Source organism: Eupeodes corollae, chromosome 2 (genome assembly GCF_945859685.1).
Source record: "Eupeodes corollae chromosome 2, idEupCoro1.1, whole genome shotgun sequence".
NCBI classification, from domain to species: domain Eukaryota; kingdom Metazoa; phylum Arthropoda; class Insecta; order Diptera; family Syrphidae; genus Eupeodes; species Eupeodes corollae.
Window position 1 is genome coordinate 82,626,182 of NC_079148.1, and position 144,179 is coordinate 82,770,360.

Below are 144,179 nucleotides of genomic sequence, written 5' to 3' on the forward strand. Positions count from 1 at the left end.
TGGAATTGTCCTTTCCATTGTTCGTTTTATTGTTTCGTCCATCTGTTGTAAGTGTTGGTCAATTTCTGTATTTGTCAGGTTTCTGTTGTTTGGTGGGGCTATGTCACTCGAACGAAGTTCTATAGCTAAGGCGTTGGTGAAACGAGGCCAACGCATCTTACTGTAATTATAAGAGTGCGTTGCAACGTATTCCTCCAACTCCACGCGTTCGTTTGGAATCTGCATTACAGCTGCCAGTCCGCAGTGATCACTGTCGTACTCGACTGTCTGTAAGCAGTTTCGAGGGTGATTATCCACTTTGTATGTTACTGTCAGTCTAGTGTCGTACAGCAAACGATCCAAAAAGGAGCTGCTTCTTGGATACGATGGCTTTTCGGTAGCCAGCAGGTCGACGCCATATTCAGCGCTGTAAAGATTCATCAAATTAAAAAGATGATTACCTATGAGATTACTATGTTGATTTCCCCAATCTTCATGGTTTGCGTTCAAATCACCGGCCAAGATGAAATAGTTTTCTTCCAAGCTCAGTTTAAGTTCCCTAAAAACAATCTCGAGTTCTGAAGCAAAGTAAGTAACCTGCGGAGCTCCAGCCGCAATCATATACATCCGCTTCCCTTGAGTGAGAGAGATGCATACAACGCATATGACTTTATAATTAATGCCTTTTCGTATAAAGAGAGCGACACCACCCCCTTGAGTGGAGTCGGGCCGGTCTCTTCTTACGATATTGTAATTTTTATGAGTCAATTTGTGTTTGTGGTTTAGCTTAGTTTCGCTAGCCATAAACACATCGGGACTGTAGTCTGTCAATAATTGGAACATACTGGCTCTTCGTTCAATCCTAATCAGTGAATTTACATTCACAGCTAGGACTTTATGGCGCGTCTCCGGCAGCGCGCACATTATGGCCTTAATTGCGCCAGGCCAAGCAACAAAGAGTAGACATGATCTACCCTTTTGCCTTGCTCCTTTATCTGACTTTGCAGTCCTGTTAGTTGACCTTGAATGCTCAACAACAAGGCTACAATGTCAGGCTGCACCTCTGGTGCCTTAGGCACAGGGACCTTTGGGCAACCGTTGGTGGAGCCTGTCTCGTGTTCCCATTCCCTGACACCATTTGGGCGTAGGAAAATTTGGGATCTGGGAATTTTTGTATCGGAGCCTGTCGAACTGTTCGACTTCTTTCGGCTTTTTGGCTGGCCTGTTTTTTCTTCATTTCTTGGACCTTAGGGCAACCCCTATAGTTAGCCGGGTGACCTTGGTTTCCACAAAGGACACACTTGAGCAGGGTCAAATCCTCAACCCGCTCATTCCCCAGTTTGCATTCTCCTTCTTTGTGGGTTTCTCCGCACCTCACACAACGCAACTGCATATTGCAATTGGCATTGGCATGGCCAAACCTCTGGCACTTCGTACATTGCAAAATGTCGTCGTGCCTTTTTAATGTCTCCCAGTGTACAGTTTGATTGTCGAGCGATTCGATTCTCTTGATACTCTCAGAACTGCTTTGGGGCGATAATGTTACGAGGAACATTGGCAGCCTATAACCCCCTCGGCTGAACTTCACCGTAGTGAAAGGCTTGACCCCGATAAAATCGAGATCGTCAATGGCTTTTTGGCGGAGCTCAGCTAAGAGCTCCTCCGGTTCCGTGCAGGAACTTATGCCCTTCAGAAGGACCGTCTTAAATTTCTCACATTTAGGTGTGTAGCTGAAGGCTGTGGCCTCTTTTAGCAACCCTTTTACTAACTTGTATTCGGCCAGTGAGAAGCACTGGACCGAATAATTCTTTTCTTTTTCGCTTAAGAGTTTAATTAAAAAATTGCCCTTAGTGGCCGACTTACATACCTGTTTTATGTCGTCCAGGTCAACTCTATGGGTCCTAATTGGTGGTATTTTTTCTTTCTTTGCCTGTTATTTTTTCTTTCTTTGCCTGTGGTTGTTTCTGTTAATGCTGCTGCTGTTGCTGTTTCTGTTGCTGTTGTTGAATTTGCTGCTGCTGCTTCTGCTGTTCTTGTTGCCTTGTTTGTAGCTGTTGTCTGGCCTTAGCCGAAGTCGATGGGCCCTCGGACATTGGGCTTGTCACTGCAGATGACCTTTTTTTAGTTTGCTCCGCTCCTGTGTTTTTGGGAGCGGGCTTGGCTTGTGGCTGTTTTTGCTGCTGTAGTTGTTGTTGCCGTTGTTTTTGCTGCTGTTGTATTATTTGCTGCTGTTGTTTTTGGGCTACCTCTTGCTTTCGGCGCGCCTCTTGTTTCAGCTTTAGCTGACTGAGGAGGGGCTCAATTTCATCCTTGAGCTTATTTAGGCTTTGCTCGAACTGGCTGATGGCTGCCTGTTTGTCTTGCAGGGCCTGCACCAGTTTTCTTTCATCTTGGAGGTCCGCCGCTACCTCCAAAGCCTTGTATGTCTACGGGACTGGCTCTGGCTCCGATAGGATTAAATCCCTATTCGGAGACCTGAAGAGCCCCTCTCCACCTTCGGACATGTACTCTGTTTTCTCAGACTCAGCGTAGTCTGAGAACTCACTTTCAGTGGTAATTCCTCCCTTACCCCTGTCCATGTCTTTTCGCATATCCCGCCGCTTAGCGGAGTTGGCCCTCTCCACCTTATTTGGGCTATGCTTTTTTAACCTCCTCTTCTGGTTAGTTGTTGTCGCCTGGTCAGATGTTGTTGCTTTTGCTTGTGGTACTGTTACAGGCACCACCGTAACATCGCCTGATGCGTTGGCAGAGGTATCTTTCGATACCCCCGCTTTCTTCTCCTTTACCATTTGCTTTTCTTCCCAATCGATGAAATCAATAATTTCTCGATTGTGAAAAAAGCAATAATGTTCCTCGTTGGTTCTGCCTGGGACTAGAACCCACGACCCTTCGCTTTGTCTGCAGACGCCACTTTTTTTTCTTTTTTTTCAAATTCATTTTTATTTATTCAATCACCTATCTTAAACTAGGCAAAAATTCGTAAAACTAGCCTAATTATCCAGAACTTACAACTAACTTAATGGTCCCATACGGACACTCTAAGTTAAACTATAACACTTAAAACAAATGCCTTTCGGCCCTAAGATCTATTTTACTTCATTTAAATTTCATTTCATTTTGTTATGTATTTATTAGAAAATTTGAACAAAAAACTAATATCAATATCCTTTTTTTTATTTATTTTTACTTACAAACTACTTAAAATAAGGTCTTTTAATAAAACTTAAAACTAATTTAAACTACCTATTCTACCTATAAACTATTTAAAACTAGAACAACCACAGCAGCAAATCTAACTATCTAACATTTTTGTTTTTCATATTTTGTTGTCTTTTTTTATTTATTTATATTTTTTTTTTATGTTTTTTTTTTTTAATTTTGGTTTTTTTTTTTGTTTTTTATATTTTTTTTGTATTTTTTTTCTTGTGCCACCATGCCTATTCTACTTAAAACTGAACCCTAAAACTATAAAACAAGTATGTAAGCCGGCCAAGGCTTGAAACCCCAACCCGACTACCCAATATCAAGTGCCGATTCAAGCCACCAAAACTGGTTCTCCTGCTTCACCCTATCAGTTCGGTCCCGTTCGGACACAGCCCTACTGAACCGAAGGAGCTCCGCTCCACCTTGTGCCGCTCGAACACCCGAAACTTCTCCATCTGGGAAGGGGCAACGTTGAACCACACAGGACAACCATACACGATCATTGGCCGTATGAGGGCCATGTAGCAAATTACCTTCACTCTGGGGTCAAGCCAACTGCTAAAAAACAGCCGTTTCGTCAGAGCGAAGGCTCCTCTGGCCCTGGTCAGAGCTCGCTAATGGCTGCCGGTGAAGATCAACGATGACCATCATGCGCCAATTTTTACTCGTATCCCTCGTGGCCCTAGCCAACGGAGTCCGGAACAGAATTGTCTCTGACTTCTGGACATTTATTTTTAGTTTCCAGTCGTCGCAATATCGCTGAATCTTGTCGAAATCACGCTGCAAGAGAATTCTAATAACCTCAACCTTTCGGGCCGTTCTGTACGCAATTTGATCGTCGGCGTACGCAATTGCCTTTGTAAGACTACGGAATTGCTTCCGTCGGTAAATGTCTTAGTACAACGTTGGATATACCATCGACACCTGCTGACTTTTTATTTTTTATTGAATTGAAGATGAGTGGAAGCTCAACCTTCATCACTAACAAGGGACTTGGTCCCGTTTGCTCGGCGATTATGGCATTTGCCAAGGAATCGTAGTGAACCGCATGAAACCGCGGTTCTCAGATCGCCAATGTGTCATATCATTACGGAGGTAAAAGGCTCTGTTTTCCAGGTCGTGGTTGGGGCAAATGCTAACATTCACCTTGTACACTTGCTGGAAAGCAGCTCCCACCGCCTCCACTTTTTCCTTCGGATCTTCAATTATGTAAAAGTCATCGTCAAAGATGGCTTCCTCTGGATCTATTTGCGCTGTCCTGAGTACGTCTCTGTTTTCTTCAGTTCTTTGGAGTTCAAGACACGGAAGGTCATTATCGTTTTTTTTTCTGAATATCTTGTTGATATTGGGTCACTCGATTTAACTGACCGGATCTTGCGGTCCCAGTACTTGTTAATTGATAACCTGTAGTTCTCCTTAATCAACAGATTGACATTTTTTATTGACGACTTCAGTGTCCTAACCTCCAAGTCGTCTGTACAAGTTTTTGAGTCTTGTGCCTACGTAGTGCGTCAATTGTCGCGTTTCTGTAAGCGTCCATTTGGTCCCGTTCTTTGTACTTTGGAATTGTCCTTTCCATTGTTCGTTTTATTGTTTCGTCCATCTGTTGTAAGTGTTGGTCAATTTCTGTATTTGTCAGGTTTCTGTTGTTTGGTGGGGCTATGTCACTCGAACGAAGTTCTATAGCTAAGGCGTTGGTGAAACGAGGCCAACGCATTTTACTGTAATTATAAGAGTGCGTTGCAACGTATTCCTCCAACTCCACGCGTTCGTTTGGAATCTGCATTACAGCAGCCAGTCCGCAGTGATCACTGTCGTACTCGACTGTCTGTAAGCAGTTTCGAGGGTGATTATCCACTTTGTATGTTACTGTCAGTCTAGTGTCGTACAGCAAAAGATCCAAAAAGGAGCTGCTTCTTGGATACGATGGCTTTTCGGTAGCCAGCAGGTCGACGCCATATTCAGCGCTGTAAAGATTCATCAAATTAAAAAGATGATTACCTATGAGATTACTATGTTGATTTCCCCAATCTTCATGGTTTGCGTTCAAATCACCGGCCAAGATGAAATAGTTTTCTTCCAAGCTCAGTTTAAGTTCCCTAAAAACAATCTCGAGTTCTGAAGCAAAGTAAGTAACCTGCGGAGCTCCAGCCGCAATCATATACATCCGCTTCCCTTGAGTGAGAGAGATGCATACAACGCATATGACTTTATAATTAATGCCTTTTCGTATAAAGAGAGCGACACCACCCCCTTGAGTGGAGTCGGGCCGGTCTCTTCTTACGATATTGTAATTTTTATGAGTCAATTTGTGTTTGTGGTTTAGCTTAGTTTCGCTAGCCATAAACACATCGGGACTGTAGTCTGTCAACAATTGGAACATACTGGCTCTTCGTTCAATCCTAATCAGTGAATTTACATTCACAGCTAGGACTTTATGGCGCGTCTCCGGCAGCGCGCCCATTATGGCCTTAATTGCGCCAGGCCAAGCAACAAAGAGTAGACATGATCTACCCTTTTGCCTTGCTCCTTTATCTGACTTTGCAGTCCTGTTAGTTGACCTTGAATGCTCAACAACAAGGCTACAATGTCAGGCTGCACCTCTGGTGCCTTAGGCACAGGGACCTTTGGAGCAACCGTTGGTGGAGCCTGTCTCGTGTTCCCATTCCCTGACACCATTTGGGCGAAGGAAAATTTGGGATCTGCGAATTTTTGTATCGGAGCCTGTCGAACTGTTCGACTTCTTTCGGCTTTTTGGCTGGCCTGTTTTTTCTTCATTTCTTGGACCTAAGGGCAACCCCTATAGTTAGCCGGGTGACCTTGGTTTCCACAAAGGACACACTTGAGCAGGGTCAAATCCTCAACCCGCTCATTCCCCAGTTTGCATTCTCCTTCTTTGTGGGTCTCTCCGCACCTCACACAACGCAACTGTATATTGCAATTGGCATTGGCATGGCCAAACCTCTGGCACTTCGTACATTGTAAAATGTCGTCGTGCCTTTTTAATGTCTCCAAGTGTACAGTTTGATTGTCGAGCGATTCGATTCTCTTGACACTTTCAGAACTGCTTTGGGGCGATAATGTTACGAGGAACATTGGCAGCCTATAACCCCCTCGTCTGAACTTCACCGTAGTGAAAGGCTTGACCCCGATAAAATCGAGATCGTCAATGGCTTTTTGGCGGAGCTCAGCTAAGAGCTCCTCCGGTTCCGTGCAGGAACTTATGCCCTTCAGAAGGACCGTCTTAAATTTCTCACATTTAGGTGTGTAGCTGAAGGCTGTGGCCTCTTTTAGCAACCCTTTTACTAACTTGTATTCGGCCAGTGAGAAGCACTGGACCGAATAATTCCTTTCTTTTTCGCTTAAGAATTTAATTAAAAAATTGCCCTTAGTGGCCGACTTACATACCTGTTTTATGTCGTCCAGGTCAACTCTATGGGTCCTAATTGGTGGTATTTTTTCTTTCTTTGCCTGTTATTTTTTCTTTCTTTGCCTGTGGTTGTTTCTGTTAATGCTGCTGCTGTTGCTGTTTCTGTTGCTGTTGTTGAATTTGCTGCTGCTGCTTCTGCTGTTCTTGTTGCCTTGTTTGTAGCTGTTGTCTGGCCTTAGCCGAAGTCGATGGGCCCTCGGACATTGGGCTTGTCACTGCTGTCCTGTTGTTTTTGGGAGCGGGCTTGGCTTGTGGCTGTTTTTGCTGCTGTAGTTGTTGTTGCCGTTGTTTTTGCTGCTGTCGTATTATTTGCTGCTGTTGTTTTTGGGCTACCTCTTGCTTTCGGCGCGCCTCTTGTTTCAGCTTTAGCTGACTGAGGAGGGGCTCAATTTCCTCCTTGAGCTTATTTAGGCTTTGCTCGAACTGGCTGATGGCTGCCTGCTGTCTTGCAGGGCCTGCACACCAGTTTTCTTTCATCTTGGAGGTCCGCCGCTACCTCCAAAGCCTTGTTTGTCTACGGGACTGGCTCTGGCTCCGATAGGATTAAATCCCTATTCGGAGACCTGAGGAGCCCCTCTCCACCTTCGGACATGTACTCTGTTTTCTCAGACTCAGCGTAGTCTGAGAACTCACTTTCAGTGGTAATTCCTCCCTTACCCCTGTCCATGTCTTTTCGCATATCCCGCCGCTTAGCGGAGTTGGCCCTCTCCACCTTATTTGGGCTATGCTTTTTTAACCTCCTCTTTTGGTTAGTTGTTGTCGCCTGGTCAGATGTTGTTGCTTTTGCTTGTGGTACTGTTACAGGCACCACCGTAACATCGCCTGATGCGTTGGCAGAGGTATCTTTCGATACCCCCGCTTTCTTCTCCTTTACCATTTGCTTTTCTTCCCAATCGATGAAATCAATAATTTCTCGATTGTGAAAAAAGCAATAATGTTCCTCGTTGGTTCTGCCTGGGACTAGAACCCACGACCCTTCGCTTTGTCTGCAGACGCCACTTTTTTTTCCTTTTTTTTTCAAATTCATTTTTATTTATTCAATCACCTATCTTAAACTAGGCAAAAATTCGTAAAACTAGCCTAATTATCCAGAACTTACAACTAACTTAATGGTCCCATACGGACACTCTAAGTTAAACTATAACACTTAAAACAAATGCCTTTCGGCCATAAGATCTATTTTACTTCATTTAAATTTCATTTCATTTTGTTATGTATTTATTAGAAAATTTGAACAAAAAACTAATATTAATATCCTTTTTTTTATTTATTTTTACTTACAAACTACTTAAAATAAGGTCTTTTAATAAAACTTAAAACTAATTTAAACTACCTATTCTACCTATAAACTATTTAAAACTAGAACAACCACAGCAGCAAATCTAACTATCTAACATTTTTGTTTTTCATATTTTGTTGTCTTTTTTTATTTATTTATATTTTTTTTTTATGTTTTTTTTTTTTAATTTTGGTTTTTTTTTTTGTTTTTTATATTTTTTTTGTATTTTTTTTCTTGTGCCACCATGCCTATTCTACTTAAAACTGAACCCTAAAACTATAAAACAAGTATGTAAGCCGGCCAAGGCTTGAAACCCCAACCCGACTACCCAATACTACCTATTCCTAATTATCCAGGCTACTTACAACTAACTTAATGGTCCCATACGGACACTCTAAGTTAACCTATAACACTTAAAACAAATGCCTTTCGGCCCTAAGATCTATTTTACTTCATTTAAATTTCATTTCATTTTTTTATGTATTTATTAGAAAATTTGAACAAAAAACTAATATCAATATCCTTTTTTTTATTTATTTTTACTTACAAACTACTTAAAATAAGGTCTTTTAATAAAACTTAAAACTAATTTAAACTACCTATTCTACCTATAAACTATTTAAAACTAGAACAACCCCAGCAGCAAATCTAACTATCTAACATTTTTGTTTTTCATATTTTGTTGTCTTTTTTTATTTATTTATATTTTTTTTTTAATTTTGGTTTTTTTTTTTTGTTTTTTATATTTTTTTTGTATTTTTTTTTCTTGTGCCACCATGCCTATTCTACTTAAAACTAAACCCTAAAACTATAAAACAAGTATGTAAGCCGGCCAAGGCTTGAAACCCCAACCCGACTACCCAATATCAAGTGCCGATTGAAGCCACCAAAACTGGTTCTCCTGCTTCACCCTATCAGTTCGGTCCCGTTCGGACACAGCCCTACTGAACCGAAGGAGCTCCGCTTTACCTTGTGCCATGACGTCCCGACTGTACGGGAGTCGCCTATCCACGGTTCTTCGTCTGACGTGGTAGATTAACGGAACTGCCAATCTATCCTGTATCAGACCGCATTTGTCTAAAAAGAGGAATGCCTCTGATGGAATGAAGCCGCTCAAGCGTGCACTTTCAAAATACTCGTCGTTCGGATAGAACGCCCGAAAATTAAATTGTTGGTCGAAGACATACCTCTTGGAATGTGACCTCGAACGAGTTTTATCACGAAATTGTCAATTCTGTTGATTCGAGCTCCGTTGTATAGGACCTCGTTGGAAAAGTAATGCACATAAGAAGACTCGGCTGTTCGATATAAGCCGGTACAGCGTCGTAAACACTGCCGCTCGAACACCCGAAACTTCTCCATCTGGGAAGGAGCAACGTTGAACCACACAGGACAACCATACACGATCATTGGCCGTATGAGGGCCATGTAGCAAATTACCTTCACTCTGGGGTCAAGCCAACTGCTAAAAAACAGCCGTTTCGTCAGAGCGAAGGCTCCTCTGGCCCTGGTCAGAGCAGCATTTATATGTCTGTCGAAATATAAATACTGATCTAACCAGATACCGAGGTACTTCACTACACTTTTGCTCGCTAATGGCTGCCGGTGAAGATCAACGATGACCATCTTGCGTAAATTTTTACTCGTATCCCTCGTGGCCCTAGCCAACGAAGTCCGGAACAGAATTGTCTCTGACTTCTGGACATTTATTTTTAGTTTCCAGTCGTCGCAATATCGCTGAATCTTGTCGAAATCACGCTGCAAGAGAATTCTAATAACCTCAACCTTTCGGGCCGTTCTGTACGCAATTAGATCGTCGGCGTACGCAATTGCCTTTGTAAGACTACGGAATTGCTTCCGTGGGTAAATGTCTTAGTACAACGTTGGATATACCATCGATACCTGCTGACTTTTTATTTTTTATTGAATTGAAGATGAGTGGAAGCTCAACCTTCATCACTAACAAGGGACTTGGTCCCGTTTGCTCGGCGATTATGGCATTTGCCAAGGAATCGTAGTGAACCGCATGAAACCGCGGTTCTCAGATCGCCAATGTGTCATATCATTACGGAGGTAAAAGTGATTAAGTAGGGCTCTGTTTTCCAGGTCGTGGTTGGGGCGAATGCTAACATTCAACTTGTACACTTGCTGGAAAGCAGCTTCCACCGCCTCCACTTCTTCCTTCGGATCTTCAATTATGTAAAAGTCATCGTCAAAGATGGCTTCCTCTGGATCTATTTGCGCTGTCCTGAGTACGTCTCTGTTTTCTTCAGTTCTTTGGAGTTTAAGACACGGAAGGTCATTATCGTTTTTTTTTCTGAATATCTTGTTGATTTTGGGTCACTCGATTTAACTGACCGGATCTTGCGGTCCCAGTACTTGTTAATTGATAACCTGTAGTTCTCCTTAATCAACAGATTGACATTTTTTATTGACGACTTCAGTGTCCTAACCTCCAAGTGGTCTGTACAAGTTTTTGAGTCTTGTGCCTACGTAGTGCGTCAATTATCGCGTTTCTGTAAGCGTCCATTTGGTCCCGTTCTTTGTACTTTGGAATTGTCCTTTCCATTGTTCGTTTTATTGTTTCGTCCATCTGTTGTAAGTGTTGGTCAATTTCTGTATTTGTCAGGTTTCTGTTGTTTGGTGGGGCTATGTCACTCGAACGAAGTTCTACAGCTAAGGCGTTGGTGAAACGAGGCCAACGCATCTTACTGTAATTATAAGAGTGCGTTGCAACGTATTCCTCCAACTCCACGCGTTCGTTTGGAATCTGCATTACAGCTGCCAGTCCGCAGTGATCACTGTCGTACTCGACTGTCTGTAAGCAGTTTCGAGGGTGATTATCCACTTTGTATGTTACTGTCAGTCTAGTGTCGTACAGCAAACGATCCAAAAAGGAGCTGCTTCTTGGATACGATGGCTTTTCGGTAGCCAGCAGGTCGACGCCATATTCAGCGCTGTAAAGATTCATCAAATTAAAAAGATGATTACCTATGAGATTACTATGTTGATTTCCCCAATCTTCATGGTTTGCGTTCAAATCACCGGCCAAGATGAAATAGTTTTCTTCCAAGCTCAGTTTAAGTTCCCTAAAAACAATCTCGAGTTCTGAAGCAAAGTAAGTAACCTGCGGAGCTCCAGCCGCAATCATATACATCCGCTTCCCTTGAGTGAGAGAGATGCATACAACGCATATGACTTTATAATTAATGCCTTTTCGTATAAAGAGAGCGACACCACCCCCTTGAGTGGAGTCGGGCCGGTCTCTTCTTACGATATTGTAATTTTTATGAGTCAATTTGTGTTTGTGGTTTAGCTTAGTTTCGCTAGCCATAAACACATCGGGACTGTAGTCTGTCAATAATTGGAACATACTGGCTCTTCGTTCAATCCTAATCAGTGAATTTACATTCACAGCTAGGACTTTATGGCGCGTCTCCGGCAGCGCGCACATTATGGCCTTAATTGCGCCAGGCCAAGCAACAAAGAGTAGACATGATCTACCCTTTTGCCTTGCTCCTTTATCTGACTTTGCAGTCCTGTTAGTTGACCTTGAATGCTCAACAACAAGGCTACAATGTCAGGCTGCACCTCTGGTGCCTTAGGCACAGGGACCTTTGGGCAACCGTTGGTGGAGCCTGTCTCGTGTTCCCATTCCCTGACACCATTTGGGCGTAGGAAAATTTGGGATCTGCGAATTTTTGTATCGGAGCCTGTCGAACTGTTCGACTTCTTTCGGCTTTTTGGCTGGCCTGTTTTTTCTTCATTTCTTGGACCTTAGGGCAACCCCTATAGTTAGCCGGGTGACCTTGGTTTCCACAAAGGACACACTTGAGCAGGGTCAAATCCTCAACCCGCTCATTCCCCAGTTTGCATTCTCCTTCTTTGTGGGTTTCTCCGCACCTCACACAACGCAACTGCATATTGCAATTGGCATTGGCATGGCCAAACCTCTGGCACTTCGTACATTGCAAAATGTCGTCGTGCCTTTTTAATGTCTCCCAGTGTACAGTTTGATTGTCGAGCGATTCGATTCTCTTGATACTCTCAGAACTGCTTTGGGGCGATAATGTTACGAGGAACATTGGCAGCCTATAACCCCCTCGTCTGAACTTCACCGTAGTGAAAGGCTTGACCCCGATAAAATCGAGATCGTCAATGGCTTTTTGGCGGAGCTCAGCTAAGAGCTCCTCCGGTTCCGTGCAGGAACTTATGCCCTTCAGAAGGACCGTCTTAAATTTCTCACATTTAGGTGTGTAGCTGAAGGCTGTGGCCTCTTTTAGCAACCCTTTTACTAACTTGTATTCGGCCAGTGAGAAGCACTGGACCGAATAATTCTTTTCTTTTTCGCTTAAGAGTTTAATTAAAAAATTGCCCTTAGTGGCCGACTTACATACCTGTTTTATGTCGTCCAGGTCAACTCTATGGGTCCTAATTGGTGGTATTTTTTCTTTCTTTGCCTGTTATTTTTTCTTTCTTTGCCTGTGGTTGTTTCTGTTAATGCTGCTGCTGTTGCTGTTTCTGTTGCTGTTGTTGAATTTGCTGCTGCTGCTTCTGCTGTTCTTGTTGCCTTGTTTGTAGCTGTTGTCTGGCCTTAGCCGAAGTCGATGGGCCCTCGGACATTGGGCTTGTCACTGCAGATGACCTTTTTTTAGTTTGCTCCGCTCCTGTGTTTTTGGGAGCGGGCTTGGCTTGTGGCTGTTTTTGCTGCTGTAGTTGTTGTTGCCGTTGTTTTTGCTGCTGTTGTATTATTTGCTGCTGTTGTTTTTGGGCTACCTCTTGCTTTCGGCGCGCCTCTTGTTTCAGCTTTAGCTGACTGAGGAGGGGCTCAATTTCATCCTTGAGCTTATTTAGGCTTTGCTCGAACTGGCTGATGGCTGCCTGTTTGTCTTGCAGGGCCTGCACCAGTTTTCTTTCATCTTGGAGGTCCGGCGCTACCTCCAAAGCCTTGTATGTCTACGGGACTGGCTCTGGCTCCGATAGGATTAAATCCCTATTCGGAGACCTGAAGAGCCCCTCTCCACCTTCGGACATGTACTCTGTTTTCTCAGACTCAGCGTAGTCTGAGAACTCACTTTCAGTGGTAATTCCTCCCTTACCCCTGTCCATGTCTTTTCGCATATCCCGCCGCTTAGCGGAGTTGGCCCTCTCCACCTTATTTGGGCTATGCTTTTTTAACCTCCTCTTCTGGTTAGTTGTTGTCGCCTGGTCAGATGTTGTTGCTTTTGCTTGTGGTACTGTTACAGGCACCACCGTAACATCGCCTGATGCGTTGGCAGAGGTATCTTTCGATACCCCCGCTTTCTTCTCCTTTACCATTTGCTTTTCTTCCCAATCGATGAAATCAATAATTTCTCGATTGTGAAAAAAGCAATAATGTTCCTCGTTGGTTCTGCCTGGGACTAGAACCCACGACCCTTCGCTTTGTCTGCAGACGCCACTTTTTTTTCTTTTTTTTCAAATTCATTTTTATTTATTCAATCACCTATCTTAAACTAGGCAAAAATTCGTAAAACTAGCCTAATTATCCAGAACTTACAACTAACTTAATGGTCCCATACGGACACTCTAAGTTAAACTATAACACTTAAAACAAATGCCTTTCGGCCCTAAGATCTATTTTACTTCATTTAAATTTCATTTCATTTTGTTATGTATTTATTAGAAAATTTGAACAAAAAACTAATATCAATATGCTTTTTTTTATTTATTTTTACTTACAAACTACTTAAAATAAGGTCTTTTAATAAAACTTAAAACTAATTTAAACTACCTATTCTACCTATAAACTATTTAAAACTAGAACAACCACAGCAGCAAATCTAACTATCTAACATTTTTGTTTTTCATATTTTGTTGTCTTTTTTTATTTATTTATATTTTTTTTATGTTTTTTTTTTTTTAATTTTGGTTTTTTTTTTTTGTTTTTTATATTTTTTTTGTATTTTTTTTTCTTGTGCCACCATGCCTATTCTACTTAAAACTAAACCCTAAAACTATAAAACAAGTATGTAAGCCGGCCAAGGCTTGAAACCCCAACCCGACTACCCAATATCAAGTGCCGATTGAAGCCACCAAAACTGGTTCTCCTGCTTCACCCTATCAGTTCGGTCCCGTTCGGACACAGCCCTACTGAACCGAAGGAGCTCCGCTTTACCTTGTGCCATGACGTCCCGACTGTACGGGAGTCGCCTATCCACGGTTCTTCGTCTGACGTGGTAGATTAACGGAACTGCCAATCTATCCTGTATCAGACCGCATTTGTCTAAAAAGAGGAATGCCTCTGATGGAATGAAGCCGCTCAAGCGTGCACTTTCAAAATACTCGTCGTTCGGATAGAACGCCCCGAAAATTAAATTGTTGGTCGAAGACATACCTCTTGGAATGTGACCTCGAACGAGTTTTATCACGAAATTGTCAATTCTGTTGATTCGAGCTCCGTTGTATAGGACCTCGTTGGAAAAGTAATGCACATAAGAAGACTCGGCTGTTCGATATAAGCCGGTACAGCGTCGTAAACACTGCCGCTCGAACACCCGAAACTTCTCCATCTGGGAAGGAGCAACGTTGAACCACACAGGACAACCATACACGATCATTGGCCGTATGAGGGCCATGTAGCAAATTACCTTCACTCTGGGGTCAAGCCAACTGCTAAAAAACAGCCGTTTCGTCAGAGCGAAGGCTCCTCTGGCCCTGGTCAGAGCAGCATTTATATGTCTGTCGAAATATAAATACTGATCTAACCAGATACCGAGGTACTTCACTACACTTTTGCTCGCTAATGGCTGCCGGTGAAGATCAACGATGACCATCTTGCGTAAATTTTTACTCGTATCCCTCGTGGCCCTAGCCAACGAAGTCCGGAACAGAATTGTCTCTGACTTCTGGACATTTATTTTTAGTTTCCAGTCGTCGCAATATCGCTGAATCTTGTCGAAATCACGCTGCAAGAGAATTCTAATAACCTCAACCTTTCGGGCCGTTCTGTACGCAATTAGATCGTCGGCGTACGCAATTGCCTTTGTAAGACTACGGAATTGCTTCCGTGGGTAAATGTCTTAGTACAACGTTGGATATACCATCGATACCTGCTGACTTTTTATTTTTTATTGAATTGAAGATGAGTGGAAGCTCAACCTTCATCACTAACAAGGGACTTGGTCCCGTTTGCTCGGCGATTATGGCATTTGCCAAGGAATCGTAGTGAACCGCATGAAACCGCGGTTCTCAGATCGCCAATGTGTCATATCATTACGGAGGTAAAAGTGATTAAGTAGGGCTCTGTTTTCCAGGTCGTGGTTGGGGCGAATGGTAACATTCAACTTGTACACTTGCTGGAAAGCAGCTTCCACCGCCTCCACTTCTTCCTTCGGATCTTCAATTATGTAAAAGTCATCGTCAAAGATGGCTTCCTCTGGATCTATTTGCGCTGTCCTGAGTACGTCTCTGTTTTCTTCAGTTCTTTGGAGTTTAAGACACGGAAGGTCATTATCGTTTTTTTTTCTGAATATCTTGTTGATTTTGGGTCACTCGATTTAACTGACCGGATCTTGCGGTCCCAGTACTTGTTAATTGATAACCTGTAGTTCTCCTTAATCAACAGATTGACATTTTTTATTGACGACTTCAGTGTCCTAACCTCCAAGTGGTCTGTACAAGTTTTTGAGTCTTGTGCCTACGTAGTGCGTCAATTATCGCGTTTCTGTAAGCGTCCATTTGGTCCCGTTCTTTGTACTTTGGAATTGTCCTTTCCATTGTTCGTTTTATTGTTTCGTCCATCTGTTGTAAGTGTTGGTCAATTTCTGTATTTGTCAGGTTTCTGTTGTTTGGTGGGGCTATGTCACTCGAACGAAGTTCTACAGCTAAGGCGTTGGTGAAACGAGGCCAACGCATCTTACTGTAATTATAAGAGTGCGTTGCAACGTATTCCTCCAACTCCACGCGTTCGTTTGGAATCTGCATTACAGCTGCCAGTCCGCAGTGATCACTGTCGTACTCGACTGTCTGTAAGCAGTTTCGAGGGTGATTATCCACTTTGTATGTTACTGTCAGTCTAGTGTCGTACAGCAAACGATCCAAAAAGGAGCTGCTTCTTGGATACGATGGCTTTTCGGTAGCCAGCAGGTCGACGCCATATTCAGCGCTGTAAAGATTCATCAAATTAAAAAGATGATTACCTATGAGATTACTATGTTGATTTCCCCAATCTTCATGGTTTGCGTTCAAATCACCGGCCAAGATGAAATAGTTTTCTTCCAAGCTCAGTTTAAGTTCCCTAAAAACAATCTCGAGTTCTGAAGCAAAGTAAGTAACCTGCGGAGCTCCAGCCGCAATCATATACATCCGCTTCCCTTGAGTGAGAGAGATGCATACAACGCATATGACTTTATAATTAATGCCTTTTCGTATAAAGAGAGCGACACCACCCCCTTGAGTGGAGTCGGGCCGGTCTCTTCTTACGATATTGTAATTTTTATGAGTCAATTTGTGTTTGTGGTTTAGCTTAGTTTCGCTAGCCATAAACACATCGGGACTGTAGTCTGTCAATAATTGGAACATACTGGCTCTTCGTTCAATCCTAATCAGTGAATTTACATTCACAGCTAGGACTTTATGGCGCGTCTCCGGCAGCGCGCACATTATGGCCTTAATTGCGCCAGGCCAAGCAACAAAGAGTAGACATGATCTACCCTTTTGCCTTGCTCCTTTATCTGACTTTGCAGTCCTGTTAGTTGACCTTGAATGCTCAACAACAAGGCTACAATGTCAGGCTGCACCTCTGGTGCCTTAGGCACAGGGACCTTTGGGCAACCGTTGGTGGAGCCTGTCTCGTGTTCCCATTCCCTGACACCATTTGGGCGTAGGAAAATTTGGGATCTGCGAATTTTTGTATCGGAGCCTGTCGAACTGTTCGACTTCTTTCGGCTTTTTGGCTGGCCTGTTTTTTCTTCATTTCTTGGACCTTAGGGCAACCCCTATAGTTAGCCGGGTGACCTTGGTTTCCACAAAGGACACACTTGAGCAGGGTCAAATCCTCAACCCGCTCATTCCCCAGTTTGCATTCTCCTTCTTTGTGGGTTTCTCCGCACCTCACACAACGCAACTGCATATTGCAATTGGCATTGGCATGGCCAAACCTCTGGCACTTCGTACATTGCAAAATGTCGTCGTGCCTTTTTAATGTCTCCCAGTGTACAGTTTGATTGTCGAGCGATTCGATTCTCTTGATACTCTCAGAACTGCTTTGGGGCGATAATGTTACGAGGAACATTGGCAGCCTATAACCCCCTCGTCTGAACTTCACCGTAGTGAAAGGCTTGACCCCGATAAAATCGAGATCGTCAATGGCTTTTTGGCGGAGCTCAGCTAAGAGCTCCTCCGGTTCCGTGCAGGAACTTATGCCCTTCAGAAGGACCGTCTTAAATTTCTCACATTTAGGTGTGTAGCTGAAGGCTGTGGCCTCTTTTAGCAACCCTTTTACTAACTTGTATTCGGCCAGTGAGAAGCACTGGACCGAATAATTCTTTTCTTTTTCGCTTAAGAGTTTAATTAAAAAATTGCCCTTAGTGGCCGACTTACATACCTGTTTTATGTCGTCCAGGTCAACTCTATGGGTCCTAATTGGTGGTATTTTTTCTTTCTTTGCCTGTTATTTTTTCTTTCTTTGCCTGTGGTTGTTTCTGTTAATGCTGCTGCTGTTGCTGTTTCTGTTGCTGTTGTTGAATTTGCTGCTGCTGCTTCTGCTGTTCTTGTTGCCTTGTTTGTAGCTGTTGTCTGGCCTTAGCCGAAGTCGATGGGCCCTCGGACATTGGGCTTGTCACTGCAGATGACCTTTTTTTAGTTTGCTCCGCTCCTGTGTTTTTGGGAGCGGGCTTGGCTTGTGGCTGTTTTTGCTGCTGTAGTTGTTGTTGCCGTTGTTTTTGCTGCTGTTGTATTATTTGCTGCTGTTGTTTTTGGGCTACCTCTTGCTTTCGGCGCGCCTCTTGTTTCAGCTTTAGCTGACTGAGGAGGGGCTCAATTTCATCCTTGAGCTTATTTAGGCTTTGCTCGAACTGGCTGATGGCTGCCTGTTTGTCTTGCAGGGCCTGCACCAGTTTTCTTTCATCTTGGAGGTCCGGCGCTACCTCCAAAGCCTTGTATGTCTACGGGACTGGCTCTGGCTCCGATAGGATTAAATCCCTATTCGGAGACCTGAAGAGCCCCTCTCCACCTTCGGACATGTACTCTGTTTTCTCAGACTCAGCGTAGTCTGAGAACTCACTTTCAGTGGTAATTCCTCCCTTACCCCTGTCCATGTCTTTTCGCATATCCCGCCGCTTAGCGGAGTTGGCCCTCTCCACCTTATTTGGGCTATGCTTTTTTAACCTCCTCTTCTGGTTAGTTGTTGTCGCCTGGTCAGATGTTGTTGCTTTTGCTTGTGGTACTGTTACAGGCACCACCGTAACATCGCCTGATGCGTTGGCAGAGGTATCTTTCGATACCCCCGCTTTCTTCTCCTTTACCATTTGCTTTTCTTCCCAATCGATGAAATCAATAATTTCTCGATTGTGAAAAAAGCAATAATGTTCCTCGTTGGTTCTGCCTGGGACTAGAACCCACGACCCTTCGCTTTGTCTGCAGACGCCACTTTTTTTTCTTTTTTTTCAAATTCATTTTTATTTATTCAATCACCTATCTTAAACTAGGCAAAAATTCGTAAAACTAGCCTAATTATCCAGAACTTACAACTAACTTAATGGTCCCATACGGACACTCTAAGTTAAACTATAACACTTAAAACAAATGCCTTTCGGCCCTAAGATCTATTTTACTTCATTTAAATTTCATTTCATTTTGTTATGTATTTATTAGAAAATTTGAACAAAAAACTAATATCAATATGCTTTTTTTTATTTATTTTTACTTACAAACTACTTAAAATAAGGTCTTTTAATAAAACTTAAAACTAATTTAAACTACCTATTCTACCTATAAACTATTTAAAACTAGAACAACCACAGCAGCAAATCTAACTATCTAACATTTTTGTTTTTCATATTTTGTTGTCTTTTTTTATTTATTTATATTTTTTTTATGTTTTTTTTTTTTTAATTTTGGTTTTTTTTTTTTGTTTTTTATATTTTTTTTGTATTTTTTTTTCTTGTGCCACCATGCCTATTCTACTTAAAACTAAACCCTAAAACTATAAAACAAGTATGTAAGCCGGCCAAGGCTTGAAACCCCAACCCGACTACCCAATATCAAGTGCCGATTGAAGCCACCAAAACTGGTTCTCCTGCTTCACCCTATCAGTTCGGTCCCGTTCGGACACAGCCCTACTGAACCGAAGGAGCTCCGCTTTACCTTGTGCCATGACGTCCCGACTGTACGGGAGTCGCCTATCCACGGTTCTTCGTCTGACGTGGTAGATTAACGGAACTGCCAATCTATCCTGTATCAGACCGCATTTGTCTAAAAAGAGGAATGCCTCTGATGGAATGAAGCCGCTCAAGCGTGCACTTTCAAAATACTCGTCGTTCGGATAGAACGCCCCGAAAATTAAATTGTTGGTCGAAGACATACCTCTTGGAATGTGACCTCGAACGAGTTTTATCACGAAATTGTCAATTCTGTTGATTCGAGCTCCGTTGTATAGGACCTCGTTGGAAAAGTAATGCACATAAGAAGACTCGGCTGTTCGATATAAGCCGGTACAGCGTCGTAAACACTGCCGCTCGAACACCCGAAACTTCTCCATCTGGGAAGGAGCAACGTTGAACCACACAGGACAACCATACACGATCATTGGCCGTATGAGGGCCATGTAGCAAATTACCTTCACTCTGGGGTCAAGCCAACTGCTAAAAAACAGCCGTTTCGTCAGAGCGAAGGCTCCTCTGGCCCTGGTCAGAGCAGCATTTATATGTCTGTCGAAATATAAATACTGATCTAACCAGATACCGAGGTACTTCACTACACTTTTGCTCGCTAATGGCTGCCGGTGAAGATCAACGATGACCATCTTGCGTAAATTTTTACTCGTATCCCTCGTGGCCCTAGCCAACGAAGTCCGGAACAGAATTGTCTCTGACTTCTGGACATTTATTTTTAGTTTCCAGTCGTCGCAATATCGCTGAATCTTGTCGAAATCACGCTGCAAGAGAATTCCAATAACCTCAACCTTTCGGGCCGTTCTGTACGCAATTAGATCGTCGGCGTACGCAATTGCCTTTGTAAGACTACGGAATTGCTTCCGTGGGTAAATGTCTTAGTACAACGTTGGATATACCATCGATACCTGCTGACTTTTTATTTTTTATTGAATTGAAGATGAGTGGAAGCTCAACCTTCATCACTAACAAGGGACTTGGTCCCGTTTGCTCGGCGATTATGGCATTTGCCAAGGAATCGTAGTGAACCGCATGAAACCGCGGTTCTCAGATCGCCAATGTGTCATATCATTACGGAGGTAAAAGTGATTAAGTAGGGCTCTGTTTTCCAGGTCGTGGTTGGGGCGAATGCTAACATTCAACTTGTACACTTGCTGGAAAGCAGCTTCCACCGCCTCCACTTTTTCCTTCGGATCTTCAATTATGTAAAAGTCATCGTCAAAGATGGCTTCCTCTGGATCTATTTGCGCTGTCCTGAGTACGTCTCTGTTCTCTTCAGTTCTTTGGAGTTTAAGACACGGAAGGTCATTATCGTTTTTTTTTCTGAATATCTTGTTGATTTTGGGGAACATACTAGGGTCACTCGATTTAACTGACCGGATCTTGCGGTCCCAGTACTTGTTAATTGATAACCTGTAGTTCTCCTTAATCAACAGATTGACATTTTTTATTGACGACTTCAGTGTCCTAACCTCCAAGTCGTCTGTACAAGTTTTTGAGTCTTGTGCCTACGTAGTGCGTCAATAGTCGCGTTTCTGTAAGCGTCCATTTGGTCCCGTTCTTTGTACTTTGGAATTGTCCTTTCCATTGTTCGTTTTATTGTTTCGTCCATCTATTGTAAGTGTTGGTCAATTTCTGTATTTGTCAGGTTTCTGTTGTTTGGTGGGGCTATTTCACTCGAACGAAGATCTCTACCTAAGGCGTTGGTGAAACGAGGCCAACGCATCTTACTATAATTATAAGAGTGCGTTGCAACGTATTCCTCCAACTCCACGCGTTCGTTTGGAATCTGCATTACAGCAGCCAGTCCGCAGTGATCACTGTCGTACTCGACTGTCTGTAAGCAGTTTCGAGGGTGATTACCCACTTTGTCTGTTACTGTCAGTCTAGTGTCGTACAGCAAAAGATCCAGAAAGGAGCCGCTTCTTGGATACAATGGCTTTTCGGTAGCCAGCAGGTCGACGCCATATTCAGCGCTGTAAAGATTCATCAAATTAAAAAGATGATTACCTCTGAGATTACTATGTTGATTTCCCCAATCTTCATGGTTTGCGTTCAAATCACCGGCCAAGATGAAATAGTTTTCTTCCAAGCTCAGTTTAAGTTCCCTAAAAACAATCTCGAGTTCTGAAGCAAAGTAAGTAACCTGCGGAGCTCCAGCCGCAATCATATACATCCGCTTCCTCTGAGTGAGAGAGATGCATACAACGCAAACTTCTAGCGTCTTGAGCTTTCGCAATTCATTGTTGTATATGACTTTATAATTAATGCCTTTTCGTATAAAGAGAGCGACACCACCCCCTTGAGTGGAGTCGGGCCGGTCTCTTCTTACGATATTGTAATTTTTATGAGTCAATTTGTGTTTGTGGTTTAGCTTAGTTTCGCTAACCATAAACACATCGGGACTGTAGTCTGTCAACAATTGGAACATACTGGCTCTTCGTTCAATCCTAATCAGTGAATTTACATTCACAGCTAGGACTTTATGGCGCGTCTCCGGCAGCGCGCCCATTATGGCCTTAATTGCGCCAGGCCAAGCAACAAAGAGTAGACATGATCTACCCTTTTGCCTTGCTCCTTTATCTGACTTTGCAGTCCTGTTAGTTGACCTTGAATGCTCAACAACAAGGCTACAATGTCAGGCTGCACCTCCGGTGCCTTAGGCACAGGGACCTTTGGGGCAACCGTTGGTGGAGCCTTTCTCGTGTTCCCATTCCCTGACACCATTTGGGCGTAGGAAAATTTGGGATCTGCGAATTTTTGTATCGGAGCCTGTCGAACTGTTCGACTTCTTTCGGCTTTTTGGCTGGCCTGTTTTTTCTTCATTTCTTGGACCTTAGGGCAACCCCTATAGTTAGCCGGGTGACCTTGGTTTCCACAAAGGACACACTTGAGCAGGGTCAAATCCTCAACCCGCTCATTCCCCAGTTTGCATTCTCCTTCTTTGTGGGTTTCTCCGCACCTCACACAACGCAACTGCATATTGCAATTGGCATGGCATGGCCAAACCTCTGGCACTTCGTACATTGCAAAATGTCGTCGTGCCTTTTTAATGTCTCCCAGTGTACAGTTTGATTGTCGAGCGATTCGATTCTCTTGATACTCTCAGAACTGCTTTGGGGCGATAATGTTACGAGGAACATTGGCAGCCTATAACCCCCTCGTCTGAACTTCACGGTAGTGAAAGGCTTGACCCCGATAAAATCGAGATTGTCAATGGCTTTTTGGCGGAGCTCAGCTAAGAGCTCCTCCGGTTCCGTGCAGGAACTTATGCCCTTCAGAAGGACCGTCTTAAATTTCTCACATTTAGGTGTGTAGCTGAAGGCTGTGGCCTCTTTTAGCAACCCTTTTACTAACTTGTATTCGGCCAGTGAGAAGCACTGGACCGAATAATTCTTTTCTTTTTCGCTTAAGAGTTTAATTAAAAAATTGCCCTTAGTGGCCGACTTACATACCTGTTTTATGTCGTCCAGGTCAACTCTATGGGTCCTAATTGGTGGTATTTTTTCTTTCTTTGCCTGTTATTTTTTCTTTCTTTGCCTGTGGTTGTTTCTGTTAATGCTGCTGCTGTTGCTGTTTCTGTTGCTGTTGTTGAATTTGCTGCTGCTGCTTCTGCTGTTCTTGTTGCCTTGTTTGTAGCTGTTGTCTGGCCTTAGCCGAAGTCGATGGGCCCTCGGACATTGGGCTTGTCACTGCTGTCCTGTTGTTTTTGGGAGCGGGCTTGGCTTGTGGCTGTTTTTGCTGCTGTAGTTGTTGTTGCCGTTGTTTTTGCTGCTGTCGTATTATTTGCTGCTGTTGTTTTTGGGCTACCTCTTGCTTTCGGCGCGCCTCTTGTTTCAGCTTTAGCTGACTGAGGAGGGGCTCAATTTCCTCCTTGAGCTTATTTAGGCTTTGCTCGAACTGGCTGATGGCTGCCTGTTTGTCTTGCAGGGCCTGCACACCAGTTTTCTTTCATCTTGGAGGTCCGCCGCTACCTCCAAAGCCTTGTTTGTCTACGGGACTGGCTCTGGCTCCGATAGGATTAAATCCCTATTCGGAGACCTGAAGAGCCCCTCTCCACCTTCGGACATGTACTCTGTTTTCTCAGACTCAGCGTAGTCTGAGAACTCACTTTCAGTGGTAATTCCTCCCTTACCCCTGTCCATGTCTTTTCGCATATCCCGCCGCTTAGCGGAGTTGGCCCTCTCCACCTTATTTGGGCTATGCTTTTTTAACCTCCTCTTTTGGTTAGTTGTTGTCGCCTGGTCAGATGTTGTTGCTTTTGCTTGTGGTACTGTTACAGGCACCACCGTAACATCGCCTGATGCGTTGGCAGAGGTATCTTTCGATACCCCCGCTTTCTTCTCCTTTACCATTTGCTTTTCTTCCCAATCGATGAAATCAATAATTTCTCGATTGTGAAAAAAGCAATAATGTTCCTCGTTGATTCTGCCTGGGACTCGAACCCACGACCCTTCGCTTTGTCTGCAGACGCCACTTTTTTTTCTTTTTTTTTTTCAAATTCATTTTTATTTATTCGATCTTAAACCTATCTTAAACTAGACAAAAATTCATAAAACTAGCCTAATTATCCAGAACTTACAACTAACTTAATGGTCCCATACGGACACTCTAAGTTAAACTATAACACTTAAAACAAATGCCTTTCGGCCCTAAGATCTATTTTACTTCATTTAAATTTCATTTCATTTTTTTATGTATTTATTAGAAAATTTGAACAAAAAACTAATATCAATATGCTTTTTTTTATTTATTTTTACTTACAAACTACTTAAAATAAGGTCTTTTAATAAAACTTAAAACTAATTTAAACTACCTATTCTACCTATAAACTATTTAAAACTAGAACAACCACAGCAGCAAATCTAACTATCTAACATTTTTGTTTTTCATATTTTGTTGTCTTTTTTTATTTATTTATATTTTTTTTTTTAATTTTGGTTTTTTTTTTTGTTTTTTATATTTTTTTTGTATTTTTTTTTCTTGTGCCACCATGCCTATTCTACTTAAAACTAAACCCTAAAACTATAAAACAAGTATGTAAGCCGGCCAAGGCTTGAAACCCCAACCCGACTACCCAATATCAAGTGCCGATTGAAGCCACCAAAACTGGTTCTCCTGCTTCACCCTATCAGATCAGTCCCGTTCGGACACAGCCCTACTGAACCGAAGGAGCTCCGCTTTACCTTGTGCCATGACGTCCCGACTGTACGGGAGTCGCCTATCCACGGTTCTTCGTCTGACGTGGTAGATTAACGGAACTGCCAATCTATCCTGTATCAGACCGCATTTGTCTAAAAAGAGGAATGCCTCTGGTGGAATGAAGCCGCTCAAGCGTGCACTTTCAAAATACTCGTCGTTCGGATAGAACGCCCCGAAAATTAAATTGTTGGTCGAAGACATACCTCTTGGAATGTGACCTCGAACGAGTTTTATCACGAAATTGTCAATTCTGTTGATTCGAGCTCCGTTGTATAGGACCTCGTTGGAAAAGTAATGCACATAAGAAGACTCGGCTGTTCGATATAAGCCGGTACAGCGTCGTAAACACTGCCGCTCGAACACCCGAAACTTCTCCATCTGGGAAGGGGCAACGTTGAACCACACAGGACAACCATACACGATCATTGGCCGTATGAGGGCCATGTAGCAAATAACCTTCACTCCGGGGTCAAGCCGACTGCTAAAAAACAGCCGTTTCGTCAGAGCGAAGGCTCCTCTGGCCCTGGTCAGAGCAGCATTTATATGTCTGTCGAAATATAAATACTGATCTAACCAGATACCGACGTTGAACCACACAGGACAACCATAAACGATCATTGGCCGTATGAGGGCCATGTAGCAAATTACCTTCACTCCGGGGTCAAGCCGACTGCTAAAAAATAGCCGTTTCGTCAGAGCGAAGGCTCCTCTGGCCCTGGTCAGAGCAGCATTTATATGTCTGTCACTACACATTTGCTCGCTAATGGCTGCACGTGAAGATCAACGATGACCATCTTACGCCAATTCTTGCACGTATCCCTAGTGGCCCCAGCCAACGGAGTCCGGAACAGAATTGTCTCCGACTTCTGGACATTTATTTTCAGTTTCCAGTCGTCGCAATATCGCTGAATCTTGTCGAAATCATGCTGCAAGAGAATTCTAATAACCTCAACCTTTCGGGCCGTTCTGTACGCAAATAAAACGTCGGCGTACGCAATTGCCTTTGTTAGACTACCTATCAGTTCGCTGGTGTAAATGCTGAAAAGAATCGGCGAATTCATCGCTCCCTATTGAAGACCATTTTTAATTGGGAATGTTGTGGTAGGAGTTACATTACCACTTTTGACAACAAACGTTCTACCGTTAAGCATATCATAAAGTATATACAACAATGGCTTGCTTATGCCAAGCCTGCTCAGTTTTAGGTAAAGACCCTCTAACCATACGGTGTCAAAGGCCTTTTCCAGATCAACCAGAACAGAGCTTGTGCATTGTTGTTTTGATTTATTCCATTGGATATCAGAAACGAGTTTAGACGCAGCATGAATTGTGTCATGACCCGCCTTGAACCCGAACTGTTTATTCGGAATAATTTTGTTGTCCGCAGGCCACTTAGTCAGAGCCCTATTAATGATCTTTTCGAAAACTTTGCTGATGCTCGGAAGAAGACTTATCGGCCGAAGATTTGACGGGTTGGAGTTGTCCTTTCCCTTTTTCGGGAGAGGATGAATCACAGCGGTCTTCCAATGCACTGGATAATATGCATTATTCAGTGCATTATTGAAGAGCGTGGTGTAAATGTCAATTGCTTCCATCGGTAAATGTCTTAGCACAAAGTTGGATATACCATCGACACCTGCTGACTTTTTATTTTTTATTGAATTGAAGATGAGCCGAAGCTCAACCTTCGTCACTAACAAGGGACTTGGTCCCGTTTGCTCGGCGATTATGGCATTTGCCAAGGAATCGTCATTGAACCGCATGAAACCGCGGTTCTCAGCTCGCCATTGTGTCATATCATTTCGAAGGTAAAAGTGATTAAGTAGGGCTCTGTTTTCCAGGTCGTGGTTGGGGCGAATGCTTACATTCACCTTATACACTTGCTGGAAAGCAGCTCCCACCGCCTCCACTTTTTCCTTCGGATCTTCAATTATGTAAAAGTCATCGTCAAAGATGGCTTCCTCTGGATCTATTTGCGCTGTCATGAGTACGTCTCTGTTTTTTTCGTTTGTTTGGAGTTGCTGCAGACGCCACCTCCACTGGGCTACCGATTTGTTGTTTTAAACAGTGGCAAACTGTCTACTTAACTGCCAAACACTACAAATGCACTTGATTTAATTAAAAATTAACTGCTGAAACACTTGTTATCTCTCTGAAAGTCAAAGAACGACTGACGTGTTCGGACGCCACCTCCACTAGTCTACCGATTAGTTAATAAAAACTGCGGCACAATGCCAACTTAGCAAATGCTCTACACTTTTAAATTTAAATTGCAAATTGAAAAAAGATTAATGTACACTTCTTCACTCGCTGGAAGTCAAATAACGACTGATGCGGACGCCACTTCCACTAGGCTACCGATCTGTTATATAATACAGTGGCAACTAGCCAACTTTAGTTTTAATAAAACTATTGAACTTATTTAACTTTGAAATAAATATAATCACTGGAACTTCTTCACTGTTTGGAAGACAAAGAACGACGGTACGTCGCCTAGACGATCCTCAATAATTTGAGAAATGAGCACTTTGAAATTCCTTGCTCGATGAGGTATACTTTTAGGCGATTTCTATAATTTCCAATTTGCTGAGCGCCTGTGCCTCTTCGGTCGGAAAATTGGAATTTTTCTCCGAAATTCCTGGATTTATCCTGGGATTCCACAATTTCCTCGTAAGTATATAATGAAATATTTGATTCACTCAGATATATAAAAAAAAATGCTGAATGTTCAGTCAACTTGAAATGGTTTTCAAATTTAAGATTTCTACCGGTCTTCACTGCATGTATCAAATGCCCTTGTTGTAGCTTTGAAGGTTTTTCTTGAAAAAAAAAAAACTTTCCCTTCAAACCCCTCAACCTATCCATTTAGTACATTGATACCAGAGAAGATTCAGCAAACTCATTCGAACCGTTCAATCGTGAGATATCGGAATCGAATATTCGATTCTCATTCCCTCACCCTAACGAAAATCTTTTTCTCCCGCTCTCAGACTATACTTTGCGAACGCTTCCCAAAAAAAAAAAACTTGCGACTCGTATAACTCTAAATTTCCCATCATTCTAAAACTCCCCTCCTGTCATTCTGACAGCTTAGTTCGTCGAGAACATTCAAAACAAAAATAAATGTCGACATCGTATCGTCGTCAACATTTAAATTCATTTTAAGTTTTAACTCTTTCGCGCATCTAAACTAGAAAAACACAAAAAAGTGTAATTCGGTTATAGAACACCTCCAAGTGAGTTCCAATGTTCGTATTTTCCTATCGAAAATGTAAACATTGGAATTCATTTGGTCGTGTCCTTGGAACAATAGTGAACCTGCAGGAATGGTTTATACCTTCCTGGAATCCTTGAAGTGTGAGTAAGAACTTTGCATTCACACTTTTTAGTAAAAATCAAAAAACTTAATAGAACACGTGAGTTATAATTTTTTTTTCTATTAAAAATGTTTAAGCATTTTTTCATTAATTTTTTTTGGCTGACTCAGAGTTAATAAAACACTATTAAAATTTATATTTGGCTTTTTATTGTTCGTGGAACCTATGGTTCCATTTTCTTTTTTATTATTATTTGAATATATAAAAATTCATTTGAACACAAAAATAAATATTAAAAATCTAACAATATTTCTTCCTAATTGCGAAATCAATAGAAATCAACGGATTCCAGGTCGCTGAGCATTTTGTCACGAGTTTGTTGCTTGGAATCTTCCTTGATTTCCGTTAGATTGAACCACACTGACCGAACATGAATTCCAATTCATCGGTGGTCAATTTTTAACCACGAAGCTCCAAGGCACCAATGAATTGCTTTCTCATTTGGCTTTCAAAATAGTAAACACTGTTGGCAGATGCTTCTCTGTTAAGGAACTTAATTTGTGGTAATTTTATGGCCAACTGTTGCATATGGTGGTGTATGAGCGAACAGAGCGGCACACCATTTGTGTACAAATGTAACACAACCCAGATACCTTCTCCAGCTTTGGTCACTTCGTTGACGTAATCTTGTCCGAAAATTTTCCACACTGAACCGAAAAGAGCCTTGTCTGCGAATGCTCGCATCTATGCCATTCGTTTGTGACGATATTCCCCGCGAAAACTTTCGTCTTGGGAGTCTCTTTAGATTCGTCCATGTTTCTGTCTTCGATATTTTTCTGCTTACCACCAGTTCGCTTCTCAATGGCTTTCTCGAGCATGGATGGAAGGATACCTTTTGAACGGAAGACATCATTCCATTCGGAATCTTCATTTGGGTCCTGCATTTTTAAACAAATTAACAAAACAACAAATGCGTCATTTGACAGCTAAAATTCTCACCATAGCAATTTAATAAAAACAAAAAAAACTGTCAAAACAAGTTAATGCACCGCATCGAATTGTTGTTGGATTTCACATTTCAAAATGGACGTAATGTCAAAATTACAAATACAACAATGTAAACAAATGGGTGTTGGAGGGTAAAACGTACGAAAGTATCCGGTCCTTATATGGTGTGTCTATGACTCTAACTTTAATCGGTGTTATTCATACTATGGATATTGTTTTTGTTATTCGTGTAAAATCCTACTATACTATGGATAGATTTTCCAACAAGACACGGGTAATATATATGTCGAATAAGTTATAAATAAACAAAAATATGGTCGTAACTAAAATGAACTTTTTACAAGAATTATAATTAATTAATTAATTAATCACTCGCTTCCATAAAATCTAACACAAATTGTTTTTTGATTTTAATTATCCGTCGCTTAGTTAGCTTTTTCTTATTTTGGTAAACAAACTCTAAAGTTCACTTGACCTTTTTTGGCCCCCTGGTTTTTACAGATTTTAAGCTTCTGATTTTATTTGTATGATTTTTCCTCTTGAGCTTTAGACCATATTTTTTGATATTAATTTGTCAGTTAATTAAATTTTTCAAGGTAATTTAAATATTATAAAAATGAATTCGTGCTTAATTTTCTTAAACAACCACAGAAACGAGATAAATATTCATCATATCCTATCTAGCTAATTACCACACATTATGTCATTGGCCTTAAAATTAATTTATTTTCAATAAGAAATCTGTTAGTTGTCAATACTTAAGATTTATTATTTATGTTTTATCTTAAAGTTAATGTTTTTAAGTTTCACGTTTTTATATGTTTATTCTATCGACAAAATAAGTGTTTTTTTATTTTAATATTTTTCAAACGCAGATAAGAAGAAACAATGAAAATTAATAATTACATGTACATATAAATAACTATATGGATTCATTAAAAATCTTTATACATTTATACTTACAAGAATTTTGAATGTAAAATTAGTTAGCAAAACATAACTAAATTCAACCTATTTGAACTATGCCTCCATAAGAAGTGTCATGAACACAACTTTTTAAGGATAAATAAAAGGTAATACATTCCATTATAAAAGGGTATAATAAGCCTTTCCAAGATTTTTAAAACAAAGAACACAATATTTGTATGTTTAAATATAATTTTAAATATTCACACTCTATCGCCTTAACCGATCGGATGATTCTTGCTTACGGATTCGGAGAAAAAATAATCTTATAATTTTGACATTTTATAATTTGAAACATTTTACTGCTTGCTTTGCTTTTGACTTCAATTTCTTTTTCCTTAAAAAGTAATCTCAATAAAAAAAAATGTTTAAAAAAAACTTACAACTCTTTTCCATGCAACACCATTACCATCCCTCTTAAGATTTGCATTCTGAATAAATTTCAACAATCCTTTGTTGTAGCAGAAAATCGGAATCACGCTTCGCAAGAAATTGTATGCGTTATTACTTTTTAAGTAGTTCGTCGCAAAAGTTTTATATTTTGAACGTATGTACATCAAAAATTGGAGATTTGAGTATTCGAACGGTTACGATGATACAAAATTCGTACATTATCATTCCTCTCCGATCGGTTTACTTGATAGGGGTGATTCTTGATTTCAGTTTGCATTTTTTTAACATTGCTGTCTTTTTTGTTCGTATTATCAGATGACAAAAAGTTATATTTTTAACACAGCAAAAATGTCATCTTAAGTTTAGAATAATTTTATTTGTATTTCTTTTTTGAGGAATACAAAATATTTTATTCCTTTATTATATTACTAATTTGGACATTTTTTTTATTAGTTGCATTTACATGGATATTACTTTCTTTACCGCCTTTTCGGTGTGTAGGTATTTGTAAATTGTATTTTTTTGAGTTTTGTATTATAATTAAAAAGTTTAGTTGTTTTAATTTCATATTTTTATAATTTCATTGTGGATGGAAAGTTAAAATTTAGTTGCTTATTTATAAATTCTTTAGGGATTTATTTAAAGTTTGCTAGACAAATATAAAAACAAAATTCAATTAATCATAAAATGTTGGGAAGCAAAAACTCGTTTTTGAAAAATCAAGACGAGTAGTTCTCTTCCTGTCTGGGAAAAAAAAAATAGGTAGTAGTGCTCCTTGGTTTTTAAATGTTTCTATTTGTATGTGTTTTGTATTTGTTATTAATAAAATGCATTTATTTTAACCGCTCTTAAACAAAAGAATGGCCACCTGGCCTAAGTAAAAGTATATAAAATGACGAGTCTCGTGAGTCACATATGAACCAAAATTCCTGCCAACAATACAATGCCATGTGGGGTTGTACTTTTTGTCAAATTCCTTTTTGATGTATGCGGCTATATCCTGCAAAATAATAAAAAACGTATGCATGGTATGTAATGTAAGGTTAATATTAAATACAGTTTAAAAAACAAAAAGCGTGTACACAATTTGTATGAAAAAAAACTGACTGATTTTTAAAAAATTCGCTGAATGTTGAAAACAACATTTTTATAAGATGATATTAGTTTGAAGAAAAATCTGAAATTTTTGAAAGGATACTTGGATCAAAAATCGAATTTTGCAGCTTAGTTTAGCTAGCTTTTTTTTAAGATTTTATTTTTGTAAGAAATATCTATTTTTCTCAAAATTTTACCACATGTCAAAAACTTTATTCTTCGTTGCATACAATTATTTTGGAAGTAGAACATTAGAAAAATATTCCGTATGAAAAATTGTTTATTTGACACACACAAACACAGCAAATTGAAATTTTTTTAAGATTATGACAATTTGGTATCACATTATACAATCTAAAATTTATTGAAATAGCTAGCGTTATTAGTTTGTGAGTTCAACCAAAGTTATTATCGGTAAATTTTTTTCCAAATCGATCCCTTTAATGGTTCTTGAAATAACGAAAACGAACAATGGTATCCTGAAGATAGGTACGTGTTGTTAATCTATAATAAATATCTTAAACTATACAAACAATGGTTGAAAATCTTATTCAAAATTTGTACAGCCAACTAAATAAAAAATCATTATCATTACAAATTATGTTGTGTTTTTTTTAAGAATGTGGGAATTACGAAATAATTCTGAATCAAGAGCAAACTTTGTTACAGTCCAAAAAGGTTCAAGATATTAAAATTTTAGCAGTTAATACAAAGATTAAGCTATGCGCAATAAAAATATATGTATGACCGAGCAGATGAAACCATACTTGAAAGACTATTTCATTATAACCAGTAAAGTCTGCATCATTAAGTGCGTTTTTTGGTATTCCATATATAGTACAGTGAGAAATTGCTAACAAAACGATCCTCAGTAGCCAGATTTTTGTATTTAAAAATTGGTACAACTGAGAGAAGATCTGTCAGAATAATAATTTAAAGAAACACAAATAGAAGAAAGTTTTGTGAAAATCAAATGTTAAAATTAACTTAGCAAAAAAAAACAACTAAAACTAATAATAAAATTTTCACAATTTTCAAGAAGAAATGGTAAGAAAACATCTGGAAATTGCGGTTCTATAAAAAAAAGTTCATTTAACAATTGCATCAAGGAGGAGGTTTATTCGTAGACTACTACATTAACATGTGGTGTTGAAGCGAGCTTGAAGATCGCCTCAATTCATATACTTGAATCGAGTTGAGCTAAATTTGACTCGTTTCCCGTCCAAGATCGGAGTCGAGTCAAAATTTGAGAAGAAAAACCTGTGTGGAGAAGTTAGTTTAACAGATAATGCATTATGGTCTATTTATTTGCATCTTTTTGTACAAAAAATATAATTTTGTTTTAATCAAATTACAAAAAAAAAAATATAAACGGAGTAGATAGCATATTCTTATATGATGCTGAACTAATTAGTTCTTCATTGTTTAACACGAATCAAACTATCTCATTTGCACTTCACACATCGAAACATCATTTGCATTTTAGGAAGTGCTATTATACTTAATCATTTATAAATCTTCTTGTGTGGTGGAAATACCAAAAAGATTTATTTAATCTAAACTGAGATAAGCCTTTGGTGGAAACATAGTAAAACTTAATCATCTTTTCTCTTGCAAAATGAGCCCAGTTAGTCCATTTTTATTAACACAACTAAATAATATCAACAGTAACAGATTGATTTTTTCCAAATGCAACTGGCTACTTCGACAGTACACTGTTTATAAAAATATCGGTAAAACAACAAAAGGCATGAAACATTGCGGCGGTGTTCGAGCGACGTAATTGTTTCGGTTATAGTTCTATCGCCTATCATTTTTTCAAAGCTCTTTTTTGGATCTTGTCCAAAATACTTACACTTGTTTTAGGGGCACCTGCTCAAATGTGCGAGTTATATTTAACTTTTGGACGAATGAAGGCTTTTTAAATAACAGCCAGATTAGAACGTGTGAAAAATAGCTTGCACCGTGCGCCGGAGAAATCCTAAGCACCTAGCAGCATTTTTGACAATATCGCATATGTGATCATTCCATAAGAGGTCATCTGTAATACATATACCGAGTACTGAAAGTTGATTAGTTTCCTGGATGCAAGTGCAAATGAATATGAAAAGCTGAAGGTACTGTCTACAGCGAAACAGTTTAATGGATTAAAAGTGGCAGACAAAGAGATCGTTTATGATTATTAAGAAGAGTCGGAGACAAAACGGAAACCTGGGGAACACCAGCATTTATTTTATGCATTTCAGACTTGAAAACATCCCATACAACTTGTGTTGAAATAGAAACGTAATTTATAATCCAACGAAGAAGGGATTCGTCAATACCAAAAGCACGCATTTTCGATAAGAGCTTGGTGCCAGATCAAATGCCTTTGAAATATCAAGTGCTATAATCTTACTTTTTCCAAAACGATGTAAAATTTGTTTCCATTGTTCGGTGAGATAAACTATGAGATCACCAGTGGACCTATTGCTACGAAAGCCATACTGCTCGTCATTAAAAGCTTCCATTCTTCGAGATATTTCTTAAGCTGATAATTAATTCCATGACTTTGGAAAGAAGGGACGTAAGTGCTATTGGAGGAGAGTTAGAGGGGGAGGATGATTCGCCTTTTTTAATTACAGGCTGTACAAATGCTGTTTTCCATCCGCTCGGAAAGAGACCTGTAGAGTAGGAAAGAAGGAAAAGATTACGCAGTGGTTTTCCAGCGTTAAAGAACGACTCTTTAGAACAATAGGGGGAATACTATCAGTACTCTTGCAACTGTATGAGTGCGAAAGAAGATTTGTCCCATAAAATTGTTTACGCTCTCAGGAACAGGAGGACTCAGGACACTCTCTGGTAGCGTCGAATTAACAGCAAACTGTGCTGCAAGCAAATTGGCTTTATCAATCGAGCTTACATAGGGAATGTCATTGTGGACGACCGTTGGAACCGAGGATGACATGGTGTTTCGTACTTTTTTTTCCAAATGACCGAAATTTGTACTACCTTTTGAACATTGTAGTATTTTTTGCCTTAATTTCTGGTTCAGCAAACATTTGTTTCGTTAAATATGGCCGTTACAAGTCTTTCTAGTTTGTTTGAACTTATTCCGGTTTTGCTAAGTGGGGTTGGCTTTATACCTATTCGGTGTAAAATGTCTCATCCACAAAGAATTAAATTTGTAATCATATCCACGTCACTATGGAGGAAGCATAGTGACCAGTTAAAGTTCCTGAAGAATATATTGAGACCGTCCCAGTTGGCTTTCTCGTTTTGCTAAACGGTTCTCATAAGAGTTTTTTCTTTAACTGTGTTTTTTTTATACATGAGAATTTTGCAGATACGATACAAGGGTCTGATGTGCCTTGAGACGATTATACATTGATTGTGTATTTATTAGGGTCAGAAGTAATAAAAAATCTAGGGTGTTGGCGGATTGACCTGCAACGTCAGGGATTTGAGTTGGCTCATCGACAAGCTGAGTTAATGGATTTAACTCAGCAAAGACATCAACATACCTTCCTTCTAGTGTTGACTGGCCAGAATAGCGAAGCCAAGAACAATTGTGTACATTGAAATTGCCCGTAATGACGATTTCACATTGAGGATAATTGGCAACAATTCTTTGGATGAAGGCGGACAGAGCATCAAATTCGTTGAAAGTTGAACTTCTGTCCAGATTTGGACTTCGATATAAAAAACATGCGTGGATGATGTGCTTGTGTTAGAGCACAAACTATATTGTGGGTGAAGTTGATATGCAACATCATTTCTTACATATATATAAAGCTAATTAATGGTTAAGAAGAATAAAGAAGAATAATGGCACTAAGCTATACCTATTTAGATTAAATTCCAAATGATCGGAATCTTCACCTTCAGCTGTTCTATTTATTTCATTGTGAACATATGCGACACAGAAGTTACTTTTAAGCCCACGGATGTTGCTAAAATCAACTCTGAATTTACGGAGCATTATAATATTCAAAAACTAATAAAACAGTTCGGACAATTAACTATGATGAGAATCTGACAAGCTTTCAATTTATTTATTATTAATATGCCTAAGGACAAATCTGTATAATATTCCGTCCCTTATTAACTAGAAATATTATACATCCGAAACACATAAGTTTAATCGTTGGACCCATTATATAGGTATAATAGAACCGTACACATTGTCTGCAAAGACTAAGGAATACCCGAAGAAGTAACCCACATCAATGGCCCAGAATTCGAAAATCCACAAAGAGCACAACCTCACCTCGAAGTGTTTTGCCTAGTACTAACATGGCAACCACAGTAGCAGGTCTACCTAGACAACGTATAAAATGGACTGTAGAAATGAATCAATCAGTTATAAGGTCCTACTACATTTCAACAAATATTAGAACGGAAATGCATCTCTATAGGGCAAAAATGAGGGAGTTATTCTTGAACTAATTCCCTGACTTATCTACAATAACGGAACAAAATCTCGCAGATAGAAGGAGAGCAATAACATGAAGCAGCTTCTTTCCGTGCAAAAAATCCGGGACATCAAAACAAGCAGCAAACCACATCTCCGTACCTTGGGAAATAACTGAAAATCGAGTTGAGGTTCAATAAAATGAGGCACTACCAGACAACAACAAAACTTTTGAAGGCGGACTCAAGAACGGAGCAGCAACCTATTCGTTTGCGTCTCAGCAAACAGACACCCACGCTGCACCAAGGGAGAACACTATAAATACTGCAGAAATCACAACGATACAGACACAAGCGCAAGTTACCATACAGCTATACCCCTTAGTATCATCGTGGTTCTTTGAAATACAACTCTTAATAAAGTAACACTTAATCGTGTATTTTATACTCCAATCGCAGTTTCTCATTATTTGAATTGCAGATGGAAGAAAGTATTAGTATACCAAGCTAATACTAAGTTATATTTTTGGATCCATAACGAACCATCGTTATTAACTGGGGGCTCAACCGGGATCCTTTGAAAAAAACAAGGATCTTTGCCAACAAACAAACCTCATTGATTTGAGTCAAGTTAAATCTAGCATAGAAGATACGCTTGCGAAGAAAGTCTTTACTTAAAGTGTAGTAAAGCAGTGAAAATTAGTGATAAGTGCAAAAATTAATTATGTATTTAAAAAAATTAATGAGTAAACGAGCTTGTGGAGAAAAAGACTTCGAGCTTAAAGGAATAACAAATAAAAATTATAATAAAATAGCGACAACTATGGAACTTGCAGCACTGCGTGCTGAAATCCAAGCCTTAGTACAAACTAAAAATAATCTAAATGAAGAAAACCTACAGTTACAAGGAAGTAACGAACAGTTCATACAAACGCAATCCGAAAAGGATAATTACTGGAAAAATATAACAGATACATTAAATTCAGAATTAGAAAGCCTACGCTTGTCACAACAAGGTGCTTTCAAAGCTGTCACCACCACACAAATATTAAAACCTGTAAAATCTGAATATAAAGATCCAAAAGAAGTGAGTTCGGGACCTTTTAAAAATACACCAGTATTTAGTGGAAATACTGAGCATGGAGGAAATACGTTACAGATGTTATGGAACCACTTGAAAACATCCAGAACTCAAATACTTATTATGAAGCCCTCATGTTGATTAAAACAAAAATACAAGGTGAAGCAGCAAATGTACTAGTGAATCAAAATACAATAAATAATTTTGAAGCTATAATAAATCGCCTGGACTATACTTACGCAGATAGCAGACCTCTTTACGTTCTAATGAACGAACTTAAAAATATAAAACAAGGAAGGTAAACATTATCAGAACTTTATGATAAAATAAACTACGCTCTAAATTTGGTGCTATCCAAAAAAGAAGAAAAACGTGTCCAAGAACAAATGGCCAACGAAGAAGCGATTCGTACCTTCTCAACGAATATAAATTCGTCATTCATAAAAATAACTTTATATTCCAATCCAAGTACTTTGGAAAGAGCATATGCAATAGCAATCACAATACAACATGACAACATGGCAGAAATAAATACTGACCAGTCATCACCTAGGCCACACCCCGTTCAACATCTCAAGTAAATCTCGAACGAAGACAACCACAATCACATAACAATTTCCAACATATACCAGAAAAAAACCGATATAAACCAAATATACAAGCACAAGTGCAGAACTATGTGAACCCACAACATCCAAACGCAATGGAAACCGATACATCAGCTTTCAGACAGAAGAATCCTTTTAAGCAACAGAAGAACTATAACAACAACTTCCAAAGATATAATTCACCAAGACAACAACAATATGATCCACCAGGCAATGCATTGAAACGAGAAAGAGAAGTCTCCGATCGCAACAGAAAATTTCAACGAGTGAATCAACTAGAAACAGGCAGAATGGAAGATGAGTTGGTAAGCAATAAATCTAAGCAATACGATCAAAATTATAGGTCTGAGTGTACTTTTTAAGACGAATAAAGGGTTTACCATGTCTTGTAAGAAAATGTCGTACTACAGGTAAATCCGTAGATATTTTAGTGGATTCGGGTGCCACAAATAATTATATTAGTAACAAATGTGAAATTGGTATTAGAGTAGAAATTGAACCTTTAAGAACAAAAACTCTTCACGGTATGTCAATTATTAGATACAAAAAGAAAATGAACATTTTTGGCTACGAGATAGATTTCTATGAAATTGATGAATAAGTTGATTTTGATTTAATTTTGGGAGAACAAGGTCTTAGATTAATAAAAGGTAAAATAGATCTTTTTGAATATAAATTATTTTATGAGGAAAAATTACCTCAAACAATCCATTTTACAAACGATTCAGATTATTATAAATATGAAATAGAGCAATTAATGAATAAGAATAATAATATTCGTGAAACACTTCCTTTCACAACCACAATTGAAGCGACTATTCGCACAAATAATGAAGAACCGATTTGGACTAAACAATATCCATATCCGTTCGCTGACAATGAATTTGTCAATAAAGAGGTAGAAAACTGACTGAAGGATGGGATTATACAACCAAGTAAATCTCCATATAATTCACCTATTTGGACTGTTCCCAAGAAAGGTATCGATGAACAAGGGAGGCCTAAACGGCGAATGGTAATTGATTTTCAGAAACTGAATTTACATACAATTACAGATAGATACCCAATTCCTGACGTGAACATGACTATCCAAAACTTAGGTAAAGCAAAAATATTCTCCACTATAGATCTTGAATCCGGTTTTCACCAGATTAAAATAAAAGAGTCTGATAGAGAAAAAACAGCATTCGCTGTTAATGGGGCTAAATATGAATTCTTACGAATCGGTCTCAAAAATGCTCCAAGTATATTTCAAAGATGTGTTGACGATATACTAAGGGAATATATTGGCAAATTTGCGTACATCTACATAGACGATGTGTTAATATACTCTTCCACACCTGAAGAACATAGGGAACATATTCGCACTATAATAAACGCCTTGCATAATGCAAATATGAAAATATCACAAGAGAAATCTCATTTCTTCAAAGATTCAGTGGAATATCTGGGACATGTGATTAAAAGTAATCGAGTGACGGTGGATCCCGCCAAGATCGCAACTATGAGCGAGTATCCAGTACCAACCACACAACCACAGAATTACGATCATTCCTCGGGCTAGCTAGCTACTAAAGAAAATTCATACAGAATTTCGCCCAAATAGCCAAACCCCTGACGGCTCATTTAAAAGGAGACAATGGTATGGTAAAAAAGAATTAAAGCCAGAAAGTAAAATTAAATATAGAAAATGATAAATTAGCCTTAAAAGCAATACAAATATTAAAAAATAAATTAATGGAACAGGTAGAACTCTTCCAACCAGATTTAAATAAGCCTTTCGAGCTTACAACTGACGCAAGTAATTTTGCAATAGGAGCCGTACTTTCACAAGAAAGACACCCAATAACTTGTATTTCCCGTACTCTTAATGAGACAGAACAAGCATATTCGACTAACGAAAAAGAACTTTTAGCCATAATATGGGCATTACAAAAATTAAGGAATCACCTATACGGTATAGCTGATTTAACTATATATACTGACCATCAGTCATTAATCTTTGCGATATCTGAAAAGAATCCATATGCAAAACTTAAGAGATGGAAAAATCTCATAAAAGAATACGGTGCCAAATTAATGTATAAACCAGGCCACCAAAATGTTGTAGCCGACGCTTTGTCACGTACCCAACAATTAAACATGAACACAAAAATCGAAGACTCTGTACATTCATTTGATAACTCACCATTTAAAATACTTAAATGCGTGCCAAACCCTTTAAATTCATTTCATAACCAAATAATCATGAAACCCATTTTAACTAACGACCAAAGTACAGTCACGGAAAATATCCATAAAGACCATGTACGCCACACGATCTCTTATAAAGATATCAAGTTCGCCATTTCAGAACTGAAAAAGATTTTAAGTCCAACACGTACAAATGCGATAAAAATCGACGAACAAAGCTTTAAACACTTTGAAAATTATAAAATTTTAATCGCAAGAAACTTGCTACAAGATATAACCGACGTAGATGAAAAAATTCGAATTTCTATCGAAACACATAACCGTGCCCATCGAAACGCGATAAACAATGCAGAAGAAATATTAAAAATCTATTTTTGGCCTAACCTCAGACAAACTTGCAAAGAGATCACTAACACATGCAGAATATGCCATACAACAAAGTATGAGCGACATCCGGTTAAACAAGAATTAAAACCAACACCAATGCCCACATTTGCTGGAAAGATGGTACATATGGATATATTCAAGTAATAATATCAGTTTTACACTAAAATAAAACCGATATTATTTGCCGCAAAACTCACAGCGTCGTTTTTTTTAAATTTAATTATTACCAATTCTGTTGTAATATCTGAAGCATAGACGGAGCTGCTGTAGATGTCAAACTCACCAGCAGCGCCATCGCGGCCATTTCCTCATAGTGTCTTCACCAGCAAGGAACTTGCTCCGACGCTGTGTGTTTTGCGGCAAATAATATCGGTTTTATTTTAGTGTAAAACTGACATGTTATTAACCTACCGAAACACACAGCTTCGTTGTTGAAGACCTGTCTGTTATCTGCTGGTGTTTACCAACAACGCTATGATTAATATTTTTTTTTTTATAAATAATTCAATTAATGACAAATGAAGAAATTCATTTTTAATTACTATAACTTAAATGTCTCCGTGACTATCATATAACATAACTTAACATTTTATAATTATATTGGCTTAAAGTTTTTAAAAAGAAAAGTTGAACTTAGGTGAGTATTTGAACTTATCTCTCTGCAGTAATGCTCCCGTAACGTATTCTCAGCACTCCAGTTTCCTCTTGATAAAATTTCATCTAATTGTTGGTTCTCTAGCCAACCCAATGAAGCAACCGCTGCTCTGAAACTTCCTGGAGGAGCACTGTAGTATACGAAATCCCTTATGACAGCTTGCAACCGTAAACATTGTACGTACACTAATGTGGATGTGACAATTATTCGACGATTACTTGGGGAGCCCAGTCGAAGTCCCACCGCCGAACAATCATCATTAAATCCATATATTATACTACCAATACTTACTTTATTTTATTATACTTATTTTTATTTATAAGTCTGAACATTTTAAACGCAACGTTCACATATTGGCAGCTCGATATAAGTTTTTTCAGGAAAAAACGGGGGAAGGCCAAAGCTATGCAGATTGGGTAACTGAGCTACGTGGCTTATCCCGCAATTGTAAGTATATCTGTTCCAAACCAGAATGCAAGCGAGAATTTGTTGATGAACTGCTGCGGGATACCATAATCATCAATACTCCCCACGATGCTGTCCGTACGGCATCTCTCCAAAAGCCAAACCCTACTCTGGAAGATGTACTTTTGATAGCAGAATCTTATGAAGCCACGAAAAACACCGTGTCCTTAAAAATGTAAAAGGGCAAAGTACTCAACAGCAAGAAATTTTTCGTATAGACGCAAATTAAATGCGTAAAAATCGTCCGATGAGTGAAAGTAGAGGTAAAAGTAGCGGTCAAATAACGGAGCCAGTTAAATCGTGTCCGCGGTGTGGGGTAAGCCACAATAGAGACAGTTGTAAATTTCGTAATGCGGACTGTTATAGTTGCAACGGTACTGGTCATATCGCCTCAGTTTGTTTAACGGGTAGTAGAAATAAAAAAAGAAACAAGCATTCTTATCGTGGGAATCGCTGTCGCAATAGACAGTCTGTTAACGGGTCGAAAAAAAACGGAAAATATGGAGTCAATTGACAGTCACATGATGGATTTTATTAACGTTTTAGATTTAGACAAACAAAGTGAAACGGCACACGATACGAATATTTTGCAAAGTCAGCCAGTCCGAAAGGGAATAAAATGATTTTAAAACTTAAAATAATGATCGGTTTATGGATTTCTTAGTGGATACTGGGGCTTCGTGCTCCATGGTTAGCAGAGAGCAATTTAAAGTTGCAATGTAACCAGCTGCAGCCGGCAGGCATTGTTCTTAAGGCGTATGGTGACATTACAGTGCCCGTGCTTGGAAAAGCATTCGTTAATGTGGAATACGACTCGATTAAAATGGGGCTACCTCTCATTGTGACCAAAGAAGCAACTGCTGCTATGGAACTTCCTGGAGGAGCACCAACGCCCGCATCTTTTAAGATAGTGCGAATCCAGCTTCCAATTACTATTCTTGATGCCGGCTTTACCGGTCCATGAATACTTATGAACAAGCTATCTAAGTTACCCTGGAGAGCCCTCCTAGCTTGAGAGAGTCTATTCAACTGTTTTATCCAAAAACAGGACAGACATTCTTATTTTCATGGCAAATTAACTAAAAACTAGACTATCTGTGTCTGGCTGAATCAGTTCTAGATCCGAATGAGGGATGCAAAATTATATTGCCATCATTCTCTATGTAGTGTGAGGTCATGAACTCTTCTAACTGACGCTAAAAGTAGAATGGAAGCTTTTCGCCTCGAGGCCTCAAATAAGTTTTCGTTTTTAAACTCATTCTCCGCTAACCAATTAAACAAGCACCTTGGATCCCATATGGGTGGTTTCTCGGAAGGTGGTTGAGAAGAACAGATAGCTCTTAAAATACGCCGTACAAAAAAGTCGTTTGTTAACGCTGGATCACAAAAGGTTGGAATCGCAGACTTGTGCACAAGGATAGTACTGGAAGCAAATTTATCCTTTAGGTAGAGATTGGCCAAATATCTCGCTAAGCTAGAACCCTTAGAAGATCTAGGATTGATTCCAACTTATTCGCACCAAAGAAGCCATCTCTTGATAGCAGGAGAACAGATTTTAAGTGTAGAATTTCTCCATCCTTTACTCAATAAATTCTTTTCTTCGGCAGACCAATCTACTTCCTTCCGCAGGTTTTGAATTACAAAGGGGGCGCTCTTCTTTTTAAGCAAAGAGATCTATCTCTAAGATTCCCCACTTTTTGAAAACTACTGCACTTGCTTAGGGTAGAAGATGCCATTCCGGCGTCTGACGACCTCTTGACAATCTGTCGGCTGTTCCGTTGTATCTTCCCGGAAGATAAAATGCGGATCCATTTTTTCTGATCTTTCGACCACTGACCAGATAAGACTGTTTTATTCAGATGAGCACCCTATCCTGTATCTGAAGCATCCATTGCCAAAAAATGTGTCACTTCTTTTTTGTGTATTAACTCGTCCTTCGTTAATGCTTGGAGCCACCAATCTATCTCTTTCAGAGCCCTCCGAGGGATGATGAGTTTTTGTCTCGGACGTTTTGTTGTGCTGCCTTGAAAAAATCTGAAGGTAACGAGAATGGAGTCGACTATTGGGTACTACAAAACTGGCGAAATTTAATGTCCCAGGATTTGCTGTAGCCGATGCAGATTGCAACACTTTAAATTTGACATTACCTGAAGAGAAGATAGAATCTTCTCCACTGTTTTGACTGGCAGGAACATAATGTTTTTGAAAGTGTTCCAAGTAATTCCAAGATACTCCAATTCTTGACTTTGAATAAGGACTGATTTTTTGAAATTTATCTCCCAGCCAAGTTCATCTGGAATTCGAACGGTTTCCGCAACCTGTGTTTCTAGTTTGGAGGGGTCCTGATTTACTAAAAGGAAGTCGTCCAAATAAACTAACACTCGCATACCTCTTTTGCGTAGGATCTCGGCGATCCAGCAAGTTAGTGCTGAAAACACTCTTGGAGCCGAAGCAAGGCCGAACGGCAGACAAGTCAGTTGAAGGAGCTTTTCCTTCTCCATTAATCTCTGCATCCAATTTCTTGGTTGCAAAAACTCTGGAATCGCAGAGTGAGAAATTAGTTTGAATGTTTTTACATTCACGTAACAATTTAGGGCTCGCAAGTCGAAAATCAGACGAAGACCTCCATCCGACTTCCTTATTAAGAACATTTTTGAAAGGAAACTTGGTCCAACTTCCGAAGGGGGTTCTAAGATTTTTAGTTTTTTGATATCTCTAATCTGCAAGTCCATTTTGTCTGAAAATTCTGTTGCAAACTTGAACCGAGTAGCTCGGGTTTTTTGCAAAACGGGATTCTTGTTTCTGAAATAGTCTTTAAAATAAAAGAGTTTGCTCCCAAATCCTTTCAGCTTTCTTGGTAAACTTGCAACTGACCCCCTCTGAAAGTTGAACCTGAATCATTTGTTGTCTCTGTCGTGTTCTTTGGAACGAAAGGAAGAATTAAACTTTATGCCTTGTCCCTTATTGAGTTGTTTACTTTCGGGTCTTTATGATTATACTTGTAATGCTTTCGAGAACCCACTCTACTATCAACTGCGTTTCTTCTACTCTGGATGTGGACTAGCTTTGGAGTAAAAGTACATAACTCATCGTTCACTTTTAGTTCCACAAAACCCGGGGTTGCAGCTGATTGTATAGCTTCAGAATACCTGACGCTCCTCCAAGTAGGCAAACCAAAGTGCTGCAATTGCACTATCTCTTTCAGTTTTTCTTTTTTAGCTGGCTGAACTAAATTAGAATCGCATTCCGTATGCAACTCACCCAGGTCTAAAGTTCTCCGTGAACTTTCTGGATTATATAAGAAGGAGGAGGTACTCGGCTGGTTGGGTGTCATAATGTCCTGTGGTAAAAGCATACTTACATACTGCGAAAGCTGACAAACCCGGTCCGTTAGATCATTTACCCGTTGATCCATAGAAGAAACGTGTTTGGACATGTTTTTCTTTCTTTTATTTGGAGCAGGTGAAGCGACGCCATCACTTTCGGAAGAAGACGGTGACGATTCCGACGGGTCGCTTCTTTTTCTCGAATGCTCGTCATCACTAATTTTATCTTTAGCTTCGCTCATAATAAATGATAATTCAAACTTGAAAATACTTTTAAAAATTTGCACTGATCCTCAGCACGACCGTGCAGTTATCGAGTACACAGCGCTATGAGGAAATGGCCGCGATAGCGCAGCTGGTGAGTTTGACATCTACAGCAGCTCCGTCTATGCTTCAGATATTACAACAAATTGGTAAGATTGGTAATAATTAAAGGCGAGTACACATCAGCTTCTTCAACAACGACGCTGTGTGTTTCGGTAGGTAAATAATACTAAATAAAAGCCGTTTTCATTATAATACTAAAAAAGAGGCTGGGATGCGACCCACACTGATAACTTCCCATCCCGTCTGTCGATTTGTCTTGCTTAAAAGTTTGTCTATATGTAGTTTTACCAACTTTGCGCACTATTTTTTGTAGATTTTATTTTTTATGAAAAAACGGACTGTTGGATTTTTATATAAAAATTACTGAATATTGAAAACAATATTTTCTCTGAAATAAAATAAGTTTGAAGCCAATATTTAAAATTTTTGAAACTGTCAATTCGATTTTTCTCATAATTTGTCTTAATGTTGAAAACAATATTTCTTATAAGAAAAAATTAGTTAGAACCTATTATCTCAAAGTTTTTAAAAGATATTTGCGTCGAAAATCATTTTTTACAAACTTTTATACATTTTTTTCAGGTTTTTATTTTTTGTAAAAAAACTGTCACTGTTTAATTTTTTTTTCGGTTTTTAATTTTTTGTACAAAAACTGTCAAATCGTTTTTTTTTTCAAACTTTATCTGAATGTTGACAACAAGATGTTTTGAAAGATAAAAGTAAATTAAAGCCAATATCTCAAAGTTTTGAAAATATATTTGAGTCGAAAATCAATGTTTACCAACTTTTATACATTTTTTTTTCAGGTTTTTATTTTTTGTAAAAAAACTGTAAATTAGATTTTTCTCAAAAATTGTCTTAATATTGAAAACAATATTTCTTATAAGAAAAAATTAGTTAGAACCTATTATCTCAAAGTTTTGAAAAGATATTTGAGTCGAAAATCAATTTTTACAAACTTTTATACATTTTTTTGTAGGTTTTTATTTTTTGTAAAAAAAACTGTCAATTCGATTTTTCTCAACATTTTTTAAAATATTGAAAACATTATTTCTTATAAGATAAAATAAGCTTGAAGCCTAAATTTCAAGTTTTTGGAAAGATATTTGAATCCATATTCAATTTTTACGAACTTTGAGTAATGTTTTTTTTAGATTTTTATTTTTTATAAAAAAAAACTGTCAATTCGATTTTTCTCAAAATTTTATCATATGTCAAAAACATTATTCTTCGTAGCACAAAATTGTTTTAGAAATGAAATCATATTTCAGCCGTAAAATATTGCAGGTGACAAATTTTTTTTCTCAGTTTTATTGATTTATAAAAAAAACCGTTATATTGATTTTTTTCAAAAAATATACCTGTTTGGTATCACGTTACAATATATTATATAAAATTTAATTCAAGTCTCTAGCGTTTTTGGTTCGTAAGATATTGAGGGTTAACCAAAATTTACACCTTTTTTTCAAACTGCTATGGTAAAAAAACCACCCACGCAATTTTGTTGAGAGCCCTTTCTGCATCTTTCTGCCTTATTATCTGTATAACAAAATTTATTTGAAGTCGATATCTCTTCTGGTTCTTGAGCTATGGACTACGAAAAAAACGTCGCGAACGTACGGACGTACAAACGTACGTACACACGCACGCACAGACATCTTTCTAAAAATCTTTTATTTCGACTCTAGGGGCCTTGAAACGTCGAGAAATGTCAAAATTTTCAATTTGACAAATCATACCCATTACAGCAGTTTTCATTATAGTAGAGGAGCTCAGGATGCTAAATCGGGATTTACTCGAGCGTCAAAGAGACCTATTGGATTGCGAAGCTTAGATGATAAGAACAAAAAAATGTTATATCATATATACACTTTCATCGGTGGGGGGAGCGGCTATAAGTTTTCAAAAATGTAAAAAAAAAACAGTTGCATGGACATACTCGAGCGCGTCAGATATTAATAGCATCCATGTTCTACGTATTTTTGAAAATATACGTATGTTAATCTGACCGTTTCCATGATGGGGGTGGTCGTACGTAAGGGTTGAAAACGGTAAAAAACAAAATTTAACCGAGCGCGTCAGATTTTCAAAGGGGATGTTAAGTGAACCTAAAAGAACGCTCTAATGTAATAATCTGACGATTTGGATGTGACCCAAACTCGCGGCCATTATTAGAACTTGCAACAAAAAATCGCCATTTTGAAATACTCAAGCGCGTTATATTTTGATATATATGGCTTATGTATATACCCTAAATGTGTTGTCTCTTTATCTGACGATTATCTGGAGGGATTCGCGTAATCTGACAATAGAAAGATTTTTTTTAGGGGCAGTAGGGGGAGAGTACGATAACTTAGGCGACAAGATATTATAACGGATTTTTTAAGAGCAGTAAAAAACAAGAATTTTGTACTATGGGAGGGGGGTGTCTATCTCCCCCCGTTTAGGCGGTAGTTTAAAGTTTAATTTTTCAATACTTCAAGACTATCTACTATTGTTTTTATTTCCGAATTTATTACTCTTATTTGTTTTGACCAAAAACTAAAAACTATATGATTTTATGTCTTCTTGAGAAAATTGAAAATTACAAAAAAAAGTTTTTTTTTTTTAATTAAATTATTTTTTCCTTGCTTGAGTATTTGAGATAAATTAATTTTTCTTAAATCCAGCTTATTTAAATGCAAAAGAAGCCTTTCACCCTCCCCACCTTGCACATAATGCACCTTGGACCCACTCCAAATCCTATAGTGTGCCCAAGCAGAGGGGTTGCAGGGGGCAGCATGTCCCCATACACACCTCGGTGTGGCATACACCCACACTCACATCTACTATTACTACTATCAAAATAAGACCACTCAAACAAAAAAAAGAATTAAATAAAAATAGTAGTTGAGGTTATTTTCAATTTTCTCAAGAACTAAAAGACATAAAATCATCTAGTTTTCAGTTTTTGATCAAAAACAAATAAGAGTAATAAATTCGGAAATAAAAACAATGGTAGATAATCTTGAAGTATTGAATAATTACACTTTAAACTTTTTTTTTAACTTTTTATACTCAAATTTTGAGTTTAAAATTAAATTTTTCAAAAACTACGCATAGTTCTGACTTGAATTAAAAACTGGCTAATAAAATAGAATGTTGGCTTTAAAAAAATGTATAAATCTTAATTGTAAGTATCACCGTTATTTTTTAATTATTTTTGTCCATACAAAATAATAATTTTTTTAAATTGCCCCTCCCCTCACTTCGGCTAACGGAAATCCTCAGATTATATATTATTTGTAAACGTTGAATTATTACCTTCAAAATAAAAAAAAATCTAGCCACGCTCGAGAAAGTCAAGATGACGTTTTTTTTTACAAGTTTGTAACCCGCCTGCTTCTTATCGTCAATCGAAAATTGTCAGATTAGTGGAATATACACTTTTTAGCATATAAATAAAAACCCTACCTTAATCTTACGCGCTCGAGAATATAATACTGATAATATAAAAAAAAAGAATGAAATTAACTGAGAGAAAAGATATAACACCAATAGTACGATAGGCCCTAGTCCTGTAAAAATTACGAGTTTGATATTTTTTGATACAGAAGTAGCCCTACTGACTGCAAGGGTTAACGTTATAAAATACCTTTCATCTAAAAATAGTTATTATAGTGTTACTAATATTATTAATGTAAATAAATCCACAATTTTATCAAAGATTGACTATGGTTTAGCTCTTCCCTCAAGCCGATTGCCATCGTGGGAAATGACGGCCAATTTCCTCCACACTACCTATCAAACAAAGACCAATCCAAAACACTCTAGACATTTGTACATGCAATGTAAGAACATCAGCTACAGAAGCAAAACAATCAGAACTAAGAATAGCATTATCAACAATCAACTGGGATATACTGGGACTATCCGAACTAAGAATTTTTGGACAAGACATAATTGAAAACCAGAATGATATATTCTGTTACATTGGTGAGACCAAAGGCTTGCATGGAGTTGGATTTCTCATCAAAAAGAATTTAAAGGACAGATTAATAAATGTACGATTTTTTAGTGAAAGGATATGTAGCCTATGTTTAAAAATACAAAACACAAAAATGACGATAATTCAGAAATTTCGAACTTCTACAATTTATTGGACAAAGTATATAATGAAACAAAAACGGAGATAATGTATGTTATAGGAGATTTCAACGCCAAGTTAGGGAAACAGATTGACAACGATGAAGAAGTAATGCGACCTTTTGGATACGGACGAAGAAACAAAATAGGAGGCCTACTTATAAAGTGGCTGGAAAAGACGAATCTCAGATTTGCAAATTCTTTCTTTAAAAAGAAATAAACACGGAAATGGACCTTGATTCACCCGAATGGGATAACAAAGAACGAAATTGACTTAGTTCTAACAAATAAACTGAAAACTATTAACGACATCTCCGTATTGAATAATTTTAAATTTGATAGTGACCATAGGCTAGTAAGAGCAAAAATAAAAGTAGAAAGAAACGCTGAAAAGAAACAAACAAATATTTAAAAATATAATGACATGTTTAAGAAAGAAATAAGACTTAATATAACTACAAATAGAATAAACGAAAATTTTCAAAGTACATATGATTCATTAGAGCAGATAATAAGGAACTCGGCGAAAGTTTCAATCATGACTGCTGTTACTACAAAACCTGATAAATTAACAAATGACACTAAGGCGCTGATAACCAGAAGAGATAGCCTACGAAACAAGGACAACTTATGAGACCAGGAAAAAAATGAACTAAGATACCTTCGGAAAACCATAAAAGAAGATGCGAAAAATGATATCCAAACATATAACGAAACAATGATAAAATATATATTAAGCAACACAAAATCTATTATAAAGACAAAATCATTTCTTGACAACGGAAAAGAGTGGATAACATCAATAAAGAACAAAAATAATAACGCTGTTAATAGGATATATATAAATGAGTCTGCTACCAAGTTTTTCGAAGAACTTTTCAAATCGACAAAAGAAAAAAAAGATGAAAAGATATCGCGATGGCAGACAGTTACTCCAACTCAAATACTGTTACACTTTTTACAAAAACAGATATTGAACAAGCAATTGAAGATCTTAAGACAGATAAATGTACAGAAAATGATGGTATTGTAACAGAAATGCTCAAATATGGAAAACAACAACAATCTACAGTCTTGGACACTATTTTTAATGACATACTTATAACACAGCAGATTCCAAAATAATGGAAACAAGCTACATAACGCTTATCCACAAAAAAAGGAAATAAAGATGACATAAATAACTACAGACCAATAAGCAACATTTCTATGATATATAAACTGTTCTCCAAAGTAATGTACACAAAAATTAAGGACACATTAAACAGAAATCAACCAAGGAAACAAACAGGATTCCGAGAAGGTTTTTCAACAACAGACCATCTACAAAAAATGAACCAACTAATTGAAAAAACTAACGAATTTGAAAAACCTTTGTATCTTTTATATATTGACTTCAGTAAAGCATTTGACTCAGTAGAAAATGACGAAATATGGACAGCGCTGACAAACCAAGGAATTTATCCTATCTTTATAAGGACGTTGAAAAATATATATACAAACAGCGTGGCGAAAATAAAAACCGAAAGAATAGGAAGAGAAATAAAAATAAAGAGAGGCGTAAGACAGGGGGATCCAATGTCACCACCATTATTCTCTGCCGTACTGGAAGAAATAAACTAAACTGGGTCAATAGATATGAAATAAATATTTGGGGACAATATTTGAGCAACCTTAGATTCGCTGATGACACAGTTCTCATTTCATAAGCTTCCGGACAAATACACAATATGCTCATAGAATTGACAAATGAATGCAAGAAAGTTGGACTTCATATCAATAAGTCAAAAACTAAGATAATGACTAAAACTATTAAAGATGACATATTGCTTAATAACGAACACAGAATATGTAGCAGACTATACTTATCGCATTACCAATAGTTGGAAACAATTTTGGAGTCTAAAACAAATATTTCAATCGAATATAAGGGACGAAACATGAAAATATATCCTAGACTCTACTATTCTACCTGTTATGACGTATGGGTTACAGACTATATCCTATCAAGTTTACTTGACAAAATAAGAATATGCCAAACCAAGATGGAAAGAAAACTACTTAACCTACGAATTAGCCAGAGAGTGAGAAATAAGAAGAAGAACTGATTTAACAAAAATGGAAATAAATATTGTATAAAATATCAATAATGGCAAATAAAAGCTTATAATAATAATAATAAATTTTTAGTCATATGAAAACTTTTCTTATTTCATTATAAAGTATTTTATCGAACTGGAAACATGAATTTGAATATTTGTATCACAACTACAAAATGGTTTTTTTTTTTGTTAAATAAATTTTTCTTAAATAAATGTACTCTGATTATATAAATTCATCAGGTTATGGGCCCAGGCATGTTGCCATGCATGTATTGGGTTTAAGTTTGAGATTGAAATTTCGAATTGTCTGGAATAATTAACATTATATAATATTAAAAATGTTAAGTATACGCTCTCAACTTGAATGTTTAACTGAAGATCCCAGTGAAAACGTTAATTACGAGTCGTGGAGGTTTAAATTAAATTAAAACTTGGAAGGTTAGAACATTTTTGATGTTGCTACTGGTATAACCGTTGAACCTGAAGGAGGAGAAAACTGTCAGAATGTTTTGTCATGGATTGAAGGCTTACAACGACAATTTTTTGGGTACAAATGTAATGAAAATAAGTCAATGATCGAAAATTGTATGCAAATTCAGCAGTTAGCTGACAGTTTGGCAACTGAAGGTGAAGAAATGAAGTACTCCTGGATTATGCAGAGAATTTTAGGTAGGTTTAGTCAGTTCAGTGTTGGATAGGGGTTACAAACAGTCAGCAAATGCAGATCAATCGATATTCACAGACTCAAGTGGAAATGTAGGATCATTGGCAGAAAGAGAAGGAAAGTTATACAAAATGAAGTTTCGCCGAGAGTTTGAAAAATGTCTTGTTAATATCTACTTAAGAAAATGGCATGATGCATTTATATAAAGCAACATAGAGTATCACATCCTCTAAATCCAAAAATTTCAGAAAAACAGCTTGATTTAATACATGTTGATTTATGTGAGATGAACATTCACTCTTTAGGAGGAGCAAAATATTTTCTACTTTTTAAGGATGACCACTCTCATTTTAGGACTGTTTACTTTTTGAAACATAAAAATGAGACAGCTGAAAAGCTGGAAACTTTCCTGAAACTAGTTGAAAATCAGTTTGATAGAAAAGTTAAGACATTACGTTCAGACAATGGAACTGAAATAAAGAACAGCCCAACGACACAAATTTTAGAAAGTCTGGGAGTTTTTCACAACAAGTCAAGTGCTTATACTCCAGAACAAAACGGACGTATAGAAAGAGAAATGAGAACGATAGTTGAAGCTGCGAGAACAGTAATTTATGTTCGAGGCCTCAATGAAAACTTATTGGGTGAAGCCGTAAACTATGTCGTTTTTACAATCAATCATACTGGTACTAGTACTGTTAAAGATAAAAGTAAAGCGGATTTGTGGTTTGGAAGAAAAAAAGACATAAACAAGATGAAATCTTTTGGTTGTGACTGCTACGTATTAACAGAAGGCAACAAGAGAGGCAAAATGGACAGAATATCAACGAAAGGTATATTTGTCGGTTATGATGTTGATTCTCTAGGTTTTAGAGTCTTCATAAATGAAACCAAAGACGATATCAGTTCTAGCAATGTAGTTTTTGATGACAAGACAGAAACCGAAAGCTCTACTGAAATAGAAACACCACTAACTGAAACATCTGATACTGAGAAATCAGACACAAGTTCAGAATATGTAAGCGTTGAATCTGAAGAGACTGAGGAAAATGGAAGTAAATCTGATAGCTCTGAAAGTCCAGTAGTGCCAACTTTAATTAGAAGCTCACGATTACGTCGCGTTATAAAACCAACAAAAAGATTCAATGACTATGTAACTGACACAGCACTAGTAACACAAGATATTAAGGAAAGTATGCCCAGTGAAACTAGTGATATTTCTGTCAATGAAGCCCTTCAAGATGAAAACTGGAAGAAAGCAATGTTAGAGGAGTATGATTAATTGATAAAAATGAAAACATGGGTCATAACTGAAAAACCTAAGGATATTGCACATCTAACCTGTCATTGGGTGTTACGAAAGAAAAATGATGGAAGATATTAAGCAAGACTGGTAGAGATTATTTTTCAGTCCTGTTGCTCGTCTTATGTCAATCAAGCTTATCTTGAGCATAGCTGCATCTGAAAGTATGAAGTTAATGACTTTTGACGTAAAGACAGTGTTCTTACATGGTAAGCTTGATGATAGAATTTTCATGTACCAACCAGAAGGCTTCAATGACGAGTCAGGTCGTGTATGCGAATTAGAGAAAAGCCTATACGGTTTAAAACAGGCACCAAAAGTTTGAAACGAGACTTTTTCAAAATTTCTGAAGTTCTAAGTTTCAAATCCACTGATGTTTTTTTATAACAGAGATAGAACTATACTTATTGTCTTACATGTCGATGATGGTCTCGTGGTCGGACAACATGAAAACGAGATGTTAGAAGTTTTGAAGAAACTTGATCAAAAGTTCAAGATCACTCATGATACTGAAAGAGACAAGTGCTTCTCATATCTCGGAAGGCAGATTCAAGTGTCTGAAGACAGAATATTTGTAAATCAATCCAAATATGCTGAAAGAAACTTTGGAGATTTAAACCCTGCACACACACCTATGGAAAGAGGAATGGTCACAGATCCTGGAAATTTTGTTAACGATAGTCCTTTGGACAAGTCCACGCCATACAGAGAAGTAGTTGGAAGTCTGCTATATCTTGCTACCATATCTCGTCCAGATATAAGTTTCGCAGTCAATTACGTAAGTCGCTTCAACAATAAGCCAATGAGAAGTCATTGGGCAATGGTAAAACGTATCTTCCAATATATAAAAGAGACAACAACATTTGGAATGTGTTTTAATGGAGATAAGAATCTGTCTGTTTATAGTGACTCCGATTATGGTGGAGATACAGAACCTGGATAGTCCACTAGTGGAGTTATCCTACTACGTGGAGGCCCTATAGTTTGGCTAACTCAAAAACAAAATACCGTATCAAATTCCACCGTGGAAGCTGAGTATCGAGCAGCAGTATTAGCCATTGACGAAGTCTGTTGGATACAAAGAATAGCTCAAGAATTAAAACAATTAGACACAAGCAAACCTACACCACACTATATTGACAATCAGTCTGCTATTCACATGCTGAATAACACACATGAAGGAAAGACAACAAAACACATCCAGCAGCATATTGGCACAACAGTCACGCCAGTTAATGTCAGAAGCAAGGATCAACTGGCTGACATCTTCACCAAGCCTCTTCTACGAAAATACTTTGAATATTTACGAAGTAAAATAATTAAGTAAGAGTGTTGATATTAATTATTTTACCATTTTATTTGTTATACTTTGAATTTTGAATACTTGTTCTAAACAAAACAAATTAGTTCCTTCTGAATATTATTAGTCACATAAAAACTTTTCTTATTTCATTATAAAATATTTTATCGAACTGGAAACTTGAATTTGAATTTTTGGATCATAACTACAAAAGGCGTTTTTTATTAAATAAATGTTTCTTAAATAAAAGTACTCTGATTAAATAAATTCATCACCCAGCTTTCACATCGATCTTTACAGTAGAAGCATTTGCCATCCTAAGTGCTTTCGAAAAATCAAAAAACAATAAGACCATCATATTCATATACAGTCCTTCTTCCGTAAGAGCCATACAAACGTCAACATGGCTAATGAAACCGCGACAAGCTCATCTCCAAGAGTGGAAAACTTAAAATCGCATGGACTTCAGGGCACCGTGGAATTAATGGTAATAAAGTTGCAGATGCTGAAGCAAAATCAGCTTTAAGAGAGCCTCTTACCAAATTCTACGCCTTCAATAAAAAAGACATTCAAAGACAACTACTTAAGACATGGAAATATAAGAGAAAAACAAACTAGATAAGCTTCAAACAAATTTACACCTTATACTGAAAAAGTCACCCACCTTAGAGATATATCACATAAGAAAATATATTAGACCCTGAATGGGACACTTCAACATTACTCGCAAAAACCTCTTTACCAACAATACGCCCCCACTCTGCTACCTTTGCGGCGAAAACCATATGCTTACGTTTTTGAAATTCATTATAGGGCTGAATAATACAGCAAATTTCTTTAAAGCAATTGTTTTTAAAAAAGTTGTCCTTATTGTTTACGAGATAAGTTTTTTTTTGTTGCAAAAATTGCTAACGTCCCTCAACATAAGTCTAGAAACAGTGCATGGTAATAGATTTGTGCATGAAAACCGCCGGGAAGCCAAAGGTAGATGTGCGCCAAGATGGTATTCCAATATTTATCGTTGGCATCATTTCAATTAGACATATGTGTACGAAAAGAAATTTAAAACAAAATAATGTCAAATGTACCTTTTCAATGTTATACTTTTCTAAAGCTTGTGTCGCACAATCAACAGCATCCTGTTGCATCTCTTCGCTCATATCGGCATTTTTAATAACAGCTTTGCGATCAGACATTTTGTTCTTATCTGCAAAGGGAAATATATACAAAATGATTATTCAATATACATTGCAGTGACCATCCAATATATTTGTTATGTATAATTGTTCTTGTAGATAATGCTTTTAATAGAACATTTCCTGAAAAAGTTTGAAATAAAGGATAAGTCAATTTGAGTTCGACGGTACTGTTATTATAGTAGTGTTACTTACATTTGTCCCTTTTCATTTGTGTTGATTATATTTTTAATGGTAGAGACCCCTATTTTGTTAAAGAACTCTTATAGTAAAATATTACCAGATAATTAATTGGTTTATTACAAAATGATAACGAAGAAAGAAATAAGACAAACAAAATTTTTTATTAAATTAATTTTTAACTAAATCTAGTTATCTTGACCAATTTCTTTTTTTCTATACAATAAAAAAAAAAGGTTCACATTTAATTGAAAAGGTTTTTTTTAATTACCCCAACTTTCGCTGACTAATCCCCAAGCCGAAAACATCGTTTTCTTTCCATGGTGTTACCTTGGGTTACTTACCCCGCTATTTCAATAGCTTTTTCTTAAATATCATTTTCTCCGTCGCTCCCGTTATAAAGTACAATTACATACTAATAAGAGATAAGAAGTATTCAATAATGGTCCAAGGGCCTTGTGTTCTATCATCAGGTTATCAGAAATAGATGCGTAACCCGAATACACCCAAAACAAAAATCCAACTACACAAATCCAGACCTTAATCCTTCAACCCCAACCTGAAGACATTATAAAATTATCCCCCTTAACTGTTTTTCTGCTTAAAAAAGCAATAGATAGTATCAGCACAGTTAACCGAGCTACTGATGGAAACCTTCTCATTCTATTCAAATCGCAAAAGATTGCTGACTCTGGCAAATCTTTGCCCAATAAAAGTGACACTTCATACAAAGCTCAACTTTTCTAAAGGTACGGTATACGTGCCATACCTCGCAACCGTTCCAGAAGATGAAATCACTAAGGAAATGAAGTCACAAGGCGTCACAAGTGTTTATAAATTTACAAAAAATTATTCTGAAGGTAAAACAACCCCAACCGCTATCATCCTCTTCACCTTTGACGTTTTTCGTCCACCATTCTCTGTAAATATTGGATAAATGCATTGTTTCTCCAACCCCATGCGTTGCAAAAATTGCCAATTATTGGGCCATTTAGCAAAAAGATGCCCAAATAACTCTACCTGCGTAAACCTCAACAATCCACCAAATGCATCCGTACTTTTTGTGCAAATTGTTCTCAGGAACACCCAGCCTCCTCCAAATCCTGCAAAAGTTTTTTAAGATCTAAGGAAATTCTGAAAATAAAAACCACCAGAAAGTGTACCATCTACGAAGCAAAACAAATTTACACAGATTTACCATTCGACCAAGCTTTTGCGACTGTCGCAAATAGGAGTCCCAGTTGCTTCAGGTTCTGATCAGCGGAGTCAGAAAAACCCTCACACCAAAAACTGCAGGGTCCGGCAAAAAAACCTCCCGTATTTTTAGACGTTTATATTCAAAGCTATTTATAGATAAAGGTAATGCCTAAAACTAAGTAATTATTTTATTTAATGTATATGTATAATGGCATAGTATTTAATATAAAAAATTCAATAAAATTTGTCTGTTCAGTTTTTTATTTATTTGTAATTACTTTTTACATATGGGAGATCTTTTTGCCTGACCCTGTATAAAACCAACTCTGCCTTTCAACATTATAACTCAGCTTATACTGTACAAAAGCCCAATAACACTCAATCTATGTTAGAGGTTCTACAATGCAACCTTAATGGTTATTTTAATAATTCAATAATAACTCTACAAGAAACTCACCTTCAAGCTAATTTTTCCCCTCACCCCCAAAACAGTATAAAGCCTACTTCCATAACTTAGAAAGTAACACCACATGAAAAAAGGCACCGGATTGCTGATTCATAGTTGTACCTCCCATAGCCTTTTACCATTTACCACAATATTTTAGTAATTGCTATAGAAATTCTTCTTAAAATCAAGATTACCATTCTCTCCCCCATCCCAAACACATATTTTTCAACAGAATTAATAAAGATTATAAGCAACATCCAAACTTCAATCTTATTGACAGGGGACGTCAATTTCTGGAAAAATGTATAGGGCTCTCCCGCTAATAATGCCAGAGGTAATGAAATTGAAAACTTCCTCTCAACCACCAACCGTGCTATATTAAATGACGGCAGTCTAACGCACTTTTCGATCCATAAAACATGGACACACGTAGACGTAGACGTGACAGGCATATCTCCACAATACCATATGCATCACGGGAAATTTTCGACGATCTCCATGGGAACGACCATCTGCCAATACTGATCTAGGATATAAGTTTACTCTAAAAAAACATATTTTAAATTTCAAACGGAACGAGCAATATAGCATTTATATTAAAAAGAAATAGATTTTAGAAAATATGCGTCAAGACAAGGTGTAATGGTCACCTTCTGTCGAGCCCAACCATTACATCGGGGCGAAACGCATATTTGAACACCAAAAAAAAAATCAAATGGGGTGGCGCAACAGTCCGTTGTGAACCAGGGCCTAGTGACTTACAACTCTCAACCATTCCTGTGTGCGAGTACTGTTGTCAGGAATGGAAAGGGACCTACAATTTAAGGCCGAATCCGAACGGCTAGTTTGAGAAAGCACTTTTTCATGACAAGAATTACTCTTGAAGGATTTGTCAATTCCTCGCAAGAGGCAGTACCCGCGAAAATTAATTTTTTAAATTAAGCTGTCACAGGCAGGGATTGAACCCAAGACCCCTTGCATGACAGTCCAACGCACTAACCATCATGCCACGGGTACTACATATATATTTGAACACCATGCTGGTTTATTTTTATATTCATTTTTCATGATTTCAAATCATATAAGTTAAAAAAAAAACACTATCTTCAAAAATAAATAAAGAAACTGCTCTATCAAAAAAGCAATGCGATAAGCGGCCAACATAGCTATACCACAAATAAAAAACACTGCACGTTAATCGATAGCACCTTGGTGGAGCACCGAACTCTCTATTTTACGCATATTTGAAAACAGTCCTTTTAAAATTCTCAAAAAAAAAATCCTTCCGACACTGACCTCGTGAACTAACGCAAAGCAAATACCCTCTTTCGCAGAGAAGCAAAAATAGCCAAAAACTAAGTTTCCAGAAATTCACATCCAATATTACCCCAAAATCAGCAAGTAAAAAATTGTGCGCAGACATAAAATCTCTTACAGGTAACCACACCCCACTTACAATAAATACGTTAATTACTGAATTTGGTATACTTACCAACCCATTAGATATACATACATATGTATGTGAATACTTTGGTATGTCTTGGTCAAATTACGATAATGAATCTAACTTTTGTTCGACATTCCGTGCGACCAGATAACCTAAGTTTATCAGCAAAATATATCGAAAAAGAAATCAGCTTTCTAGAATTAGAGAGCTGCCTAAATTCCTTTAAAGGCAAAACTCGAGGATTCGATTGGATCGGATGCGGAAAAATACCACACTTCTAATAAAACAAATAAACTTTAACATATACAATAACATTTTTGAACCGAAATCAAGCATCAGTGATCGTGGTTAGTAGACAACTGGGGCACCGCCTCGAAACCTACCGCGTGCTGTCATGTGTTCTTTGTGCCTGTTGTTCTTTCTCTTCTGTCCTTCTGCCTTGTATTAATGTCTTGTGTTGTTATCACCTTACATAGTCTAGTCGCTCAAGGTGCTGTGTTCTCTACTCTGTACATTTATGTGCTGATTAGTGTGTAATGTAATGTAACATTTTTGAACAAGGTATAATACCACAGGTATTGAAAGTCGCAAGTGTGATTCATATCCCCAAACCGACAAAAAGTTTGACGGATCCCTCGGGATACATACCAATTTTTTTGCTGTTATGTACTAGCAAGCTCTTATAAAAAATTATATCTAAACGTCTACTTTGGTATATAGAAAAGAACAATTACATTTGCCCAAACCAGGTTGCTAGCACATAGACGAATACATCAGTTCAGCTCTCTCATGCAAAATCATGTGTCGGCCCTGTCAATTGACTTTGAAAAGGCATTTGACAGGATCGGCAACCATATCATCCTCAATAAACTTATGCAGTGGAAGATCGTACCCAAAATGTTCTGATTTATAAAATCATTTTTATTTAATAAAAAATTTCGAATCAAATCGAAAAAATCATTACTCCATTGTTTAAGCAAACGGTATCCTCAAGGCTCACCCCTTTCGATGAATCTGTTCATTATAGTAGGGGAGCTCAGGATGCTAAATCGGGATTTACTCGAGCGTCAAAGAGACCTATTGGATTGCGAAGCTTAGATGATAAGAACAAAAAAATGTTATATCATATATACACTTTCATCGGTGGGGGGAACGACTATAAGTTTTCAAAAATGTAAAAAAAAACAGTTGCATGGACATACTCGAGCGCGTCAGATATTAATAGCATCCATGTTCTACGTATTTTTGAAAATATACGTATGTTAATCTGACCGTTTCCATGATGGGGGTGGCGTACGTAAGGGTTGAAAACGGTAAAAAACAAAATTTAACAGAGCGCGTCAGATTTTCAAAGGGGATGTTAAGTGAACCTAAAAGAACGCTCTAATGTAATAATCTGACGATTTGGATGTGACCCAAACTCGCGGCCATTATTAGAACTTGCAAAAAAAAATCGCCATTTTGAAATACTCAAGCGCGTCATATTTTGATATATATGGCTCATGTATATACCCTAAATGTGTTATCTCTTAATTTGACGATTATCTGGAGGGATTCGCGTAGTAGGGGGAGAGTACGATAACTTAGGCGACAAGATATTATATCGGATTTTTTAAGAGCAGTAAAAAACAAGAATTTTGTACTATGGGAGAGGGGTGTCTATCTCCCCCCGTTTAGGCGGTAGTTTAAAGTTTAATTTTTCAATACTTCAAGATTATCTACTATTGTTTTTATTTCCGAATTTATTACTCTTATTTGTTTTCGATAAAAAACTGAAAACTAGATGATTTTATGTCTTCTTGAGAAAATTGAAAATTACAAAAAAAAGGTTTTTTTTAAATAAATTATTTTTTCCTCGCTTGAGTATTTGAGATAAATTAATTTTTCTTAAATCCAGCTTATTTAAATGCAAAAGAAACTTTGCATGCACCCCATCCTGCATCCATAGCGCCTTTCACCCTAACCACCTTGCACATAATGCACCTTGGACCCACTCCAAATCCTATATTGTGCCCAAGCAGGTTGGTTGCAGGGGGCAGCATGCCCCCATACACGCCTCGGTGTGGCGTACACCCACACTCACATCTACTATTACTACTATCAAAATAAGACCACTCAAGCAAAAAAAAAAGAATTAAATTAAAATAGTAGTTGAGGTTATTTTCAATTTTCTCAAGAACTAAAAGACATAAAATCATCTAGTTTTCAGTTTTTGATCAAAAACAAATAAGAGTATAATCGTCAGATTATATATTATTTGTGAACGTTGAATTATTACCTTCAAAATATAAAAAAATTTAGCCACGCTCGAGAAAGATGACGTTTTTTTTACAAGTTTGTAACCCGCCTACTTCTTATCGTCAATCGAAAATTGTCAGATTAGTGGAATATACACTTTTTAGCATATAACTAACTTACCCTACCTTAATCTTACGCGCTCGAGAATTTCAGATGATCAATTTTTTTTTACTAATCTGATCCTTTATTCTTGAATGGTGCTCCCTTTTAGAGTCCATTATCTCACCTACTAGAGTAAACACTTACATATCTGTACAAAAAGAAACTGTAACACTTTCAACAATAATATTGTAATTATAAAATTCCAAATGTAAACATCTTAAATATTTTAGGTATAATTTTTGATTAAAATTATGATTTTATAAATCATTGTTAAATACTTAAAAAAGCAAGCTACCAGATTAAATATAATAAGATTTCTTTCTTCAAAAAAATAGCTTTGTTCATCCCAACTCACTTATTCAAATTACAAGAAACATCATATTATCTAAGATTGACTACGGATTAGCTATCTATGAAAAATGTCCAAATCAAACCTTCCTACCACTGAGCAGAAAGTAACCTACTCACAACCATTTCATGGAAAAATACAAGAATATAGAAAAATTCATGGAATGTCTTGTATACAGATGGTATACACTATCAGACTTCCAAATTACTTTTTAATATTCTCTTCAGAAGAGCTACAGAAATTGCAATTACTAAAACTAAAAACGTAGATATATGCTCAGACATCCTTTCCACTTTGAATGCTATCAGAAACGTTTAAAACCAATCACCCGTTATCACCATAATACGTGACAATATTTTCAAAAACAAAAAAACTCAAGCTCCTCTAGATACCAGTGCACTCCGGTTTCCGGTATCTACCGCAATATACAAATGTTTCATCCGCCTTCGGCTTGGCCACACTCAATCACACATACATCTATTAAAAAAAGAAGACCCTCCAACCTGCCACCTATGTCAATCCAGTCATATCTTAACAATCAAACATCTAATTTCTAACTGTTATAAAGTATACATTCTGTGTACAAATCTTTTTAATACAAATTTAACTGATTTCTTATCAAAAACCACTTTTGAAACCATAAAAAATGTATATAAAATATTAACTGCTTAAAATTGAACTTGTTAAACAACAATTTTTAATATTTATAAATGTGAGGCGCTGTAGGGGACTGGCGGTCATGGTGTTTGGGCGGGCCGCGGATCTCCGCCAGCTCCATACATTATACTTATACTTCTATTTTTTTATAAACTCTAGCGCTTTGTAAATTTGTATTATAATGTAATTGTATTTATATTGTAATAAATAATAATTATAATATTATAATAATATTTTGTATCAACAACACATAAAATGCAGGGTGAACTGTAAAGAATGACAATCGCTTATAAACCGCTTTATGACTTATAATGAATGATGAAATGACGAAATAAAAACTGGCCTAAGTCAAAGAGTTTTCAAAATATGTCAATTTTTCATTTAGTGTAATTTTGTTAATTTACTTTACATTTTTTAATACCATACATGCAAATGAGTGAATTCTATCGATTTTCTTTTGCCGAAATTTTCTACACTGTTGATGTCAAAACATGTTAGGTGTAGACATTTAATAGAAATTTAAAAAGGATGTCGTGGCGTTTGGTGTGTGGCACGTAGCTACGTCCTGCTGGAACCACATGTTGTCTAGGTACATATGGTTCAATTTGGGTCATAAAAATTAGTTTGCATCGTTATGAAGCTCTCACTGTTGTCAGTGACCGCCTCACTAACGTCGCTTTCAAAAAAGTATCCACACCAAACGGCAAAACGGTATGCGCCAATTTTGCTCGTAACACAGTCATTCATCCAAAAATTCGCCTCATCACTAAAGATGGGGGTCCTCTTCCAGCGGCGTTGTATATGGTCATGAATTTTGAGATCCTGGGTCAGTTGGATCTTGTATGGGTGTAGGCCTAAGTTCCGAAGCAAAATTCGCCAAGTTGAAGTCTGCGAAAGACCGAGTTCTTGTGCACGGCGAGGAATAGACTGCCTCGGTTCTGCTGTACACGGTCCGCTGTGATGTTCTTGGCCGATCTTAATTTCCTTTAACGTACATGTGTTGGTTGAATGTTTACTGAACCGGTCGTCTCATATTTCGAAGAGTCGACTGTGAAGGGCCACCACGACTACCGCAAAATGGGGGCGCAACGTTTGCGTTAACGAACACTCATTTAGATAATAAAGTTGTATCATTCGAACGTGCTGTTCAAGCGTGTAACTTGCCATGATGATTAAGCATAAACAACTGAATAATAAACAAAAGATTTGGCAGGCATCACCAAAACAAAATGGCCGCCACGGGGCGCCGAATATCTCTTAATAAAATAGAAGTTCAGGAAAAGGGTGTAAACAACCTATAGAGTATAGGCAATACTCTGGGTAAAGCAATTTTGAGAACTAATACAACTATCTCAAACAACATCCGGTCTTAATTTTGAACTATTAACCTCAACAAAAAAAACTAGTTTCGGTATCTAATTTCTCTGTCGCTGCCCCTGGTTAAATGATGAATACTCTTCTCGATACGAAACTATCAGCTCTACCAAACAAAATTATTTTTGTTTATATTATATAAAAAAAAAACATATTATTTTCAATATTTCGAACAACTCCTGCAAAAATGCATAGTTTTACCAACAAAATTCTTGATCGCCAGGACAACCTTACAGAGCTTTTCTAAAGGAAGCCAAATGCAAACAATATTCAGCAGTCGATCTTTGATTTCCAATGTGTGAAGACCCAATTCTTAAGGTATTTTTTTAAATAGTGCATTTGTACATTTTTGGTAGTAGAAGTATAGGAAGTTTGCCACATCTTTTGTTAGTGTTCGATAGCCAAGTGGTGGTGGCGTCCACAAACAAGTCGAGTTGCAGTGGGTTGGAGTCACAGGCTGAGGCCACCAAAAATTGTAAAGCTTTTTTCCACATCTATAAATAGTCGAATTTATTGACAGGAAGAAAAGCAAATGGAGAGGAAAGCAGGGGTATCGAAAGATACCTCTTCAAATACATTAGGCGATTTAATAGTTGATCCAGCAACGATTTCCCAAACCAACTCAACAACATCAAATCATACATCTGACCAGACGGTAACAGCAAGTAAAAGGCAAGGCAACTCCCATTTTGGTCAATAGAGCCAATTCAGCATCTTGATCGCCAATAATAGGTTTACTATGTTATCGGAGCAATAGAGAAGGTGTGGGTCGTGGCCGCGGCCCCCAAAGAAAAAACTAGAAGAAATTAAGGTAGAACAAGCAAGCAAAAAAGAAGCAAGTAGATAGCTATGAGGCGCAGCTTAAAAAGCTAGAGGAGGAGATGGAGCCCTTTAATAATAATCTGGAAAAGAAAATAAAAACGCCTTGACAAAAAGCTAAGAAGGAGGAAAAAAGCACAGCGGAAGCAACAAGCTAAGCAAAAAAAGCCAAAAACAACTCTTCAGCAACAAAAACAATAACCACAGCAGGCTCGCTATCAAAATTAAAGGCGTGGAGCAATTAAAGAAGGCACCACCAGGAAAAACATGCCTAATTATTGAGTGCTCTACAACATCAACAAAAGCCAAGCAACGACTACAAGTAAAGCAAAATCAAAAGAATCAGCAGCGGAAACAACAACACCAAAAACAGTCACAGCCTAAAAAGGAAAATGTGATGCCAAGGTTGACCTGGAAGATATAAAAAACATGTATAAGTCGCCTATACTTAAGTTAATTTCGTAGTAAAGATTTAAATGCAAACCAGTGCATCTCACTGGCCGAATACAAAGAGGCCATGGCTGAGTTCTTTAGTTTCACTCCTCGAAGTGAAATAAAATGCATCTGAAGTGTGTTTAAAAATATTTCCTGCATTTTAAAATGTACCTGCAAAAACAAGTTTGTTTTTAAAAATTTAAACGCCAAAAAAATGTATTTAAAAAAAAATATTTTTTAAATCGTTAGAGTAGTTTTTTTTATACAATTTTTTTAATTTTAATTTATAAATATTTTTGGTATGCAAGATATCGAATCTTGAAAAAAATTTAATATCTTTTTTAAATAAAAAATAAAAAAACTACATTGATCATCAAATATTACTGAGACATTAAAATTATTCAAATCGGCTGATTACTTCTTGAGAAAACTAATAGCCCTATTAGAGCTATCAACTAGATACAATATTTTTGAAGCATTGGTATTATGGCTATCAACTATCAACTTTGTTGATGAACTGTGAATTATATCATTCTTGTCAATGATTTTTTGACATACTTAGTATTACGGATATCAAAAAATAGATACACATCAATATTCATACCAATCACAAATTTTTCGTTGATACTTCTCAAATACTTTTTAATTTAGAAAATTAAAATTATAAAAGGTACGTTTTTTTTCATTTTCTTCATAGAATAAAATATAAATATAAATAAACAGCGATTTGTTTGCATTTTATTTTTAAAATTACTTTTTATTGACGACGAATTAGGATGATATATGTGTGTATGTATATGAATGATATATGTACATAGGTACATATGTATATTTTCGCTTGCAAACAACAAATTATATTTTAGGATTTTGAAAGGAAAACAAATTTAAGGAATTATGACTTCGACGAAATTGTTTTTTGAAGGGAGTTATGATGAAGTTAACGCAAGTCAGCAACTCAAAATACGCAGAGCATTACGTGATTCTTCCAACCCAATGCATTTGGACGAACACATGTAATAAGATACTTTTCTTTAATTCTTGCATTGGCTGATGAAACTTCATTGCAGATTCATTCAAAACTTCAGACTTTCCAAACAAGCATTAATGGAAGTTTTTAATGATATCGAGGAAAAACTTAACCGATCAAAAGTAAGGAATTTATTCCAAATGTACTACTTACTCTTCTTAAATACATAAAGTAATTTTTTATGAGAGCAACTACATTTTCGCACAAGGGATTTTTCCTTTAGTGTCAAAAAAAAACAACATATGTGAAACTTCAAACAAAATAAATAAAACTCGCAATGAACTTTTGATAAATATTCAAAATCGGTCTAAAATTAAAATTGATAGAAATTATCGACTATGAAATTGATACTCATAATAAGGCTATACAAAGAAATAACTGTTCTATGGAGGACCCTTCTGGAGCAATACAAACAATTTTTTTTTTTTATTAAAAGAAGCCAAATTAGAAAACAAAATTTAGACAAAATTAAAAAAAAACTATGGGTTTGTTTTTGAGAAAATTTGAATTTTCGATTTTTGACTAAAAAATGCGTATTTTTGTCTAAAAAGAAATGAAAAAAGCGGCTCACGCGAATCGGCTCATATTTCCAAATATGCAGTCGACCGATCTAATGGTTTTGGCTGTAGGGGATAGGACAGACTGACAAAATCGGGGGACTCACATTTTCGACTTTTCTACCATCGTAATATCATGATTAAAATATCAATATCGAATTCGAAATTGTTAATGGATGCAAAACTTACCATATAGTTCCTATATGTCGTAAGTAAAAATGCATACGGTCCTCATGAAGGACATATATTGCAATCAAAATACAGCACTTCAATTAACAAAAAATAGCGGCAGATTTGATTTGAGTAATTTTTTTTATCATATTGAAGCAGTCAAAATAATAGCACCGATCAGAATATTCTTGCTGTTGTTATTTTTTTTTTACATATGTAGGTTTGTACTATTTTAAAGGCGACTTTCTATTACCACAGAACGAATTTCCTTCTGATTTGCTTTTTTACAGTTAGGTAGGGGTCATGTTTTAAATAAAATCAAAGGCGAGGAAACAACTTTAAGTCATAGAAAAATATATTTTCTTTTTCGGATTTAACCCCACTTTTTATGTATTGCATTTTTTGAGCCTAAAACAAGGCAGAAATGCTCAGTAACAAAGAGAATAAATTGACAAACGGCATCGAGGAGGACGAATTTATTGATGGATATCACGGCCGGCGCGCCGTACTAACAGCTAGGAAGGAGCGACTTTCCATTACTGCAGCACGAATTTCCTTCTGATTTTTTTTTATAGTTAGGTAGGGGTCTCAATAGAACATGTTTTAAATATTAGGGCGAGGAAACAACTTTAAGTAAAAAAAAAAAATATTTTCTTTTTCGGACTTAAGGGCATGTCGCATGCAAAAAAATTGATTGGTGCTTTGCGCTTAGCTTTGTAGCGTTCACATTTTTTTAAATATTTAAACGAAATAAACGGGTTTTGATTGAAAATATATTGGGCTAAATATGTATAAAGGAATAAAAAATTAAAAAAAATTGTTTGTTCCTTAAAAGCACTAGAATCACTAAAAAATCATTAAATTCAGGTAGTTACTTGCGAAAATCAATGGGGCAGTGTGTAAAATATAATTTTTTATTTTTTTTATATTTTTTTCCAAAAAACAATAAATTTTTATAAATAGTATCGATTTTCTTTTTTTTTTTAATTTATTAATTTATTCCAAGAAAAATTGTAGAAAACTATGAAAAATAGGGCAAATTTGCATTGTGACATAGGTGCAATATTTGATAAAACTTCCAAAGTATAACAGCTAGGTAAGTCAATTTAACTTTTTTTCAAATTCTAAATATATGTTCAGATATTTGCTTTAAAATTTTTTTTTTAAAAAAATAGTTATAGTAACGTTTTTAGACAAAAAATCCAAAATGCATTCTTTTTTTTCCAATATTTTTTGCGAATTCATGGGGCGAGCTGATTTTTTTTTTTTTAGTTTTAATTTTTTTTTTAAAAAAAAGGACCATATATATTATTCTTACTATCGATTTTGAAAAAAAAAAATATTTGTCGCAACATAATTAAAAATGCATTTCAATATAACAACATTTGTGGTGCAATTGTGAGGGATTGGGAGCTTTTATAATTGCAAAATATTTTTTTTATTTTTTTTTGGCATTTTGTTTATTCTATTTAAAAAAGTAAAAAGTTCTTGCGTCTACTGTTTATTTAATTTAATTTTTATAAAAGAGGTCTATTTTGCATTTTTTAACAACAAATTTCTTTGTAAACGCACACAATGAAGTTTCCAGTTCCCAAGAATGCCACTGCATCTCAGCGCTCAAGAAGAGAATTCTTTGCAAAAGAATTTCGCCCGCCCATCCTCTCTCAGATTTTTTTTTTGTTGTTGGCCTCATGGCTCATTTAGTTTTTGTATTCTTTGTTTTGCTTGCGGTATACAATAACAGAAAATACAACAAAAAAAAGACTTTTCTTAGAAATATTTTTTTATTTCTAGTATGTGGTATGATGTAAGGTCATGGACTCGTGATTTGGGTGTTACGTAGTCAATCGTATACGCAGAATTTGATTTTTGGTTCAACTTTCGGCAAGTTTTGTGGTTGCACATTGTAGTGTAGGTATAAAAAAGGGTAAAGAGGTATTGTAGGTATCGTGAATTCGCTGTCATATATTTTGTTTTCTTGATTTTTTTTGCGAAAAAAGAGGCTGTAATGCGACCCACACTGATAACGTCCCAACACGTCTGTCGATTTGTCTTGCTTAAAAGTTTGTCTATTATGTACTCGTATCAATTTTTACCAAATTTGCGTAGATTTTATTTTGTATGTAAAAACGGACTGTTGGATTTTTATATAAAAATTACTAAATATCGAAAACAATATTTTCTGTTAAATAAAATAAGTTATTGAAGCCAATATTTTTAGTTTTTGAAAAGCTATTTGAGTCGAAAATCAATTTTTACCAACTTTTGTTAATTTTTTTTAAGGTTTTTAATTTTTTGTACAAAAACTGTCAATTCGATTTTTTTCAAAATTTTACTGAATGTTGAAAATAATATTTCTTTTAAGATAAAATTAGTTTGAAGCCTAAATTTCAACTTTTTGAAAAGATATTTGAATCGATATTCAATTTTTACCAACTTTGAGTAAAGTTTTTTTTGATTTTTATTTTGTATAAAAAAAACTGTCAATTCGATTTTTCTCAAAATTTTATCAGATGTCAAAAACATTATTCTTCGTTGCACAAAATTGTTTTGGAGATGAAATCATATTTTAGTCGTAAAATTTGGTAGGTGACACATTTTTTTTGATTTATAAAAAAAACGTTAAATGGATTTTTTTCAAAAAATATACTTCTTTGAGATCACGTTACAATATATTATATAAAATTTAATTCAAGTCTAGCGTTTTTGGTTCGTAGGATATTTAGGGTTAACCAAAATTTTCACCTTTTCTTCAAACTGCTATGATAAAAAAACCACCTACGCAATTTTCTTGAGAGCCCTTTCTGCATCTTTCTGCTTTATTATCTGTATAACAAAATTTATTTAAAGTCGATATCTCTTCTGGTTCTTGAGCTATGGACGACGAAAAAAACGTCGCGAAAGTACGGACGTACGAATGTATGTACGTACACACGCACGCACAGATATGTTCCTAAAAACCTTTTATTTTGACTCTAGGGACCTTGAAACCTCGAGAAATGTCAAAATTTTCAATTTGACAAATCGGACCCATTACAATAACTTCCAATGGGAAGTTAAAAAATATTAAAATAAAATAGGTATTTTCAATAATTAGAAAATGTCGACCAAAAAAAGAAATTCAAGAAAAAAACATCTCCTTCGATAGCAAAATACCCACTTGCTTTATAAAATTCGAACCATATGCAAAAGACAACAACAAATCTACCTAACTAGCCATACAAAAAAAAAACCGGTTTATCATGCAACGTTGTTCTATTTCTTATTTCTTTGATTGGCTGCTTGTGCGAAAATATATCCCTCGCTCCGAGAGACAAAAAAGATCAAGAGGCAAATATAGAGTAATTGGAAATTCAAATTTTGAATTTGATAATGAAGAGAGTAACGATCTTTCACTAATACATTCAAATTCATTTACATGAGTTCTGAGTTCGCTTCTGCGGGAGACATACCCTTAACCCTACTTTTTTTGTATTGCATTTTTTGAGCCTAAAACAAGACAGAAATGCTCAGTAACAAAGAGAATAAATTGACAAACGGCATCGAGGAGGACGAATTTATTGAATACGTGATTGAAGGCATAAGTGACACGAATTTAAGGCTGTACGCACTACTTCATGATTTTAAGGATCGGAGAAAGGAAAGACGCGAATATGGTGCGTGCTGCGGGTGCGGCTTTAAGGAACTACCGAAGTGCTCCAATAAGAAGTATACAATCCAGTTGTTGGAAAAAGAAAACGAAGAGTTTGTAAGTTATTTATGTTTTTGTTTAGAATAGACACTGGTAGCCCAATAAATTTCGTAAGACGATCGTACCTTCCTGAAGATATAACATTTAATCTAAGAACAGACAAGGTATCCTACTTTGGTATTAATAAAAGTAGATTTCTAATTGAAGAAATGTTTTCGTTGGAAAAATTTAACAATTTCGGTGAGATGTTTGTGGTAACCACAAGTTTATCGGTCTTTGTGGTTGACATAGGAAGACATTTTTTAAAAGCTGGCAATGTTAATGATAACAAACTTTATGAAAATAAAAACAACGATGAGTTAGGTAATAAACGTAGCTGTGAAATTAGTGTTAAAAATGTTAGTAAGTAACTAATGGCGTTTTTCTTTTTTAGTTCAGAGCTGAGCTCTGAGCAGAGTCTGAGCGAGCAGAGTAGAGTTGAGTTCGGAGCAGAGTATGTTCAGAGCTCTCTGATTTAATTATGAAACAACTTGAGCACTAAACTGTCATGATTTTAAATGTCGTCTGTTTGAAGACGTTCAAAATTTTCTTTAATCAAATTAAGTAATAAAACAGTCGTAGAGTTGTTGGCTCATTTGACTCCTGAAATAAATTTTATTCATAAAAATGCTATATGCAATTAGTTTTTTCTAAATTATCTTTCCTTCTTCAGTACAGCGACTAGTCCAACTAGCCTCTTCCACCATTTTTATTGTTTTGACGAAATTTTTTTTTTAATTTCCCGGCTTTCAAATATCAAATTGTTTGTGCCATTAGAATGTCCGTGGACTATAGAGTTCTAAAAGTTACGACAATGATTTGTTAGATCAGATGGCAGACAAACAGGGGTTTACTAAATTAGATTTAAAAAACTGATTCTTTTATGTTTATACATATGCATGATTATTAACTTCCCATAGGAAGTTATTGTAATGGGTATGATTTGTCAAATTGAAAATTTTGACATTTCTCGACGTTTCAAGGTCCCTAGAGTCGAAATAAAAGATTTTTAGAAAGATGTCTGTGCGTGCGTGTGTACGTACGTTTGTACGTCCGTACGTCCGTACGTTCGCGACGTTTTTTTCGTAGTCCATCTCAAGAACCAGAAGAGATATCGACTTCAAATAAATTTTGTTATACAGATAATAAGGCAGAAAGATGCAGAAAGGGCTCTCAACAAAATTGCGTGGGTGGTTTTTTTACCATAACAGTTTGAAAAAAAGGTGAAAATTTTGGTTAACCCTAAATATCTTACGAACCAAAAACGCTAGAGACTTGAATTAAATTTTATATAATAGATTGTAACGTGATACCAAACAGGTATATTTTTTGAAAAAAATCAATATAACGGTTTTTTTTTTAAATCAATAAAAAAAAATTTGTCACCTCCAAAATTTTACGACTGAAATATGATTTATCTCTAAAACAATTTTGTGCAACGAAGAATAAAAAATAAAAATCTAAAAAAAACATTACTCAAAGTTTGTAAAAATTGAATATCGATTCAAATATCTTTTCAAAAACATTAAATTTAGGCTTCAAACTTATTTTATCTCATAAGAAATATTGTTTTCAACATTCTGAAAAATTTTGAGAAAAATCGAATTGACAGTTTTTTTACAAAAAATTAAAACCTAAAAAAAAATTTATAAAAGTTGGTAAAAATTGATTTTCGACTCGAATATCTTTTCAAAACTTAGAGATATTGGCTTTTATTTACTTTTATCTTTCAAAAAATATTGTTGTCAACATTCAGATAAAGTTTGAAAAAAATCGAATTGACAGTTTTTTTACAAAAATTAAAAACCTTAAAAAAATGTATAAAAGTTGGTAAAAATTGATTTTCGACTCAAATATCTTTTCAAAACTTTGAGATATTGGCTTTTATTTACTTTTATCTTTCAAAAAATCTTGTTGTCAACATTCAGTTAAAGTTTGAAAAAAATCGAATTGACAGTTTTTTTTACAAAAAATAAAAACCTAAAAAAAAATTATAAAAGTTGGTAAAAATTGATTTTCGACTCAAATATCTTTTCAAAACTTTGAGATATTTGCTTTAATTGACTTTTATCTTTCAAAGAATCTTGTTGTCAACATACAATTAAAGTTTGAAAAAAATCAAATTGACAGTTTTTTTACAAAAAATAAAAACCTAAAAAAAAAAATGTATAAAAGTTGGTAAAAATTGATTTTCGACTCAAATATCTTTTCAAAACTTCGAGATATTGGCTTTAATTTACTTTTATTTTTTAAAAAATCTTGCTCTCAACATTCAATTAAAGTTTGAAAAAAATCGAATTGACATTTTTTTTACAAAAAATAAAAACCTAAAAAAAATGTACAAAAGTTGGTAAAAATTGATTTTTGACTCAAATATCTCTTTTAAAAATTCTAAGTATTGGCTTTAAAGTAATTTTATCTCATAAGAAATATTGTTTGTAAAATTTAAAAAAAATCGAATTGACAGTTTTTTTTACAAAAAATAAAACTCTAAAATAAAAACAATACTAAAACTTCGTAAAAATTTACTTTCGACTCAAATAGCTTTTCAAAACTTAAAAATATTGGCTTGAAATTTATTTTATTTCACAGAAAATATTGTTTTCGATATTCAGTAATTTTTATATAAAAATCCAACAGTCCGTTTTTTCATATAAAAAATAAAATCTTCAAAAATAGTACCCAAATTTGGTAAAAATTGATACGAGTACATAAAGGCAAACTTTTAAGCAAGACAAATCGACAGACGGGATGGGAAGTTATCAGTGTGGGTCGCATCCGAGCCTCTTTTTCAATTAAGTATACGTCATTTGTTACACCTTTAGGACAATGTGAATTTTTGAGAACGCCGTTTGGTTTCAGGAATAAGCCGAACGTTTTTCAAATTACTGCGGACATGATAAAAAAAGATGAGGTTATAATATATCGCGATGACATAATGATAGCAACAAAAGATCTTGGCAAACATTTCATGATTCTAAAGGAAGTTTTCAAGAGACTTGTTGTCAACAAATTAGAGTTAAGATTGGATTAGTGTGAATTCCTTCAATCAAAGATTAAGTATTTGGGTTATACCACTACTGGAGAAGGTATCCAACGGTTTATAGAGTCGATACAAACGTTTCGATTGCCACAAAACGAACATTCGGTTCAAAGTTTTCTGTGTTTATGTTCGTATTTCCACAGATTTGTAAAAAACTATTTAATTATAGCTAAGCCAATTTATGATCTTACAAGAAAAAACAAGTGTTTCAGGTCGGTGCAGAGGAATTAAATTCTTTTGAAGGCAACGACCTAGCCACTGATAAAGCTGACAGATTGGGGACCGTCTAGAAACCTACTGCGTGCTGTTGTCATGTGTTCTTTCTATCTGTCCTTCTGTCTTGTATTAATGTCTTGTGTTATCACAGGTTTTTCTCAAAACCAACCTCTGTCTATCAACTCCTACTCTCACCTCCCCGTTGTGAACATCGGGTGCCTAGTACCTAAACTGGAGATTGGGTTCCAAACCCAGTGGAAAGTTGTTGGGGCAGCAAACGAGAGAAGTGGGGAGAGGTGTTTCCACTAAGGCACCTCTCCTTATCCAGACGGCAGCGGAGGAATTCCCGAGATGGAATCAACGGTGGCGTCTACAGTTCCAGTAAGGTTGAACTACTTAGTGAACACCTTATAGGAGCGGTTTTATCCGGCTCCCCATCCTTGGAGTTATACTTAGGATCTGGCCTTCCACGTGCGGCCGAAGAATTAGCGGAGGCCCTAGACCGCTATAAAGCAGATATCACCGCCATCCAGGAAATACGATGGGATGGGCCGGGAAAAAAAAGGATGAATTTACTATGGTGACTGCTACCACGAAAACCAACAGCGCTTATTTGGATACGGCTTCGTCATTGGAGCCAGACTTAGGAAAGAAGTCTTGAGCTATAGGTGCATCAATGAGCGCCTCATGACCATACGCATCAAGGCTAAATTCGGCAACATTAGCGTGATATGCGCGCACGCCCCCACAGAAGAGAAAGACGACAACACCAAAGATATGTTCTTTGAGCTCCTAGACAAAACATATGAGCAGTGCCCTAGCTACGATATTAAAATAGTCCTGGGCGATTTTAATGCCAAGCTAGGAAGGGTAGACATCTTTGGTGGCATAATCGGGAAGAACAGCCTGCACGACAACACTTCCGACAATGGATTCAGGCTCATAGATTTTGCTGCGGGGCGAAACGTCATGGTAGCCAGTACACGTTTTCCACACCTTAACATCCACAAAGAAACTTGGACTTCTCCAGATCAATCTACCGTCAACCAGATTGACCATATTGCGATCGACGCCAGACACGTTTCCAGCATTATGGATGTACGAACTTTCCGAGGAGCTAACATCGACTCGGACCACTACCTCGTTGCAGCCAAGGTAACACTTCGGATTTCCAGACCCAAGGCAAAACAGAAACGAAGATCTCTGCCGCCAACACAATGTATCGAAAACCAGTGGCAACAGTGCCAAGATGCAATCAGAGAAGGCGCCTCTGATGTGCTGGGTTTCAAACAGCCACCAACAAGGAACCCCTGGTTTAATGAGGAATGTCGGCAGGCAAATGCAGCCAAACAACAGGCACGCAAGGCGGCGCTGCATAAAAGGACGAGAGCTGCTCGTGAGCTCTATGAGCAGAAGAGGCGAGAGGAACGCCGACTTCTTAGAAGGAAAAAGAGAGGGCAAGAGAAGCGTCCGGTAGAAGATTTTGAGAGGTATAAAAGCAGGAATGAGGTTCGAAAGTTTTATGAACAGGTGAAACGAAACTCACAGGTTCATAAACCTAGAACCGAAGGCTGCAAAGACGAAAGTGGAAACATCATAGTGGAACCTCAGTCAATGCTGAGGATATGGAAGGATCACTTCTGAAGACTGTATAACAGCGACAAAGAACTGAATTCCGCTGTCAGGCAGGATGATCCATTCAATATAGACGACGAAAGCCAACAATCCTGTCCTCCCGACTTAGACGAAATAAAGATTTCCATATCTAAGTTGAAGTCTAATAAAGCCACTGGAGCGGATGACTTGAATGCCGAGCTCTTTAAAGCAGCTGGAGATAAGTTGGTTAGGAGCATGCACCAACTTATTTGCAAGATATGGTCGGAAGAAAGCACGCCCGATGAATTGAACCTCAATATCGTTTGCCCGATCCTGAAAAAGGAGATCCTCTAAACTGCACCAACTATAGAGGAATCAGTCTACTTAACATCGCCTATAAAATCTCCTTTGTCGTAATATGTGAACGTCTAAAGCCCATCGTCAACAACCTGATAGGTCCTTATCAGTGTGGTTTTAGACCAGGAAAGTACACAGTTGATCAAATATTCACATTACGGCAGATTCTGGAAAAACCCGAAGAACACCAAATCGACACCCACCATCTTTTCATCGATTTCAAGGCCGCATATGACGGCATCTACAAGGAAGAGCAGTATAGCCATGTCTAGTTTTGGCATCCCTGCCAAACTCGTCCGTTTGTGCAGGATGACCATGGAGGATTCACGCTGCTCCATAAAGGTTGGAAACAACTTAACAGAACCTTTCGATGTCAAAAAAGGGTTTTAGACAAGGTGATGCGCTGTCATGCGATTTTTTTAACATCGTGCTTGAAAGAATAGTGCAAAGCTCACACGTCAACACTAGAGGCATTATCTTTCTAAAGTCTGTCCAATAACTGGCATGTGCTGATCACATTGACATAATCGGAAGAACTCAACGTGATGTCTATGGGGCTTTTGTGAGTATCGAGGCAGAGGCGGCAAAAATGGGTTTAACGGTTAATGATGGCAAAACAAAGCGCATGCTGTCGTCAAGAAAGGACATACATCACCGAAGTCTTAGTCAAAACGTCACCATCGACAGACGTAACTTTGAGGTAGTCAAGGACTTCGTCTACCTAGGCTCCGCTGTAAACGCAGAAAACAACACCAGCGCTGAGATCAAACGCAGAATAACTCTTGCTAACCGCTGTTTCTTTGGACTAAGAAAGCAATTGAGTGGTAAAGTCCTCTCTCGAGGGCCCAAAGTGTCGCTGTATAAGACCTTTATCATCCCCGTCCTGCTATACGGTGCAGAAGCATGGACTATGACAAAAGCGGATGAAAGCACCTTGGGTCGCTTCGAGAGAAAAGTTCTCTGGTGATCTACGGTCCCGTATGCATCGAAGGGGAGTGGAGGAGAAGATGGAACTATTTATATGCCCTTAACATGTAGAAAGGCCCATACCAAGGTGGAGAAATGCCATAACAAGGTGGAGAAATGTCCTATGGAGTTCCTCTCGGAACTCGGATTGTTCGTTTTTCGACCAGCGGAGGTACACCCAAACCAAACCCTTGTCCAACCCGCACACCCCAATAAACCATATCCAAAATTCTACTTCATACGTAAAACCTTCATTTACGGTTCCCCAATGGAACCTTAAAGGGTTTTATAATAATTACCATGAATTACAACTCCTCATTAACGATTTAAAACCATGCGTTATATAGAATTAAAAATAAAACTCACGATAATCTGTATTTATATCCCACCAGAGCAATAATTTTCTTGCAATGATCTTGATTGTATCCTCAACGGTATCAATACCCCAATCATCCTTACCGGTAATTTTAACTCATGGAGCCCTTCCTGGGGTTCGAGTACATTTAATAGTCGTGGAAAAATAGTCGAAAACTTCATCACTAATTTTGGTCTTTCGATCTTAAATGATGGTCACCCGACACATTTTTCGACGCATAAAACTTTTACACACGTTGACCTGACCTTAATTACACCATCTCTGACTCCAATTTCCACATGGTTCGTCTCCGATCACTTACACGGAAGTGATCATTTTCCAATTACCACTAACATCTCTCTAGGTACAAATATATCACCTATAAAATTGCAAAAAAGATTCCTATTGGATAGGGCAAATTGGGAACTATTCCAATCAAATCTTTCAAAAGAAATTGTACAAAGGAAATCTTCTCATAACATTAATCAAGAAGCTGCCATTTTACAAAAATGTGTAAGATCCGCAGCAAATGTATCTATTCCGCAATCAACAAACAAGACTTACAAAAAAGTTGTTCCCTGGTGGAACAAGGAGTGAGGTAACCTCCGCCAAATAAAACAAAAAGCCTGGAGACTTTTTAAAAAACATCCTAATGATAATAATCTTGTAACCTACCGTAAAGCCAATGCCAAGTTTCGTAAAGCTGTAAAAGCAGAGAAAGTTCTAAGTTTTGAAAAGTTCACATCGAACATCAACCCAAATTCCACATCTAAGAAACTATGGACCGGCATAAAAGCACTCACTGGAAATTATTTGCCTCACTCAATCAAAGTTATTAGAGCTAAAACGGAAGCTATCACGTGTCCACAAAAAATTGTCGAATTTTTTGCAAAAACATGGAAAATTTCCGGCAATGACTCAAATTTTCACCCTACTTTCATAAGAGAAAAACAAAATTTAGTAATCCCATCTTACACTATTAACCCTTCAGCAGCTCTAATTGAATGTCCTTTAAATATAACAGAATTAGAAAGCTGTCTATGCCTTGTTAAAGGCACAACCCCCGGATTCGACCGCATATCTTATGCCATGCTAAAAAACAGTTCCGCAGCCTTTAAACTAAGATTGTTGAATTTGTTCAACCAAATATTTAACGAAGGCATAATCCCACATGCATGGAAAGTGGCGAGCATTGTTCCGATCCCTAAGCCGAATAAAGATCCCTCTGTTATTTCAGGATACCGTCCTATTTCGCTCCTCCCTGTACAGGGAAAGTCTTAGAAAAAATAATTTCCAGACGATTGTTCTGGTTCCTTGAAAAAAATAAATGTATTGATTACCGCCAAGTGGCTTTTAAAAAAGAGCGTGGAACTATCGACGCACTTCTTCACCTAGATGAAATCATCACGTCTAGCCTGTCAACAAAAAATCACGTCTCAATCCTTCTGATTGATTTCGACAAAGCCTTTGACAGAATAGGCATCCACGTAATTATGAAACAATTAATAAAATGGAGAGTTGGGCCCAAAATGCTGAATTATATTAAATCATTCTTAAGCAATAGACATTTCCGAATTAAGGCGAATGGTACCTATTCGTCTACTCATAATTTGAAAAATGGCATTCCACAAGGATCGCCTTTATCAGTTGTCCTTTTTATAATTGCATTTAATGAAATCAGCTCCAAAGTTGACCGTCACAGCACTGTAGGTCACACACTATATGCCGACGACTTGATTGTTTACTCAAAGTGCAAAGACTTAACGTCCCTAGCTTCAAAATTCACAAATATTCTTCAAAGCCTTTCAGAATGGGGGCAATACTCAGGTTCAAAAATTTCAATACAAAAATGTGAGCTTCTCCATATCTGTAAAAATATAGTTGTAGTAAAAATATCTCAATACAATTAAATAATTTTAATATAATTAATGTTAACTTTGCTAAAATACTTGGTATCATTTTTGATTCTAATTTTACCTTTAAGAAACACTGTACAAATTTAAAAAAGAGCCTAACTACTAGAGTTAATTTGATAAAATATCTTTCCTCTAAAAACAGCTATTCCAATGTAAATACTATAGTTAATGTAATAAGATCTGTTATTTTGTCTAAGATCGACTATGGCTTAGCGATTTATGGTAAATGTTCGAAGTCATCCACCCAACTTATCACAACACCGTATCACGCAGCCATCAGGAGCGGTATGAGGGCTTTTCGTACAACTCCGATTCGGAACCTTTTGACAGATGCGGGTTTACCACAGCTTATTGAAAGAATCGAATATCTTACTACGGCTACGATACAAAAAATAAACTGCTCCAGAAGGTCACCTATTCACAACGATGCCAAAAAAATTATAAAACGAAAGAAAACCCCAAGACTTAAATCAACGTTAAACTCCGCTTTAAAATCTGCAAAAGAACTCGACATACCTATTGCCATTCAAAATGTAAACTCAACCACCTATCCGCCCTGGAACTTACCAAAAGAGTCTATTCTTACCAACCTTAGCAAATACACCATAACATCAACCAGTAAAGATGCTTTTAAAGCCATGTTTTTTGACATGGCAGAGAGCCACAAGAAACAACGATGGCACTTATTGTTTACTGATGCCTCAAAAACGCAAGACGGTACATCATTTGCTGTTATCGCAGAAAACTCAACAACCATCTGCAAAGGCATACTTCCAATTTTCACCTCGATATTCACAGCTGAAGCTTTTGCCATTCTTAGGGCAATTGAAAAATCCGAGGACAAAAAGACTATCACATTTACAGACAGTCTATCCTCTGTAAATGCCATCAAGAACAATAATAATAATAGTGAAATTATCGAATCCATCCGCGATAAACTCATCTCGAGAAGTGGAAAACTAAAAATTGCATGGATCCCAGGGCACCAAGGTATCAATGGCAACGAAGTTGCAGATGCTGTAGCTAAATCTGCTCTAAATGAACCACTAACTACATTCTATGCCTACAATAAAAGAGACTTAAGAAACCATCTACTAAGACATTGAAATACAAAAGGAAAACTAACTGGCTGAATTATCACCACACCTACACCTAATTTAACCCTAATGCTGAAAAAGCCAACTACCCCAAAAACATATCAAATAATAAGATTAAAATAAACATACGATTGCGAATGGGTCACACCAACCTGACACATAAACACCTAATCACTAACGAGACGCCCCCGCTCTGCCACTTCTGCGACGAAAATCGAACGCTCACCATAAGTCATCTATTATCATGTTCTCAAATAAATTTAAAAAGTCAAACTCTAGTTCACAACAAATTATCCGATCTTTTGACAGAAACCACATATAGTAATGTTAATAATGTATATAAAGTATAAACTAATGTCAGCACTTAATTTAGAAAAACTTTTATAAAATTTGTTACTAGCTGAAAGCCCTAGCAGCTCCAGCTTTATAGTTTAAGATATTATTAACAATGTAATTTATTTTATTGTTAATAAAGTTATAATAATAATAATAATACAAAAAAAACTATCAAACATGGACAATCTAGCATAATGATATGGGAATGTTTCTTTTACTACGGTGTTGGTCCTATATACTGGATAAAAGGTATAATGGATCAGCATTTGGATGCAAAAATATTGCAGGAAGAGATGTTCCGTATGTGTCTGAACATATGTAGTTCAATTGTGTCTTTCAACAGGACAACGACCCGAAACACACCAGGAAATTGGCCAAAAATTGGTTTCGAGATAATTGTGTGAGAGTTATGCATTGGCCTGCCCAGTCACCAGACTTGAACCCACTGAAAAATCTTTGGGCTGATGTAAGAACGAAAGTGTCTCGGTGCAGGCCAAGCAATAATAAAGAACTAGGCTACTGTCAACACTTTCTGGAAAGCGATTCCTGATGAAAGATGCCAAAAGCCTCGTAAACTCGATGCAAAGGCGTTGTACTGCAGTCATTGCAAATAAGAAAACGCGATAAAATATTAATTATGGCTAATTTTGTTTGAGCCTTCGCTCTGACGAAACGGCTGTTTTTTAGCAGTCGGCTTGGCCCCAGAGTGAAGGTAATTTGATACATGGCCCTCATACGGCCAATGATCGTTTATGTTTCTCCTGTGTGGTTCAAAGTTGCCCCTTCCCAGATGGAGAGGTTTCGGGTGTTCGAGCGACAGTGTTTACGATGCTGTACCGGCTTATATCGTACAGCCGAATATTCTTATGTGCATTACTATTCCAACGACGTCCTATACAACAGGGCTCGAATCAACAGAATTGACAATTTCGTGATAAAACTCGTTCGAGGTCACATTGCAAGAGCTATGTCTTCGACCAACTATTTAATTTTCGGGGCGTTCTATCCGAACGACGAGTATTTTGAAAGTGCACGGGACCGAACTGATACGGTGAAGCAGGAGAACCAGTTTTGGTGGCTTCAATCGGCACTTGATACTGAGTAGTCGGGATGGGGTTTTAAGCCTTGGCCGGCTTACATAGTTGTTTTATAGTTTTAGGGTTTAGTTTTAAGTAGAATAGGCATGGTGGCACAAAAAAAAAAATAAAAAAAAGCATGGAATATATAAAAAAAAGAAAAGGAAAAAAAAAATTAAAAAAAGTTGGTTGTTCTAGTTTTAAGTAGTTTATAGGTAGAATAGGTAGCTTTAAGTTTTATTTAAGGACCTAATGTTAAGTAGTTTTTTAAGTAAAAATAAAAACGATATTGATATTAGTTTTTTAAATTTTCTAATGAATACAAAAATAAATAAAATTGAATTGAAGTTAAAATAGATCTTAAGACCAAAAGGCATTAGTATTAAGTATTATTGTTTAACTTAGAGTGTCCGTATGGGACCATTTATTTAGTTGTAAGTTATGGATAATTAGGCTAGTTTTATGAATTTTTGTCTAGCTTTAAGATACGTTTAAGATTGAATTAATAAAAATGAATTAAAGAAATGACTAATTTTTGAACTGTTAAAAAATAAATTTTTAATATTATAAAAACTAATTGTTTGGGAATCAAATCACAAAATATTTTTTTTTGTAAAAAATGCCAAACAATGTCTAACAGCACCCTATTTTATTAAACATAAACTAATTTAATTCGCTCTTGTAAATCCTAACGTAACTTCTTTCTTGCATTCTTCTTTTGTTTTATATTTGTTTATGCTAAATTAGTTTGTAAAATACTAAATTCTACCTCTTTCGATTTTGGACACCACACAATAAACACCTTAGACATTGGTAACAAAAAACAAAACTTTATAGACATATATTAACACATTACTTAAATTAAACATTATTAATTATTCAAAATTTAAATATTTATCATTTGTTTTTTTTTTATTATAAATACAATCTACAAATTATACAGTCCATATACAAAAAGGAAATTAAACACTCATTTTTTTATTTTAAACGATGTTTTTATAATGCGGTGCTATTTTTTGACTGGCAAAACTTAAAAATGCTTCGGAAAGTTAAGAAATCTGAAGAAATGCACTGCATTTTAATAACATTTTTTGTATAATTATTTAGAGAACTGAATAATTCAACAGTAGATTATTAAATAACATCTATTAATTAAGTTTTTCTGAATCATTAACCTTTTGATGCGTTGCAGTGCTATTTTTTTTTACCGCAGCTGTAAGTTCCTCTACGGAAATGGAGGCGATATTAACTGAGCTCCGTCAACAAGGGAGTGATGATCTCGATTTTTGTCGAGGTCACGCCTTTCACTACGCTGACAATTTTCCTCGTAATATTATCGCCCAGAATCAATCTGTACATTGGGAGACATTAAAAAGACACAGCTATATTCTATTATGTGCGCAGTGCCAATGGTTCGGCCAATTCGGAGCCAACTACAATATGCAGATGCGCTGCCTTAAATGCACTGAAACCCACATCAGGAGAGAATGCAGGCTGGGTTGATTATTTAACCCAGTTTAAGTGTGTACTTTGTAGACACCAAGAAAGTCAATCAGTTGGACAGGTTCCCATACAAAATTCGTGCATCCCAAATTTTCCTACACTCAAATGGTGCTAGGGAATGGAACACGAGAAAGGCACCACCAACGGTTCACCAAAAGCCCCCTGCCTAAGGCACCAGAGGTGCGAAATTGTAGCCTTAATGTTTAGTATTCAAGGAAAATCAACAGGACTGCAAAATCAGGTAAAGGATCAATGCAAAAAGGTAGATTATCTTTACTCTTTGTTGCCTGGCCTGGGCCATAATGGCCGCACTGCGGAGACGCACCTTAAGGGCCTAGCTATAAATGTAAATTTACTGATGGACGGATGTTGCAATTGTTGAAAGACTGGATGCGTTTATTGCCAGCGAACCCAACCTAAACAACAAACATAAATTGAACAATAAAAAATACAATATCGTAAGAAAAGACTGGCCCGACTACACTCAAGGGGGTGGTGTCGGCCTCTTTATATGGAAAAGCATTACATTTAAGGTTATATGCAACAATCTATTGCCACTCAAAGGAAGCGGATGTACAGATATGGACATTAAAACAGAAACACAAAACCTAGTTTTAAGAATTCAATTTTGTATTGGCTTAACAAGATTGGTTTTTCAAGTTCGGCCTTCATTTTCTTATTTTTTTCTTTGAATCTAAAATTACACATTATTTATCGTAAAAATTATAATATAAAATATTTTAAATTCATAAATGTAATAATAAATACAAAATAAATTGGATGGCCCAACAGCCCGTTTGAGAACTAGGGCCTAGTGACTGACAACTCTCAACCATTCCTCGCAAGAGGCAGTACCCGTGAAAAAAACTTTAGGTGGCATAGGCGGGGATCGAACCCAAGACCTCTTGCATGACAGTCCATCGCATTCATTTTTATTAGTTCATTCTTAAACCTATCTTAAAGCTAGACAAAAATTTATAAAACTAGCCTAATTATCCAAAGGTTTTGTTAGGTTATAGTGGCTGTCCAAGATGGAAACGGACACACTTAGGCCAGTTTAATGGCCCATTGTGATACCACATGAATGGAACCAGCTAGAGTCCCTTACGAAACGTGAGAGGCTGATTATACTGATATGATTTAGATCGTTAAAGAAGAATTCTCCTAGGTAATTCTTGCGTTTTCGAGATAGAGCAGGGCATGTGCAGAGAAGATGAAGAACCGTTTCTTCCTCTTCCTCGTCCATACAGCTTCTGCAAAAGTCATTTGAGAATACGCCTAGTCTCTTGGGGTGCATTTCTATTAGACAGTGTCCGGTTATGACACCTATTATCGAGCTTATATGCGATCTGCTTAGAGAGAGCAAGCACCTTGAACGTTTTATATCCAGTGTTGGCCAGATGTTTTTTGTGGCTTGACACGTGGAGATGTTGTTCCACCTGGTGCCTGTTGCATTAGCAACAGTTTACAAGTAGCGATTGGTATGCCAGTACTTGCCAAACGTGTTAGGATGGGCTGTACTGTACCGTTCCTGGCGAGTTCATCTGCCTTACAGTTACCTGGAATGTCTCTATGGCCCGGCTCCCAGCAAAGGTGAATATTAAACTGTTCCGCCATCTCCATTAGAGATGATCGACAGTTAAGGACTGTTATAGAGTTTGTAGAGACAGAGTCCAGAGATTTGATAGCGGCCTAGCTGTCAGAGAAAATACGGATATCAGATGTTGATATCACGTTTTCTTTGAGCCAAGACAAGACTTCCTTAATCGCCAAAAGTTCCACCTGGAACACGCTACAATGATTGGGAAGGCGGAATGAGAGACTTAATTTCAATCTGTGTTTGCTAAATATGTCAAGAGGTGTAAGGTAGAGCAAGGTGTCCAGTGCTGCAGACGGGTTCGTGCAAAGCGATCCGCTTATACATAGGCAGGCTGAACGTTGGACTTTATTTAACTTATCCCTGTTTATACCTTTCTCTAAAGCAGTCCACCATACTGCCACACCGTACGTTAAAATCGGTCTGATTACCGATGTGTATAGCCAATGCGTGATTCTGGGCTGTAAACCCCATTTATTACCAATAGCTTTTTTGCAAGAAAAGAGAGTTACAGTAGCTTTTTTGACTCTTTCCTGTACGTTGCGTTTCCAATTTAGATTCTTGTCTAAGACAAGACGTAGGTATTTAGCCTCGTCTGAGAATTTTAATTGGATTCCTTTAATATAAGGAGGGTTGACAAATGGAATTTTGTATCTCCTCGAAAATAAGACCAGATCAGTTTTGTGCGGGTTAACATCCAGTCCACACCGATCAGCCCAAAGTATTAGTCTGTCTAAGGCATTTTGTAAGAGTTCTTTTAGGATATTAAGATGCTTTCCTGAAACTGCTATAGCAACGTCGTCCGCTATCACTCTGAAACCCTCCACATCCAGACTAGTTAGGGATTTCATTCACCACTAGGTTCCAGAGGAGGGGATAGAACACCACCTTGCGGTGTCCCTCTACTAACGAATCGTCTGCTAGAAGAGTTGCCCAGTTTTGAGTTAATTATTCTGCTAGTAAGCATTAAATAAATTAACTCCAGAAGCGAACTCTCTACATTTAGAGATGTCAGTGCAGATGTGTCCACGTTGTTAAAGGCACCTTCGATGTCAAGGAAAGCAACCAAAGTGAACTCTTTATGATGGAGGTAATATTCGATGGTGCGTACTAAAGTGTGTACCGCTGTTTCCACCGATTTACCTTTACAGTAGGCATGTTGAGACGAAGACAGAAGTCTTGTATCTATACGTGCCCTTAAATGGATATCAATCAATCTTTCCAGGGTCTTGAGAAGGAATGATGATAGACTTATAGGTCGTAGATCTTTAGGATTGACTTGGAAGCATTTACCTGCTTTAGGTATAAAAACAACTTTAACTTCTCTCCATGCCGAGGAAACATGGACCAGGTAAAGACAGCTCGTAAAAATTGCCTCAAGGATTGGTGCAATTATATCAGAAGCCTTTTGTAATTCGACTGGTATTATACCATCTGGTCCTGCAGCTTTAAATGGTTTGATGCTGTTGAGAGCCCATTGTAGCTTATCCTTTGTGATTAGACCTTTTAGATATGTTGTATTTGAACTTGAACGTATAAAACTGTTGCAAGTTTCGGTAAGAGAACTAAAAGGAAAGTGAGTGTCCAATAGTAAGTTCAGCGATTTTATTATTTTTTTTTATTATCCATAACTTACAACTAACTTAATGGTCCCATACGGACACTCTAAGTTAAACTATAACACTAACTACTAATGCCTTTCGGCCCTAAGATCTATTTTAACTTCAATTCAATTTTATTTATTATTGTATTAATTAGAAAATTTAAAAAACTAATATCAATATCCTTTTTATTTTTACTTAAAACAGTCTATCGCACTAACCATCATGCCACGGGTAATACATAAAATGTAAAAAATAAAGTAAACAAATTTCGTGGACATTAAAATAGATACGCAGATTTAAAGAAAAATCGTCTTTAAAGTACTGTTGAGCAGATTTTGATGTGTGCTAACAGTCGTTGTCCTGCTGTAGAACACATTTGAGAGGCATGTTCTTGTTCGCATAGGGCAGCTTCGTATCCTTCATGATATAACCCTTCATATTTTGATCCATTTTACCCTCAATCAAATGTATTGGTTCAACGTCATACGAAAACTAACCCCAAAGTATGATACTGCTTCCACCATTCTTGACCGTTTTGTGCATGTATTTGGGATTTAGTTCTTTCAAAGGAAGCTGTTTGTCTACCATCACTTCCGAACAAATTAATTTTTGTTTCGTCCATCCACAAAATATTCCTCCACTTTAAACTTTATTCTGGCTATTTATCTCATAATTTAAATTTACTTCCTAAAGTGTTCTCATTATTTTATGAAAGTAAAACAATCATAAACTAATATTTTTGATACTAGTTAAATATTAAGGTCTGTGTTCCAATGTGTTTCTATTTTAATGTCCACCGAAAACAAACACAGTCTTACCTAAAGAAAGGTTCATCTCCAAACAATCAACAAACAAACATAAAATTAAGCCCATGTTATTTTTCATAATAGAGTTTTACTTTTATATTCATAACTTTTAAACTGAGTGTTACACATAAACTTTCTCTAGTTCTTGACCCGTCTGTATGGGGTTCCTTTGTGCAAGTAAAAGAATTCATCACACATAAAAAAATAGAGAACCCAAACCCAACCCCAACAACAATAAATGCAAATGCACCTGCACTTCCATCAACAGTGTCACCATGAGTATTTATGAGTATTTTTCAGCTGAAACTCTCGGTTCTAAATTTAAATATAATTTTGCTAAATCGAATTATGATTCAATCAATAGTCTTCTCAATGAAAATGATTGGCATGCATTATTTGTTGGTGCAAATTTTGAAAAGTGCTACGATTCTTTTTTAAAAATTGTGCATGATGCAATTGCATTGTACACACCTAAAATTAAAATGAAAAGCTTTTCAAAACCAGTTTGGTTTAATAAAAGATTAATAAATCTTAATAATAAAAAAAATAAGGTTTATAAGCATTTTCGCAAATCAAACAATGACCGTGATCTTTACAAACAATATCGGTTATTGCAAAAGAATTTTGATACATTAAATAAATTTCTTTACAATCAATATCTTTTATCTGTTGAAAGTGATTTAAAATCTAATAGTAAAAGTTTTTGGAAATTTATAAATACGAAAAAACAATCAAATGGCATTCCTAATCTAATGCGTCACGATGGAATATCATCTTCGGATCTTAAAGTAGTTTGTAACTTTTTTGGTAAACATTTTCAATCCGTTTATTTAGATAGTAATCCAAATCCAAATATAAATCTCGATAATCAATTTAACGGTATTGATAGTTGTCTGAATATTGGAAGTTTACATTTTTCAATTGAGGAAATTGAAAAAGCTTTATCAGCGGTCAAAGTAGACACAAGACTTGATATAGATGGAATTGCACCTATTATTTTACAGAAATGTTCAATAGTATTTGCTGTTCCTTTACAAATAATTTTTAATAGATCTCTTGAAAGTGGTGAATTTTAAAGTACGTGGAAGCGTTCTATCATTACACCACTACTACCGCCCTATTTGCAAGATCTCTACCGTTCCAAAAATGTTTGAAAAATTGGTTTATGAAAAATTAACTTCAATGGTAAAACATGTTATCTCTCCCTGTCAACATGGGTTTCTCGCTGGTAGATCTACCAGCACCAACCTAACAATTTTTTCAAACACCATTTTAAACGGGCTTGAAAAAGGTTTCCAATTCGATGTTGTTTATACAGATTTTTCCAAAGCTTTTGATAGGGTGAACCATGATATATTACTTATGAAGTTGAATAAAATTGGTTTTCATTCTAATTTGCTGAACTGGATACGGACATATTTAAAGGGTCGCATTCAGTTTGTTCGTATTAATAATTTTCTTTCATCGCCTATCAATGTTACTCCGGGTGTTAAACAAGGAAGCCATATCGGTCCGCTTTTTTTCTTGTTATTTATCAATGACATTCCCAATGTTTTCTTAAATTCTAGATGTCTAATGTACGCAGACGATTTGAAAATCTTTCGGTGTATAAAATCTAAACAAGATTGCATATTGCTGCAAGAAGATCTTCAAAAATTATCAAATTGGTGTTAGATTAACTCCTTACACCTTAATATTGCTAAATGTCAAAGTATAACGTTTTGTCGAAAACGTACATCAATTAATTTTTCCTATAGTATAAATAATATCTTTTTATCTATAGTAACCTTTAAAAAAGATCTAGGGATAATTTTTGATCAAAAACTTGATTTCTTAAAACATATAGACTTTTTAGTTGCCAAAGGTAATTCTATGTTAGGATTTATCTTGCGCAATTCAAAGGAATTCTGTGATCCTCACACATTGAAATGTCTTTTTTTTGCGTTTGTTAGATCTACTCTTGAGTATTGCAATACTATTTGGAGCCCTTTGTACGAAGTTCACTCTTTTAGAATTGAGAAAATTCAAAAACGCTTTACAAGGGTATTAGAAAAAAGGCTTCATTGGAGCATTGATATGCCTTCCTATGAAATAAGGTGTAAATTATTTGGAATCTTGCCTCTTAATATTCGTAGAAAGTTTTCTGGAGTTATGTTTATTCGTGATGTTTTAACTAATCACATTGATTGTTCGGAAATTTTGAGCTTAATTAACTTCAATGTTCCTGCGAGGATGCTTAGAAACCAAAATTTATTTAACATTCCATTCCACAGAACAAATTATGCTGCTAATGAACCATTGACCAGGTGCTTAAAAGAATCCAATTCTGTTTGCGATATGATCGACTTTTGTCTTGGTAGATTTTCATTTAAAAACAATTTACTCGTTATTTTAAGAAACCTTAATGGTGGAAATGTTTAATATATATTTATTTATTGTTTTTTATTCATTATTGATTTTGTACGTATATTATTATTATTTTATTATCGAGTAATCACTAAAGCAGTGTAACTTTGTTTGATGAAATAAACACTAAACTAAAAAAACTATAGGTAGGAAAATTCAATTTTGAGGCAGTTATGAATGTAGACAGGCAGGTAGGTAAACATTTTGTTAGTCGTAAGTTTGAAAACACTCATTGGCTTGTGTTTTCAAATTTCTACCTAGCCAACTGATTTGGTAGTTCTTTAAATTTGTACCTTTACCTATGTACAAATAGGTATAATAACATTTTTGTCATAGGTTATTACTGTTGGAAGCATAGTTATATATTATTATAGGAACAAACAGTTGTGTTCATAAAAATAGCAGTGCTCTCCAAATAAAACAAAAGGGCCTTCAATATCAACGTTATAATATTTTTTATTAAACTTCTAATAACAAACAAAAATATTTTATTCATAATAACAGAAAATTAGTATTATCGATTTTTTACCGTTAGCCTTGTAACAGTGAAACCCGTTTTTAAAATATATGGCTGTTCATAAAAATAACAGTGCATGACAAAGTACTGGATCTATTACGTAAGAAGTAAGAAAAACTGTAATAAGTTATATGAAAGTATACAAATAATGGTAGCTTAAATTAGTACTTTTTTGCATAACCATTGTTTTATATGAATGCTTCGCATCTACGTGGCATCGAGTCCACTAAAACTTGACACCTCTCGATTGGTATTGCATTCCACGAATCACGCACTGTGTCCAACAATTCTTTCGAATTCTTGGGTTTTGCTTTATGAACTGCGTTCTTAACATCCCCCCACAAATTTTCGATGGGGTTAAGGTCGGGGATTGAGTGGGCCATTTCATAACGGATAATTTCTTCTGCGCAAACCATGATTTTGCATTTTTTGACGTATGCTTTGGGTCATAGTCTTGTTGGTATACCCAAACCAACGGCATTCCCTCTTCAGCATAGGGTAACATAACCTCCTCGATAATTTTCATATACTCGGTTGCATCAATTATACCCCCGATGGGATAAATAGGTCCGACCCCGTAGTATGGAAAGCAAGTCCATATCATAATTTTTCCTTCACCATGTTTCTTTGTTTTTATAGTGTACCGTGGATCGTTTGCTGCATTTTGGGGTCTTTTCACATATTCTCGACGACCCTTGGATCTCTTTTGCCCTTTCCCTGGAAAACTCCATTCTCTTTGCACATGCCTTTTTGTCAAGAACGGTACCTTGCAGGGACTTCGGGCTGGTAACTTCGCTTCTAAAAGACGTCTTCGTATTGTGACTGCGCCGACAAACAGTTGAAGTCCATTTCTTAGTTTCCTAGAGCCTATGGAAGGGTTCTGTTTTGCTAACTGAACAATTTTTCTGTCACTTCTTTCAGTAGTCATCCTTTTTGGGCCTCGCGTTTACAGTTTATTTTGCCATTTTAAAGCGTTACTGACCATTTTTGCTAAGCAGCCTAGGATGTCTTGAATATTTTAGTAGATTTTTCCCTCCAAACGCAGTTTTCTAATAAGTTTTCAAATTTTTTAGGTAAAGTGTCTTGACTGTCCCATTGTTTATTTTTGGGCTAATATTTATTAATTATTTTTATGCTAGAATGTTACAAATACTTAAAACTTTAAAAAGTAAAAGACACTGCTATTTTTATGAACACTCATATTCAGAGTTTAAAATAATGTGTGTTCACCGGGAAAAGTAGAGTAAAACTTCAAGCTAAAAGTCTCTAATATGAAACGAAAGACCGGTAGATGCAAGTAACATGTTAATTTTTTTTGTAAGAATTTCCGTTATTTAAATAATTGACAATCAAATAAAATGTGACCAGCACTGCTATTTTTATGAACACAACTGTACATATATGTAAAAAACTGTTAAATAAATAAAATTTAAGGACAATAGGTTGATCTGTCCTCAAAGTATTTAAAGCAAAAAAAAACTAACCAATTCCTGGTTGTTTTTTTGTAGTTTCGTTGAAAAAATGTGTCAATAAGACCTTTTTTTAAATGTTGCCTAATGAAAGAACAATAAGTTTGCCATGATATTCGATTCGAAGTCAATTTAATTTTACAAAAATTGATCCATGCGTCGAAAACGTTATTCTTATTTACACATTTTGGACCGATTAAAATAACGTAATATTGGAAGTTGATAATTATAACTAAAATAATAATAAGAATTATAAAAAGAGGCTGATAACTTCAAATCCCGTTTGTGGATTTGTCGTGCTTATGTAAGATAAATAATTTGAAGCTACTATTTTTCTTTCTTCTTCCAATACTTAAGTCGAAAACCACTTATAATTAATTTTTTGTTGTTTTTATAGGTTTTCGTGTTTATTTTATTATTTTGTTATTTTTTTTTCTAAAAGATTAACTAAAAATTACCAACAGTATTTTGCATATGAGGAAATAGTTTGATTGCAAAATCTTTTTTTGGTAAACGACATTTTTAGTCGAAAGCTAATTTTGCTTATTCATTTTTGCAGATTTTGATTTTTCTTTTTTTTTGTATACAAATTTTACTGAATGTCAAAAACATAAAACATCTATAAGATGAAATTAGTTTGAAGCCAATCTATTAAATTTTTGAAAAAAGATATTTGAGTCAAAAATAAATGTTTACCTACTTTTAGTAATGTTTTTTTTTTTGTTAAAAAAAAACTGTCAAAATTATACCAAAAAATAAAATATTCGATTTTACAAATATTTTTTTTTTAATTTTTTTGCGACTTGAATAAACAACCGGTTAATTCAAGTCGCTATTGTAAAAAAAAAAACATCCACTCAATTTTGTTGGAGCCCTTTTTAAATCTTTCTGTTTTATTATGTATCTGCACAAGAAACTTTATTCGAAGTCGATACGCTACTGGTTCTTGAGATATGAACGACGAAAAAATCTTCCCGGACGTATGTGCGTATTCCTTGAAACGTCGTCGTGAACAAATCGGAACGATTACAATAACTTCGTATAGGAAGTTAAAATTACTTTTGAAAATATTTTGATCTTAAAGGAGTCAACATAACCTTAAAATTGTAGAGAGAAATGTTTGGTTCAAGGAAGAAGGTGAATTAAAGTACATAGTTTTCTAAAAATTAAATAAAAACAAATTAAGGTAAGCAAATAAGATGGGAAGAAACTTTAGTGTGGCACTCACAAATTGCAGAATGACTTTTCAATTTCAGTACTCGAGATTCAAAACTTTTATATTAAGTTAATAGATATAAAACGTTTATTATGTTTTTCAATAAGCGATTAGTTTTACGAAAGTGTCACTTTTGCTGTTTTTTTGGACATTTATTTCTTGAAATTCGTGTTTAAATTTTAGTCCTATAGCTTTCAAAGCAAATTCACTTCAAAAACTAGATTTCATTAAATTAAGATCTTTTAAGATTTTGTATTAAATAGAAAATTAGTTTTGAAAGAAAAAAACACTTAAAGGATACCTTACAATATTTATTTTCTAAATAAGATGGAATTGAAGATGAGTTTCAGGTTTAAAGGCAACTTAAAATAAAATTGGCGATCTCTTATTCAAGGTTTCTTTTTAAGAACCTGAATATTTACTCTTTCCCTCAGAAAAAAACTAAGAAAATAATTTAAAGTATCACTAAATTTTTTCTAAACTTTATGAGCTTTATAGGTCATATGACCACTATCTGCATCGTCCATTGGTCAAAAGTTGACGATTTTGTGCAGTAAATAAAAACATTATTTTCATATATACAAAATATATAATTACAAATAAAAGGGGTTGAAATCCATTACGGCATTGCTCTAAGTTTTAAACTCAAGGAAATTTCTACGAAAATAAAAAAAAAATATCTTCCAAGGGATTCTTTTTAAATATACTTAGTTGTATTGATAGCGTATTCTTTTTATATCAATAATAATTCTTATTTTTATTTGGTCAAATATACATATGTAAATACATACGAGTATATATGTATGTTCCTACGAAAAAATAAAAACATTGTTCTTACTTTTTATTTAAATAGGTATTTAAACGTTTTTTATATTCATTGCGAATCAGCTAACCGGCAAAAGTTACATATTTTATTTATATTTGAATTGCTTTTTGGCTTATTGGTATTTGTCTTTATTCTTGCTTTATACGTACAATACATGACCTCCCTCCAACCATAGCTACTTTTGTATACATTCTTCTCTGTATTGTTTCTCTAAATAAAATTCTCTACAAGTAGTACCCGTGGCATGATGGTTAGTGTCTTGGACCGTGACGAATTTCGAGCTTCAGCTCATCATAAATTCAATAAAAAACAAAGTCAGATGGTGTCGATGGTATATCCAACGTTATACTAAGACATTTACCGATGGAGGCAATTGACATTTACACCACACTCTTCAATAATGCACTGAATAATTCATATTATCCAGTACATTGGAAGACTGCTGTGGTTCATCCTCTCCCGAAAAAGGGAAAGGATGTCAAATCTTCGGTCGATAAGTCTCCTTCCGAGCATCAGCAAAGTTTTCGAAAAGATCATTAATAGGGCTCTGTTTAAGTGGGCTGCGGACAACAAAATAATTTCGGATAAACAGTTCGGGTTCAAGGCGGGTCATGACACAATTCATGCTGCGTCTAAACGCGTTTCTGATATCCAATGGAATAAATCAAAACAACAACGCACAGGTGCTGTTCTAGTTCATTTGGAAAAGGCCTTTGACACCGTATGGTTAGAACTGAGCAGGCTTGGCATAAGCAAGCCATTGTTGTATATACTTTATGATATGCTTAACGGTAGAAAGTTTGTTGTCAAAAGTGGCAATGTAACTTCTACCACAACAATCTCAATTAGAAATGGTCTTCAACAAGGAGCTGTGAATTCGCCGATTCTATTCAGCATTCACACCAGCGATCTGATAGGTAGTCTTACAAAGGCAATTGCATACGCCGACGATCTAATTGTGTACAGAACGGCCCAAAAGGTTGAGGTTATTAGAATTCTCTTGCAGCGTGATTTCGACAAGATTCAGCGATATTGCGACGACTGGAAACTGAAAATAAATGTCCAGAAGTCGGAGACAATTCTGTTCCGGACTCCGTTGGCTAGGGCCACGAGGGATACGTGCAAGAATTGGCGCAAGATCATCGTTGATCTTCACGGGCAGCCATTGGCGAGCAAAAGTGTAGTGAAGTACCTCGGTATCTGGTTAGATCAGTATTTATATTTCGACAGACATATAAATGCTGCTCTGACCAGGGCCAGAGGAGCCTTCGCTCTGACGAAACGGCTGTTTTTTAGCAGTCGGCTTGACCCCAGAGTGAAGGTAATTTGCTACATGGCCCTCATACGGCCAATGATCGTTTATGGTTGTCCTGTGTGGTTCAACGTTGCCCCTTCCCAGATGGAGAAGTTTCGGGTGTTCGAGCGGCAGTGTTTACGACGCTGTACCGGCTTATATCGAACAGCCGAATCTTCGTACGTGCACTACTATTCCAACGACGTCCTATACAACGGGGCTCGAATCAACAGAATTGACAATTTCGTGATAAAACTCGTTCGAGGTCACATTGCAAGAGCTATGTGTTCGACCAACAATTTAATTTTCGGGGCGTTCTATCCGAACGCCGAGTATTTTGAAAATGCAAGCATGGGCGGTTTCATTCAACCAGAGGCATTCCTCCTTTTAAATAGATGCAGTCTGATATAGGATTGATTGGCAGTTCCGCTAATATACCATGTCAGCGCAAAAAACGTGGCAAACAATCGGAACTTCCGTCATGGCACAAGACGGAGCAGAGCTCCTTTATCCGAACGGGACCGAATTGATGGGTTGAAGCAGGGTAATCAGTTTCGGTAGCTTCAATCGGCACTTAAAAATGTGTAATCGTCATGGGGTTTTAAGCTTTGGACGGCTAACATATCTTTTTTATAGTTATAGGGTTTAATTTTAAGAAGTAATAGGCATGGTGGCACAGAAAAGAGATGCAAAAAAAAATTAAAAAGAAATGTAAAGTATGATTTAAGTTTTTTTAAGGATATTATTCTCAGTAAGTAAATAAAAAAAATTGGAATTGGGCCGAAAGATATTAGTATTAAATATAGTGTCCGTATGGGGCCAATATGTTAGATGGTTAACAAGCTAGTTTTATGATTTTTTGTCTAGCTTAAGATAGTTTTAAATGAATGAAAATAAAAATCAATTTAAAAAAACACCAATATTCATAAATAAAGGCAAATTTAAAGGATCTGGAGTTTTAGTAAACCCTGACTTCAACCGAGAAGAAACAAAAACGGCAAACGCTATGATTTGCAATGAATAAGAGGAACCTTTAAGCGGATCCCATGTCTTAGACTGAGTGTCATTGAATACGGTTCTGCTCTCATTAAATTGCTAATTTATAATGAGTTCTTGTATTAATTGCTTTGATTGTTCTAAGTCAATTGTTGACGAACATGTTGTATGCAGTTTTTGCGGTAGAGCTTTTCATATTAAGTGCGCTAAATTGAAGAAAAATGAATACTTATTGATCGTTGCCAATGATAATATTCTTTTTAAATGCAAAAATTGCAAAAACATTTCTCCATTCCAATGCATTGCTATATTGAATCACATTAACTCTGTTCTTAATGATAATTTATGTGCGCTGAATTCTAATATTTCTCTGTGCAGTGAAAACTACGAAAATCGGTCTAAAGAAAATGCAAACAATTCTCTTAATGTGAGTAGAAACGTTAGACAAACTACTCGCTCTCAAAGACCTGAAAAAAAAATTATTGGTTCTCATCGCCCTGCACATTCATTATCACGATCAGAGTCTCCATCGTTGACGCGAGCCCTGTTGAAAAATAACAACAATTCCTCAATCTCAAAGGGAATTTACAAAAAAATTACACAGCCAACTAACTCGCCGTCGTCGTCGTCTTCGTCATCGTCATCTGCAATTAAAAGCTCTTCTTCGTATTTGCTTTCCAATTCAAACACTGCAACTTGTGTGAATTCGCAAAGAGCTTTAGCTTTAAACAAATCCGTTGCAACCGATGGATGTTGCGAAGGTGAAGCTGATGCTAAGGGCCCCGCGCCTGTTGATAGTTCTGCTGACAATAATGATAATGTGACTGAACGTGTTGTTTCTGTTAACACTGATTTCGCTTCTACTCTTAATGGTGAAGTTGATGCTGATGCTCCTGCTGATGTTGTTGGTAAAATTGCTGCTGGTTCTGTTGCTGGTAATTTGCCTGCTGATGATATTGTTGCTGTTGGTGCTGCTGTTGATGAAGATGTTCTTAATGTCGATATTCTTCGAACAAAATCAGATGTTTCCGAACGCCCACAAGTTGATGTTGATGTTATAAATGGTGCTAGCCAGCAAGGTACGTCAAAAACTTATAATATCGTTGCTAATAAGGTTATTGTTGGCACGAAATTGCAATGCAATGATCTTAAGATAGCCAAAAATTTGAAATGGTTCCATATTGGAAGTTTTCATCCCAAAACTAACACCGAAGGGATTATTAAATATATATCCAACAATCTTGAAATTGAACCAACTGAGATTTTATGCAATAAACTAGTCAAATTGAACGACGAACGAAAGCTGAATTTTGTTAATTTCAAGATTGGTATTCCATTTGAATCATCTAAGAAAATCTATGTCGACACTTTTTGGCCAAATGGTGTCAAGATTCGCCCTTTCTCGTTCAAGCCAAAAAACTAGCAAGATCTGAGGACTCACTGATGTCCTCAAGCCTTATTTTTCATCCATCATGCTCATCCCTGAATGCGCAACCCACAAAACTTAATAAAACATCACTTAATGTATACTACCATAATGCTAGTGGCATTCGAACAAAAGTATCAAATCTGTTCAATAACTCCAGTCACATGGATTATGATATAATTATTATTGTTGAAACGTGGTTGCATTCCGATATATCTTCATCTGAGCTGTTTGATTCTCGTCTATTCAACGTCTACAGACTTGACAGATGTAAGTCTGCAACAGAGCGTGGAGGTGGAATAATTGTTGCTGTCCGTTCTTCATTTACTTGTAAAGAAGTTACTTTGCCTCAATCTAATTTGGAACAAATTTGTATTTCAATTAATTTATATACAACTCAAAATATTTCTTTTTACTTTATAGTTAGTTATATTGCTCCAAGAAGTAATTTAGATATTTATGAAAAACATGTTATGAATATAGAATATATTAATAATAACTGCTCAGAATTTGATAATGTATGTGTTCTCGGCGATTTTAATCTATCAAATATAGAATGGAATTGGTCTGATTGTGATAAAATGTTAATAGCTAGTAATTTCATAAAATATTATGAATTTATTTTTATTGATTCTCTTTATGCATTAAATCTTATTCAAATTAATGGAATTTATAATTCTTTAAATAAAATATTAGACTTGGTCTTTATATGTAATGATCTCTTAAGTTCTAGAGTTTCAAATGTTCCTTTTTCTCTCTTAAATAAATCTATACATCATGAAGAATTATTTATTGAAATTGAAATGTATATTTTTTCTAGTCCAGTTTCTAATTATCATTCAACAAGTTTTAACTTCAAGAAGGCAAATTTTATTGAATTGAATAATTTTCTAATTAAGTTTAATTGGTCCAATGAATTTTTAAATTTAAATCTCGAAAAAACGTATCTCCGCTTTTCTTCTATAATATTTGAAGGTTTTTCTAAATTTGTACCTTGTGCTCGTAATTCAAAATCAAATACACATCCAAAGCTTCCGTGGTACAATAAGCAATTATCTAACCTAAGAAACGCTAAACGTAAAGCTTTTAACAAATACAAGCAATCAAAAAGTGAGTTAAATTATGCTTATTTTAGTAAAATACGTAAAGATTTTTTCACACTTAATAAGTTCCTTCACAAGAGTTACATCATGAATATAGAGAGTAATATTAAAAAAGATTGTAACTCATTCTGGTCGTTTGTCAACACGAAAAGGAAATCAAATGGATTTCCCAAAAATATGTCCTATAAGGATACCGAAGGGTCGAATATTGATTCTATTCTTGAATTATTTGCAAACTTCTTCCAATCGGTATACTCAACTCCTGATATTATCAATCATTCTTGTTTTCCCAATATACCAAGTAAGGTTGATATTGGTGATTTAAAGCTAAGTAGTTCTGAAGTGCTATCAGGACTTAAAGCATTAAAACCAAAATTTGATTCTGGAGCTGATGGCATCCCTGCTATATTTCTCAAACGTTGTGCTTCAGCACTTTGTATTCCTCTTGTTTGTATTTTTAATAAGTCCCTTTCCGAAGGAGTCTTTCTCAACACATGGAAAACTTCATATCTAGTTCCAATTCATAAATCTGGATCTAAGAATATGATAGAAAATTATAGAGGTATCTCTAAGCTCTCAGCAATACCTAAATTGTTTGAAAGTATTGTAAAAAACAAAATTGAATTCTTAACCAAGGAATCTATATCTGAATTCCAACATGGTTTTATATCTGGGCGATCCACTACAACCAATATGGTACTATTTTCAAGATATATTATAAATTCCATTGAAGATAAGTATCAGGTAGATGCGATTTATACAGATTTTAGCAAAGCTTTTGATTCTGTGAATCATAACATTCTGGTGCAAAAACTGGAAATCTTTGGTTTCCATTCTAAGTTTTTAAGTTGGATTTCATCTTACCTAACGGGCAGGTCGCAAAAAGTTATCATTGATAGCTCTCTTTCAAAATCTATTTCATGCACTTCTGGCGTCCCTCAGGGTAGTCATTTGGGTCCTATGCTCTTTAATATTTTTATTAATGACATTGCGTCAACTGTAAAATTCTCTAAGTGTCTTTTATATGCTGACGACTTGAAATTATTTTTGAAGATCAAATGTGTTGAAGATTGCCACCTCTTACAATCTGATATTAACCTAATTTCGAATTGGTGTACTGCTAACAGTTTAAATCTAAACATAAAAAAATGTAATGTGATCACATTCTTCAAATCTAAAACATCTATTCATTTCAATTATTTAATAGAGGCTAATACACTTTCTCGAGTGGTTAAAATCAAAGACCTTGGCATAATTCTAAGTTCAAATTTTTCTTTTAAAAGTCATATTGACTATATTGTCAGCAGAGCGAATTCACTTGTTGGCTTTATTAAGCGCAATTGTGTTGATTTTAGTGACCCTTTTGCTTTATTGTCGCTTTATACATCTCTTGTTAGGTCTGTATTAGAATATGCTGATGTTATATGGAACCCAACTTTTAGCACTTATTCTGATCGAATTGAAAAAGTCCAAAGGCGTTTTACAAAATTTATATTTTATAAAATGAATTGGAATTTTTCACCAGATTACAGAGCAAGATGTATTTTGTTGGGTATTAAGTCTCTTGAATCAAGACGAAAAATTCATGATGTAATGCTTGTGAGGGATGTGTTATGCTACCATGTAAGATGCCCTCAACTTCTTTCGATAATACCTATCTACGCGCCGCTAAGATCCTTTAGATCAGTAGATTTACTTTATGAACAGTTTCACAGAACAAACTATGGTTTTAATGAGCCGGTCTCTAGAGCTATCATTAATTTCAATAAAGTTTGCCATTATGTTGACTTAAGTAGTTCGAGAAATTGTTTTAAGGAAAGTGTTTTGCTTTTATTTATTTTTTAATACTGTATATAGATATCGTTAAAAAAATAACATCAATTATTGTCATTATTTTAAGAATTCTTTAGTCGTAATCTGTTAGCTGTAAATTGCTTGTAGATGTAAATAAATAAATAAATAAATAAATGGAGGGAAACTTTACGTTACAAAACAATAAGTGTAGCTTGAACCAATTCAGTTGGCCATTCTACATACATAGTTATAAACAAAATATAAGTCTATTGCAAAATGGGTATTAAGGTATTCAAATGATATTTGCTTTGATTTTCAATTCAATTACAAAAAAAAACCAAGAGTTATACATCGAAATATTATAAGAAATTTGAATGGATCTATTCAGAAAGAAAAGCCTATTGGAAGCCAGGCTTCCATAGTTGATAATATATATAATGACAAACTGGAAGAATCAAATAATTCGTTTCTTGAAAGTCCTGTGAGGTACGCAACCACGCAAACCGTGGAAACTACCGGAATTTCAGAACGTTTAATCAGAAGGATTATTAAGAAATACGAAGAGACAACAGTCACCAACTAAAAAAGTACAGCATACGAAATGGAAAACTCCCACCGGGAGAAAAAAAAAATGATAATATCCATACAAATTTTGAGACAAACGAGTCCAGGAAGATCTGGAGTTTAACTTAAGTATTACTTCCTTCAACAGGATTCTAAGAAGAAACTAATTTAGTTACAAAACAACCTGAAACTTCTCTGAAAGAAATGATATTAAACTCATGGGAGTGAATGGATATTCTGCATGAGATGTTTGGCAAACTACAACTTGGTGAATTAAATTCGAATTATCTTTCTAATCAAATTGATCCCATTTATGAAAAATCACGATCAAATTCAACATCAACAACAACACCACGAGATTCTTGCCATCAGCAGCTGTATATACAGGAATGTAAAAACCACTGCCATCTAGCAAAAAAATTAACAATGAAAAAGGGTTGTAACAAGTAGTACAAAATAGTAATGATAACAACATAATAAAATTAATTAATTTACTTTCATATAAAGTTGCAAAGTAAGGTAACAAATTATTATTCATAGATTTTTTCAACTTTGTAAAGAAGCATAACATATTTTTTCTCTTTGAATAACGTTTGTAACAACTAATGAAAACATTGAAAAATAAGCTAATTCTTCCCCGGATACAAGTGGCTATGGGTATCTGCAATACGCCAAATTACGGCTCCTGCCAGACCGCAATTTATATTTCCTTCAATGAGCCACTAATAACAAGTCAGACTCTCGATTGCCAAATCATACTTATTGAACTAAAAACTACAAAATTATAATGCATCAAATGAAAATACGGGTCTTATGAAAACGCCCCATTGGATTTTTTACAAGAATGCTTTAACTGATCAATAGAATATATGATTCCAAAAAAGTATTCCAATCGTTTAAAGATACTTTGTTCTATAAAATTTTTAAGAAATGTGATGTTAGTTAACCAAATAACAATGCGTTTAAAGTTTTAGTTAGTTTATAAATCCATTTTAATTTTTTTAATGATAAAATTTCATTCTACTGAACAGCTAGCTGACTGCAAAAAGCCAAAACAAAATCCATTTTTTTTGAATCGACATTTAAAGGTGTTTTCCTTTGATTAGGAATGAAAATTATATACCGATCGCTCGGAAATCACACAAAGATTTTTTTTGAAAAAAAAAAGTTTAGTTGCACATTTATTTTTCTCTAAAAATGTATTTTTCCTTTCTCCGGACGGAAATTCATTTTCCTGAGCAGCTGATACTATTATGTTCAAAAGTGAAACGAATTGTTTTACTGATTCCATAGAAATGATAGAATGATAGAAAATTACAAAATCATTTAGATTTGATTCACACAAATGTATCTGGTCCTATGCAAACTCCTAGTTTTTCTGTAAAGAAATATTTACTACTCTACCATATTATCCGATCTGAACAGAAAATTCTCCGACTCATAAAATAGTTTTTTTTATACATACAGTTGTGTTCATAAAAATAGCACATTTTATTAGATTGTCAATTATTTTAAGAACGGAAATTCGTACAAAAAAAATTAACATATTACTTGCATCTGACGGTCTTTCGTTTTCATATTAGAGACTTTTAGCTTAAAGTTATACTCTACTTTTGCCGGTAAACACACAATATTTCAAACTCTCTGGATATAGTGTTCATAAAAATAGCAGTGCTTTTGATTTTATAATTAAGAAGGTTTAAAATCAATTTTTTTTTAATTTTCGGTAAGTAAATATTTTACTATTTAAAGTTTAAAGTATTTTTAACATACTAATATATAAAAAATTAAAAAATATTGGCTCAAAAATAAACAATGGGACGGTCAAGACACTGCACCGAAACAATTCGAAAACTTATTCAAAAACTGTGTTTGGAGGGAAAAACCTACCAAAATATTCCAGACATCCTAGGCTACTCAGCAAAAATGGCCAGCAACGCCTTAAAATGGCAAAATAAACCGAAAACGTGACGCCCAAAAAGGATGACTACTGAAAGAACCGACAGAAAAATTGTTCAGTTAGCAAAACAGAACCCTTCCATAGGCTCTAGGAAACTAAGAAATGGACTTCAACTGTTTGTCGGCGCAGTCACAATACGAAGACGTCTTTTAGAAGCGAAGTTATCAGCCCGAAGTCCAATCAAGGTACCATTCTTGACGAAAAGGCATCAGGCAAAGAGAATGGAGTTTGCCAAAGTGCTTAGAGAATGAGCAAAAGAAAAATGGAGCAATGCTCTGTGGAGCGATGAGAGCAAAGTCGTACTTTTTGGATCCAAGGGTATGGCGGGATGTTAATAACGCAGTTCATAAAGCAAAACCCAAGAATTCGAAAAAAAATTGTAGAAAGCAGTGCGTGATTTTTGGAACGCAATACCAGTCGGGAAGTGTCAGGTTTTACTGGAATCGATACCTCGTAGATGCGAAGCATCATAAAAAACAATGGTTATGCAACAAAGTACTAATTTTAAGCTAACATTCTCTGTATACTTTTTTATAACTTATTACAGTTTTTCTTACTTCTGACGTTATAAATCTAGTACTTTGTCATGCACTGCTATTCTTATGAACAGACATATATTTAAAAAACGGGTTTTTCTATGACAAAGCTAACGGTAAAAAATCGATAGTACTAATTTTCTGTTATTATGAAGAAAATATTTTAGTTTATTGTTAGAAGTTTAATGAAATATGTTATAGCGTTGAAATTGAAGGCTTTTTTGTTTTATTTGGAGAGCACTGCTATTTTTATGAACACAACTGTATATTACTATTCAAGTCTTATAGTAAAAAACCTTCTAACAAAACGGAAAATCCGAAAGGAATAACAGAACATTAGTATAGAAATGGCACGTTGTATGTTGATAGATGCTGTTTTATCGAATTGTTTTTGTGGAAAACCAATATCACATGAGAATTTTGTATAAAATTGAGTCATTACAAAGACATTAAACCTAATAGCATTTGAATTAAGGAACAGAATTAAGCCAGGCATCGAATAATCTCCAGCTTTTTGAAGTAAATGTTTTATCTATGCTCAATGCAAGATGATAAAGTAACAAAAGCTATATTTCTATGATATGATGACAAGTCGAAAGCGTCATGTAATCCGAGATGTAAGATTTAATACATACAAGAAATATCAGTGAAGTTTTTAAATTCATATTCATATAGGAGGAGATAGATGAAACCATCAATCTAACAATTTAAAAACACATTTCGAATCTACCAAATAAAGAAATTAAACCAAAGCGTCTTATTAAAGGAATCAATACCACTAAAGAAGTAAAAAACAACAAGAACCTATAACGAAGAAAATTATCGGGACGAAAAAGAAAATTGGCTTACAGCAATACAATTAGAATTGAAATCACGTGAAGAAATATAACTTGGAATCTTGTGGATTTACCTACAGGGGAAAAGGCGATTGAAAAATGAGTATTTGAATTCAAAACTGGACTTGATGGTAAAACAGATATAAAGCAAAAGAACCTTAAAGTCTATGATAACATTTTTGTAACAGTTGCAATGCACACAATGTTTAGAAATCTCTTAGAAAACAGTTTTTATGTGATCACCACCAGGATATGAAGAATTTTCAAAGGTTTGCTTCTTTAAAAGAAGTATTTACGGTTTAAACAAGCAGCTAGATCTTGGAACAATACTCTATTAAAGTTCTTGAAGACGCTCAATTTCAACAAAGCTACATGCATGTACACAAAGAAAATCGATGGGCAGTTATATACCGATTATGTTGATAATTTCTTTATGACATGTACTTCGATGGACAAATAGATTTCCATCTAGAAATGGAAGTTGCAAGAGATAAAAACGCGAAAGTCAGCATACTTAATGAAAATTGCTTCAGATTTTGGATTTCAATACGCAATACCGGCTAGGACACCAATGAATACTAGTTATAAAACAGTTGCAATTTATAGATTTAAAGATTTTTCCCAATACAGACGATTGATTGGTTGACTTTAATATAAATACATTAACATTATCCCCGACATATCTGCCAGTATTTGTATTTTTGTAAAGATTAAAATCAATTGAATCATGTAGTTAAGTATTTAAAAGCTACTAATACTATGAAACTAATGTTGTGCAATACGAATTAGTAAACTTGTCAATTAACGCAGATGACGATGCAACTTGGGCAGATAAGGAAAATGATCGCAAGTCGAATAACAGAATAACATTTTTCTTTAATGTTTGAACAATAAGCTGATCAACAACTTTAGTTCCATCTCCAACATGTAGGATTAGGATGCCGCGAACATAAAAAATGAGCCAAAAAAGAAATAAAAGAGACGTTTTCGTTTCGACAATTTATTACAAATTGATTTGATTTTCTTTAAAATTATAGAATGATACCTTGGTTTAACAAAGAAAAGTATTACATGGATTAAAGAACAAACTGTTTTATCATTCGATATTGTTACGCTTTAAATAAAATATTAATATAATATATAAGTTTTACAAGTTTATATAAGTAAGGTAAAACATAAATTTAATTGTATATGATTTTATACAGGGTGTTTCATTATGATGTTAATCGCTTGTTATGAAAGCTTATAAAATAAAATGTGCTACAGCTCAACCCTCCAAAAAAATAAATCGCCCTCGATTTATTCAATAAAATAAATAAACGAGCATTCAGAAAAAGAAAAATAATACAACAAAACTAATCCAAATTAAGACAATACATTTTCATTTTCATTTGAAATCAAACCATTAACGAAAGTTTAATTATACATATTGTTTTAAAACTAATAAAAGAATACAAAAGTTAAGTTTATATTAGAAGAATTGATACGTGTAATGATAACGCCAATCATTCTGGTATAGAATATAATTTCATATTTTCTGGAGATGATACTCCTTCATACGGGATCCGCGAAATTTGAAAATTTTCTAAATCTCTTATTAAAAACCTATCATTTGGAAGCAATTTTACTATTTCATAAGGTCCTTTGTATTTAGGAGACAATTTTTTATTAGTGCCAGAGGTATTATCCGTATTTTTTATCACGATGAGATCACCTTTTTTATACGGAAAGGGTTTTTTATGTTTTTTGTCGAAATAAATTTTGTTTTGTTCCTGAGAATGAACAATGTTTTTAGATGCTTGCTGCCTTAAGGCTTCTAAATTTTCAGATTTTTCGGAACTTAAATTTTCTGTAAGATGCTCTCGAATTCTATCATTTTGCGGAACACCAAATAATAGTATACTCGGAGAGAAACCTGTGCTTTTGTTTTGAGTATTATTTAAAGCAAACTCTACTTTACTTAAATGTTTTGTCCATTCAGCAGGATCTTTTTCACTTTCCTTAGCCAGCATAGATGTTAAGGTTCTATTTATTCTTTCAATCTGTCCATTAGATTGTGGTGAACTCGTTGCTATTTTTATATGCTGTATGTTGTTGTTGCTACAAAACTTGACAAAATCCTCAGAAGTAAAACAGCTTCCTCTGTCCGACACTATACGTATTGGTCGACTATATGACATGAAATAAGATTCTAGACTTTTAATTACCTCTTTGGTATTTGTTGTTCGAACTGCAAAGAGATTTGTAAATTTTGAAAAGCCGTCAATAACCAAAAAACCATGTTTTTTCAAATTATGACCAGAAGAGGGAAGAGGACCATAGTGGTCAATATGTATAGTTTCAAATGGCTTATCACCTTTAGGAATGCTGTGTAGCACACCTTCTTTCTTACCACTTTGTGGTGAGAAATGAATACATTTTAAACAGCTCTTAACGTAATTTTTTATTTTGGACTTCATAAAGGGAAACCAATAAGTTTTTCTAATGAAGTCATAACATTTGTCAGCACCTGCATGACAAAGACCTTCGTGGTGCGTCTGGATTACGTTTCTTTCCATTTGCGATGGAATGTAAAAAAAAACTTGACCATTTAACTTTCGATACACCAGGCCATTAATTAGTTCATACAAATTACTTTCCCTTTTTTCAAGCATTTGAACCAATTCCCTCACTGTTTTATCCTTATGTTGAGATGCAGCTAATGCATGTTCAAAGGATTCAGATTCAATTGTTAAAACATTATGACACCTACTGAGTGCGTCAACGTGACCCATCCTCTTTCCATCTCTATGTTCAATTGTATAGTTATAGTCTTGTAGTTCTAATGCCCAGCGAGAGATCCTAGGGTTAAGAAGTTTTTTGTTGAGAGTTAAGGTCAAGGACTTGCAATCAGTAAGTATTTTAAAATTAATTCCAGCCAAATAGACTCTAAATCTTCTGAGAGCGTACACTATCGCCAATGTCTCAAGTTCGTATGAATGGTATTTTGACTCTTGATCTGTGGCTCGTTTTGAGAAAAAAAAGACTGGGTGAAAAAGCTTATCATCTTGCTGTTGAAGCAAAACAGCCCAAAACCGAAACTACTTGCATCACAGTGTAATTCAGTAATTGCGTTAGGATTGTAAATACACAAGACTGGAGCATCTAAAAGTTTTTTCTTCAAAGACTCAAACACTGAAATCTCTTTCTCACCAAAAACGAACTGAGAATCCTTCTTCAAAATATCGTATAGTGGCTTTGCGACAACCGAAAAATCTTTGATGAATTTCCTGAAATATGAGCATAAGCCCAGGAAAGAATGCAAGCATTTTATATTTTTAGGAATAGGGAAATGTTGAACTGCTTTCACACCATCTGAATTCGGACGTATCCCATTTAGAGAAATTTGGTATCCTAAATATGTAATTGTTTCATACAAGAATAAACATTTATGGAAACGTAATTGCAAATGGTTTTCTTTAATTATATCAAAAACCTCTTCCAAAATATTAAAGTGCTCATCCAATGTTTCGGTCGCCACAAGCAAGTCGTCAATATAAATTCTTAACTTTTCGGATCGTAATAATTTTTTAAATTTTGATTCAATAAATCGTTGAAAAACAGCTGGACCATTTTTTAGCCCGAATGGCATAAAAAGATACTCAAACTGTCCGGATGGTGTCACAAAAGAAGTAAGTTTAGTTGAATCATCAGCCATTTTAACATGTTGGAAACCATTTTTTAAATCTAATAACGTAAAGTATCGTTTATTACGCAGCCCGTCAAGAATGTCTTCAATAATAGGCAGCGGAAAATTATCTTTAATTGTAATTTTATTTAATTCTCGATAATCAACACAAAGTCGCAGTTCTCCGGTTTTCTTTTTGGCTAAAACTATAGGTGAAGCAAATGGTGAATTACTTTCACGAATAACTTTCCTACTCAAAAGATCATCTAAAATTTTATTCAGCTCAATTTTGTGAGCAAATGGTAACCTTCTCGGTGAGCAACTAAAAACACTGTTCGCATCTTTTAGAACTATCTTCATTTCAATATCATTAATTGAACCGTTGTTAACATAACAACCATCTGAAATACTTCTGGCAACTAAATTTTGAATTTTGTCTTTTTCGTAATTACTTAAATTTTCATTCAAATTTAAATTAAATTTAAAATCGCGTTCATCAAACGTATCAATTTTTAAAACTTCATTTATCTCGTCAGTACAAATATTTTCGCTTAAATCTTTATCATTTTCTAATTGTTTTACTTTTTCATTTTCAAAACTTAATTTCACATTTGTTTTTCTTAAAAAATCTCTTCCTAATATAAAAGCATCCCTCATGGTATCATTCTTAACAATATATAAATATTGACTTACAAGTTTTTGGTTAAAATTAATTTTACAAAACACCTTACCAAGGATGATTAATTTGCTGTTGTTAATACCCACAAAGTCTTCAGGTTGCGTTTCAACAGATGACGTCAGATAGGTTGGAATGAATTTTTGTTGTACAAAACTAATAGGACTTCCAGTATCGATCATGGTTAAAGCACTCAATTTAGTATTTACGGCTCCATACTCGCTGCTTTGAAGATGATAGTCCAAAACACCATGAAAGTTTCGAAAAATGGATGCATCATCATAATTATCAGCATCTTCAACAAGGCACACTGTAGATGACTTTGGGCAATTCTTGACAATATGCCCCCGCTCTCCACAGCCGAAACAAGAGCCTCTTTCACGTGGAGGTTTTGGGCACTTTGATGATACGTGACCAGCTTCGTTACAGTTAAAGCACTTTAGGCCAAATTTGTTACTTGGCTGTACGGAAGTTTTAGATTTTTGTACCGTATGGTGAAATGCTGATGTGGAACCTGATGAACATTCCAGCTTCATTCTTTCGTACCTTCTCAAAACAGTCTTCAGCTCCGGTAAGGTATTAGCTGCGAAAAGAATTTGCTTATTAAAAGATGAATCGGGTATACCTCTTATGATGTATGATATGACATCATTCTCCTCAATGTCAGATGAACTCGCAATTTCTAACATCGTAAGAACGTATTGTTGTATATTTTCCTCTTTACGCTTCCTTCGATTCCTCAAGGTATTGTGCACATCGGAGGCTGATGCATGATGACTGAACTCGTTCATTAACGCTGATTTTAATTCAGACCAGGAACGGCATGATGTCGATCTGAGAAAAAGCTTTGCAGTTCCTTTCAACATTCGTTGTGCAAATATAAAGCACTTTGACTCATCAAAATTATAAATTTCTTTTGAATGCTCAAAGCTTTGAATCCATTTGGAAATAGGCAGACTGTCATCACCAGAGAATGTTTGCAAGGAATCTTCTATGTCCCTAAATGAGCAAGAATTAGCTTGTGACTCACATGGGCTATTTAACTCTGCCAGTCGTTTTTGCAATGCTAGAATCTCTTCTTTTCTAGCAACTATCCTCCGCAAATTCTCCAATTGTTGCTGCTCCACATCATTTTCAGGAACATTTTCGTCGGTGTCTTCTTCATTGCTACTGTCATCATTGCTTGCAGGAAAAAACTCATCCATTCGTTCATCATCCAATTCTCTAGCTGCCTCTTCAAGGCGAACTCTCAGCGCAGCTTTAAGTCCATTTGAAGGGAATCCCATAGCAGCCAATTTTTCCTTAAGCGCCTGAACCATATTTATTTTATCAAACTGAGCCTTCACTTTATTTTTCAATCCGAAATTGCACTAATTTTAATTTTTTTCTTTACTGTTCTTCTTTGGTCTTTAACACTCGTAGCAGAAAATTAACATAAAATGTAAAACATTGAACTTGTAACCCATAAGAAATTGTACAGTCGAACGTACACTTAACACATTAATTATCAATCTATCCCGCTTCTGAAGCTGTAGGATGCCGCGAACATAAAAAATGAGCCAAAAAAGAAATAAAAGAGACGTTTTCGTTTCGACAATTTATTACAAATTGATTTGATTTTCTTTAAAATTATAGAATGATACCTTGGTTTAACAAAGAAAAGTATTACATGGATTAAAGAACAAACTGTTTTATCATTCGATATTGTTACGCTTTAAATAAAATATTAATATAATATATAAGTTTTACAAGTTTATATAAGTAAGGTAAAACATAAATTTAATTGTATATGATTTTATACAGGGTGTTTCATTATGATGTTAATCGCTTGTTATGAAAGCTTATAAAATAAAATGTGCTACAAACATATGTAGCAGAAAGATATAAAAATGGATACGTAATAAATTGAATGGAGAAATGGCAGATCTTTTGACCTAAACAGTAACCAAAATTAATTATTATTATTATTTTGGTTTTTCATCCCTAAATTAATTTCATTCTAATAAAGAACTAAATATAAAAAAACTAATTTTATTTTCAAGTCGTTTATATGCGGTTAAGCTAAAAAGAATTTATTGAATTATTTTAAACTTATTCAACTATTTTAACACTAACATCCCTGGTAATCCTTATATTTCTTAAATTTAAGATATCATTATATGAAAATTATCTAGCGGAACATCTTTGCTTAAGGATTTTCGGCATCTTAGCTTTGATTTAACATCTACACTTGCCGATAACCTCAAGAAATCAAAATCGGTTATAACGAACTTCATGGGATTGGAGAATTTGTTCGTTATACCCGTCCGGTGTTCGTAATTTTGTTTGTAACTTTTATTTATAAACGGTTAAAATAATTTAAGCTTTTTCTTCAATAGTAAAATATATTGTACATACATATTTCGCATTCTTTTTTAATCACACTTCTTACCTAATGACGTCATATGAAAATTACAATTCAAGTTGATTTAATAAACAAAATGCGAAGCTCGGGGAGAGTACGATAACTTTGACGGCAATATATAACAACGGTTTTTGGTGAGGAGCTTTTTACAAGCATTTTTTACTATGAGAGGGGGGGGTCTACTTCCCTTCATTAATGTACTTACAATTTTAAAAAAGGATTGTAAAACAAAAGAAACATTTTTAGTTATAAAGTATACCTTTTTCAAAAGCCAGGATTCTACACTTTATAATGAATAAATTTGTATCAATTAATAGTTTTTGAGATAGTTGATTTCAAAATTTAAAATTTGTGGAAAAAAGTTCGAAAACTCCCTTGTACCCAACCCAAAGCTTATAGTGAACCCAAACAGGGGGTAGGCATCTCTCTGTTTGCATGCGGTTATTTAGTTTTTCCCTTCCCTATACGCACAAAGCTCCTATTTGTAACAAGATTTTATGTTCTGAGTACAAATATTTTGTTTGTCTTTTAAGATCGTTAAAACTATTTTTTCAGAGTTTTTTGTTGTTTTGTGTGTCAAAAACAATACATTTAGCGTAACCCACAATGCATCGTTAGGAGGCTTTGCATTCCGTACTAGTGTCACAGTGGAGTTTATTAAGTTCGTCATTGATGGTTACGGGCCGTGGTTGTTTTAACAGATAGCTAACGATCTGAACAGATCAGCTTTAAGATATTAAGGCGATGAAATAACATTAAGTCATACAAACAAAATTTTTAATTTTTCCATTCAACATTTAGTCATACAAAAAATGTTTAATTTTTTAGACTTAGCTCTACTTTTTGTTTTTTGAACCACTGTGCTCGAATAAAACTACTCCAATTTTTTTGGGATGGATAGTACGGCGCGGCGTAATAACAGAGGTGTGTAAACTCCTGCTTGGCAAACTAGGGTTTAGGGTTGATGCGAGGTAGGATTTACGCAACGCTTCTTTTGCATTTGACTACTTAAATACATAGATATGTAAATCACTTTTTTGTTAAACTGTTATGCATTTCTTTATCTCAAAGGAAAATAGCTTATACAAATATCGATAAAACAACAAAAGATGAAACACAAGGAGCATTTTTTAATCGTGTTTTTTTATGTTCAATAATATACGTTTCTTGATATTTTACGTTTATTAAATGAATTGTTGAACAGGATAACATTTGTATGTCATTATCCACAATCAAAAAATATGTTATACCTATAGCTGGCCACATTCTAACGAGCCTCCAAATCCACTACAAACGTTTTCTAAAATAAAAGGAGATGATGCTTTTCCCTACCGAACAACATGATTTGAAAAAGGAACTTAAATTGTGAGAACCCGCGAAGTTTCGCCCCATATTGTATGACTAAAAGTTAGGTAATTCAATAAAAATAAAAAATTGCCTATGTAGAATGCACCAAGCTAAGAACAGTTATAAATTTGGTTTTTGTGTTTGTTCAAATAGATTTGCACTATGTTTGTTCAAATAAATTTGCACTAATCCCAACTTGTAAGGAAAATTCAACAGATAAGACATAACATCTGAAATAATAAGTAAGGGGACGAAGATTCTCACAGCATTTCAAAAGAAGTTTTAATTATTTCCACCCGAACTAGAATAAAGTAGATGTTTTTTGCTCATGTGAAGACTGAGACTGCACTTATTAAAACAAGAAGTGGTACCTATTTCATCCTTTCCTTACACAATTTCGGGTGTTAAGGACAAATACATGGGAATTAATTTTAATTTTTAAAACATCTTATTGAAAGATGTTAACTGCCAGTGTTTTTATCATTTCCTTCAATTTTTTCCAAATGTTTCTAAAATTAAAGATTTAAAAATACTTCACGAGAAAGTTCTGTTTAATCAATAAAAAAGGAACATAATACAGAAAATATTTTTATTACCATTCCGGTCTTCATCTATATACTAAATTTGAATACGAGCTTAAAGGAGAATTTGATTTGATGCTTGAAATACTCACTTGAATTATTTATTCCGCGAAGAGGATTCTGTAATATTAAGCCAAGTGTACCGAAACGATTCCAATTGTAGGGCAAACTTTTTTTCCTGCGTTATATTTAAAAGAGTAATTTTGCACAGGTTCGTTTGCAAAAATAGAAGCAATATTTTGTTTCTTTTAGTTAGAGCAAAATTTAAAATGTGAAGTTATTTTTTCTTTCGTACTGGGCTGTCCGCCTACTTTGTAAGTTTTTCAATTGAGTGTGAAATCGAAATGAATGCAAACGAAAACGAATACCAATGTCTACCGAGAATTTATATCTTTATATAGAGTGTTTTTGCCAATACCTTTTTTCCGTTTCCTTCTTAAAGAGAAAAAAATGTATTATTTAACATATAAATACACATACATATTTCCGAAATTTGTCATTTAACATTGGTGTAGAAAGGTTTATAGGGATTGGTAGATATTAGGTAGCTTCTATCAGAAATCTTCTATCGTGAAAAGGCATATTCAAAATTCAACTATGTTTGTATTGAGTATTAATCCAAACAACAACCCCAATGGCATAAAATGAAACACGAGTTTACATAGCCTAGCATGCTTGCAAACATGGTTCTATCAAACGGTTTACATGGAACAGCAGCGGCAAAATGGCTTGATTGAAAAAAAAACATTCTCCAGGGTAAACTACCCTGGTTACAAGAGGAGATCGAGGAATCGAATCGAATTGAGATTTCGATCCAGGTATATGGTGGCACTGAATCGAGGAATCGAATTCAAATGGAATCGAAATGGCATTTGGTTTTTATTTGTGTGCGTACTGCTATATGAATAACTTTCAAATAAATTTCAAATTTTATACAATGCTCAACACAAAGCCGAGCGCCAAGTTAAATTCAGCTTAAAACCAAAAATAATCAATTTAAATAGAGTACGCTGCTGATGCGAAGTGAAAATTACCATACAAAAATGACATGACGAAATCATGTCATGTCATGCTGAACGACGAAATGTCAAAATGTGTTATTTTAGTGAATAGCTGTACTAGATTTCTTAGTACAATTCTCCACTCTTTTCGATTTCAATTTAATTGCCATAGAGGAAATATATTATCTAGAGTCCCGCCCTACCTGAAACACCCTCAAATTTTATTCGAGGTGAACTCTCTCATATTCGTGATGAACTCTTTCAAATTCGCTATTGGTGAATACATGTGAGTGGTGTAAAAAGAAAAATGGGGGATTGGGCTAAAAAGAAATTTATTGAATTTTTGTGACCTGTCAAAAATGACAATCAATTTTGCAAAAGAAAACAATGGGTTTCTGTCTTTCGGCTTTTTAACCCTGCAGTCGTCGCGCGGATTACTATTGTAATCCACTCATACAAAATGGATTATTCCTGAAAAACTAGTGGGTGGGATTTTTTTTCGTTTCTTTTAGGACTTATAGTTAAATAGTTAGAACAGATAATTAACTTAACTTAATATACCATGTAATTACAATATAAAGCCAAAATAAATTTGAAAAAACTAAAGCATTTTTGTTTTATTCTAATTTTAAAATTGACGACTGTTGTATCATTTTAGTGCGCGACGACTGCAGGGTTAAAAGTAAGTTTTTGTTAATTGTTTAGATATTTAATATTATTTGATATTTTTCAGAGCATGTTACATATTGACCTTATTTATTTACTTTCTTTATTTATTAAACACTCAAAAAACGATGAGTTAAACATTAAAGGAATCGACGACGACGACTGACGATATAAACAAAAAAAAGTGATCGTAATTCTTGACTTGTCAAACTGACATAAATGATATCAAGGGTTACGATATTACGAGTCGGTAATGCAGGTCAGAATTAGAGCTAAGGATAGGTTCGGAGAGTAAGAAAGGGGACATTGAAATCAATGAGAATTCTCAGTGAGATATCTGAGTGATAGGTATTCTTTGGGAGAATGGGGATGATAGAGCATTAAATGTATCCAGAGAACTGGTTGGCTGAATGGTATTTGCTAATTTAGCACAAAATGTTGATGGTTAAAGTGTCGGCCGAAAGATAAAGAAAATTTCAAATCTCTTTCTTTTGAAATCGACCAGCCACAAAACAAGTCCTTTTGTTTTAAAATAAGCTGTTGATAGACACCCGTCGACCAATTTTAAAATTTGTTTTAACCACACGAACAAAAATTTAAAAAGGTAATTACATAACTCACAAAAGCAGTGGAATTAAGAGACAAAAGAGGTAAAGGAAATAAAAAAGAAATAGGTATAATTTTTCAATTTACATATGTATATAAATATATATTATGTATATAGCTAAATATAGATAATTAAATTTTTTTTGTCGTAAAAAAAACCTAGGAGCTTGAGTTCATAGACAGGAGGATTGTTTTCAGTTCCCTGTCTGGAAAAAATAATCCAGAAATATTACAACAAAACCAAAAAGAAACTAGCCGCATACCCAAGACTGTTGCAGAAAGCGGAATTGGAGCAAACCGGTAGCCATGGGTGATAAGGCTCCGGTATCAGTCGTTCTTTGGCTTCCACACAGAGAAGAAGTAATAAGCAGCTAAATTTAAATTAAAGAAGTGCATTTATAGTGTTTGCTATTAAGAAGCCAGTGAGTCAGTTAATTATTAACTAATCGGCAGCCCAGTGGAGGTGGCGTCCGGAAATTTTTCTAATAAATACAAAAATAAATGAAATGAAATTTAAATGAAGTAAAATAGATCTTAGGGCCGAAAGGCATTAGTTTTAAGTGTTATAGTTTAACTTAGAGTGTCCGTATGGGACCATTAAGTTAGTTGTAAGTTATGGATAATTAGGCTAGTTTTATGAATTTTTGTCTAGCTTTAAGATAGGTTTAAGATTGAATAAATAAAAATGAATTTGAAAAAAAAGAAAAAAAGTGGCGTCTGCAGACAAAGCGAAGGGTCGTGGGTTCGAGTCCCAGGCTGAGTCGACGAAAAATCTAATTGCTTTTTTTCATAATAGAGAAATTGTAGATTTTATCAGTTGGGAGCAAAAAGAAATGGAGAAGGAGAAAAAGCAGGGGTATCGAAAGATACCTCTGCCAACATATCATTGCGGTGGTGCCAGCAGCGGTACCAAAAAGAGCCGCAACAACATCAGGTCAGGCATCTGACCAGTGGATGAAGGCTACAAACAACAAAAAAAGAAAGATAAAGAAGCATAGCCCAAACAAAGTGGAGAGGGCCAACTGTGCTAAGCGGCGGGACATGCGGAAGGAAATGGAGAGTGGTAAAGGAGGAATTACTACCGAGAGCGAGTTTTCCGACTACGCCGAGTCGGAGCCAGAGCCAGTCCCGCCGCCAACGAAGGCTTTGGAAGTAATAACGGACCTCCAAGATGAAACCGAACTGGTGCAGGCCCTGCAAACCAAACAGCCAGCAAGCCTCAACAAGCTGAAGGAGGAAATCGAGCCTCTCCTCACTGCACTTAGACTTAAACAAGAGGCGCGCCCACAGGAAGAGGCAGCGCAAAAACAAACAGCAACAACAACTACAGCAGCAAAAACAACCACAACCCAAGCCCGCTCCCAAAAACACAGGAGCGGAGCAAAATAAAAAGAAGCCAGCAGCAGTCACAGGCCCAAATGTTGAGGGCCCATCGACCTCAACTAAAGCAATAAAGCAGCAACAACAGCAGCAGAAACAGCAGCAGCAGAAACAACAGCAGCAACACCAGAAACAACCACAGCCCAAGAAGGAGAAGGTGCCACCAATTAGGACCTACCGGGTTGACCTGCAAGACTTGAAACAGGTATGTAAGTCGGGCACTAAGGGCAAATTTTTAATTAATATTCTAAATGAAAAAGAAAAGCGGTATTCGGTATAGTGCTTCTCACTGGCCGAGTACAAATTACTTAAAGAAGTGCTCAAACAGGCCACCGCTGAGTTCTTCAGCTACACGCCTAAGAGCGAAAAATTCAAGACGGTCCTTTTGAAGGGCATAAGTTCCTGCACGGACCCGGAGGAGCTCTTAGCTGAGCTCCGTCAAAAAGCCACGGACGACCTCGATTTTATCGGGGTCAAGCCTTTCACTACGGTGAAATCCAGGCGAGGGGGTTATAGGCTGCCAATGTTCCTCGTAACATTATTTCCCCAAAGCAGTTTTGAAAGTGTGAAGAAAATCACATCTCTCGACTATCAAACTGCACGCTGGGATACATTAAAAAGGCATGACGGCATTTTACAATGTACGAAGTGCCAGAGGTTTGGCCATGCCAATGCCAATTGCAATATGCAGTTGCGTTGTGTCAGGTGCGGAGAAACCCACAAAGAAGGAGAATGTAAGCTGGGGAATGAGCGGGTTGAGGATTTGACCCTACTCAAGTGTGTCCTTTGTGGAAACCAAGGGCACCCGGCTAGCTATAGGGGTTGCAATTCATGCTGCGTCTAAACTCGTTTCTGATATCCAATGGAATAAATCAAAACAACAATGCACAGGTGCTGTTCTGGTTGATTTGGAAAAGGCCTTTGACACCGTATGGTTAGAGGGTCTTTACCTAAAACTGAGCAGGCTTGGCATAAGCAAGCCATTGTTGTAAATACTTTATGATATGCTTAACGGTAGAAAGTTTGTTGTCAAAAGTGGCTATGTAACTTCTACCACAACATTCTCAATTAAAAATGGTCTTCAACAGGGAGCGGTGAATTCACCGATTCTCTTCAGCATTTACACCAGCGATCTGATAGGTAGTCTTACAAAGGCAATTGCGTACGCCGACGATCTAATTGCGTACAGAACGGCCCGAAAGGTTGAGGTTATTAGAATTCTCTTGCAGCGTAGTTTCGACAAGATTCAGCAATATTGCGACGACTGGAAACTGAAAATAAATGTCCAGAAGTCGGAGACAATTCTGTTCCGGACTCCGTTGGCTGGGGCCACTAGGGATACGTGCAAGAATTGGCGTAAGATGGTCATCGTTGATCTTCACCGGCAGCCATTAGCGAGCAAAAGTGTAGTGAAGTACCTCGGTATCTGGTTAGATCAGAATTTATATTTCGACAGACATGTAAATATTTCTCTGACCAGGACCAGAGGAGCTTTCGCTCTGACGAAACGGCTGTTTTTTAGCAGTCGGCTTGACCCCAGAGTGAAGGTAATTTGCTACATGGCCCTCATACGGCCAATGATCGTTTATGGTTGTCCTGTGTGGTTCAACGTTGCCCCTTCCCAGATGGAGAAGTTTCGGGTGTTCGAGTGGCAGTGTTTACGACGCTGTACCGGCTTATATCGAACAGCTGAGTCTTCTTATGTGCATTATTTTTCCAACGAGGTCCTATGCAACGGAGCTCGAATCAACAGAATTGACAATTTCGTGATAAAACTCGTTCGAGGTCACATTGCAAGAGCTATGTGTTCGACCAACAATTTAATTTTCGGGGCGTTCTATCCGAACGACGAGTATTTTGAAAGTGCACGCTTGAGCGGCTTTATTCCAGCAGAGGCATTCCTCTTTTTAGACAAATGCGGTCTGATAAAGGATAGATTGGCAGTTCCGTTAATCTACCACGTCAGACGAAGAACCGTGGATAGGCGACTCCTGTACAATCGGGACGTCATGGCACAAGGTGGAGCGGAGCTCCTTCGGTTCAGTAGGGTTGTGTCCGAACGGGACCGAACTGATAGGGTGAAGCAGGAGAACCAGTTTTGGTGGCTTCAATCGGCACTTGATAGTGGGTAGTCGGGATGGGGTTTTAAGCCTTGGCCGGCTTACATAGTTGTTTTATAGTTTTAGGGTTTAGTTTTAAGTAGAATAGGCATGGTGGCATACACAAAAAAATACAAAAAAAAATTAAATTTATAAAAAAAACAAAAAAAACATGGAATATAAAAAAATATAAAAAAAAAAAATAAAAAAAAATCATTAAAAAGGCAATAAAATATAAAAACAAAAAACTTTAGATTTGCTGCTGTGGTTGTTCTAGTTTTAAGTAGTTTATAGGTAGAATAGGTAGTTTAAGTTAGCTTTAAGTTTTATTTAAGGACCTTATTTTAAGTAGTTTGTAAGTAAAAATAAAAAAGGATATTGATATTAGTGGGCACTATAAACAGAATGACAAGGGTGAGTTTATTTTTAATTTGTATATATGCATACACAAATATACGGAAATATATACGCACAAAATTTCTTTCGCGAGGACGGTAACAAGTGGGGATAAAAGTTGTATTCTTAATTGCGACAAAAGAGGATTGTGTATCCCAAATTTGTGAATAAATCGAAGACGGGTTAAGATTTTTTTGTGATTAAACTTCGAATTGAAAACCGGCCATTAGAGAATTCATAATTTTTTTTATTTTTCTTCTAAATGTAAATTCAATTATATCAAATCTGAGATTTTAATAACCTGAATAAATGAAGAAATACAACTTATATGTATATTTAGATCAAGTTTGAAATAAAGTTTAAATGATAATGGTGAACTAATTTTTTTTGTAAGAGGATGAGAAGGATGAAGCAAGGATAGTAAAGAGATGAAGATATGAAGAAGCCTAGTGAAGGGGTTGTCCTGGAGAGGTAGGCAACCGTGATAAGGTGGGTAGAGGCGACATACTCGCGCGTAAATAGACAACGCTCAGGTCGGAAGTTAAATTTTTTTTGTAATCGTCTTAGGTTCAAGAACCCATGGCAGAGCTAGCTAATGGGGCATATTTCCGGCAAGCTGAACCAAGTGGCAAATTAGTCGGTAACAAAATGGCGCCCGCAACGTGGAGCGCTTTATCTGTTTAGATAGAGTGGCTAATTGATATTTTTTTTGAGCCAATTCATTTTTTCCTTTTTTCAATTAATAGATTTTTTTTTACATTTATTTCAACATAATTTTATTATTTTAATTTTCAACATTTTACAACTTTTTTTAAATTTTTCAATTTCATTTTAAAGTAATTTCAGTAGTGGTGGCATTATTTTGCGAGTCCCGATGACTGGGAAGTCATCCTCGGTAACGCGTTGCCGCAAGAAAGATGCAGCCACCGCATGACGCAAAATAATTTTGTTTGTGAAAGATTGTCTGAGTCTTTGGGTATCTTCACTAAAGGTATCCAGGAGTCCAGACAGTCTTGCACAATGTAAAATAATGCTGAAAGAGACCCGTAGATGTAAAGGCGTCTTCGCTGGTCCTTTCAGCAAGTCACCAGAAATTCTCCAAGAGTTCCAGATGTCTTCAAAGATGAAGGATTCGTCCTTTGAAGTCCTGAAACCTGAGGAGAATAACATTTTTTTAAAGTCATTTACAGTTTCTAGTTTGTTTAATTTTAAAAATTCTAACCTTATTAAGCTCCAACTGCGTTCTTCGATACCTGCATTTGCAATTTTTTTTGGATTACCTGCGAAGCTCAGTTTAGTTTTGAAAATTGGTTTTTCAAAAATTATGGTACAAACTTTTAAGTGGCCTAAGATTTTTGAGTTTGACATTTTTATTTTTTTAAATATTTTCTTTTCAATTTAAATAATTTTAATTGTTTTTTTGTATTACTTTAAAAATAACATTTAATACCTGAATTTATAATTTTTTTCATCCCTTTTTGTACATAAACATTTTTGAATTATTTGTTTTTTGAAAAATTGAATTGAATATTCAAAAACTTTATTTTTTTTATTTTTTATTGATCTCTGCTGAATTTGAATTCCATTCTTTAGTTTTTTTATTTCTCGGCGAGTTCTTAAGTGTTTTAACTATTCTGCCTTTGTCCAAAAATATAATAACTCACCTTAAATAGATTTTTTTTGTAAGTGCGTTTGCTGAGGCATGAGCACTAACAGACGAACTTCACTACACGATAGTTAAGGCACTATCTACGCTCGCTCTGAGGCACGATTTTTCAAAGGTTCAGAAACAGAATTGATCGATTCGATCTTAATAATTCTCTCAGTTATTCTGAAAACTTGAACTCTGTAGTTTCCGAACTGACAGACAGCATGCCAAATGAATTGGATAGGTCGACCAATGAGGTCGAAAATGAAAATGTAGATGTTCCACCACCTACTGGTGTAGCTAATGCTTTACCAATTGACCAAACCGCTGAATTAGCAGCGCGGATAGAAAGAACCATGATGACGAACCAAATAAAGTTGTTCGAAACATTTGACGTCTTCATGGGGAACGTTATCCAGACGCTTGAGTCACTAGGGATACAACAACAATCCCAACCTGGTGGATCGAATAGAAATCCGTTCAATAACGGTACCCATCAACGACAGGGTGAGGTACATCAGTCAACACCAGATGTTAGGCTTTCTACAGCTCCTTCATTGGCTTCCAGCAGTTCCACCGTCTGCCGATTAGATCGCTGGGACATTTCATACAATGGCATCGAAAATGTAAGCGATTTTCTTTTTAAGGTTGATCGGAAGAGAGCATCCTCGCCTTATACGGATGAACAAATTGTCGACAATTTTCATGTTTTGTTAAAGGATAGGCCGTGCAAATGGTATTGGGCCCATTTACGTAAGAATCCTAATGTTTCGTTTCCGGATCTTAAAACCGCCATGAAGAATTTGGCAGGTAAGAAAGCGATGTAGAGATTTACATGAGGGTACTCACTAGAAAGCAAGGTTTTAAGGGGTCGTTCGACGACTATTATAATGCTATCGCGAGCATGAACGATCGATTGAAAGAGCCTTTCGAAGATCGTAAGATGATGGACATCATCCGAAATAACACCAAGGACAAAATAGGTGAGATTTTGTTAGCGGCTGACTTAAAGAGCCTCCAACAAGCTCGAAATAAGGCTCGAGAAGCCGAACGATTTTTGGCTAAGCGCACTTCTGCTCCAAAAACTGTCCATGAGATCGCAGCCGGTGAAGATCAAAGTGCGATTTTCCGTGATGGAGAAGAAGTTTGCATTAGCCTACAATCGAAAACCGACTTCTACTGCCAATTATGTCTGCTGGAATTGTGGCCAAAAAGGTCATGCTTACCATTTTTGCCTGTCCAATATACGGACATTATTTTGTTTCCTTTGCGGGGAAAAAGGGGTCAACACTGTTGAATGTGGCAAGCAATCGGGAGACCAACCAGGGAACGAACGGCAGAGTGGCGAAATTCGTTCCACCAGGGATGCTCTGAACCACTCCCAAAAGTAAGTGATGATTCCAATATCTCCACCAAAACTACTGACGCGGATGTTCCAACCAAGATTTTGGAACGAAGCACCAATGTGAGTCTGGTAGATGTTGAGGCTCATCCTGCTGAAACCCATTCACTGAAATCGCTTCACGAAAGGAAAGTTAATTACTACAAAACTCGTCAACGAATTTTCGGAACTAGCCATACGAACAATGCAGCTAGCTTGCATATCCAGAAGTGTCGAAGTCGTTTTCGAAAACGAAGAAAATTTCGAAAACAAATTTTAGAATCCATCATTTCTTCAAATACAGATGGAAGAATGTATGCTTGCGTTCAATTAAATGGTGAATCTGTTTTTGGGTTGCTAGATAGTAGAGCTTCGATATCGGTACTAGGCAACGACTGTTGGGAATTGGTCAGGAAGATTGGTTTGGAAGTAAGGCCATATAAAAATGTTGTGCGAACAGCTGATGGCAAATCGCACAATATAGTCGGCTACTGCGAAATTGAAATTTCATATAACGTACTTACCAAACAACTTTCTTTCTACCTAATTCCCAATCTTACCCAGAAGCTTTATTTGGGAATGAATTTTTGGAGAGAGTTCCGACTTATGCCTCAAATATCGGAAATTCAAACTGACCTCACATTTGATGAAGATGAGGTGAACATTAAAGACTAGGCTGAGCTGATAGATCTTTCTCCAGAACAAAATCTAGAACTAGAAAGAGTCAAAAACTTATTTATTAACTTTGTAGTGTTAGGATTAGGAAAAACGAATCTTGGGTGTCATGTTGTTGACACCTATAATGCCGCTCCTATAAAGTCTCGACACTACTCGTTGTCTCCAGTTCGTCAAGAGGAAGTTTATAAAGAATTAAACCGCATGCTGGAGCTTGATGTTATCGAAGTTAGTAATTCCCCATGGAGTAGTCCGGTGGTATTAGTGAGGAAGCCAGGCAAGGTTCGTTGCAATGCGGGCCAAACGATGTGTTGGGTGATTGATCAAGTCATACCTGGTTCTCTTCGCGAAAATGTTTTCGTCTATCTGGACGATCTTCTGATATGCACTTCCGATTTTGAGTCCCACATGCGAATCCTAAGCGAAGTAGCTGCTTGTTTTCGTCGAGCGAATCTCACTATCAACCTCGATAAAAGCAAGTTCTGCATGCGAGAAATTAAATTTTTAGGATTCATAGTTGTTCAAGGTACATTGCAAACGAATCCTGACAAAATCAAAGCTATGATTAATTTTCCAGTACCTACTAGTGTCCGACAAGTTAGAAGATTTTTGGGAATGATCGGATGGTACAGGTGGTTCATAAGAAATTATGCCGACTTGGCAGCACCACTAACAGACTGCTTAAAAAAGAAAACGAAATTTGAATTGACACCTGAAGCCTTAGAGGCATTTCACAAGTTGAAAACAGCACTTTCATTTGCACCAGTGTTAGCGCAACCCGATTTCAAAAAACCATTTACGATTCAGTGTGATGCTTCTTCAGAGGGCGTGGGTGGTGTTCTCTCTCAATTCGATGAGGACGACAACGAAAAACCGATAACTTACATGTCAAAGAAGCTAAACAAATTACAGAAAAATTATCCGGTTACTGAGCAAGAATGTCTTGCAGCCGTCCTGAGCATACGCAAATTTAGGCCCTACGTTGACGGATTACATTTCACCGTAATAACAGACCATTCTAGTCTAAAGTGGCTAATGTCAATGAAAAATTGGAAATTCAAGGTTACAATTTTAAAATTGAACACCGAAAGGGATCGCTGGAATGGAAGAGATGGCTGCAAAAGTAACCGTAGAAGATAAAACTTTGATGTTTGGTGAAATTGACCTTAATTCGGTTGAGTTTGATTCGACACAATATTCCCTGCTGAGAGAGAACATCAACTCTATCAGTCTGAACTTCCTGATCTAGTAGTATCGGGAAAATTTATTTATAAAAGGGTTAGGTTTAGGACAGGTGAAGTAGACGAGGAGAACTCGTTATGGCGACTTTGGGTACCCGAAGCACTAACGCAACAATGCATGGAACTGGCACACGATACTAAGCTGAGTTGCCATAGCGGTTTTGCGAAAACCTATGCTCGCATCAAATCTAAATTCTATTAGCCTAAAATGCTCAAAGATATGAAAACTTTTGTGAAAGAGTGCGATATTTACAAAATGGTATAAAGCTCCAAACAGAACTCTTCGCCCACCTATCACGACACAAACAATTACTGAAAGACCCATGCAACGCTTATATATAGATTTTTTAGGTCCATATCCTCGTACGAAACGAGGTAATGTTTATGTCTTTATTGTTGTAGATCATTTCACGAAATTTACTTTTCTAAAGGCGATGTCAAAAGCAACATCTTCTAGAATCAACCAGTTTCTAGAAGTTGACATATTTCATACTTTCGGCACCCCTGAAAAGATTCACTCTGACAACGGACGTCAGTTTGTATCCAAGGAATACAAAAAAATTCTTGGCGAACTACGGCATACAACATGTGCGAACGGCTTTGTATTCTCCGCAGGCTAACATTTCCGAGCGGGTCAACCGCAGTGTACTAAGCAAGCTCAGAGTCCTGATATCGAAAGAGCAAAACGACTGGGACACACATCTATCCAGTATAGCGTGTGCTCTTAGATCCGATATCCATTATTCCTTAGGTTGCCAGCCATACTTCGCCCTTTTTGGTCAGACTATGGTGTATCACGGCTCATCCTACCAAATTTTGCGCGAATTGAAAGCTTTAGAAGACCCGGAGATGTTAGTCCTGCCGAATGCACTGAAAACCGCGCTTGCCAGACAGACGATGTCAGAGAATCTTTTCAAGGCACACGTTAAGACCAAAAATACTGATAACTCTAGAGCAAAGCATGTAACTTACCGCGAAGGACAAGAAGTTTTTCACAGGAATTTTGCTCAAAGCAAGTTTTCTTCAGGAATCAACGCCAAAGTTCTTCCCAAATTTGTAAAATGCCGAGTCCGGAAAGTTATTGGCAACTGCATGTACGAGTTGGAAAGTAGAACGGGAAAAGCTATCGGTATCTTCCATGCGAAGGAATTAAATCCTAGAATTAAAATAAAACATACCACAAAGTATCTTGTGGTGTCAAATATTGTTTAAAAAATTACTTATCTGACTAATTTGCATGTTTTTGGACCCGGCTAGATGATCCTTAAGTGGGTTCGCGTCCCACGTTGGTTAAATGTTGACGAAGACAAAGATCTCATTTTTTGGACTATGTTTACCTTCGTAGAATGTACATTTTTCACAAAACAAATGACCACATATTTTATTATTTATTTATTTATTATAACTGACGATCGACTTAATTGAATCAATTTGTTTTTATTTTATATTTAATGACTAATTCATCGCAAAATGTATCCTCTTAATGCGTGAAATAACTTTATTTAACCGTTTTGATTTTTAACATTTTTTTGTATTTAATATCCCGTGTAATACATTAATGACTTTAATTTATTTATTTAATTTATCTTGACCTTTCCATTCTTATTCGTGCAATAATAAACTGAGAAGTAAGCAATAGTACACAAAACGATTTTTCTTAACAACACTCGACTCGCAATGACAATATCCCGACGGCAAAACACATTTTTTATTTTTTTTTGATTTTAAGGTTATTGAAATCTGTAAATTTCACCATTTGTAAACAGAAGAACGAACGTATTTTTTTTTATTATATATTCCTGTTGTATTTCGATTATGTAGGTTAAATTAACGGAGCAACCATATGATTGTCTCTTTCACACTTCTGTTATCACGTTTTGATGTACTTGTTTTCGATTTTGAATGATAATTTCAAGACTATTTAACCACGTTACAAAAAAAGGTATTTTATTAAATATTAATTATATTTACATAATCAATAACAATAAAGTTATACTTAGCAAAGGTGGTGGTCATTGATGTGGTGTGCTGTGTGGTCTCGATCCAAGTGAAAGAGGTTTCCTTTTTTTACTTTTAATCAGCAGCTAGCAGCGAAGACAATTAGCACACTCATTGTAGATTTTCTATCCACGCATATTCGCACTAGTAATTGTTGTTGTAATTTGTGGATGCTGTTGCAACTTGAGAGTGAGCAAGCTGTGCAGGTAAGTTCACTACATCATTGACCAACACAAGTGCAGCAAACAGTGTAACAAATTTAAGTTAAGAAAGAGAATTTAAAGCAAAATTTTTTAAACAAAATAAACAGATTTGCAACAATATACGATGGGAGGTTGGTTTCCAAACATTCCGGCCCCCCTGGAACGAGTTTCAGGACATCGGTAGCAAAGCCAATTTTGAGATAGGACGAACATATGTTCCTGTTGCGGTTCGTACGTTGGCCACTCGTACCCTTTCATCTGTGCCAGGTTTGACCGATACGATTCGGCCCAAGATCCACTTCGTTGGTGGAAGATTAGGTTCCTTGATTACAACTAAGTCTCCAGGTCTAAGGTTGATTGTAGGTTTTGTCCACTTTGGCCTTTCTTGTAGAGATGTCAAATACTCGGTGTGCCACCGTTTCCAAAAGCCTTGCACCATGCTTTGGATATGATTCCAATTCGAGAGGCGGTTGATTGGAGTATCGATATTGCTCGGTTCAGGAACAGCTGTGAGTGGTTCACCTATACGGAAATGACCTGGTGTTAACGGGTTTAAATCAAAATCAGACACAGAACATAAAGGACGTGAGTTTAGAATGGCTTCTACTTGTGTTAAAAAGGTATATAATTCCTCAAATGTTAGAATTGAGCTTCCGATAACACGGCGCAAATGAAGCTTGACTGACTTTACGCCAGCCTCCTATAATCCACCAAAGTGTGGAGCAGAGGGAGGAATAAAGTGCCAAGATATGCTGTCCATGGCAAGGGCTGCAGTGACTGCATCATTATGGGATTGTGAAATAACAAGAGTATGCATCTCATTTAAGCATCTTCGAGCTCCATGAAAGTTCGTCCCATTGTCGCTGTAGATATTGCTACACTTGCCGCGGCGAGAAACAAATCTTCGCAAGGCTGCGATGAAAGCGTCTGTGGTGAGATCACTGACCAGCTCCAGATGTATGGCCTTCGTAGACATGCACACAAACACGGCAATATATGCTTTGGGCATCTTAGCTTTACGACATCGAGATAGCCTGATGGTGATAGGTCCCGCATAGCCACAACCTGTATTTGTAAATGGGCGACTGGGTTGAGTGCGATAGGATGGAAGATTACCCATAATCTGCTGCATGTTTCCCTTACGTTGCATAAAACACGTTTTGCACTTATGAACAATTTTGCGGATAAGATTTCGGCTACCCATTATCCAGAATTGTTGTCGAATGAATGCGAAAGTTTCAGATACTCCTGCATGGAGATATCGACGATGAAAATCTGTAATAATGAGGTTAGATATGGGATTAGATTTTGGTAAAATGATAGGATGTTTGATATTGAAGGATACGCTTGCGTTTTTTATACGTCCACCGATGCGAAGTAGCCCATCACTGTCCAAAATGGCGTTGTATCTCAAGAGATTCGATTTTGCAGGTAGTTGGTTTTTGGTTTGCAGGTGCAAGATGTCATCTTCAAAGAATAAAAGCTGAACGAATTTTAAGATGGCAATTCTAGCCCTTTGAATTTCAGGGTAGCTCAGACCATGAACAGCCCGAGGATTGGTTTTTGGTTGAAGGTTGGAAATATATCTAAAGATGTATGCAGCAACACGCTGCAGGCGACTCCAACTCGAAATCCTTCCTATCAGATCGTGAAAGACATGTCCATCAAACGACGCACGTGACGAGTGCATGCCTTTTGACTGATTTCTCCTCCAACTTAGCTGATTCCGCATTAAAGGTGCTTGGATAAAGGTTGGATTTTGGCCAACTGACTTCTGAATCGGATAACCAGGATGGACCGGTCCACCAAAGATTGTGACTGAATAAATTTGAAGGTGGTACACCACGTGATGCACAATCAGCAGGGTTCGATTCAGACGGAACATGTCTCCAAGCAGATCTGGGTAAGGTTTCCAAGATGGCAGCGGTTCTGTTGGCGACAAAGGTTGCCCACCTGCGGGGGCAATGAAAGCCAATGCAACACGATCTCAGAATCGCACCACGCAAATGTTCTAGGAATGTTAATGTTGAATGATGATTTTACGAATCGTATTAACCGAGCAAGCAAAACCGCACCACAGAGTTCAAGGCGGGGAATAGATACCGGTTTTAAAGGGGCTACCTTAGTTTTAGCAGCAACGATGACAACGTTCACTTTTCCGTCGGCAGATTTCGAAAGGGCATAGACTACCGCGGCGTACGCTAACGATGAGGCATCTGAAAATCCGTGAAGCTCGACAGTCTGTTCAGACGAAAACACATTACGCGGAACGCAAATTTTTTCGAAACATGGCAATTGTTCACGATAGGTTATCCATTTTTCCGCGAGATCAGTGGGAAGAGGATCATCCCAACCCAAAGTCAAAGACCAGAGATTTTGAAATAGCATCTTGAAAAGGATCACTGAAGGGGCCAAGAGCCCTAAAGGGTCAAAAATACTTGCTACTTCCGATAGCAAAGTTCTTCTGGTTATCAAGGGACAAGGCTTTGAAGTTGTTAGGCGATATGAGTACATATCGGACGCAGGATTCCAGTACATTCCCAATACTTTTATGAGTGACTGCGAACGTTCAGGGTCCACGAAAGAATACTCACAATCCTCAGGGTTTTGTTTGGCTAGTAGAGCCCAGCAGTTGGAACTCCATTTACGAAGCTGAAGACGAGCTTCTGATAGTAACGAGGTCAGTTCAGATTGCAAATCTAACAAGGTTTGGATTGAATTCCCGCCTGTCATCACGTCGTCAACGTAGACGTCACTAAGCAAAACCCGAGATGCATTTGGGTACACAGTTTTATAGTCCTCGGCGATTTGTTGTAACACGCGTACCGATAAAAATGGAGCCGACGCAGTGCCATAGGTTACGGTTCGTAGTCGATAATGTTCGATGTGATTATTTGGGTTTGACCGCCATACGATTCGTTGATAATCACAATCCTTCTCGTTTACCCATATTTGTCGAAACATTTTGACAATGTCAGCGGTAAACACATAACGATGTTGCCGAAACCGTAGACAAACACCAATTAGATCACGTTGTATAGGCGGACCGATTAACAACTTGCTATTCAACGACTGTCCATTTGAGTCTTTGACAGACCCATCAAAAACGACTCGAAGTTTCGTTGTCGAACTGTCCGGCTTAAAAACGGCATGATGGGGTAAATAAAATTGACTACATGGATTTTTTTGAATATCACTTTGAGGAATAAGTTCCATATGACCAAGGTCGAGGTACTCTTGCATGAATTCAGAGTATTGCCTATTCAGTTCAGGATGTTTTTTAAATCGACGCTCCATCGAATACAGCCGTGAAACCGCCGAATGCAGCGTACCTTCAAACTTTGGTAAAAGAGTTTTAAAGGGAAGCGCAACCACGTATTTTCCGTCGGAAGCGCGACTAAATGTTTGTTGGAAGTGTTTTTCAGCTGGATCATTAAAGGCATCAAACGAATTGTAAGAAGAGATATGCTCTAGCTCCCAAAATCGTTGGAGAAGAGCATCCAAGTCAAGAGCAGAATGATATGACGATAATTCGAAATTACCAGAGGTTGGATCAAAGAACTCTCCAGTGATAACCCATCCGAAGGAAGTATTTTGAGCGATAGGTTTACCTGGAGGTCCAACAACTTGGTCTGATTTCAAGATAGACCAAACCTTATCAGGCCCAAGAATCACGTCAACTGCACAAGAGAAGTTAAAGCCAGGGTCTGCCAGATCCAAGTTGCAAATATAGTCCAAAGTCGAGATATCAAACGAGTTAGACGGTAGATTTGAAGTCAATTTAGTCAAAACTAAGGCATCGACCGTCAAAAATGTAGAGCTATATCGAGAAAGTAGTTTCAAGGATACGACTCCCTTAGTAAACCCGGCTTCCATTGAACCTAATCCTAATACTGGTATTCGAGCGTGAGTTCGTCGAAGTCCAAGTTTTTGAACACACGATTCAGATATGAACGATGATTGGGACCCGGTATCCAATAATACACGAACATCAATGAGCTGATTTTTGTTATTTTCTAGCTTAGCAAGAATTGTTGGTAAAACTGTATGTTTTCGAAGGCTAAATTCACGAGAATGGTTACTGACCAAAGGTGTAATGGCATACGGATTAGGTGTCCCCGAGGACTGATTTTGTAGCGAAGCTGATGACGACGACGATGTCGATTGATTTGTTTGAGAAGGGTCAGATACCGGCGCAGAAATATTATTCGATTCATCCTGATGCACTTAGTAATGATGCCGAGCTTTGCATACGCGACATCGAAAAGTCGATCGACATTTTTTTACGGAATGACCTGACCGAAGGCAGTTAAAACAAAGCACGTTTGTTTTGGTAAAGTTTCTACGCGATGGAATGTCTAATTCAAGAAATTTTGAACACTGGTGTAAGAGATGATTGGTTTTACATAATGGACATTGCGAACTATTTTCAGAAGGATTAGCTATTAACGCTCGAATCGAACTTGCTGGCTTTCCACGCGATGATGATGAGGACAAGCGATTTAGAGTCTGGCATGACTCTAGTGCATCGCACCGACGCTCAAGAAATTCGATAAAAGTCGATATTGTCATATCCTCCCGAGACCCGACTTCTTCTGCCCAAGCATGTTTTGTTTCACCATCTAGTTTATTGAGCAGGATAAAAATAAGCCACGGATCGCGATTGTTCTTAGATAGTGCATTTAATCCCCGAATCACCTCATCCGCACCGTCCGAAATCTTTCGAAGTATTTGTGCATTTGGAGCGTTTATTGACGGTAGGGACAAAAATTTTTGAACAAAGGACTGAACAACTAAAGTTCCCCTATCAAAACGTTTTTCAAGTCTATCCCATGCTTCAGTGTAATTAACATCTGAAACCTTTATGTGTTGGATTAGATCAGCGGCCGTTCCGCTTAAAAAAGATTTTAAGTATTGAAATTTGTGAGTCGGTGATAAGTTTTCTTTTGTATCCACCGAACCCAGAAACAAATCACGAAAAGACGGCCAGTCCTTATAATCACCCGAAAACTTAGGAATCACAATTGGTGGCAGTTTTATTTTTTCAGTAGTTTTTGCCGAAGAATCTAACACGGCATTGTTTGAATTTTTAGAACTCCTTTCACGTATTGCTACAGTCAACCCCGCGTGGGCTTCGAAATATTTGTCTTCATATAACCCGAAATCAGTATTAAACTCCTCGGCCTCACCTTCCCCCACAAGCTGAAGACATTCATAATGTAGGGTAGTGAATTCATGCCATGCTTCAATCACCCTATTTAATCTAATTTCTAACATCTCCAATGATGTCAATTGTTCAATGGATGTTATAAATTCAACCGCACGAGTTAAAGTGGCCTTTGCAATACCACGCCTATGTTTTAATGCGTTCATATTTCACAAATATATAGAATGTTCGACGGTGAAATATAAAAGAAAAACAACCAAAGTACTAGTAATTAACTAAACAAAACCAGATTAATCAAATTGTTCAATTGTTCAAATGTATATATGCATATATTATGCAGTAAACCATAAGTACATTTAATGTTCTATTCATATATAATAATTTAATTATATATATATATGCAAACGATATTAGCCAAGAGGAACGCACGAGGTTTTCTTGCTATGAACATATACAATATATATGTACCACGAAAAGTCTACGAACGACTTTGCACTTAAATTTTTTTTTTTTTTTATGCACAAGATTAACACCGATTCAACTAATAAATTCGGCTAATGAAGGACCATATGTTTTCGATTTTGAATGATAATTTCAAGACTATTTAACCACGTTACAAAAAAAGGTATTTTATTAAATATTAATTATATTTACATAATCAATAACAATAAAGTTATACTTAGCAAAGGTGGTGGTCAATGATGTGGTGTGCTGTGTGGTCTCGATCCAAGTGAAAGAGGTTTCCTTTTTTACTTTTAATCAGCAGCTAGCAGCGAAGACAATTAGCACACTCATTGTAGATTTTCTATCCACGCATATTCGCACTAGTAATTGTTGTTGTAATTTGTGGATGCTGTTGCAACTTGAGAGTGAGCAAGCTGTGCAGGTAAGTTCACTACATCATTGACCAACACAAGTGCAGCAAACAGTGTAACAAATTTAAGTTAAGAAAGAGAATTTAAAGCAAAAATTTTTTAAACAAAATAAACAGATTTGCAACAATATACGATGGGAGGTTGGTTTCCAAACAGTATAATTGCTTTGTTTACATTTGGAATTGTATTTTTTTATCACATTTTGTTGCAGTTGATTGCAAAATAATTAAATAATTTCGAAGATAGTCTCACACTTAAACATCAACTTTAACTTGTATAAAATGACGAACGACACACAATCCGATTTAATATAGACAATCTACTCGGTGATTCGCATCTATATAGTACAACGACGCGCAGCTCCGCCGCCGCACACTGGGGCAAAACACCACTAAAGCTGGCATTTAATACAATTTTAAAGTTGAGCTTTGATTAAAACTACCGTTTTATTTTCGTTGTAAATATGATAGAGAATACAAAATTAGAACGCGACAGTTAATTGGGAGCACGTGGTCTTTGCCAAATCGTCAAGAATGGAGCATTTGGTAATTTTTTTTATCGAAGCCAGACGTGTTTTTTTTGTTTTGAGTGACAAAAGTAAATTGGGTGCAATTTTCAAAAAAAAAATTATAAAAAAAAAAAAAAATACAATGGAATCAGTAAGCTCAGGTGTGTTGATTTTTTTAAACTTTTTTAAGAAGTTTTTTATTTTTGTGTTTTTAATATGTGGTTAAATAAAAAAAAAAAAAATTGTTTGTGTTAATTTTTGTATTTAGTTAATTATCTAAGCGTTTTAGATGTGTTGGCCGTCACATGACGTTAAGTGTTGTATCAATTTGTGACAAGTGGTTTGTCTAGTTTTAGAATCTGTAAAGTTTTTTTGCAGATATTTGCAGTCTTAAGTACAGTTGATTTTTTTGTTGGTGACGTCACTCTCGAAAAAAATATCGATTTTTTTTATTTATTTCATTTTAATTACTTCTTAGACCGAACAACTTCCAAAACTTTGTCGATTACAAGGGAAGAGCTGTATAATATAATGAAAAGTTCAAATTTGAAAGGATTAGACAGTCAGATTGAGTTTTTAAGGGAAGAAATTCAAAAACGGGTCCGATGCAGCGATGCTTCCAAAAAGGATATTAATGACAAAGTGACGGAGTTCAAATCGAAATTTAAATCACGCTGGGAAAAAGCTTATCGGAAGGAAGCAACATTCTTGAAAACAAATACTGCGTGGCTGAAAACACCTTTGCTTTTTAAATTTTCTGTTGAGTCTAAGCGTGGTCGACCAAAGGTTGCGTTTGAGGAATCATCAGAAAGATCAAAACGTCAGAAAACGGAACTTTTGAGAAAGTCCACGTCTATCGCGGAGTTGACTTACGCAGCTGAAATGGGTTTGAGAGCTTCTGGGCAGATAGATGCTGCAAAGCTTATGCGTGACGTGACAATAAACCCAAATCATGCTGAAAAATGCAGAAAAGCTTTGAGAGACTCAATTGAACCTACTTCAATTACTGGGGAAGAAGCCTTAGCAATGGTTGTTGAAGCAAATCTGTCACGCTTTCAATACGAAATTATACGATCTAAAGCCCCCAAAGTATTTCCTTCGTACAAAGTAGTTCAAGAGTGCAAAAAAAGTTGTTATCCGGAGCCTGAAAATATGAGCATATCAGAAATGTCTGTATATACGAATTTACAAAGCTTGCTAAACCTTACAGTTTCTCGTTTGGTAACTGTTCAAAAAGATGTAATCCAAACTCTTATGCATGAAGAACTCAAAACTATAAGCTTATACTCCATGTGGGGTTTTGATGGCAGTTCAGGCCACAGTTCGTATAAGCAAGCGTTTCATGGACTTGACGCCGATGACTCATCTGTTTTCATTACATGTGTTGTTTCTCTTCGTTTGATATCAGGTGAAAAAATAATCTGGCAGAATCCTCGACCGAGTTCAACTAGATATTGCAGGCCTCTTAAAATTGAGTTTCTCAAGGAATCGGCTCCCGTATCTGTAGCAGAAAAACGAAGAGTGGATAGTCAAATCAAAGAGCTCCAGCCTAGTCAAGTTAAAGTTGGTGAAAATACTTTCAACGTTGAACACAATTTATTATTCACAATGATAGATGGAAAGGTCTGTAACGCCATCACTGAAAATTCCTCTTCACAGAAATGTTTTATTTGCAATGCCACATCAAAAGATTTTAATTCCATTGATGCATTGATAAATAGACCAGTAAAAACTGATAATCTTCAATTTGGTTTATCTGTGTTGCATGGCTGGATCCGTTTTTTCGAATGTCTACTTCACCTTTCATACAAATTAAAAATAAAACAATGGCAAGCTAGACAAGAAGAGCATAAAAAAATCGTTGCTGAAACGAAAAAAGAAATACAAAAGCAGTTTCGGGAGCGTTTGGGTCTGATCGTTGACAAGCCAAAGCCGGGCTTCGGAAATTCTAATGACGGAAATACCGCCAGGAGATTTTTCGAAAATGCCGAAATCTCAGCTGATATTACAAAATTAGATGTCGATTTGATAAAAAAAATGCATATTATCATGACAGTGGTTGCTTGTGGTCATGAGGTCGATTGCAAAAAATTTCGGGAATTTGCCCATGAAACTGCGAAATATTACGTTGCTAAGTATCTTTGGTACTATATGCCTCCTACAGTCCACAAGTATCTCATTCATGGAAATGAAATTATTTCAAAAGCTTTATTGCCTATAGGACAGCTAAGTGAAGAAGCTCAAGAAGCACGCAATAAAGACTTCAAAAATTATAGAGAACATCACTCCCGAAAAAATAGCCGGAAAAACACAAATGCAGACATTTTTAATTTGTTCCTATTGTCATCGGACCCCGTTTTAACAAGTCTGCAAAGAGTTCCAAAAAAAAAACTTCAATATCTGCCCCAGGAAGCAATCAACTTACTAAAATCCCTAAACACACCAAATCAAAGTGGCATTGATCTGACAAATGAGAGTGATGAAGACGAAGAAGAATAAATTTGTATTTCTATTATTTATCTTAAATGTTAATTAGTACAAAATATGTATATATATGATCCAAATTGTAACGTTTTTATAAAAAAAAAATTAAAAAAGGAGTTTTTATTGGGCGTGTCTTCATTTTTTTTAAATGTGCAAACTATCATGCTCTAAGTAACCGTGCAGAATTTTCAAAATTTTGAAATTTTCAAATTTTGAAATTTCAAAAAAAGTGGGCGTTTTAGTAGGCGTATCGAGTGGTCGGGTTTAAAAATATCTTATGAATGGTCTCCCAAGCTATCGTGCAAAATTTCAGGTTCCTAGCTGTAACGACTGATTTGATGCCACAAATTAGGGCATTCTGCCCCAGTGTGCGCCGCCCGAAAGATTTAGCCAAATCACGACTGACATGTAGGTACGTACGTGGGTTCGTTTGCATATTTCTGGCAATATCCTCGCCAGAAAAAAGCAAAGCCCTGTTACACATTGACCTTATTTATTTACTTTCTTTATTTATTAAACACTCAAAAGACGACGAGTTAAACATTAAAGGAATCGACGACGACGACTGACGATATAAACAAAAAAAAATGATTGTAATTCTTGACTTTTCAAACTGACATAAAATTTGTTTTAACAACACAAACAAAAATTTAAAAAGGTAATTACATAACTCACAAAAGCAGTGGAATTAAGAGACAAAAGGGGTAAAGGAAATAAAGAAGATATAGGTATAATTTTTCAATTTACATATGTATATAAATATATATTATGTATATAGCTAAATATAGATAATTAAAATTTTTTTTGTCGTAAAAAAAACCTAGGAGCTTGAGTTCATAGACAGGAGGATTGTTTTCAGTTCCCTGTCTGGAAAAAAAATCCAGAAACATTACAACAAAACCAAAAAGAAACTAGCCGCATACCCAAGACTGTTGCAGAAAGCGGAATTGGAGCAAACCGGTAGCCATGGGTGATAAGGCTCCGGTATCAGTCGTTCTTTGGCTTCCACACAGAGAAGAAGTAATAAGCAGCTAAATTTAAATTAAAGAAGTGCATTTATAGTGTTTGCTATTAAGAAGCCAGTGAGTCAGTTAATTATTAACTAATCGGCAGCCCAGTGGAGGTGGCGTCCGGAAACAAATCCAAGGGTCGTGGGTTCGAGTCCCAGGCTGAGTCGACGAAAAATATAATTGCTTTTTCTCATAATAGAGAAATTGTAGATTTTATCAGTTGGGAGCAAAAAGAAATGGAGAAGGAGAAAAAGTAGGGGTATCGAAAGATACCTCTGCCAACATATCATTGCGGTGGTGCCAGCAGCGGTACCAAAAAGAGCCGCAACAACATCAGGTCAGGCATCTGACCAGTGGATGAAGGCTACAAACAACAAAAAAGAAAGATAAAGAAGCATATCCCAAACAAAGTGGAGAGGACCAACTCTGCTAAGCGGCGGGACATGCGGAAGGAAATGGAGAGTGGTAAAGGAGGAGTTACCACCGAGAGCGAGTTTTCAGACTACGCCGAGTCTGAAAAAACTGAATACGTTTCCAAAGGTGGAGAGGGGCTCTTCAGGCCTCCGAATATGGATTTAATCCTATCGGAGCCAGAGCCAGTCCCGCCGACAACGAAGGCTTTGGAGGTAGTGGCGGACCTCCAAGATGAAACCGAACTGGTGCAGGCCCTGCAAACCAAACAGGCAGCTATCAGCCAGTTCGAGTAAAGTCTCAACAAGCTCAAGGAGGAAATAGAGCCCCTCCTCACTGCACTTAAGCTGAAACAAGAGGCGCGCCGACAGGAAGAGGCAGCGCAACGCCAACTGCAACAACAACCACAGCAGCAAAAACAGCCACAACCCAAGCCCGCTCCCAAAAACACAGGAGCGGAGCAAAATAAAAAGAAGCCAGCAGCAGTGACAGGCCCAATTGCTGATGGCCCATCGATCTCGGCTAAGGCCAAACAGCAGCAACAACAACAGCTACAACCAAGGCACTAGGAGCAGCAGAAACAGCAGCAGCAGCAGCAGAAGCAGAAGCAGCAACAACAACAACAATAGCAACACCAGCAACAACCACAGCCCAAAAAAGAGAAGGTGCCACAAATTAGGACCTATCGGGTTGACCTGCAGGACCTGAAACAGGTATGTAAGTCGACCACTAAGGGCAAATTTGTAATAAAGGTTTTGAATGACAACGAAAAGCGTTAATCGGTACAGTGCTTCTCACTGGCCGAATACAATTTACTTAAAGGCGTGCTCAAACAGGCCACCGCTGAGTTCTTCAGCTACACGCCTAAGAGCGAAAAATTCAAGACGGTCCTTCTGAAGGGCATAAGTTCCTGCAAGGAACCAGAGGAGCTCTTAGCTGAGCTCCGGCAAAAAGCCACGGACGATCTCGATTTTATCGGGGTCAAGCCTTTTACTACGGTGAAGTCCAGGCGAGGGGGTTATAGGCTGCCAATGTTCCTGGTAACATTATCGCCCCAAAGCAGTTTTGATAGTGTGAAGAAAATCACATCTCTCGACTATCAAACTGCACGCTGGGATAAATTAAAAAGGCACGACGGCATTTTACAATGTACGAAGTGCCAGAGGTTTGGCCATGCCAATGCCAACTGCAATATGCAGTTGCGTTGTGTCAGGTGCGGAGAAACCCACAAAGTAGGAGAATGTAAGCTGGGGAATGAGCGGGTTGAGGATTTGACCCTGCTCAAGTTTGTCCTTTGTGGAAACCAAGGGCACCCGGCTAGCTATAGGGGTTGCCCTAAGGTCCAAGAAATTAAACAGAAACAGGCCAGTCAAAAAGCCGAAATAAGTCGAAAAGTTCGACAGGCTCCAATATAAAAATTCGTAGATCCCAAATTCTCTTACGCCCAAATGGTGTTAGGGAATGGGAACACGAGACAGGCTCCACCAACTGTTGCCCCAAAGGCCCCTGTACCTAAGGCACCAGAGGTGCAGCCTGACATTGTAGCCTTGTTGTTGAGCATTCAAGGTCAACTAACAGGACTGCAAAGTCAGATAAAGGAGCAAGGCAAAAGGGTAGATCATCTCTACTCTTTGTTGCCTGGCCTGGTGCATTTTAGACCATAATGGGCGCGCTGCCGGAGACGCGCCTTAAAGTCCTTGCTGTGAATGTTAATTCGCTGATTATGATTGAACGAAGAGCCAATATGTTCCAATTGTTGAGAAGACTACAGTCCCGATGTGTTTATGGCTAGCGAAACTAAGCTAAACCACAAACACAAATTGACTCATAAAAATTACAATAGCGTAAGAAGAGACCGGCTCGACTCCACTCAAGGGGGCGGTGTCACTCTCTTTATACGAAAAGGCATTAATTATAAAGTCATATACAACAATGAATTGCGAAAGCTCAAGACGCTAGAAGTTTGCGTTGTATGCATCTTTCTCTCTCAAGGAAAGCGGATGTATATGATTGCGGCTTATGCGGCTGGAGCTCCGCAGATCACTTACTTTGCATCAAAACTCGAGATTCTTTTTAGGGAACTTAAACTGAGCTTATAAGAAAACTATTTCATCTTGGCCGGTGATTTGAACGCAAAACATGAAGATTGGGGAAATCAACATAGTAATCCCAGAGGTAATCATCTTTTTAATTTGATGAATCTTTACAGCGTTGAATATGGCGTCGACCTGCTGGCTACTGAAAGGCCATCGTATCCAAGAAGCGGCTCCTTTCTGGACCTTTTGCTGTACGACACCAGACTGACAGTTACAGACAAAGTGGGTAATCACCCTCGAAACTGCTTACAGACAGTCGAGTACGACAGTGATCACTGCGGACTGGCTGCTGTAATGCAGGTTCCGAACGAACGCGTGGAGTTGGAGGAATACGTTCCAACGCATTCTTACAATTGCAGTAAGATGCGGTGGCCTCGTTTCACCAATGCCCTAGCGAGAGAACTTCGTTCGAGTGACATAGCCCCACCAAACAACAGAAACCTGAAAAATACAGAAATTGACCAACACTTACAACAGATGGACGAAACAATAAAACGAACGATGGAACGGACAATCCCAAAGTACAAAGAACGGGACCAAATGGACGCTTACAGAAACTCGACAATTGACTCACTACATTGGCACAAGAGTGGCTTACTGACAAGACTCAAAAACTTGCACAGACGACTTACAGACCCACGCGACTTGGAGGTTAGGGCACTGAAATCGTCAATAAAAAATGTCAATCTGTTGATTAAGGAGAACTACAGGCTATCAATTAACAAGTACTGGGACCGCAAGATCCGGTCAGTTAATTCGAGTGACCCTAGTATGTTCCCCAAAATCAACAAGATATTCAGGAAAAAAAAAGATAATGACCTTCCGTGTCTTAAACTCCAAAGAACTGAAGAGAACAGAAACGTACTCAGGACAGCGCAAATAGATCCAGAGGAAGCCATCTTTGACGATGACTTTTACATAATTGAAGATCCGAAGGAAAAAGTGGAGGCGGTGGGAGCTGCTTTCCAGCAAGTGTACAAGGTGAATGTTAGCATTCGCCCCAACCACGACCTGGAAAACAGAGCCCTACTTAATCACTTTTACCTCCGTAATGATATCACACAATGGCGATCTGAGAACCGCGGTTTCATGCGGTTCAATGACGATTCCTTGGCAAATGCCATAATCGCCGAGCAAACGGGACCAAGTCCCTTGTTAGTGACGAAGGTTGAGCTTCAGCTCATCTTCAACTCAATAAAAAACAAAAAGTCAGCAGGTGTCGATGGTATATCCAACGTTGTACTAAGACATTTACCGACGGAAGCAATTGACATTTACACCACACTCTTCAACAATGCACTGAATAATGCATATTATCCAGTGCATTGGAAGACTGCTGTGGTTCATCCTCTCCCGAAAAACGGAAAGGACAACTCCAACCCGTCAAATCTTCGGTCGATAAGTCTTCTTCCGAGCATCAGCAAAGTTTTCGAAAAGATCATTAATAGGGCTCTGACTAAGTGGGCTGCGGACAACAAAATAATTCCGGATAAACAGTTCGGGTTCAAGGCGGGTCATGACACAATTCATGCTGCGTCTAAACTCGTTTCTGATATCCAATGGAATAAATCAAAACAACAATGCAATGGTGCTGTTCTGGTTGATTTGGAAAAGGCCTTTGACACCGTATGGTTAGAGGGTCTTTACCTAAAACTGAGCAGGCTTGGCATTGTTGTATAAGATGTCTGTTAGTGCATTCTCTAATAGCATATATTGATATTGTACTGTACTACTCTAGATGTATATACACATAGCACACACGAGTCATGAGGAGAGAACGACGAGTCGAAGCAAGACCGTCTTAGAGGAAAGAACTGCCTGGCTGTGTGATAAAATTATAGATTAAATAAACCATTCCGATATATATATAAGTCTAAGCGTGTTTCATTATTTGGCCGAATAGCTAAATACTACATGGCGCAGCGGGTACAAAATCGAAGTTGAACTAAAATCAATTTATTAAAAAAAAAAAAAAAAAAAAAAAAACCAACACAAAATTTAAGTGACGTGAAAGAAGATAAGAGAAACACGTGAAAACAGCAACTATGGACTTCCCAAAACCAGAACACTTGAATCTTGACGGCAATCTGAAGGAGAATTGGAAAAGATTCAAATCACATTTCGAGATTTATTCGACTGCAACAAAAACTGATGGTGAGGATGAAAAAATACAAGTGGCAAGATTTCTGAGCTGTGCGGGCACAGAAGCTATAGAACTCTTTCATACCTTTGAGCTTAGTAGTGACGAGCAAAAGAAAATTGAAAAAGTTAAAGCTAAGTTTGAGGAATACTGTAATCCGCGAACGAATGTGGTATATGAAAGGTACCGATTTTACATGAGAAATCAAAAGGAAGGTGAACCTTTTGACCATTTCTTGAAAGAGATATCAACTCTGGTAGAAAGCTGTAGCTTTGGAGATGAAAAGAAGTCCATGCTGAGGGACAGAATCGTCATTGGAATAGCAGACCATATCATTCAAGCACAACTTTTGAAAACGAGTGAGTTGACCTTAGAAAAGGCAGTGGACACGTGTCGAGTGGCGGAGATGACAGGAGTGCAAAGCAAAATCATGCAAGGAGAGGCAGTATCAGGGAGAACAGCATCCGCAGTGGATGCAATTGGAAAAGAAGGGGGAAGTAGAAACAAGGCAGAATACCATCCTAAAAGTAGTAAAAATAGTGTTCCTTCTAATTTCAGATGTAAAGAGAATGCACAGCAGTTAGAGAAATGGGGCGAGGGAAGGGGACAGTTCAGCAAAATCAAATGCACATTTTGTAGCTACACACATTTGAAGGGCAAGTGCCCAGCGTATGGAAAAAAATGTGCCGCGTGTGGAAAAGTTAATCACTTTGCATCAATGTGTAGGAAACAAAAACTTGTGAGTGATGTTGCGGTTTTGCAAGAAGATGATGATTACGATAGTGATGAATTATTTATTGATGCAATTAAGTCGTATAAATCGAAAAACACGTGCTGGACTAAGTCTTTGACAGTAGAAAATACAGAGGTGATTTTTAAGCTAGACACAGGGTCGCAGGTAAACATTTTGCCAAGGAAATTGTTTGACAAAATAAGAACTCAGAATAGGCTCAAGAATTATGCTGTGAAATTGGAAGCTTACGGGGGTTTTAGACTTGAGGTAGTTGGAGCGGTAGAGTGTGAGGTTAAGGACGGAAACAAAAAATATAATATGCAGTTCGTAGTGGTGGAAAAGGGATGTCAGGCATTGCTAGGTTTGGAATCATGCATGGAATTAGGGGAAGTGGCTCGTATAGACAGTATAAGTCAAAGTATGAAAGAGAAGTTTATAAAATTGAATGAAGATATATTTGAGGGATATGGATTTTTCCCAGACGAATGTCGATTAGAGCTTAAAAAAGATGCACAACCAGTGAACAAGTTAAGGAGACATTAGGTAAAATGGAAAAAAGGGGTGTAATTTCAAGAGTTAATGGGCCATGTGAATGGTCTCATCAGATGGTAGTAATAGAGAAGAGGGATGGGACCTTAAGAATTTGCCTTGATCCAAAAGAGTTGAATGCGGCCATAAAAGATGAAAGGTGCATGCTACCTACATTTGAAGACTTTAGAAATGCAATGAGAGATTACCAAATATTTACGGTATTAGACTTCAAAGAAGGATTTTGGCAGCTTAAACTGGATGAGAAGTCAAAGAAGTTGACAGTATTTAGTACACCATACAGTGGATGCTATAATTTTAATGTGTTGCCGTTAGGAGTAAAAGTAGCAGCAGAGATATTTCAAAAAATAAACAACAAATATTTTGGGGCATTGCCAGGAACATTTGTTTTTGTAGATGACTTGATAATAGGTGGGAAAAACAGTGAGGAACATGATGAAAACCTGAGTAGAGTACTGCAGAGAGCCAGGGAGTTAGGAATTAAATTTAACAAAAAGAAGGTGCAGTTTAGAGTGGAAAAAGTAAGGTACTTGGGACATATATTTTCAGCTGAAGGTACGACTCCAGATCCGGTAAGAGTTGAAGGGATCAAAGGTATAGAAAATCCAAAGAACCAAAAAGATTTACAGAAAATTCTAGGAACAGTTAATTACTTAAGACCATTCATCCCCAAGCTGGCCGATATGATAGCACCATTTAGAGACTTATTAAAGAAAAATGTGGTGTTCACTTGGAATGAATTCTATGCAGGGGCCTTAGAACAAGTTAAACAAGCAATTGAAAAAGCAACAAAATTAAATACGTTCAACCCATCCCTACCGACAGTTATACAAGCTGATGCTTCAAAAGATGGTTTAGGCGGCTGTCTTATGCAACTAGGAAAACCGATTTGCTTTGCTTCGAAAAGCCTCACTCAGACAGAGACCCACTACGCCCAGATTGAGAAGGAACTATTAGCCATAGTTTTCGCATGTAAGAAATTTCATGAATATATCTATGGGTGAAAAGACGTATTGTATACAGATCATAAGCCACTTGTATCAATCATAGATAAGCCGTTAGGAAACAATTATTCAACACGTTTACAAAGAATGAAAATTAAAATTATGATTTATGACTTAGAAGTGAGATATTTACCAGGAAAGGAGATGCATATAGCAGACTTGTTATCACGTAGTTCGGGAATGGATAAGGAGATAAATCTAGAGGATATAAGAACAGAATACATACATTCAGTTAGTTTAGGAGAAAGATCAAAAAATTTGTATAAAAGAGAAACAGAAAAAGATAGTGTATTAAAGCAATTAACTAGGTATTATAGAGAAGGTTGGCCGTTGTCTAAAACTAAAATACCTGAGCAGTTAAGGTTCTTCTGGACTATAAAAGATAAATTGTATGAAGATAATGGATTAGTATTTTTGGAAGAAAGAGTATTTGTCCCAAAAAGCCTCATAAAGCATGCACTAGACGAGTTACATAGGAATCATTTTGGAATATCAAAAACTATAGCACGGGCTAAAGGTATATTTTACTGGCCATATATGAATAGAGACATTGAAAATGTGATAAGTCGATGTCAAGTGTGTGAAAAATTTAGAGCCGCGAACCCACAACATAAAATGATATCTCGAGAAACACCAGAACTACCGTATCAAAGAGTAGGTTGCGATATTTTGGAATTTAAAGGAAAGCCATTTTTGGTCATAGTAGACTATTTATCAAAATGGTTTGATCTTAAGGAACTAGACACAAAGTCAGCTAAAAGTGTCGTTAGGGTGATGAAAGAAACGTTTTCGGTGCATGGGATACCAGAAGAAGTAGTTTGCGATAATCAGCCATTCAATTCATATATATGTAGGCAATTTGCAAAAGAATGGGATTTTAAATTCACGTACGCAAGTCCATTTTATCCAAAATTAAATGGAATGGCGGAAAAGGCCGTGCATACCGCAAAGTCGATTTTGAGAAAATGTTTAGAGAGTGGAGGAGACCTTTATCTTACTCTGTTAGAATATAGGAGTACAAAACTTGCTCATTTGGACTTTTCACCATCACAACTGTTAATGAGTAGAAACTTAAGAACTAAACTCCCAATAGCAAAGAATCAGCTTAGGCCTAGAATATTAGAAACAGAAGATCTAATTAAGATGCAGCAAATTAAATTAAATCAGATAAACTACTATAATAGGAGAGCGAATAGAAAAGAATTAGAACTTAATAAAGGAGATAACGTGGTGTACAGAAAAGGAGTAGTTTGGGAGCCAGCTAAAATAAAAGAAAAAAGTAACAGTCCAAGGTGGTATGTGCTACGCACTGAAAACAATAAAGTAATTAGAAGGAACTCAGAACATTTGCGTAGATCATATAATGAACCAAAATTTAGAAATTTAAATGAGGAAGAAGAAAACATGCATAGGACCATAAACAATAGCGACTTTATGAAACAAGATTTAGAACAGCAAGGTGTTTCTTCGGAAAATTCAAAACAGGACATTAACATACCACAAAGTATTCCATCCTTGCAAACGCAAAATCACTACCAAACTCGCTATGGGCGAAGCGTTAAAAAGCCAATTTTTTTGGGAGATAAACGTATAAAAAAAAAAAAAAAATGAATTTATGATTGAAATACTTAATATATAAAAGAACAAAAGTAGTGTTAGTTA

General features: G+C 36.5%; 3 protein-coding genes and 1 pseudogene across 4 annotated transcripts; 1 reads left to right on the forward strand and 3 right to left on the reverse strand.

Annotated features, from left to right (window-relative positions):
- Nucleotides 1-27,057: 27,057 nt before the first annotated feature.
- LOC129944604 (viral IAP-associated factor homolog) lies at nt 27,058-30,357 on the reverse strand (annotated as a pseudogene).
- A 149-nt stretch (nt 30,358-30,506) lies between these two features.
- LOC129944606 (dynein light chain 1, cytoplasmic) lies at nt 30,507-112,679 on the reverse strand. 2 transcript variants are annotated; one of them, XM_056054148.1, is made up of 3 exons: nt 112,339-112,679; nt 55,262-55,380; nt 30,507-31,150 (listed from the first exon to the last, which is right to left on the reverse strand). In XM_056054148.1, exons 2-3 carry the CDS (start codon nt 55,367-55,369, stop codon nt 30,989-30,991), a joined length of 270 nt encoding a protein of 89 aa, XP_055910123.1. In that variant the 5' UTR covers nt 55,370-55,380; nt 112,339-112,679; the 3' UTR covers nt 30,507-30,988. The 2 variants fall into 2 exon arrangements, with proteins under 2 accessions (XP_055910123.1, XP_055910124.1); XM_056054149.1 differs by lacking the exon at nt 112,339-112,679 and adding an exon at nt 98,102-98,106.
- A 13,561-nt stretch (nt 112,680-126,240) lies between these two features.
- LOC129945081 (uncharacterized) lies at nt 126,241-130,913 on the reverse strand. The gene is made up of 3 exons (XM_056054742.1): nt 129,947-130,913; nt 127,616-129,766; nt 126,241-127,493 (listed from the first exon to the last, which is right to left on the reverse strand). The coding sequence occupies exons 1-3, from the start codon at nt 130,911-130,913 to the stop codon at nt 126,241-126,243; spliced, it is 4,371 nt and encodes a 1,456-aa protein (XP_055910717.1).
- Nucleotides 130,914-143,132: 12,219 nt separating this feature from the next.
- Nucleotides 143,133-144,128, forward strand: LOC129945082 (uncharacterized protein K02A2.6-like). The gene has a single exon (XM_056054743.1). The coding sequence runs from the start codon at nt 143,133-143,135 to the stop codon at nt 144,126-144,128; it is 996 nt and encodes a 331-aa protein (XP_055910718.1).
- The last annotated feature ends 51 nt before the right edge of the window (nt 144,129-144,179 follow it).

Coding starts and splice junctions, on each gene's coding strand:
- LOC129945082 (XM_056054743.1), top strand. CDS start 143,133: ATGATATCTCGAGAAACACCAGAACTACCGTATCAAAGAGTAGGTTGC.
- LOC129945081 (XM_056054742.1), bottom strand. CDS start 130,913: ATGAACGCATTAAAACATAGGCGTGGTATTGCAAAGGCCACTTTAACT. Junction 129,767..129,946: donor TAGTTCGCAATGTCCATTAT/GTAAAACCAATC, acceptor ATCATTACTAAG/TGCATCAGGATGAATCGAAT. Junction 127,494..127,615: donor TCCCCGCCTTGAACTCTGTG/GTGCGGTTTTGC, acceptor TTGCCCCCGCAG/GTGGGCAACCTTTGTCGCCA.
- LOC129944606 (XM_056054148.1), bottom strand. CDS start 55,369: ATGTCTGATCGCAAAGCTGTTATTAAAAATGCCGATATGAGCGAAGAG. Junction 31,151..55,261: donor AAAAGTATAACATTGAAAAG/GTACATTTGACA, acceptor ATTATTTTGCAG/GATATAGCCGCATACATCAA.